The 144,179-nt window shown below is 38.2% G+C and overlaps 1 protein-coding gene and 1 long non-coding RNA gene across 2 annotated transcripts; both read left to right on the forward strand.

The window, feature by feature from the left end:
• Nucleotides 1–12,925: 12,925 nt before the first annotated feature.
• LOC131656583 (uncharacterized) lies at nt 12,926–14,304 on the forward strand. Its single transcript, XR_009300173.1, has 3 exons — nt 12,926–13,043; nt 14,064–14,134; nt 14,221–14,304. It is a non-coding gene; the product is annotated as an uncharacterized LOC131656583 (long non-coding RNA).
• Nucleotides 14,305–51,506: 37,202 nt separating this feature from the next.
• Nucleotides 51,507–52,996, forward strand: LOC131658857 (uncharacterized). The gene is made up of 2 exons (XM_058928107.1): nt 51,507–51,866; nt 52,403–52,996. Exons 1-2 carry the CDS (start codon nt 51,507–51,509, stop codon nt 52,994–52,996), a joined length of 954 nt encoding a protein of 317 aa, XP_058784090.1.
• Nucleotides 52,997–144,179: the final 91,183 nt, after the last annotated feature.

A 144,179-nucleotide genomic window follows, 5' to 3' on the forward strand; every position in this document is an offset into this window, starting at 1 on the left:
TTACAAAGTAATGCCCTTTGGTTTAAAGAACGCAGGAGCTACGTATCAACGTGCAATGGTAGCTTTGTTTCATGATATGATTCATCAGGAGATAGAGGTGTATGTCGATGATATGATTGCAAAGTCCAACACCGAAGAAGAACATCTGGGTCATCTACACAAATTATTTGACAGACTCAAGAAATACAGGTTGCGACTGAACCCAAATAAGTGTACCTTTGGAGTGAGATCCGGCAAACTCTTAGGTTTCATCGTCAGCAGCAAAGGTATTGAGGTTGATCCTGCCAAGGTCAAAGCCATTCAAGAAATGCCTATACCCCGTACCGAGAAACAAGTCAGAGGGTTCTTGGGACGTCTGAATTACATCGCCCGATTTATTGTCCACATGACTACTACTTGTGTGCCGATCTTCAAACTGTCGAAGAAAGATCAAGTGGAAAGGTGGAATGACAAATGCCAGTTAGCCTTCGACAAAATCAAAGAGTATCTCCAAAAACCGCCAATCTTGCTACCACATGTGGAAGGAAGACCCCTGATAATGTACCTAACTGTGTTAGAAGATTCAATGGGATGCGTACTGGGGAAACATGACGAGTCCTGCCGAAAGGAGCATGCAATCTACTATCTTAGCAAAAAGTTTACCGATTGTGAAACAAGATACTCACTACTCGAAAAAACTTGTTGTGCCTTAGCATGGGCGGCTCGCCGACTAAGACAGTATATGCTAAATCACACCACTTTCCTAATCTCCAAAATGGATCCTATCAAGTACGTGTTCGAAAAACCTGCTCTCTCTGGAAGAATAGCAAGATGGCAAATGATCTTAACAGAATATGACATTCAATACACTTCACAAAAAGCAATCAAAGGAAGTGTGGTAGCTGATCATCTGGCTCATCAAGCAGTGGATGATTATCAAGCATTGAACTTTGACTTCCCAGACGAAGACATTATGCTAGTCAATGACTACAAACAACCAGGACCAGAAGAAGGACCCGAGCCAGGATCCCGGTGGACTATGGTTTTTGGCGGAGCTTCTAATGCACTTGGCAATGGCATCGGAGCTGTGATCATTTCTCCTGCAGGAGGTTATACACCATTCACTGCCAGATTGTGCTTCAACTGCACTAACAATATAGCCGAATACGGAGCATGTATTCTGGGTCTCAAAGCTGCAATTGATTTAAGAATCAAATTCCTGAAAGTCTAGGAGACTCGGCTTTGGTAATTTACCAAGTCAAAGGGGAATGGGACACGAAGCACCCGAATCTAATTCCTTACAAAAATATGTGCTGAGTCTGATTCCTTATTGCGAAGAAATCACTTTGGAACACATCCCACGCGAGGAAAATCAACTAGCTGATGCCTTAGCTACCATGTCATCCATGTTCAAAATCAGGTGGGACAACGAGGCGCCGATAATCACCATTTACAGACAAGATGAACCATCCTATTGCAATGAGATCGATGCCGAAGGAACAGAAGAAAAACCATGGTTCCAGGAAGTAAAAAGATATCTCGAAGCTCAGGAGTACCCTGAAGGGGCGTCCATTAACGACAGAAAGTTTCTAAGGAGGTTTGCTGCCAAATTCTTTCTAAGTAATGGAACCCTATCCAAACGCAACTGTTGCACCCCAAAATTTGCCCATCTAATTATTCTTAATTGGCTTATGCATCTCACAATTTCATCCAATAGGTCATTTCACACATCATGCATCATTAATCAAAAACTTGGTATTGGGATCAAGGATATTTAATAATTAACATTCTCTATGGTTCTTAAGGCTCTCCTCTTCGTTCGAAGTTACCAAGCAACAATAATCAACAATATGACAGGGATTCACTTAGAGTTCAAGTTAAAAATATATTCAATATGTAAGAAGAAACTATTGGCAAAGTTCAATCAGGCGAGCATCATGGCTCATTACAAGCCTCGTTCCAAGATTTCCACAACAAATTTACAAGCTTAAAGTCCAATTTCACTATGAAGGTTCAACGTTACATGTTTATAATTACAATCAATCATATTTATCCAAGTCCAAAGTCCCAATTTCCATTACCAAAACCATTACAAAATACACAATCATTACAAAGAAAAGTACAAAAACAGCAAGAAAGAGATCCATTAAAATTGCTATGTCTTCATTCAACTTCATTTTTTTGCTTTACTTGAAAAGATCTCCATGGGTCCCCTTGAGTTATTCATCACATCATCATCACACCATTCCTTCTGTTGACAGTGCTGAAAATGATGCGGGTATCATCGCTTGTCCAGCTTCAAGTATGATTAGTTCTCCTTCAAAAAAAAAAAGCCTTCCGAATCCGCAAAGACTAGTCCACTTCTTCAGACTCTTATCCAATGGAATCCAATGAAGTGGAGTTGATTCAAGGAAAGAAGAGACTCGACATGATTCAAACCCTGCAAAGAACAAGATGTAGCATCAATATGTTTCAAAACAGTTCTGAATCTTCATCCAAATAGTTCAAAATCAACTTAAGAGCTGCACAAGACTTTCCAGCCAAATACACTTCAGAACCATTAATTTAAACTACAAAATAATTCAAACCAGCAGCCCTGCATAAACCAACAGGAACCCGTCCTAACAGCCTAATCATTCATTTACCAATTAGTTGCATAAAACTCCCAGCCACATCATATCATACATAAACATCATAACTAACTTAACAACCCTCTAACTAACCCCTTTCTATTTTCTCTAACAGACTTGTAACCATATTTCTAACAAATCCTAACTGTTATAACAAACTTTTCCTAAATCTAACAGAAAATAACAGAATCCATAACCACCACTCTAAACCTTCTAACCAATTACTAACTGCCAGCTCACATAACCATCTATAACTGTCAAAACAGAAGCATAACAGAATCAATTACTCCTCTAACCAATCCTAACAACCTCTAACCAATTGAAACCGAGTTATAACAGAAAAATCACTGGATAACTAACCTTATAGGAGACTCAATCTCAGCCCTTCAATCTCATAACTGAAACTCAATCCAAGGGCTATAATCTCTCCTCCCTCAACTAACTTTTCCCTCTCAATCTCTATATATTCAAACCTCCCTCCATTTTTAAAGCCTCTCCACCATTTCTCACTTCCATTCATCATCTTCACTCCGTTTCAACTCCTTCACTCTTCCATCTCAGCCATTCTTCACTTCTCCACAATCAACTTCATCTTCATTCTTCTTCACTACTTCACTTTTGGTCTTCATCATTCATCACCATCCTCACTCCACAAACTCTGCGAAATCACCATCTTCAAACCTCTTCTCCACCATTTTTCACACCATCTTCATCTTCAATCACTCTTCAACTCCCTCTGCAAGTCCATCACCACTCTCTCCACGCATCATCCACCATTCACACACTCAATTCATCAGCTCCATCATTCTGAATTCTCCATTATCTTCTCTGCAACTCTATTATCCATTCATCTTTCTTTCTTTCCTCTCATTCCCACACTCAAAGCTCCTCACAAAGCGTCTTCAGAGCCATCACCAGGCTCTGAAAGAGGCTGAGCTAAGCCTCATTTCATCGCCGGCGAATCGTCACCTTCACCATCATCAATTCCCAATCTTTATCTCACAATCGCGACAACTCAAACGCAGAAAGATCCACACACGGAAAAGATAAAAGAAGAAATAGAAGAAGAAGCAGAAATTGAGAGAAGAACAAAAATTTAAGCAACTGAAAATTACCTGAAGAACTCGCGTTTATTTCGCCAAGCTAGCTGGAGCTTCACCTCTGGTATTCTCGTCATCACACGCGTATCTTCTGATCCAGGTAAGTTCGATCTCCTTCATCTTCCATTTTGAAATTTGATTGATATCTTGTTATACTCGTTGCTGTCGATCAAATCCCTCTCCCAATTGCGTGAATCCTTAGATGTTATCCCCTTAATCTATGATTTCAAAACCTAGGGTTTCACAACTTTCCTCTTCGATCCCATTTCATGGAAACAAACTGTGAGAATCTGAATCCATGTGCGTATTGAGGGTTAGAAATAGATTGGGTTTTGCGTTTGATTTTTAGTGTTTGAGAGGAGGGAGACGGTGGTTCACGGCGAGGGTAGGCCGTCGTCGCCGTTTTGTTCGTTTGAGAGAAAAAAACATGGAGGGAGAGTGAACGTGAGATGTGAATCATAACATAACCCTAATTACCCCTTTCTTTTGTTTTTTATTAATTGAGATTAATATTGAATTGATTGAGTTTTAGGGGGTTAAATATGCATGATTAACGTTAATCTGAATTGTTAATGGAGATTAAGTCATCTTTGTTAAAACCAAATAATAAAATCTAATTTAGTTAAGTTCTGATGAATCCCTTGGGCCATAGTCTATTCACACCCCTCTTGGCCCGTTTTTGGCTGAACAGAAAACTATACAAAAACTTTGTTTGGGCCAGAACCGCTGGGCCCTGCGCCTTGCTCATCACACCTCTTTTCTCAGTTCATGCCCCCTGTTTACATCTTTATTTTAGATTTTAATTAGATTTTTTTGTCACTTCTTTTAGTAATAAAAATGCTGACTTTTCTTATTGTTTTAGACCTTTAATACATATTTTGTCATATAAAAAATAATCATAAAAAATATTAGTTTTTTAGGCTAATCATTTTAATTTCTTTTGTTCAAATTAGAATTCAATTTCTCCCATAAAAATCAATATAAAAATAGTAGTATTTCTTGTTCATTTTTGTATTATATTCTTGACTTGTCATTACATGCTTGTGTATAATTTTGTACCATTGTATCCTTACTCAATTTTGCTCATGTATCTTACTTATGACTTCTAATTGTGATCTTTATTTTCGTATTCTTTTATTCCTAACCTTAGGTAGAAACCATGATAACATTAGGTAAAAATTCCCTTCATATTAGGCTAGTTTGCTTAGACTAGTTTCTTTTCCTTTTCAACTTTAAAACACTTAACAAATGCTTGATTTTAATTCCCTTAAAAGATACAAAGAAAACACCTTAAAAAATGACTAATAAATGCTTGACTAATAAAAAGGGAATGGAAGCTTGAATCTCCCTTGCTTTAGGGAATCATTCGAGTGCTTGGATCTCCCTTGCTTTAGGGAACCATTCGAGCGTAAGTTCCCAACGTTAAAAAACACAAACCATAGAGCAACTCGAGTCTCCCTTGCTCTAGGGTGCCACTTGAACGCTCAAACTCTCTTCTCTATCTCGCCTCCGAGGCATTCTTTAATCGGACACGTTATTTCCGCTCCATTCCCAGCTTAAGACTCCAGAGGTCGAGTAGCGGAGTGCGAATGTAACTTCGTCCACTAAAAAACACAAAAACAAACAAAAACTAAAGAGCCGAACTACGGCGCTCTGATTCCTGAAAAGGATACGTAGGCATTGGGTCGCGGGGCCTGAGCGAGCACAATTATTTATAAACCTTTTTTTCCCCGTGTTTCTTTTCTTTCATTTGCATGCATTCCCTTAGTAATTAAGCTTTAGATTTATACACCCTTTAGATAGCAACAATCATAGGCGGATACCATCGAGTACGATGGGCGTGAGGGGTGCTAGCACCTTCCCCTTGCGTAACCGACTCCCGTACCTTATCTCTGGTCGCAAGACCCTGTTCTTATCCTTTCCTAGGTTTTCTGATATCCCTTTCCCTTATGGGATAAATATATTGGTGGCGACTCTGTTCACATTTTCGCGAGCGTGCGACAGCTGGCGACTCTGCCGGGGATGTTGCTAGACCTATTGCGGGTCCATTCTTAGCGAGTCGATCCTAGCCTGCGTTTGTTTGTTTATTTACTGGGTGTTTACTTGTTTTATGTCTATACCTTGTATATATGTTTGCATGCTTATTCTTTGCCTGCATATCATGTTTATTTCTGTTTGCACATCATGCATATGGATTATATTTTGTGTTCCCTGGGGTCTTCTGTTCTGTTTTGCAGGTGGGGGTTTGTATGAGGTAAAAGGCCCACTACCCAGGCCAGTGACACATAGGATTAGCGTGGATGCTCATGTCGACTCCCGTAGCCCTTGCTACGATCGAGCTTGACATGGGGTACCACAACTGGGCGAGGTTCTTTCATGGAACACTGTGTCTGGCACGCTTGTTGCCTCAAACACTTTGTACCCCATGGGAACTGTAGACCCTGGTGACCATTAGGGACCACTTGTCCGTGTCTAGATACATACCCGTGAGATTGGGGTGGGACAGGAAACTTGACCTCCATCATACCCTGATTTCTGCTATTCAATAAAAGACATCGAACCTTTGATCCTGGGACATTTGACTTATACAGAAGTTCTACATCAGTTATCTATCAGAATCAACGTCGAACCTCTGAATCTGGAGGGTTCGACCATCTTTGACTTATGCACAAGCTATTTATCCAGAAAGCAACGTCGAACCTCTGAATCTGGAGGATTCGACCATATCTTATTGACCATGAGAAGCTATTATCCAAGAGGCATTGATCCTTGATCCTGAGTTATGCTGCATTTGCATCATCATTAACATTTTTGCATTCATGCATGTGCATCCATGGTTACCAAGACTCTTACCACTCTTCCTCTCCATCATATTAGACAAGGCGATTCCTCCACATCGATATCTGACAAGAGCTCACAGAAGAAGAATCATGGAGAATTACAAACAAGATCAAGCTAACATCAGAAAACTCCATGCCCCCTAAAGGGGGCACCTTCCACCACTAGAGCCTGAAGACTTTGTGTTTGTCAGAGAACATTTCACTTGCATAAGGCCAAGCTTGCCATTGTCTAGATTACTTCAAAGTATTTTCAACTGTATTACTTTTGTTGTTATCAAGTACTTCTCATTGTAAGAAACTCATTCTGTTTGAATAAATAAAAATAATGTAATATACATGTTTTTCTCAAATCATTTCATCTTTGTCATTATGTTCATTGATATTCAACTCATTTGTCTTAAGCAACTAAAAAAAGAGAATGATGAAAATCAAAAACGTATGAACTACTAACTGTATGCTTTTGGAACAAAGATCCTGCTGACGATGTACAGGCATTGTTTCAATTCCTAAACACCGGAGTTATAAGGGAGTGAAACCTTCGTCAACCCCTTTGAGCCTAAGGAGTAGTAGTTTCTTTTCAAAAAACACAAAACCCTCAATCTTAACCATGGGCAGGGTAGTCTTCAGTTAGTGGGACCGAGCGCTCAATTTTCAGATATTCCATCAGAGGATCAATCATATCTCACAACAAAAGAAGAAGAGCACAATCCACAATGAATGTCTCTCATTCACTAAGAAGAAGGCAGTCACAACCTTTTCATCAAGTCAATCACAAAAGTCATACAACTTGTTCCCGAACGAGACAAAAAAAAGAATGAAAAGAAAGTTATGAATCATGATCAAAATGATAAAAAAAAAATAGCCCGCTAAGTCAAAAGAAAAAAGAAAAGCTTTTAAGCAAATGACTTAGGCAAAAATTAGGGCATATTCCGCTGGACAACGGAAACCAAAATCAAAAGAAACTTTTTGTCCAGGCAAAAGTTAGGGAAAGCAAAAGAAAAGAACAAGAAGAAAAATACTCCAAGGGACAAGTTGTTGTGACCATCAACAAAAGCACCAAGGGGTGGCTGCCACCTCCATCAAAGCCATAAAGGATCCTCATCCATCACAATCCTTCCTGAAAGGCGAATACTCGTGTCGAACTAGCTGAACATAGGACTGGAGAACATCACGAAGAGGGGCGGGTTAAGTAGAATTTGAGCCTTTATCCTTTGTTTCTCAAACCGTGAACCCGGCCACGTTACAACCCTCAAAAGTCCTAATTGAAGTAGGGTTTGTTCCGAAAGCATACAAACTGTAAAATCATGTCAAACTGACTCCTAATGTTGCTGTGTCACTTGTGTTAGTATCAATACAACATTTTGACAAATAAAACTTTTCTTTTGAGATTAACATGTGCATTGCATTCTCATTATCTCTTTCAAAACAGAATCGTCTCTAATCTGAAAATAAGTACTTGATACCAAGGAAAGTTCAACATTAAATTTCCATCGAGTAATCTTACAAAGGCAAAGGTTGGTCATCCACTGAGCAAATACCTGAAGCATCCATTTGATGGAATAGTTCCTCTCAACCTGGGGCATTCATTCCATGATCAGCATTGGGGCATACCATTGCAAATCTCCATGATTCGAGCATTATCAAAGTTCTACCTCGAGAGATCATACAAGCTGGGGCAAGCTAGCCACAATTCATCTCTTCATCTTCGATCAAGTGTCAGATAACGAGATAGGTGTTGAGGAGTCAAGCCAAACGCCTCACCTCCATAAATTCTATCCTTCAAGCTATGACCTTTCCACAAAGGCATCATCCATCCACTTATATCTTGGAAACAATTATTCCATACATTCATCATATATATCATTGCATTCTCATTGGCATATCTCCCTCAATGATCCAATCATCAATAAAGCAGGGGCATCCACCCTATCTTGAATCAAGCAGAGTTCAGAACTCCACCTAATCTATTCCCCACAAAGCGGAAACCCTGATCAATCAGTACACTACATATAGAATTCATTGCATTGCATCTCCAAAAGTGCATAAAACAAATCAAGCATCACATATGAAGCATAAGCCAAGTTACTCATCAGATGAGGTCCCTACAAGTATTCAAATTGATATACTACTGGATCACTCAGAGTTACCACTGTGGTGTCATCTCCCAAAGTCAATCATGTTCATCTTTCTTCAACCCAGAGTTGATGTTTTTGTATTCAACCCAGAGTTGACTTTCTTTCATCTTTTAACCCCGAGTTAATTATCTTTTCCCTCTCAACCCAGAGTTGACGGTCATCTCTTTTTCTTGATTCCCTTTCCCACTCAACCCAGAGTTGACGGTTATCTTTTGTCTTTTTCCCACTCAACCCTGAGTTGACGGTTACCTTTTATCCTTTTCCCACTCAACCCAGAGTTGACGGTCATCCTTTATCCTTTTCCCACTCAACCCAGAGTTGACGGTTATCTTTTGTCTCTTTTCCCACTCAACCCAGAGTTGGCGGCCATCTTTTGTTATTCCCACTCAACCCAGAGTTGACGGTTATCTTTTGTCTCTCTTCCCGCTCAACCCAGAGTTGACGGCCATCTTTTGTTATTCCCACTCAACCCAGAGTTGACGGTTATCTCTTGTTTCTTTTCCCACTCAACCCAAAGTTGACGGTTATCCCTTGTTCAATCCAGAATTGATTTCTCTTTTCCCACTCAACCCAGAGTTGACGGATACTTCTTATTGACTTCTTTTTCCCACTCAACCCAGAGTTGACGGTTATCATTTGTTCAACCCAGAGTTGACGGTTATCTCTCTTCCTTCCCACTCAACCCAGAGTTGACGGTTATCCTTTGTTCAATCCAGAATTGATTATTTCTCTTTCCCACTCAACCCAGAGTTGACGGTTATCCTTTGTTCAATCCAGAATTGTTTATTTCTCTTTCCCACTCAACCCTGAGTTGACGGCTATCATTTGTCTCTTCCCACTCAACCCAGAGTTGACAGTTATCCTTTATTCAATCCAGAATTGATTTCATCTTTTCCCTCTCAACCCAGAGTTGACGGTTACCTTGTTCATTTTTCTCACTCAACCCAGAGTTGACAGTTATCCTTTGTCTTTTCCCACTCAACCCAGAGTTGACGGTTATCTTTTCTCCTTTCCCACTCAACCCTGAGTTGACGGTCATCCTTTATCCTTTTCCCACTCAACCCAGAGTTGACGGTTATCTTTTGTCTTATTTCCCACTCAACCCAGAGTTGACGGTTATCTCCTTTCAACCCAGAGTTGATTTTCTTTCTTTCTTTCTCAACCCAGAGTTGACTTCCTTACTCTTCGACCCAGAGTCGACCCACTTTTCTTTTTCAACCCAGAGTTTAAGTTTATTTCATTTCTAACCCAGAGTTAATTTGCTCAACCCAGAGTTGACATTCCTCAATAAAATGACACCATCTTTTCTCCCAACGGTTCCTATCTCTCATAAGGCAAATTTTCAGGTTCACTTGGTATTTAATCTTCTTCTATCTTGAAGTTTCGAAAGGCTGGCGCCAATCTCTCCTTCAGATTTAAGATGATTAAATAGGGGCAGCTGTTGCACCCCAAAATTTGCCCATCTAATTATTCTTAATTGGCTTATGCATCTCACAATTTCATCCACTAGGTCATTTCACACATCATGCATCATTAATCAAAAACTTGGTATTGGGATCAAGGATATTTAATAATTAACATTCTCTATGGTTCTTAAGGCTCTCCTCTTTGTTCGAAGTTACCAAGCAACAATAATCAACAATATGACAGGGATTCACTTAGAGTTCAAGTTAAAAATATATTCAATATGTAAGAAGAAACTATTGGCAAAGTTCATTCAAGCGAGCATCATGGCTCATTACAAGCCTCGTTCCAAGATTTCCACAACAAATTTACAAGCTTAAAGTCCAATTTCACTATGAAGGTTCAACGTTACATGTTTATAATTACAATCAATCATATTTATCCAAGTCCAAAGTCCCAATTTCCATTACCAAAACCATTACAAAATACACAATCATTACAAAGAAAAGTACAAAAACAGCAAGAAAGAGATCCATTAAAATTGCTATGTCTTCATTCAACTTCATTTTTTTGCTTTACTTGAAAAGATCTCCATGGGTCCCCTTGAGTTATTCATCACATCATCATCACACCATTCCTTCTGTTGACAGTGCTGAAAATGATGCGGGTATCATCGCTTGTCCAGCTTCAAGTATGATTAGTTCTCCTTCAAAAAAAAAAAAGCCTTCCGAATCCGCAAAGACTAGTCCACTTCTTCAGACTCTTATCCAATGGAATCCAATGAAGTGGAGTTGATTCAAGGAAAGAAGAGACTCGACATGATTCAAACCCTGCAAAGAACAAGATGTAGCATCAATATGTTTCAAAACAGTTCTGAATCTTCATCCAAATAGTTCAAAATCAACTTAAGAGCTGCACAAGACTTTCCAGCCAAATACACTTCAGAACCATTAATTTAAACTACAAAATAATTCAAACCAGCAGCCCTGCATAAACCAACAGGAACCCGTCCTAACAGCCTAATCATTCATTTACCAATTAGTTGCATAAAACTCCCAGCCACATCATATCATACATAAACATCATAACTAACTTAACAACCCTCTAACTAACCCCTTTCTATTTTCTCTAACAGACTTGTAACCATATTTCTAACAAATCCTAACTGTTATAACAAACTTTTCCTAAATCTAACAGAAAATAACAGAATCCATAACCACCACTCTAAACCTTCTAACCAATTACTAACTGCCAGCTCACATAACCATCTATAACTGTCAAAACAGAAGCATAACAGAATCAGTTACTCCTCTAACCAATCCTAACAACCTCTAACCAATTGAAAACGAGTTATAACAGAAAAATCACTGGATAACTAACCTTATAGGAGACTCAATCTCAGCCCTCCAATCTCATAACCGAAACTCAATCCAAGGGCTATAATCTCTCCTCCCTCAACTAACTTTTCCCTCTCAATCTCTATATATTCAAACCTCCCTCCATTTTTAAAGCCTCTCCACCATTTCTCACTTCCATTCATCATCTTCACTCTGTTTCAACTCCTTCACTCTTCCATCTCAGCCATTCTTCACTTCTCCACAATCAACTTCATCTTCATTCTTCTTCACTACTTCACTTTTGGTCTTCATCATTCATCACCATCCTCACTCCACAAACTCTGCGAAATCACCATCTTCAAACCTCTTCTCCACCATTTTTCACACCATCTTCATCTTCAATCACTCTTCAACTCCCTCTGCAAGTCCATCACCACTCTCTCCACGCATCATCCACCATTCACACACTCAATTCATCAGCTCCATCATTCCGAATTCTCCATTATCTTCTCTGCAACTCTATTATCCATTCATCTTTCTTTCTCTCCTCTCATTCCCCACACTCAAAGCTCCTCACAAAGCGTCTTCAGAGCCATCACCAGGCTCTGAAAGAGGCTGAGCTAAGCCTCATTTCATCGCCGGCGAATCGTCACCTTCACCATCATCAATTCCCAATCTTTATCTCACAATCGCGACAACTCAAACGCAGAAAGATCCACACACGGAAAAGATAAAAGAAGAAATAGAAGAAGAAGCAGAAATTGAGAGAAGAACAAAGATTTAAGCAACTGAAAATTACCTGAAGAACTCGTGTTTATTTCGCCAAGCTAGCTGGAGCTTCACCTCTGGTATTCTCGTCATCACACGCGTATCTTCTGATCCAGTAAGTTCGATCTCCTTCATCTTCCATTTTGAAATTTGATTGATATCTTGTTATACTCGTTGCTGTCGATCAAATCCCTCTCCCAATTGCGTGAATCCTTAGATGTTATCCCCTTAATCTATGATTTCAAAACCTAGGGTTTCACAACTTTCCTCTCACTACGCCAAATTTGGCTTTTAGCAGCACCCCTACGAAAGCGCTTTTAGGAAAAGCGCTGGCATAGGCTTCGCTAAAGACAAAATTAAAAAACACGCTAAAAAAGCGCTCTAATAGTGGGGGGGTATGAAAGCGCTTTTAAGAAGCGCTCTGGTAGGGGGGGGTTATGAGAGCGCTTTTCAAAAGCGCTCTGGTAGGGGGGGGGTACGAAAGCGCTTTACAAAAGCGCTCTGGTAGGTGGGGGGAACGTGGGGGGAACGAAAGCGCTTTTCAAAAGCGCTCTGGTAGGGGTGTTTAATGAGAGCGCTTTTTGTCAAAAGCGCTGGTATAGACCAGGCTATGAGAGCGCTTTTCAGAAGCGCTTTAGTAGCCTTTATTACTAAAAATTAAAAACCAAAACACGCGTTACTGTTTCTCATTTCTCTCTTTCGTTTTCTGCAGAACCCAGCTTCCGTCCACCACTGTTCTTCATCCACAAACCCTCACTGCACGCGAAACCCTTCCGTCCACCACCATCGGCAACCACCGTCGGCGTCCCTCCGTCGGCTTCTCCTCCGTCACTCGTTTTATCCACCGCCGGTGAGTTTTAGGTTTAATTTTCAGTGAAAATTTTATTTGGTATCAAAGATTGAACTTCTGCCTGCAACTTGTTTGATGAAATGCCTGAAAGAAATGATTTGAGTTGATAATTGATGAAATGCCACAATCCTTAGTAGGTATTTTTAAATTCTAAGTTGATTTACTTCCGCTTTTCATGATTCAAAAATCCATGGTTTTTTGGCTGTAGTGTTGATAAAATTCTGAAGTTACTGAATACAAAATAGACTTGCCACTGTTTATCACAAAATTTTGGCATTTCATCAAACAATAGTAACATAGTACGGCTAAACTTGCACCATGAGTATCACAAAATTTTGGCATTTCATCAAACAATAGTATCACAAGTGTAGCTTATTAATGTATTAGAATGAGACTTTTCTATTAGAATTGAGTTAACAAAATCTTTGTGCCATCTTCATATCTGGGAAAGCGTATTAAATTATTATGCGTTTCAGGCCAAAGAAGTAGCAGAACTCAGACAAAAAATTGCATTGAAAGAATCTGTTCTTGAAGGTACTGCCTTTTTGCAAAGTCATCGATTTGTTCTCTGAAATATTGGGGCCCTTTTCTTTGAAAAAGTATCTTTTGTTTTCTTTTCCTATTTTCTCTTTTTAATATAAGACTGCCACATTGTTTTCTTTTCCTGTTTCTGTTTGCCAAGTACTGTAAAGTATGAGAATGACAGCACATAGAGAAATTAAATAATAAATAATATATAATAATTGTAATAATATATACCTTATGAGAGTTGAATTAATGAGGAAGAGAGAAGGTAAAGAATGAAACAAGAGTGAGTTAATGTATATAGACAAGGATGATTCATAAGGTTTGCTTTTGAGCAAAAAGTTTTATAGCTTCGTGTTAGTAGTGGTGTATTTAATTAACTGCATCGTGTGTCTTGTGTTAGTAGTGTTAGTAGTGGTGTATTTAATTAACTGCATCATGAGCTATTCACCCATTCTTATTATAATCATACATTGAATTGAATTTCTTGTATAGGTCTGACTGGATTGATAACTTTGGATCTCTTTGGAGCTCGTATCATTGACTCTGGTACTACATATTTAGGAGTATGTACACACATCAAACTATTGTTGATTTCCTTTGTTCAATCGATTTTGTCTTGGTGGTTACTAACTTTGTGAATTTGCTATAGGGGTAACTTGTGTATAGTGAAAGTTTGATCGTTTCCCAGCCTAGTTCGACGTTTGGCGTTTTCTTGAGTTCGGTAACATCCGAGGTAAATTTCTTTCTCAAATTACTGGTATTATGATGAATTTGTCTGAAATTGTGTGATTATATATGTTACGTTTTATTGCTTCGGATTCATTCCGTTTATACTTTGCGTTTTGACAGAAACACATTAGTTTTATGTGTTTAGAGAGTTAATATAGGAGGTACTTACTAACTTTGTGAATTGAATTCGCCATAGGGGTTACTTGTGAAGAGTGGAAGTTTGACCGATGTTGTTTAGCTTAATTAAGACATGGATAAGACATGGATGAATTCAAACCGATTGTCGAAAGAGTACGAGAAAGGGGTATGGGAATTTGTTGAGTTTGCGGTTGCGAACTCCAAAGACCCGCTTCGAATGCCGTGTCCTTGCTTGGGTTGCTGTTATGCCGGGGGTAAGGTTGACGGGAATCAGTTGGGATCTCATTTACTACGGTTTGGAATTGATAGAAGTTATACATGTTGGACAATGCATGGTGAGAAAAGTACCGGGAATGCTGGGTCGAGGTGTAATAGGAAGTATGCTTCAAACGACGATTGCACAGACACATACGATTGTGATCGAGTCGAAGAGATTGCAGAAGCGCTGGAAGAAGATCTAGCGGATTGTCCCAAAATGTTTGAGAGGTTGGTAAGCGATGCAGAGAAACCGTTGTATGATGGTTGTTCAAAATTCACAAGATTGTCTGCGGTGTTAAAGTTGTACAACTTAAAGGCGGACAATGGATGGTCGGATAAAAGTTTCACAGAGTTATTAGCCCTTATGAAAGATATGCTACCAGAGGATAATGTTCTTCCCAATCGAACGTATGAAGCCAAAAAGATGTTGTCTTCTATTGGAATGGGCTATGATAAGATACACGCATGTCCAAACGATTGCGTTTTGTTTCGAAACGAGTATGCAGCGTTGAATGAGTGTCCTAAATGTGGTGCCCCTCGATATAAGAAAAAGTTGTCTCCTGCTAAAGTCTTATGGTATTTTCCTATAATTCCGAGATTTAGACGCATGTATCGTAGTGAGACCGATTCAAGACACTTGACTTGGCATGCAGATGAAAGAATTATTGATGGAAAGTTGCGACATCCGGCAGACTCACCACAATGGAGTAAAGTTGATACTGAATATCCTGAATTTGGAAAAGAAGCAAGAAACCTTCGGTTGTCATTGTCTACTGATGGAATGAACCCGCATGGTATTCAAAGTATCTCGCATAGCACATGGCCTGTGATTCTTATGATTTATAACTTACCTCCGTGGCTATGTATGAAGCGTAAGTACATGATGTTATCTATGCTAATTTCTGGGCCTAAACAACCAGGGAATGACATAGACGTATACTTGGCACCCTTAATCGAAGATTTAAAGTTTTTGTGGGAGAGAGGTGTGGAGGTTTACGATGGGTATAGGAAAGAAAGTTTCAACTTGAGGGCGATGTTGTTTGGAACAATTAATGATTTTCCAGCATACGGAAATCTATCCGGGTACAGCAACAAGGGTCAAAAGGCGTGTCCTGTTTGTGAAGATGAAACCGATACGACACGATTGGCGCTTTGTCAGAAGAATGTCTTTCTCGGCCATCGTAGATTCTTAAATTCTAATCATCACTACCGTGGGTGGAGAAAAGCATTCAATGGAGAGGCCGAACATCGTACAGCCCCGCCTTTTTTGTCAGGTGATCAAATTTTTGAAAAGGTGAAAGATGTGAGCACTCAGTTTGGCAAGCCTTTTGCACATTCAATTGTCAAGGGTGGGTGGAAGAAGAAGTCAATTTTCTTTGAACTTCCATATTGGAAGTCGTTGTACGTAAGACATTTCCTGGATGTTATGCATATTGAAAAAAATGTATTTGACAGCGTTATAGGTACGCTACTCAATATACAAGGAAAGTCTAAGGATGGCGTTAACATAAGGAATGACATGGTAAACATGGGGATGAGAACTGAATTGGGGCCCGTGACGAAAGGAAGACGAACATATCTGCCACCTGCTGTTTACACTCTATCTAGAAAGGAGAAGAAAACATTGTGTAAGTTCCTCAGTGAAGTAAAAGTTCCAGAAGGCTACTCTTCAGATATTAGAAGACTTGTGTCCATGAAAGACCTCAAGTTAAAGAGTTTGAAGACGCATGATTGCCATGTTATAATGGAACATTTTTTACCAATAGGTATACGTTCTATTCTGCCAGAAAAAGTAAGAAGCGCAATAACTAAGCTGTGTTTCTTCTTCAGGTCTATTTGCAGTAAGGTGGTCGATCCCGCGATCTTACCAACATTGCAAAATGAGATAGTTGTTACTTTATGTGATCTTGAAATGTATTTTCCTCCCTCGTTTTTTGACATAATGGTTCATCTAGTCGTTCATCTTGTGAAAGAGACACAACTGTGCGGACCAGCTTATATGAGATGGATGTACCCTGCTGAACGTTATATGAAAATATTAAAAGGGTACGTGAAAAACAGAAGTCGACCGGAGGGTTGTATTGCCGAGCGATACGTTGCTGAAGAAGCGGTTGAGTTTTGTACTGAATATCTGTCAAATGTTCAATCAATTGGACTCCCCAAATCTCATATTGTCGAAAAAAAAGAAGGAAAAAGGCTAATTGGAAATAAAGTTGTGACAGTATCAATGGTCGAACGGGATCAAGTGCACTTGTATGTTCTGCACAATGAGATTGAGGTTGAGCCGTTTGTTGAAATGCACAAAGTTGTTCTCCGAGATTTAAATCCAAATAGAAATGAGAACTGGATAGTACGAGAGCACAATCGAAGTTTCATACCGTGGTTTAGAGATCATATTTATTCAAAGTATCGTTCAGATCCTGCTTCAGTAACAGAAAGGTTGAGATGTTTAGCCTATGGTCCATCTGTAATTGTACTTTCTTATAGCGCATACGCAATTAATGGATACACATTTTATACCAAAGAACAGGATGATAAAAGTACTATGCAAAATAGTGGTGTAACCTTGGTAGCTGAAGCTATGCACATATCAAGTGCGAATGACTTAAATCCGAAATTTGCAAATTTGTCATATTTTGGGGTTATCGAGCGCATTTTGGTGTTTGATTACGCGAAGTTTCAGATTCCTGTATTTGGTTGCAAGTGGGTTGAAAATAATAGTGGCGTACGAATGGATAAGTCAGGATTTTTGCAAGTGGATCTCAATAGGGTAGGGTACAAAGATGAGCCTTTCATTCTAGCCTCTCAAGCTAAACAAGTGTTCTATGTCAATGATCCGACAAGTACGAAATGGTCTATAGTGCTTTTATCTAACAAAATAGTTGATGAAAAAATTGAAGATCAAGGTGATATTGGTGTTGGCATTGAATCTTGTACAAGAAACGATCAAAATGAGAATGAATCTTGTATTAGAAATGATCATAATGAGGGTATTTGGATCAATCCAACCGTCCGCATTGTTAAGAGACGCGTAGTACACAAACCTACCAAGAAAAGAAAGAGACGTTAGTGATAAAGGTAATAGTATACATAGTCCGACTAATTTGTTTTATTCAATTTGGTGCATATTCTCGTTTTGTACATAACTTTTGAACCATGTATCCGATTGTTGACTTCTTTACATGTAACTATACTATTTTGACGATTCCGGAGCTGCTCATGCACTTATCTTTACATTTCGGGACTATTTTTTTATCGGTTTTGCTTCTGCCCGTAATCAAAAGTCGGGCTTAGGGTCTGAATTTCGGAAAACCGACTTTGTTTTTGAGTCCGTGGCGACGTTTTACCATAGCCATGTAAATTTCGTTCAATTCCGATAACTTTCTTTTTTACGCTTATTTTGATTTGTACCGATTTCGTTTCCGATTTACTTGTACATGCATGGTTTGACTTCCATTTGACTTGTATAGATTGTTAGCTTATTAATAGTGTACTAATGTGCTTTAGTTTGTTTGATACAGGTTCAATGGCTTCAGATAGAGATGCTCCACCTGAAAACCCACCTGAAAACTTACAAGAAAACTCACAAGAAAGAGTTGCTTCGGATACAAATGCTCCACCTAATACTGAAGCAAAAGAGGTTGCACGAGGCATCACTATTATGAGGAGTATCATACGACATAGAGACCAAGGATTAGTATACCGATTGGAATGGAATTCTGATAAACAACCAATTGGTCCTAATTCTGCAAAGTTGACAAGTTATATTGGTACACTTGTCCGTATGCATATTCCGGTCTCCATAGCTACCTGGAAATCGAAAACGAAAAATTTAGAATTGGAGGAGAAAAAACAAGCGATTTGGGAAGAGCTTCAGGTATATATCATATATGGTTAATTGTTGTTATTATCTTGACGATAAATTGTTTAAATTATTTATACTAACACACTATGCGTACGTTTTTTTGCAGAGGACTTTTGAGATACCAGATGAACGTAAAAGCTACATACTTAGTTTGGCCGGCAAGAGATATAGAGGGTGGAAAAGTTTTTTGACAAACACCTATCTTAAGGATAAAGATGGAAAATTTCTTGAAGATGCACCGGGACGGCCAACAAAGTATGCGACCTTCATTGATGAAGCAGATTGGGCTGAGTTTGTAAAGCAAAGAGATGAAGCTTTTCAGAAAAAGAGTGCCACGAATAGGGAGAGAGCATCCAAACCCGCGTATCCATACAAAAAAGGGCGTTTGGGATATGCACGCTTAGAGGATAAAATTGTAAGTAAATAGAAATTCGATTTAATTAATTGTCTACATGTGCATGTTTTAATTGACGATTTTATCGTTTGTGTCAATGCATAGTTGGAGGAGACTAAAAGTGAGGAAGCTTCACTTCCTGTACATGTGTTGTGGAAGGAAGCTCGTGTGGGCAAGAATCACGCTGTCGATCCCGATGTTCAGAGAGTTTATACTGAATGTGTAAGTATAATACTATGTCTTTAATTAAATCAAATGTTTTTTAATATATAAATGACTTTTTATCTCCACTAATAATTATTTAAATGTAAATGAATTACAGGAGACCTTGTCGCAATCGGCATCCACCGGTGAGGAGAGCGTACTTAGTAGAGTACTAGATGCTCCCGAGTATCCCGGTCGGGTGAGGGGTAAGGGTCATGGTGTGACTCCAACCTCTTTTTATAAGAGTTCTAGGAGAAGATCAAATCTTACCAATGAAGAAGTGTTGCAAAAGTTGCAGGAATTGCAAGCACAGGTCTCTGAATTGCAAAGAGATAAAGATATGTATATGAGAGAAAAGTGCAACACTTCATCGGTGAGAGAAACTAGTGATAAGGCTAGTATCAACTATCAAAAGAAATTTCCCGAGGTAATTATAAGTTTTTTTCCTTACAAACTGTTCTATTTTATTAATGATAATGACTTTATATTTACTTTTGGTTTAGGGCATTTCATCTTGCCAACTATACTTATCGGAACCGAATTATCGACTAGTTGGCAAGGGAAAAGTGCACAACACTTCGGGAGATTTACTTCACCACAGACCGCTCCCGGATGGACACCTGAAAGTATCGGTGGATGTTGTATTAGATCGTGATGCGATTCTACCGGTACCTGACATGGTCTCAGAGACGACATTGCTGCGAGATGCAATAGGATCGTTTGTTGCATGGCCCTCGGAGCTCATTACCATTAGTGATGAGGTAAATTGAAAACGATTATGAATCATTTAGTTTTCGAATGTCAATTCTAAACCGTTTATTAATTATGTTTTACATTTTATTTTTAGACTGCTCCTATAAAACCCGCAATTAAGGGTAAAGGGATTTTACAGGAGGAGGAGTCTGTTGCATCGCTAAAAGAGGTACATTTAAAGTGTTAATATATAATCTGAATCAAAATATGCATGATTTTATATTTTACCTAACTTATATGATTTTTAGGCATCCGCTCGGGAGTCACAACAAGTGACGCAGCAGGTTCGTAGCGTACCACCCAGTGGTCCTCCGAAGCAAGCGGCAAGAAAAGGCGGTGCTTTTGTGCCTCGATACCGGGCGACACTCGCAACAATGGTTGATATGTCCGATATGAAGGATGGTGCTTTACGGGAAATCGATATGGATGAAAGTGTCTTCGGTATTGAGTTCAAGTCACATATTACAATTGATGACTTGCAAGAGATTTTTAACCAAGATCAACTAGGCGTCAGTAATATGCAATCATACATCCGGTAATATTCACTCATCCGATATATTATTTAATTAGTCCCACAATATAATTTATTTACACTTTTCAATGAAAAGAATCTAATGTTTATTATGTTTTTATTTAAGGTTGTTGTATGACAGAGTGTTGCGCGGGACTGCATTGTCTAACAGATTCCGGTTCGTGTCTTCCGCCCATTGCAGCGGAATGGAAATTGTTTCGGATCCGGAATCTGTTAGACAGCGCTTAGTCGATAGATTCATGTCCACCGGCAATACAGAATGTCTGCATCTTTGGGCGTATAATACCCGACCAGTAGGGTTAGTTTCTCATTCTTTATTCATCTAATCTCTGTTTCTTTAGTGTATAGCAATATTTTCATATAACCTATTGTTTTAATTTATAGAGCACACTGGTTGCTGCTTGCTATCAACCCGATAAGGGAAGTCGTGTATTATCTGAATTCGGTAAAGGGTGAATGGACCAATTATCCGGCCATGAAGGAAATCGTTGATTTGTAAGTAGGATCGTTCTAAATATATATTCGTGTATATTTATATATTTACTTATTTGTGGGATTGATCTAAACATATGCTTTTATATATTTGTTAATTAGATCAATACAAGTATTCCGTAGTCAACGGGACGCACAGGTATCCCGGACTAAATCAAACAACATCACCTGGATCGAAGTGCAGGTACATTACTTTTCACAAATTTGCTTATAATATTTATGCTACTTGGTAAAACAAGACAACTTATATAGAATCTTATTTGTTTTTCTATGTAGTGTCCGCTACAGCGTAACAGTTCAGACTGCGGATACTTTGTATTGAGGTTTATGAAAGAAATCATTCAGGCGAATCAATTAGAGATTCCTCCCACGGTATAAAGTTATAACTTAAGATAATTTCATATAATTTATTACATTTACCTAAATATATTATTCATATTATGTTTTTGTTTTATAGTACCTTGACGAATTCCGTGCTGCTGGGTACTCGAAGCTAAAGTTAGAAGAAATCAAAGAGGAATTGTGTCAATTTTATATTAAGCTATTTTTCATGCAGATTTGAACTATAATATTGTTGATTTTGTAATGATGTATATATATAATTTTGTAATGATGTATATATATAATTTTGGATATTATAATGGTATATATTAGTATATATATTGTCTTACTGATGGCTGAAATAATATAGTCGAAAATATATTACAGGTCGAAAATATATTACAGGTCGAAAATATTACAGGTCGAAAACATTACAGGTCGACTGGGAGGATTAAATTATAGGCTGCACATAAAAATACCTCATTTAGCAACTACAGCGCTTCTAAAAAGCGCTCTTAAAGGTCCACATACTAGAGCGCTTCTTAGTAAAAGCGCTGGCAAAGACCAGTAAAAAAGCAAAAAAAATTAAAAAATTACGCAGCATACAAAAGCGCTTTTGGAAAAGCGCTCTAGTAGGCCCCCCTATGAGAGCGCTTTTTCCAGAAAAAGCGCTCTCATAGGGGGGCCTACCAGAGCGCTTTTCCAAAAGCGCTTTTGTATGCTGCGTAATTTTTTAATTTTTTTTGCTTTTTTACTGGTCTTTGCCAGCGCTTTTACTAAGAAGCGCTCTTAAAGGGGGGTCTACCAGAGCGCTTTTTCCAGGAAAGCGCTCTTATAGGGGGTCCTACCAGAGCGCTTTTTCCAGGAAAGCGCTCTTAAAGGGGGGGTCTACCAGAGCGCTTTTAAAAGCGCTTTCGTAGCCTACGCCAGCGCTGGCTTTGGCAGCGCTTTAAAGCGCTGTTAAAGGCCAAAAAAAGCGCTGTGAAAGCTCTTGTACGGCGTAGTGTCTTCGATCCCGTTTCATGGAAACAAACTGTGAGAATCTGAATCCATGTGCGTATTGAGGGTTAGAAATAGATTCGGTTTTGCGTTTGAGTTTTAGTGTTTGAGAGGAGGGAGACGGTGGTTCACGGCGAGGGTAGGCCGTCGTCGCCGTTTTGTTCGTTTGAGAGAAAAAAACATGGAGGGAGAGTGAACATGAGATGTGAATCATAACACAACCCTAATTACCCCTTTCTTTTGTTTTTTATTAATTGAGATTAATATTGAATTGATTGAGTTTTAGGGGGTTAAATATGCACGATTAACGTTAATCTGAATTGTTAATGGAGATTAAGTCATCTTTGTTAAAACCAAATAATAAAATCTAATTTAGTTAAGTTCTGATGAATCCCTTGGGCCATAGTCTATTCACACCCCTCTTGGCCCGTTTTTGGCTGAACAGAAAACTATACAAAAACTTTGTTTGGGCCAGAACCGCTGGGCCCTGCGCCTTGCTCATCACACCTCTTTTCTCAGTTCATGCCCCCTGTTTACATCTTTATTTTAGATTTTAATTAGATTTTTTTGTCACTTCTTTTAGTAATAAAAATGCTGACTTTTCTTATTGTTTTAGACCTTTAATACATATTTTGTCATATAAAAAATAATCATAAAAAATATTAGTTTTTAGGCTAATCATTTTAATTTCTTTTGTTCAAATTAGAATTCAATTTCTCCCATAAAAATCAATATAAAAATAGTAGTATTTTTTGTTCATTTTTGTATTATATTCTTGACTTGTCATTACATGCTTGTGTATAATTTTGTACCATTGTATCCTTACTCAATTTTGCTCATGTATCTTACTTATGACTTCTAATTGTGATCTTTATTTTCGTATTCTTTTATTCCTAACCTTAGGTAGAAACCATGATAACATTAGGTAAAAATTCCCTTCATATTAGGCTAGTTTGCTTAGGCTAGTTTCTTTTCCTTTTCAACTTTAAAACACTTAACAAATGCTTGATTTTAATTCCCTTAAAAGATACAAAGAAAACACCTTAAAAAATGACTAATAAATGCTTGACTAATAAAAAGGGAATGGAAGCTTGAATCTCCCTTGCTTTAGGGAATCATTCGAGTGCTTGGATCTCCCTTGCTTTAGGGAACCATTCGAGCGTAAGTTCCCAACGTTAAAAAACACAAACCATAGAGCAACTCGAGTCTCCCTTGCTTCATGGGATAAATATATTGGTGGCGACTCTGTTCACATTTTCGCGAGCGTGCGACAGCTGGCGACTCTGCCGGGGATGTTGCTAGACCTATTGCGGGTCCATTCTTAGCGAGTCGATCCTAGCCTGCGTTTGTTTGTTTATTTACTGGGTGTTTACTTGTTTTATGTCTATACCTTGTATATATGTTTGCATGCTTATTCTTTGCCTGCATATCATGTTTATTTCTGTTTGCACATCATGCATATGGATTATATTTTGTGTTCCCTGGGGTCTTCTGTTCTGTTTTGCAGGTGGGGGTTTGTATGAGGTAAAAGGCCCACTACCCAGGCCAGTGACACATAGGATTAGCGTGGATGCTCATGTCGACTCCCGTAGCCCTTGCTACGATCGAGCTTGACATGGGGTACCACAACTGGGCGAGGTTCTTTCATGGAACACTGTGTCTGGCACGCTTGTTGCCTCAAACACTTTGTACCCCATGGGAACTGTAGACCCTGGTGACCATTAGGGACCACTTGTCCGTGTCTAGATACATACCCGTGAGATTGGGGTGGGACAGGAAACTTGACCTCCATCATACCCTGATTTCTGCTATTCAATAAAAGACGTCGAACCTTTGATCCTGGGACATTTGACTTATACAGAAGTTCTACATCAGTTATCTATCAGAATCAACGTCGAACCTCTGAATCTGGAGGGTTCGACCATCTTTGACTTATGCACAAGCTATTTATCCAGAAAGCAACGTCGAACCTCTGAATCTGGAGGATTCGACCATATCTTATTGACCATGAGAAGCTATTATCCAAGAGGCATTGATCCTTGATCCTGAGTTATGCTGCATTTGCATCATCATTAACATTTTTGCATTCATGCATGTGCATCCATGGTTACCAAGACTCTTACCACTCTTCCTCTCCATCATATTAGACAAGGCGATTCCTCCACATCGATATCTGACAAGAGCTCACAGAAGAAGAATCATGGAGAATTACAAACAAGATCAAGCTAACATCAGAAAACTCCATGCCCCCTAAAGGGGGCACCTTCCACCACTAGAGCCTGAAGACTTTGTGTTTGTCAGAGAACATTTCACTTGCATAAGGCCAAGCTTGCCATTGTCTAGATTACTTCAAAGTATTTTCAACTGTATTACTTTTGTTGTTATCAAGTACTTCTCATTGTAAGAAACTCATTCTGTTTGAATAAATAAAAATAATGTAATATACATGTTTTTCTCAAATCATTTCATCTTTGTCATTATGTTCATTGATATTCAACTCATTTGTCTTAAGCAACTAAAAAAAGAGAATGATGAAAATCAAAAACGTATGAACTACTAACTGTATGCTTTTGGAACAAAGATCCTGCTGACGATGTACAGGCATTGTTTCAATTCCTAAACACCGGAGTTATAAGGGAGTGAAACCTTCGTCAACCCCTTTGAGCCTAAGGAGTAGTAGTTTCTTTTCAAAAAACACAAAACCCTCAATCTTAACCAGGGGCAGGGTAGTCTTCAGTTAGTGGGACCGAGCGCTCAATTTTCAGATATTCCATCAGAGGATCAATCATATCTCACAACAAAAGAAGAAGAGCACAATCCACAATGAATGTCTCTCATTCACTAAGAAGAAGGCAGTCACAACCTTTTCATCAAGTCAATCACAAAAGTCATACAACTTGTTCCCGAACGAGACAAAAAAAAGAATGAAAAGAAAGTTATGAATCATGATCAAAATGATAAAAAAAAAAATAGCCCGCTAAGTCAAAAGAAAAAAGAAAAGCTTTTAAGCAAATGACTTAGGCAAAAATTAGGGCATATTCCGCTGGACAACGGAAACCAAAATCAAAAGAAACTTTTTGTCCAGGCAAAAGTTAGGGAAAGCAAAAGAAAAGAACAAGAAGAAAAATACTCCAAGGGACAAGTTGTTGTGACCATCAACAAAAGCACCAAGGGGTGGCTGCCACCTCCATCAAAGCCATAAAGGATCCTCATCCATCACAATCCTTCCTGAAAGGCGAATACTCGTGTCGAACTAGCTGAACATAGGACTGGAGAACATCACGAAGAGGGGCGGGTTAAGTAGAATTTGAGCCTTTATCCTTTGTTTCTCAAACCGTGAACCCGGCCACGTTACAACCCTCAAAAGTCCTAATTGAAGTAGGGTTTGTTCCGAAAGCATACAAACTGTAAAATCATGTCAAACTGACTCCTAATGTTGCTGTGTCACTTGTGTTAGTATCAATACAACATTTTGACAAATAAAACTTTTCTTTTGAGATTAACATGTGCATTGCATTCTCATTATCTCTTTCAAAACAGAATCGTCTCTAATCTGAAAATAAGTACTTGATACCAAGGAAAGTTCAACATTAAATTTCCATCGAGTAATCTTACAAAGGCAAAGGTTGGTCATCCACTGAGCAAATACCTGAAGCATCCATTTGGTGGAATAGTTCCTCTCAACCTGGGGCATTCATTCCATGATCAGCATTGGGGCATACCATTGCAAATCTCCATGATTCGAGCATTATCAAAGTTCTACCTCGAGAGATCATACAAGCTGGGGCAAGCTAGCCACAATTCATCTCTTCATCTTCGATCAAGTGTCAGATAACGAGATAGGTGTTGAGGAGTCAAGCCAAACGCCTCACCTCCATAAATTCTATCCTTCAAGCTATGACCTTTCCACAAAGGCATCATCCATCCACTTATATCTTGGAAACAATTATTCCATACATTCATCATATATATCATTGCATTCTCATTGGCATATCTCCCTCAATGATCCAATCATCAATAAAGCAGGGGCATCCACCCTATCTTGAATCAAGCAGAGTTCAGAACTCCACCTAATCTATTCCCCACAAAGCGGAAACCCTGATCAATCAGTACACTGCATATAGAATTCATTGCATTGCATCTCCAAAAGTGCATAAAACAAATCAAGCATCACATATGAAGCATAAGCCAAGTTACTCATCAGATGAGGTCCCTACAAGTATTCAAATTGATATACTACTGGATCACTCAGAGTTACCACTGTGGTGTCATCTCCCAAAGTCAATCATGTTCATCTTTCTTCAACCCAGAGTTGATGTTTTTGTATTCAACCCAGAGTTGACTTTCTTTCATCTTTTAACCCCGAGTTAATTATCTTTTCCCTCTCAACCCAGAGTTGACGGTCATCTCTTTTTCTTGATTCCCTTTCCCACTCAACCCAGAGTTGACGGTTATCTTTTGTCTTTTTCCCACTCAACCCTGAGTTGACGGTTACCTTTTATCCTTTTCCCACTCAACCCAGAGTTGACGGTCATCCTTTATCCTTTTCCCACTCAACCCAGAGTTGACGGTTATCTTTTGTCTCTTTTCCCACTCAACCCAGAGTTGGCGGCCATCTTTTGTTATTCCCACTCAACCCAGAGTTGACGGTTATCTTTTGTCTCTCTTCCCGCTCAACCCAGAGTTGACGGCCATCTTTTGTTATTCCCACTCAACCCAGAGTTGACGGTTATCTCTTGTTTCTTTTCCCACTCAACCCAAAGTTGACGGTTATCCCTTGTTCAATCCAGAATTGATTTCTCTTTTCCCACTCAACCCAGAGTTGACGGATACTTCTTATTGACTTCTTTTTCCCACTCAACCCAGAGTTGACGGTTATCATTTGTTCAACCCAGAGTTGACGGTTATCTCTCTTCCTTCCCACTCAACCCAGAGTTGACGGTTATCCTTTGTTCAATCCAGAATTGATTATTTCTCTTTCCCACTCAACCCAGAGTTGACGGTTATCCTTTGTTCAATCCAGAATTGTTTATTTCTCTTTCCCACTCAACCCAGAGTTGACGGCTATCATTTGTCTCTTCCCACTCAACCCAGAGTTGACAGTTATCCTTTATTCAATCCAGAATTGATTTCATCTTTTCCCTCTCAACCCAGAGTTGACGGTTACCTTGTTCATTTTTCTCACTCAACCCAGAGTTGACAGTTATCCTTTGTCTTTTCCCACTCAACCCAGAGTTGACGGTTATCTTTTCTCCTTTCCCACTCAACCCTGAGTTGACGGTCATCCTTTATCCTTTTCCCACTCAACCCAGAGTTGACGGTTATCTTTTGTCTTATTTCCCACTCAACCCAGAGTTGACGGTTATCTTTTGTCTTATTTCCCACTCAACCCAGAGTTGACGGTTATCTCCTTTCAACCCAGAGTTGATTTTCTTTCTTTCTTTCTCAACCCAGAGTTGACTTCCTTACTCTTCGACCCAGAGTCGACCCACTTTTCTTTTTCAACCCTGGGTTGAAGTTTATTTCATTTCTAACCCAGAGTTAATTTGCTCAACCCAGAGTTGACATTCCTCAATAAAATGACACCATCTTTTCTCCCAACGGTTCCTATCTCTCATCAGGCAAATTTTCAGGTTCACTTGGTATTTAATCTTCTTCTATCTTGAAGTTTCGAAAGGCTGGCGCCAATATCTCCTTCAGATTTAAGACGATTAAATAGGGGCAGCTGTTGCACCCCAAAATTTTCCCATCTAATTATTCTTAATTGGCTTATGCATCTCACAATTTCATCCACTAGGTCATTTCACACATCATGCATCATTAATCAAAAACTTGGTATTGGGATCAAGGATATTTAATAATTAACATTCTCTATGGTTCTTAAGGCTCTCCTCTTCGTTCGAAGTTACCAAGCAACAATAATCAACAATATGACAGGGATTCACTTAGAGTTCAAGTTAAAAATATATTCAATATGTAAGAAGAAACTATTGGCAAAGTTCATTCAAGCATCATGGCTCATTACAAGCCTCGTTCCAAGATTTCCACAACAAATTTACAAGCTTAAAGTCCAATTTCACTATGAAGGTTCAACGTTACATGTTTATAATTACAATCAATCATATTTATCCAAGTCCAAAGTCCCAATTTCCATTACCAAAACCATTACAAAATACACAATCATTACAAAGAAAAGTACAAAAACAGCAAGAAAGAGATCCATTAAAATTGCTATGTCTTCATTCAACTTCATTTTTTTGCTTTACTTGAAAAGATCTCCATGGGTCCCCTTGAGTTATTTATCACATCATCATCACACCATTCCTTCTGTTGACAGTGCTGAAAATGATGCGGGTATCATCGCTTGTCCAGCTTCAAGTATGATTAGTTCTCCTTCAAAAAAAAAGCCTTCCGAATCCGCAAAGACTAGTCCACTTCTTCAGACTCTTATCCAATGGAATCCAATGAAGTGGAGTTGATTCAAGGAAAGAAGAGACTCGACATGATTCAAACCCTGCAAAGAACAAGATGTAGCATCAATATGTTTCAAAACAGTTCTGAATCTTCATCCAAATAGTTCAAAATCAACTTAAGAGCCGCACAAGACTTTCCAGCCAAATACACTTCAGAACCATTAATTTAAACTACAAAATAATTCAAACCAGCAGCCCTGCATAAACCAACAGGAACCCGTCCTAACAGCCTAATCATTCATTTACCAATTAGTTGCATAAAACTCCCAGCCACATCATATCATACATAAACATCATAACTAACTTAACAACCCTCTAACTAACCCCTTTCTATTTTCTCTAACAGACTTGTAACCATATTTCTAACAAATCCTAACTGTTATAACAAACTTTTCCTAAATCTAACAGAAAATAACAGAATCCATAACCACCACTCTAAACCTTCTAACCAATTACTAACTGCCAGCTCACATAACCATCTATAACTGTCAAAACAGAAGCATAACAGAATCAGTTACTCCTCTAACCAACCCTAACAACCTTTAACCAATTGAAACCGAGTTATAACAGAAAAATCACTGGATAACTAACCTTATAGGAGACTCAATCTCAGCCCTCCAATCTCATAACCGAAACTCAATCCAAGGGCTATAATCTCTCCTCCCTCAACTAACTTTTCCCTCTCAATCTCTATATATTCAAACCTCCCTCCATTTTTAAAGCCTCTCCACCATTTCTCACTTCCATTCATCATCTTCACTCTGTTTCAACTCCTTCACTCTTCCATCTCAGCCATTCTTCACTTCTCCACAATCAACTTCATCTTCATTCTTCTTCACTACTTCACTTTTGGTCTTCATCATTCATCACCATCCTCACTCCACAAACTCTGCGAAATCACCATCTTCAAACCTCTTCTCCACCATTTTTCACACCATCTTCATCTTCAATCACTCTTCAACTCCCTCTGCAAGTCCATCACCACTCTCTCCACGCATCATCCACCATTCACACACTCAATTCATCTGCTCCATCATTCCGAATTCTCCATTATCTTCTCTGCAAATCTATTATCCATTCATCTTTCTTTCTCTACTCTCATTCCCCACACTCAAAGCTCCTCACAAAGCGTCTTCAGAGCCATCACCAGGCTCTGAAAGAGGCTGAGCTAAGCCTCACTTCATCGCCGGCGAATCGTCACCTTCACCATCATCAATTCCCAATCTTTATCTCACAATCGCGACAACTCAAACGCAGAAAGATCCACACACGAAAAAGATAAAAGAAGAAATAGAAGAAGAAGCAGAAATTGAGAGAAGAACAAAGATTTAAGCAACTGAAAATTACCTGAAGAACTCGCGTTTATTTCGCCAAGCTAGTTAGAGCTTCACCTCTGGTATTCTCGTCATCACACGCGTATCTTCTGATCCAGGTAAGTTCGATCTACTTCATCTTCCATTTTGAAATTTGATTGATATATTGTTATACTCGTTGCTGTCGATCAAATCCCTCTCCCAATTGCGTGAATCCTTAGATGTTATCCCCTTAATCTATGATTTCAAAACTTAGGGTTTCACAACTTTCCTCTTCGATCCCGTTTCATGGAAACAAACTGTGAGAATCTGAATCCATGTACGTATTGAGGGTTAGAAATAGATTGGGTTTTGCGTTTGAGTTTTAGTGTTTGAGAGGAGGGAGACGGTGGTTCACGGCGAGGGTAGGCCGTCGTCGCCGTTTTGTTCGTTTGAGAGAAAAAAACATGGAGGGAGAGTGAACGTGAGATGTGAATCATAACATAACCCTAATTACCCCTTTCTTTTGTTTTTTATTAATTGAGATTAATATTGAATTGATTGAGTTTTAGGGGGTTAAATATGCATGATTAACGTTAATCTGAATTGTTAATGGAGATTAAGTCATCTTTGTTAAAACCAAATAATAAAATCTAATTTAGTTAAGTTCTGATGAATCCCTTGGGCCATAGTCTATTCACACCCCTCTTGGCCCGTTTTTGGCTGAACAGAAAACTATACAAAAACTTTGTTTGGGCCAGAACCGCTGGGCCCTGCGCCTTGCTCATCACACCTCTTTTCTCAGTTCATGCCCCCTGTTTACATCTTTATTTTAGATTTTAATTAGATTTTTTTGTCACTTCTTTTAGTAATAAAAATGCTGACTTTTCTTATTGTTTTAGACCTTTAATACATATTTTGTCATATAAAAAATAATCATAAAAAATATTAGTTTTTTAGGCTAATCATTTTAATTTCTTTTGTTCAAATTAGAATTCAATTTCTCCCATAAAAATCAATATAAAAATAGTAGTATTTTTTGTTCATTTTTGTATTATATTCTTGACTTGTCATTACATGCTTGTGTATAATTTTGTACCATTGTATCCTTACTCAATTTTGCTCATGTATCTTACTTATGACTTCTAATTGTGATCTTTATTTTCGTATTCTTTTATTCCTAACCTTAGGTAGAAACCATGATAACATTAGGTAAAAATTCCCTTCATATTAGGCTAGTTTGCTTAGGCTAGTTTCTTTTCCTTTTCAACTTTAAAACACTTAACAAATGCTTGATTTTAATTCCCTTAAAAGATACAAAGAAAACACCTTAAAAAATGACTAATAAATGCTTGACTAATAAAAAGGGAATGGAAGCTTGAATCTCCCTTGCTTTAGGGAATCATTCGAGTGCTTGGATCTCCCTTGCTTTAGGGAACCATTCGAGCGTAAGTTCCCAACGTTAAAAAACACAAACCATAGAGCAACTCGAGTCTCCCTTGCTTTAGGGTGCCACTTGAACGCTCAAACTCTCTTCTCTATCTCGCATCCGAGGCATTCTTTAATCGGACACGTTATTTCCGCTCCATTCCCAGCTTAAGACTCCAGAGGTCGAGTAGCGGAGTGCGAATGTAACTTCGTCCATTAAAAAACACAAAAACAAACAAAAACTAAAGAGCCGAACTACGGCGCTCTGATTCCTGAAAAGGATACGTAGGCATTGGGTCGCGGGGCCTGAGCGAGCACAATTATTTATAAACCTTTTTTTCCCCGTGTTTCTTTTCTTTCATTTGCATGCATTCCCTTAGTAATTAAGCTTTAGATTTATACACCCTTTAGATAGCAACAAACATATGTGGATACCATCGAGTACGATGGGCGTGAGGGGTGCTAGCACCTTCCCCTTGCGTAACCGACTCCCGTACCTTATCTCTGGTCGCAAGACCCTGTTCTTATCCTTTCCTAGGTTTTCTGATATTCCTTTCCCTTATGGGATAAATATATTGGTGGCGACTCTGTTCACATTTTCGCAAGCGTGCGACAGCAACCATGACTCGACTTTACTTCGTTGTGTAAACAAGAAGGAAGGAGAACAGATTATGGAAGACATACACGATGGTACCTTTGGTACTCATTCAAGTGGACATACAATGGCTAAAAAGATCCTCAGAGCAGGTTATTACTGGTCTACCATGGAGACGGACTGCCATCATCATTCCAGAATCTGTCACAAATGTCAGATATATGCTGACAAAGTACATGTACCTCCAGTCCCGTTAAACGTGCTGACGACTCCTTGGCCTTTTGCAATGTGGGGTATTGATATGATTGGAGAAATCAAGCCTATTGCCTCCAACGGACATCGCTTTATCCTGGTCGCTATTGACTACTTCACAAAGTGGGTAGAAGCAGCTTCATTTACTTCTGTCACCAAGAATGTTGTGGCCCGATTTATCAAGCACAATCTCATTTGTCGGTATGGCATTCCTGAAAGGATCATCACGGATAATGGCACAAATCTAAACAACAGAATGATTACTGAACTTTGCACACAGTTCAAGATCAAACATCATAATTCCTCTCCATATCGACCAAAGATGAATGGCGCGGTGGAAGCTGCCAATAAGAACATCAAGAAAATCATACAAAAGATGACAGTAACCTACAAAGACTGGCATGAGATGTTACCTTTTGCTCTTCATGGTTATCGCACATCTGCGCGTACTTCAACAGGGGCAACTCCATTCTCCTTAGTCTATGGTATGGAGGCAGTTCTTCCAATTGAAATTCAGATTCCTTCCCTAAGGATTATGAAAGAAGCCGATCTAGACAAAGACGATTGGATTCAAACACGGTTGGACCAGACAAACTTGATTGATGAGAAAAGGCTCGTAGCTATTTGTCATGGTCAATTGTACCAGAAACGCATGATCAAAGCCTTCAACAAAAAAGTCAAAAGTCAAGCATACCAAACTGGTGGCTTGGTTGTCAAACGCATCATCTTACCACAAGGTGATCCCAGAGGCAAATGGACTCCCACCTATGAGGGACCATTCGTAATCAAGAAAATATTCTCCGGCGGTGCCATGTTGCTTACCACCATGGATGGCGAGGATTTCCCACACCCTGTAAATGCGGACATAGTCAAAAAGTATTTCGCTTGAATAGAAAAGCTCGCTAAGTTGAAAACCCGAAAGGGCAACTTAGGCAAAAAATGAGCGTCTCGGTGGATTGAAAACCCGAAAGGGCGATCCAGGAAAAAATTAGAGACTAAATAAAATCGTCCCAGTAGGCTGAAAACCTGAAAGGGCAGCCTAGGCAAAAGTTAGGGAACAAAGCATACAACTATGTTATATTCAGCTGCATACTCACCGTCAAGATTCAACACATCAAAGACACCGATCAGTCCAATCACTTTCTTCCAATAAGCGAGGGATGAGATGCTCGAAGACAGATTGGCAATAGCAGAATTGAAACTTGACTGGATCATTTTCACATAGCTATTTATCTTTATAAATATTTTCCAAAGCTTTATGACAACTTCCTACTTCTAGGATTGTTGTCTCCCTGTACTAATCAGCCTATCATGGCTCTTTTTCAATGCAGCTTAGGCTCAAAATCAACGTTTTCACTTTTCTGTTTTGAATACGTAAACATCCCAATGATAATTTTGAATGAACATGTGCATTTGAATATGATTGATGTTTACCAAAAGAAAAACAGGAATAGCATTCTGGTAATGTCCCAATCATCTGGACATCATCCCAAATCTAGCATCAGAAGAAAAATCCCTAAGAGAAATACATTTCTCAACAAATTCCTCAAAAAAGATTTCTAAACGAAGTGATTCGAGAAATCTTATCCCCCAGCAGGGCTGTTCCAGATTACTATCTCCAGAAAGTGTGATCTCCACACCAAGACTTGGTCGGATAATGCATCGGAGGATTATGCATCTTCCTCATTCCCACTTAAAAGGGCATCAAAATCAGAACTTCCAACTACCTGTCATTCCCAAGCGGTAGTCGAAGATCCTTCAACAGAGTACCATGGTTCTCAAAGAAGTTCCCCAGCCGAGGGTACTCGAACAAGACAAAAGATCATCAACAATCACAATATAGTCATATCCAGATGACTGGCGGGAATTTATTTTCCCAACTAGAAGCTTGACACGCTCGCATCATACATCATACGCATATTCATACGCATATTCATACATCATACATCATACGCATATTCATACACATATTCATACACAACATAACATGCATATTTCTCCTTTAGCTCGAGAATATCTTACATTACATGCATCATAAACATTGCATATCACTAACTTGATTTTTTCAGGCAGACGGATATCTTCAACAAAGATGTTCTCAATCACATGCAGTGTTCCACTGAATTCTTTTCAGATAAGCAGTCCTCACAGATATAATCAAGCCGAAGATTCATTCTGAAAAGATCTCTCTTTCCAAATCACTTATCAACTCAAAAAAAAAAGTAACACAGATCAAAGCCGATACCTCAGACGGTTCCAGAACGATCTACCATCGAAGATCTAAAGCTGATACCTCAGACGGTTCCATAACGATCTACCATCGAAGATCTAAAGCTGATACCTCAGACGGTTCCAGAACGATCTACCATCGAAGATCTAAAGCTGATACCTCAGACGATTCCACAACGATCAACTTCCAAAATCTAAAACGGAAAAATTTTGGACAAATTCCGTAACGATCATCCTCCTAGACTTAAAGCGGTAACCTTGGACGGTTCCGAAACAGTCAACACAAAGACTTTAAAATCCTTCATCAAGATATAATCAATGGATTCATTCTGGTGAGCAAACCATCAACACAATTGCCAGATGGCATCTGAAAGCCCATCTCAGGTAATGTTTCAATCTTCCAACAACATTTCTCAGACAACATTCAAATGCAACTTCCAACATCTCTGCCGATCAAGGTAAGTGCAAATTTTAAGGGCATCTAAAATATTCAATCATCTTCCACCTTCAGATTTCAGACAATCTCTTCAGGTTTAAGAAGACTGAATAGGGGCAACTGTTATACCCCAAAATTTGCCCGCATCTTTTTTCAAGAAAACTCCAATCTAAAAATTAAGAGTCTCATATAATCATGGATTTTTATTTCATAAATATCCTGACATATGAAATACTTAGTTTTTAGAATTTTTCTTATACAGTATTTTGGCTCGCTGTCGGATTTATTTTTACGCAAACGTCAAGTACTGTTTATTACTTCACACATGCTATTTATTTGAAATTTACTTGCAGATAAATAGTACTGACACAATTGATCAAGAGTTAAATCTTTTGCAGGCGCAGAATCAGGAAACTCAGACTGTACTGGTAACAAGTACATTATTATTTTTTGTTTCCCACTAACTTTTGTACTATATTCCATTATTTTCAAAATCTTTTCAAATCTATTTTTTCAAAAATCAAATCTTAACTTTATTCTATACATCTTTTTTTCCCAACACTATCATACACTTTCTTTCAAATCTTACTTCCACTCAAAATTCCTTTTTTGTACGGAATCACTTCATTCCCCAACGTCTCTATCCTTCTTTTCATTCTATAAATACCTCTCATTTTTTCCATAAAATCTCACATCAAATTCTAAATCATCTCTCAAATTTCTACTTCATATCCATTCTTTCTTCTTCCCCGATAAAATGGCGAAGCGGTGGGAAACGTGTTTTCTTATGGTCATCACCATTGCTACGGTGATCATGTCTTTCTTCTGTCTACATAGCCCGGAAAAATGTGGACCTGGGATGCTTACACTCCCAATCATCTACATGTTATTGTTTGTAGCATGGGTTATTAATCGTCATTCTTAAAGTTTGCCGTATCTCTTATTTTCTTAAATGTACCGTTTATTCGTCGTACTGTCCATTATAGTATGTAATATTTGTACTGTCAGTATTAAATGTTGTACTATTTGTCATACTGTTGCTTAATTATTCAGATAATATTTTGTGTGTTTTCTGCCAGTCAAATATTCATTTTTCTGTGCATTAAATGATTTTCAGGGTTATTATCGGTAATTTTGCTCGCGTACAGTAAATAATAGTTATTTATTATGTCTGTGTTTTTTAACAAGTCATGTAAATAAACTTTCATCTTTCATATAAAACAAAAACAACAAAAAGAAAATTAACTTTGACTGTTGATTTTTCACTCTAACTGCTGCATTAATGCCTGAACAGTCAGTTGACAGTCAAACTGCTGGCAGTACAATTTTCAGTGTTTTGTACCATCAATCAAATCAAACTATTGCAATTTCAAAATTCCAAGATTTTTGTCCTAGAAATCTTCTGAATATCACATGATTAGCAGAGACTCAACACTGCACAAAAATCAGGTACGCTTAACTGTCTCCTACACAAACAGTCCCTGACTAGGGTTTCTTGTTTTTCAGGAGAAACAAGTTTTTGAGACCTCAAATGGATTTCATGGACATCCATATATCTCAAAGTACCATCATACAAATTTTCAGACTTCAATTCACTCAGACGCACCGTCAGCAGCTCAAACAGTCAACAGACGACCTGTTTGACCAAAAAAGTCAACAGACAGTCAAAAATGAAATTTTTTGTCAACATCCTTATTTTGTCAAAGGATTCATCATTTGATCATTGGATGATCATAATTCATCAAGAAAAGATCAAAAATCAACAAAACCCTAAGATTCAAAATTAGGGTTTTTGCCTGAAAAGTCAATTGAACTTTGACTAGTCATAACTCTCTCATCCTTCGTCCAAAAAATTCAAACCAAAGCTCATTTTGAAGGAAATTCAATTATCTTTCAAATGCAATTGATCCCATGGTCATTACATTCACCATTTGAAAAATATGAACAAAGACATTACAGGTCATTTTCAAAGTCAACAAAAAGACACTTTTTTCAAAAGGACACACAAGGAGCATAAAAAATCATTTTGACATGAGACCAAAGACATTGGTTAGAGGACTCTTTGAGGTTTCCAAAAAGTGCAAGATCTCCTTCATATGAAAAAAATTGAGGGATTTACACCTTGTTGAAGTTGGCTAAATTTTGGGTAAATGCATAAAACCAACATTGCTCAAAAATGTATTTTTTCCAAATGGGGCCAAGTTTTCATGGTTCAAACATGTTTGCCATGATATTGTGGGCCTCCCACGACCAAGACAAAGCCCACACCATTTTTATCCATTTTTGGTTTAATTTTATCCTATTTTAAGATTAAATGAAAATGGAAAATGGAAGGATAATGGATAGCTTAGTTTCTAAGCATGAGTCATCCAAGAATCTTTAATTTTCTGCAGAAGATTGAGGTACAAGGCAAGAGCATTGAAGAGAAGCAAGACTTGGTCAACAATTCAAGGGTTTTAATATAAAAAAATCAAGAATTCAACAAAGGCAACCAAAGGCTTCTTGGCTTCAATTCTAAGCACAACATAGCTTATAAATAGCTTAGAGTACTTCACAAATAAAAAACCACGAATTCAGAATAGAATCTATGCTTGTAACCATACTTGTAATCACTTGAAATTTTCAAAGAAATTCCAAATTTGAATTTTGAATTCAAGCTTGTTTCAATTCAAACAAAACACTTAAACACAATTCTCAAGTATCATTGAACATAACCAGACCAGTTGCAAGCCTTGGAACATCCAGATTCGACCACAAGACCTCACGGTTTGCTTGAAATAAAACTCACCAAAATCCCATAACACATGCATATTTAACAAGATGTAGACTCATATTTAAGTTTAGTTTGAGGTCCTAATCATTTCTGGAAACTTAATTGAGGTTTGGACACCTATACGAGGAACCACCATTTTAGGGTTCTTACTTTCAAATTTAGGGCTTTACAGTTAGTGCAAAATTACGAGTTCTAAATAGTACCATTAAGCTCGCATGAACAAGACGAATTAAATGATGGCATCGCGCCAAATTTATGTTGTTGTTTGCTTGTATTCGCTATTTCCAACAGGTGTAAAAGGTTAGAGTTTTTACACCACCTGCAAGTGAAAGGTGTTAAAGCCCTATCCTGAGGAAGAAGATGATGCGTGGCGTCCTCTGATTGGCTGGAGGGCACGCGCGTGTTTTTAAATTGACTTTGGATTCAGTGTTTTGCAGGTACGTCACGTGCTATGGTCCCTCATGCTGGCAACCATCAGATCCGTCCACTCATCAATCCAACGCATCAGAATGAAGCACCATATTATGGACTCTATTTAATTATCACATCTGATTATTATCTTTTTATTTTCTATTTTATTTTAATTTCTTTATAAAATTAATTAAAAATAGTTTTAAAAATCCAAAAAATACACAAAATATTTTTAAGTTTCTAAAATAATGTTTTATTTTCTAATATAAAATTATTTTATTTTTCTTCATAATTTGAATATTTTGTATAATTAATTAGATAATATACATATATTTATCTTTTAATTATTTTCACCCAATCAAAAATCATAAAAAAAATTGTTCTTTATATTAAATATTATTTATATATTATAGGCTAATTTTGTACATATTTAGAATAATTTTACCTTTAAGTTTTAATTATTTGTATAATTATTTGTATAATTATGTATTAATTAACTTAATCAATTTCAAATCAATTTCAAAAAATTCAAAAAAATTAGTTTTGTTTTAAAATTAATTTAAAAGCATTTTGAACATATTTTGAACTTAATTTTTAGGTTTAAATTTATTTTCATATTTTTCCTCATTTTAATTAAATTAATCATGCATTAATTATAATTAAAATCAAATCATAAAAAATCCAAAAACATTTCTTTATTTTCTTGCAATTTAAATTCCTAGATAAATGTATAGGTTGTCAAATTCATGTAAATAGCGTAGTTTACATTTCCCGCACAATCGATGTAATAGCGTAGATTTACTTTCTGCATTTTACATTTCCGCATTTTAAATTCTAGCACATATAAACTGCGTGTATGCCAAAGATAAAATTGAACCGTTAGATCACTAACTTCAAAGATAAAATACCTGAATCAAAACACAATCACATTTGCACCTCTTAAGGTAATCCCTTTCTTATTCTTTTCAAAATCAAAATCAAATTCTACTGTTTCGAGTACAAAATCGAACCTTTTGTTTATATCCGGTGAAAGGATAGATTTTTAAAGGAAATAGGATAAAGACCTTATAACTCAGGGTAGACCTCCTAATTTGCTTGCTCAAATCAAAACAAACAAATCTCTCATATATCATTGTTTTTTCAAAATAAAACTTTCAAAAAGACAATACTTTGTATATATCCAAACAAGGATCATTACGGAGTTAACGCTCTTTTTTCCAAAGCATCTTTTGAAAGATAAAAACACTTTGTATACATCCGCACAAGGATCATTACAAATTCAATTTACAAAGGTATTTGAAACCACATACGAGCATTTAAAAGCAATTGAAAACAAGTGAGCTAAGCAAATTAAAGAGCCCATGGATAACCATAGATACAAAGGGTGCTAACACCTTCCCTTTGTATAACCTACCCCCTTACCCAGAATTTCTTAAAGGTCTTTTTTCTGTTTCTTTTATAAACCTTTCCTTAGTTGGATAAAATAAAAGGTCGGTGGCGACTCTCTGATTTTCAAATACGAAAGCAGAAACAAACAAAAAAGTCAGTTCACGTATCTCTCCGCGAGAGGTATGGCCGAAAACGGAGGTCCACAAAGATCCATGGTGATTGAAGAGTTTGTTAATAGTGAGCTTTGAAACCTTCTAAATCGATTCTCGATTTCTCCCTCTCTTCCCATTCTGTTATGATCCTTTTTCTGTTTTTGAAGGTTGAACCGTGAAGGTGAAGATTGATGAATGAATGTCTAGGATGAAGAGTATGAAGATGATGACTGGATGATGAAGATGGTTAAGGTCTGAAAGTTGAAGAGTGTTGAAGAGAGAAGATGAATGGTGGAGGGTGTGGAAATGGTTGAGAGTGGTGCCTAGAAGGGGAAGTGAGAGAGATGATTCTGTTATATAGAGGTTGATGAAAGTTGAGAACTTTGAATCTGAGCCATAGATTGAAGAATTCTGTTACAAGTTGAAAGGTGAGATTGAATCAACTCTGAGGTTAGTTTTTATTCTGATTTTTCTGTTAACTATTTCAGTTAAATTCTGTTAGAGTGTTAGGGTTTGTTACAAAGTTGGTTAGAGGGTGGTTAGGAGGTAGTTATGAATTCTGTTGAGTTTGTACCTGATTTTTTTTGGTAGTTACATGATGGCTTTTCTGTTATGAGTTGGTTATTGACAGTTGGGGCTGTTAGAGTTTGTTACGGCTCTGTTTGACAGTTAGAAGGTGGTTGTAGGTTAGAACTGAATCTGTTAGAAATTGTTATTTGTTAGTAAATGTCCTTTTTTCAATTTCTTCTTGAAGTTAGTCTCCCTGCCAAGTAACACTTGTTAATGAGTTAAAAACTGTTTGGAAGCTGAACACATGCTGACTGTAGACAGAACTCGAGTGCATTGCTAATTTCGAATCCGGTTTCCCCTTTTTGCCGTGGTATTTTGATATGCAGGTTCATGAACCAATCTTTAGTATGAGTATATATGTGAGCTGATTATTTTTATCAAAGTGTACATGGGGGTATTTAAACTGGCAGGCTCAGTATCTTTGTTTTCATGACTGGAATTGATTTTTTTTGGTTTATGAATATGGTTAAATGGACAATGCTTGTATGCTTTTGGTATGTCATGGTTTATAGTGAATTTGAACATGAGGTGGTATGTATGGACTGACTGAAACTGGTTTATTTTCTTTGTATTGCAGGCTGCAGGTTTGATCATGGTTAAAGCATAATCTGAAGGCTGAAGACTTAAATATTGGTTACCACACTTTAGGAAATTTGGATTAGGCTTGAACATGAAAGCACGACATTAAATTACTTTTGCTTTTCCATGCAGTCTTGTAAACTCTAGTGATTTTTTATGAGTTCTTGTAGCATAAGGTGTACCCTTGTATAATCATTCAATATGAAACGGCAAAAGTACTATGGATGATATTTGTAATGGTTCCATGCTTGAAAATTCAATGGTCTGTATGATTTTCTTTGTAAATGTGTAATGTAGAGGATAGGAATTTTCGTAATGGGATTCATTGTTTTGTGAGAGGCTTGATCGGATCCTGTAATTAACTTGGAACCAGAATATGACATGCTTTGACTTTAAATCCAACATGATTCCCCTCCACTTTGCACTACTTTGAATTTTAGTCTTCTTTTCCTTTGAACTTCATGCAAAATTTTGAATGAATCATGAAATAAGATGAAAACCTTTGAAAGTTTAATGTGGATTTTGGTCAAAAAGTCAACCGTTCCAAGTTGACTTTGACCAAAATCAACACTTTATCATCCCAAGATCCATTTGATAATCCCAAGCACACATAGTAGACCTGAAAAACCTCAGTTGAACAAATTTGCATAGTGTAGAAACCTCAATCACTGTGAAACCCTAGATCTTTCCATGGCCATTGATCCGATGCCCCAGGTGCCTCATTGATTGATGATGCATGATGCGTTATATGGCCTAATGGGAGGTATGTACATGAGATTATGAAATGCATAAACCTAAGCCAGATAAAAGTTAAAGGGTAGGACAAATTTGGGGTATGACAGCTGCCCCTATTTAATCGTCTTAAACCTGAAAGTGAGATTGGCGCTAGCCTTTCGAACATCAAGGTAGAAGAAGATTAAATATCAAGACCTGAAATTTGTCCTGAAATGACGGTGTGAGTTTTATTTTTTTTGTTTTTTGTTATCTGCTGGGGAAAGAGAAATTTTTTGTTTTTATGATGGAGGGATTCATGGTAAGCAATGGTTGGATGGTGATAGCTTGTAACGTAGCCAAGGTGCCAATACAAGGTTCTCAAAGGGAGTGATTATTACATGACAGTGATTGAAAGAGAAATAGGTTTGACAGAAAAGTAAGGTAACATAGACGAATGTTTTAAGAGAGACACAGACGAGTATCGAAAGAAAATACAGACGAGTACCAAAGGAACGACACATACGAGCATCAAAATAAATTACATACGAGTACCAAAGGAACGATACATACGAGCATCAAAAGAAGATACATACGAGTACCCAAGGAACGACACAGACGAGCATCGAAAGAAGATACATACGAGTACCCAAGGAATGACACAGACGAGCATCGAAAGAAGATACAAACGAGTACCAAAGGAACGACACATACGGGCATCAAAGGAAGATACAGACGAGTACCGAAAGAATGACACATACGAACATCAAAAGAAAATACAGACGAGTACCGAAAGAATGACACATACGAGCATCGAAAGAAGATACAGACGAGTACCGAAAGAATGACACATACGAGCATCAAAAGAAGATACAGAAGAGTACTAAAGGAATGACACATACGAGTGTTTGACTCAATACAGACGAGTATCGAAAGAAGATACATACGAGTACCAAAGGAATGACACATACGAGCATCGGAAGAAGATACATACGAGTACCGAAAGAATGACACATACGAGCATCAAAAGAAGATACAGACGAGTACCAAAGGAATGACACATACGAGCATGGGAAGAAGATACGTACGAGTACCGAAAGAATGACACATACGAGAATCAAAAGAAGATACAGACGAGTACCAAAGGAATGACACATACGAGTGTTTGACCCAATACATACGAGTATCGAAAGAAGATATAGACAAATACTAAAGGAATGACACATACGAGTGTTTGACCCAATACATACGAGTATCGAAAGAAGATACATACGAGTACCAAAGGAATGACACAGACGACTGTTTGAGAAGCTTGGTAGATGGACTTAATGGGGATTGGGATTTGGTTTTGAAATGATTTGCCAGGACGGAAGGCAAAGGATACACAACACGGGGGTTGGATCTAAAAGTTTGCCCGTACGAGGGAAAGGGACCACGGAGACTAGTGACGACTAGACTCGACCCAAAAGAGTAGTACATACCGAAGAATCACGGGATATCGATGCTTGCGAAGCATAAGAACTACATTAATCCCTCAGGCCAAAAGGCGGGGTATAATCCTGTAAGAGTGGCAATCGTTCGAATTGCCACACACCAAGTATGGTTATCCAAACGATTGAAAAATGAGATGGGTTGAATGCTCACCCTCATCCGCACTCTAATTTGCACGCAACATATGGGAAATAACCATGACAAGACTAGAGACGACTAGACTCGACAAGAAGATGATAGTAACCTTTGGGGGTTACGGGGATATCGATGCTTACGAAGCATAAGAATTACATTAATCCCTCAGGCCAAAAGGCGGGGTGTAACTCTTCAAGAGCGGCAATCGTTCGAATTGCCACACACCAAGTATGATTAATCAAACGATTGAAAAACGAAATGGGTTGAATGCCCACCCTCATTCACGCTCTAATCTGCACGTAGCCTACGGGAAATAACCTCAGAGACAACGATTCTGACGGAGAAAGACATTGTGTCTGATCCATACTATAGAGAGAAAACGAGACTACTTCTGGGGATTGAGGATTCCAGGTATCGGCACCGTGGCTGGAGGGGATTTGTAATACGGTAGCAGATATCAATCGGAGTTTGTAAGGACAACTTTTTATGTGGGGAAGTATCACTGCCTTGATTGAGTGTGGATTTGTATTATCTGGCTTATGCTCTGTATGCATGTTTGAATTTTCTATGGCGCAATGATCCGCTTTGGCGGATATGCTACGCTTTTGAGGATGCAATGTTATATGCAGTGAACACTATATGCAGAATGCCGAATAAAGGCATTAGTGAGGTAGACACCAGGGAGAATCCCCTTAGTGTTAAGAATTATGTAGATATGCCAATAGATATTGGACTTTGACTTGCAAGATGAACATTCTTGTTGTTGGCCTTCCGGAACGTAGAATAACTTCTGACTTCTCACCATGTGCGACTGCCTGGTGGATTTTCAGCTTGAGGAGATTCCCTCAATTCACATATGTATATCTCTTAAAGCATAAAGATGAAGTTTTTAATGCCTTTAAGATTTATAAAGCAGAAGTAGAAAATCAATTAAGTAGAAGTATAAAAGTCCTTAGGAGTGACAGGGGGTGGTGAATACTTCTCTACTGAATTTGATGCATTTTGTGACGAACATGGGATAATACATGAATGTTCGGCGCCTAGAACACCGCAAAAAACGGCATAGCTGAAAGAAAGAACCGAACATATCAAGAGATGATGAATGCCATGTTAATGCATTCTGAATTACCTTTCAATTTATGGGGCGAAGCTTTACTATCCGATTGTCACATAATAAATAGAATTCCTTTGAAGAAAACTGGTATTTTTCCATATGAGGTATGGAAAAACATTGCACCAAATATTGGTTATTTCAAAGTGTGGGGGTGTGTCGCTTACTACAAAAATATGGATCCTAAGAGAACCAAGTTGGGTCCTCGAGGGATAAGATGTGCTTTTGTTGGATATGCACAAAATAGTAAAGCATATAGACTTTTAAATTTAGAGTCTAATATCATTGTTGAATCCCGGGATGTAGAATTCTTTGAAAATCTTATCACTAAGGATAAAGAATCGGAGTCGGCCACAAATAAAGAATCTTGTGAAGAAGATTCTTCTCGGATTGTAGAAATACAACCTAAAGGCACTCCTCGGATCATTGAATCACAACCCGAACCTAGGATAAGCAAAAGAGTCCGGAAAACAAAGAACTTAGGACCAGACGAAATTGATTCTCAATCCATTTCGTTATATCTGGTCGAAGGAAATAGTACAAAATTCGTTCAAAGTATTCCGGTCATACTTCAAGTAGGGGATGATCCTAAAACTTATAAGGAAGCAATAACTTCCAGGGACTCCTCTTTTTGGAAGGATGCTATCAAATATGAAATGGATTCAATTATGTCCAACCACACTTGGGAACTTGTCAACTTACCAAAGGGATCAAAGCCCATTGAACGCAAGTGGGTGTTTAAAAGAAAATATCATAGTGATGGTACTTTAAACACTTATAAAGCATGATTAGTGGCAAAGGGATTCAGACAAAAGGAAGGTATAGATTATTTTGACACCTATGCACCAGTAACAAGGACAACCACAATTCAATTGTTGTTTGCCTTAGCCTCTTTGAATGATCTTATAGTTCATCAAATTGATGTTAAAACAGCGTTCCTAAACGGAGATCTTGATGAGGAAATCTATATGGAACAACCAGAAGGCTACGTACTTCCTGGAAATGAACTAAAGGTGTGCAAACTTGTCAAATCTTTATATGGATTAAAATAAGCACCAAAACAATGGCATCAAAAATTTGATTCTACAATATTGTCAAATGGATTTATTCCTAATTCTTGCGACAAGTGCTTATATACAAAAGTGCACAACAACACGGTAATATTTTTGTGTCTCTATGTTGATGACATGCTAATAATTAGCAACAAAATGAATGGAATTTTAGAAACAAAGAAGTTTCTAACTTCCACTTTCAATATGAAAGATCTTGGACTTGTTGACACAATTTTAGGAATAAAAGTCAAGCGAAATAGTGGGGGTTATGAACTTAATCAAACACACTATATTGAGAAAATGCTTGATAAGTTTAAACACTTAAAATTCAAGGAAGTAACCACTCCATTTGATCATGTAGTCAAGCTTGAAAAGAATGATGGAAGAGCAGTGGCTCAACTAGAATATGCAAGTGCAATCGGATGTCTTATGTACTTAATGCAATGTACCAGACCTGACATATCTTTTGCAGTTAGTAAAATGAGTAGATTTACTAGCAACCCGAGTAATGAACATTGGAAGGCAATCACGAGAATTTTTGGCTATTTACTAAAAACCAAAAATCTTGGCCTTCATTATTGTAAGTTTCCTGCCATATTAGAAGGATATACCGATGCGAGTTGGATATCAAATGTTGGAGATCATAAATCTACAACTGGTTGGATATTTACACTAGCTGGAGGAGCAATTTCTTGGAGGAGCAAGAAACAAACATGCATTACTCATTCGACCATGGAATTTGAGTTTGTGGCTCTCGCTTCCGCTGGTCAAGAAGCAGAATGGTTGAGGGATCTCCTTTTGGAAGTTCCATTGGCTAAGGATATTGTTTCAAAGGTTATGATACACTGAGATAGCCAAGCCACTCTAGCAAGAGCATTCAGCGAAGTGTATAATGGAAAGTCTAGGCATATAGGACTTAGACATTCGTTCGTGAGAAAATTGATTAAGGATGGAATCATTTCACTCACGTATATACGAACAAGCTATAATTTGGCTGATCCGTTTACTAAGCCACTGGCCAGAGACTTAGTAAAAACAACCTCGAGAGGCATGGGGTTGAAACTCCTTGAGTAAGAGTTCCGAAAACGGCGACAACCCAATCTTATGTTAACAGAACATTAACTTCAAGATTTTCAATGGGTAACAACAAGTCGTTGATTTGGATAATTGTCGAACATTTCGTGATAATGTTGACTTTAAAACGAGGGTTGAGTTTTACTTTAAAAACTCTTAATGAAGTTCAATACCGAGGATACGTGTCTTGTGGAAAAGGACACAATAAGAACTTCACCTATGTGAATTTCGAGATGGTGCCGTCTCAAAGTGAGAGTTGGAGTTTCTCTCATGAAAAATTCATGAAACTGGATAGCACATGGCCATAAATAAGTGTTAAGCGAGTTATGCAGAGGAAAAACCTTTAAAGATTGTGTGTGAGGCGACACCGGTCTAATCATATGGATTCATGGTTTAAAAACTTTGCTACCTAATATTCCGATTAAACTTTGTGTTGTCCTCACTAAGGTTAAGTTTTAAATCGAAAGATACCTAACTGTATTAACACTCTTTATATTAAATTTCTGGAATTATTAGATTTGTCATTATTAGAACAAGTGGGGGATTGTTGGAAATTATGAGCATTAATTTCATCAAGTTATGTTCCAAAATGACAAATGTGAGAATGGCAATAAATGCTTCATAAATAGTCACACATAGAAAGTGGAGCAAACTTTAAAAGCATTTATAAAGTACTTGGAACAATGTACATTCCAAAAAGAGCCAAAGAGGATAAAGTGTCACATAGTCATATGTGGTGGTCCCAAGCCTTATGCCACTTGTCTCTACCAAAAACACCCTCGCCGGTGTCGCCACCGGCGACATCGGCTCCGACTCCGGGACCGGGTCTGAGGGCGTGGGCGTAGAGGCGCTAGTGGCGGCTTGTAGACGGCACTTAGGCACGTCGCATCGGCGTTAATGAGGCGGCGCCGGTGGCGCTCCGGCCGCCTCCGGCGGGCGGCCTGGCCTTCGGCCGACATACTGCGAATATGTTTTAATTATTGCCTAAAGTTTGATTTTTGAATTTGAATTCGAAATACATAACATTTCATGAAGTGGTGCATTGTATTTTTATGAACCATTGCAAATATATAGTTTAAATAATATTGTTTCATGAAGAGTTGCAACTTATGAAACAGACATTTGCATGGGCTATAAATACAAGTTTGTTATTTCGGAATCAACACACAAAATCATTATCCTCTGATATATTTTCCAGACAGCTTCCTTGCATTCGAGTTTCTTCACCGGTCTTGTGCAGACTCGAGTAAGGCTGAATTATCCTGGGTATTCAGGCCGTTCCAACTCTAAGACAATCGAGAGTTTGCTTGAAATACTTTTAAGGAAAGTGATTCGGTTTGCGATTCAGCCTGGATCCATTCGATCTCTCCGATATTTCTAACAGTAACTACCACTATCTTTGGTAAGCATTATGAAAGAAGTGGTACCAGCAACAATTGAAAAATGTTGCCTAAAAGAAAAGGGGACGTTTTTTAGGCGTCTCCTATGCGAGCGTTGCCTATTCTCTAAGGCGACGTTTTTTCATGTTTTTTGGGCACGCTTTTTAAAAGCGTCGCCTAAACCAAAAAAAATAGGGGACGATTATTAGTGACCTCAAAGGCGACGCTTTTGCATGTTCTTTGGGCACGCTTTTAAAAACCGTTGCCTAAACCAAATGAATAGGGGACGATTATTTGGGGCCTATAAGGAGACGCTTTTTAAGTGTTGTCAGATGCAGCTACAATTAATAATTGTGCCCTTATCTGAATAAGGAGGAACGTTTTCAAAGTGAAGCCATAGCTTATAGGTTGTTCTTTTACGTTGTCCCCATAAAATAAAATATATAATTTTATGAGTAGTTTAAATAAATGTCGATAATAACTTAAACAAGATCAAATTTAACCGTACATCCACAAAAATTGCATTTTAATAAAATCTAATTCAAATATTAATTCAAGATAGTAGCCAATACATAAAATTCCTAAGGTAACAATACTTATAGTATTTAGTTTAATACTTTGAAGTATGACCCTAGCAAAATAACAAAAAACATAGTTCAACAAAATAACAAAAAACAAGTTCAAGTTTAATATCATCCAACTCATTCAAGTTTTTCTTCTTGGAATTCATCGTCCATATCATCCTCTTAAAATTCATCACATATGTTGTCCTCCTGAAATTCTCCATCTACGTCGTCCTCTTGAAATTCACCATATATATCGTCCTCTTGAAGTTCATCATCTACATCTATGTCGTCCTCTTGAAATTCGTCATCTACAACATCCTCTTGAAATCCATCATCTACATCGTCCTCTTGAATTTCATTATCTATGTCGTCCTCTTGAATTTCATCTTTGATAGGTACATACTCTTAAGATAGCATAAGAATTGATTAAAAGATTAAAAAAGTATTTTATATATAGAGTTTATATATGGGGGATTGGGAAAAATAAAGCCCTATTTATTTTTTGAAATAAATTTTTGTTTTTAATTCTAAAATATACGTTCATTTTAAATTGCTAAGGAGATTAAAAAAACACATGTACTGAAAACGTTAGAAACATTTGACTAAAAACGTTGCTTAGCTTTGCTTAATAGTTAAATTTTAAAATTAACCTTCCTTGTGTAGTTGGAATATTGGATTTAGATCCTCGTCAGCTATCTAAATTCAGGAATATTCTAGTGTCTTGTATAGTATCCCTCTCTCAAATTATCAAATTATGCAGATTAATTGAATTTGGGAAGATTAATCAAATTATGCAACACATCCTATTATTAATTGAATTTGGGAAGATTAATCAACATAACCAACTCATCCTATTAACACAAACAAAGTTAAGTATGATAGGAAGATTAATAACCATAGCCAACACATCCTGTTAACCACTTCTTTGCTATAAATTTGAGAAGCCAGAGTTATCAAGTACGTCAATTGAAAATAATTCAAGTTTTATACATTCATTGCATTGGAGCAACATCAAGACAAAAGCATATTTTTTTCATGAAACATATAAGCAAAGAAGTTAAAATAAACTTACCTGAAAACACTAAAGAAAAGAAGCAAAAACACAACGGCGCCGAAAAGGCTGAAACCTAGAACGTGTCGAAAACGATTGCTGCAACCATTTGTTTAAAGAAGTTAACATGACTTGTGAAAAACAGTGTTGCTAAAAGATATTATTATAATCATTATAAAACAATAAAACTATAATCCACAAAAGGGTCAACAAACACATAAATATAAACTTTCTTCTTAACAAAGTTACAATTTTTTTATAAAAAAATAAAATAAATGGAGGATGAATAAGAGAAGAAGAATTACAGAACGAGAATGGTATTGAGGAAGATGAGCAACAAGAAGCTCTTCTAATGTTTGAGCCGTCAATGATATTGGAATTTAAGGTAGCGATTTGGGGTTTAAGGAACAATTGAAATTATGGGCTGAGATTGAAATTCGAAGGATTTGATCATTAGTGACGGGAGGACCGCCGGTGATGGTTTTCGTTGTTGGAATGAAGAATTCTCCACTGATACTCTCTACTGATGCGTACGATTGAGTTGTTATATTTATCAAGAAAATATTTTTTATTATTAATAGGATTTATTATTATTATTACCATGGAATTAATGCATAATCACGTTATTGTTAGAGGAATTTTAGGGATACACTTTACTTATTTTTTAAATTTTAATTTTAATAGGTATTATTTTTTAGGAAGTTTTAAATATGAATTGATAATCAATATTAATTACATTATTGTTAGAGAATTTTGAGGGATACTTCTTCTATTCATTAATGTTTATTATTTTTTAGTGGCAACCATAAATAGATTTTTCAGGGACACGTTTTTTATATTGGTAAATTCTTAGGTACCCATGATAAGTAGTTGGGTACTGGTACCTTTAGTGTAAATTAATAAAAAAAATTAATTAATTTATAATAAAAATAATTTAAAATGTAATATGGTAATGAATAACTTTATTTGATTGACTAAGGGTACAGGTACCTAACTAAACTCAAGGGTATCGAAATGTTCACTTTTATATTTTGGTGGCAACCACAAATATTAAATTTGATTTGTTTATTTTTTTAAAATATAATTTATTTTATTTAAAATTAAAATTTTAATTTTTAAATATAAATTTAATTTTAATTAAAATTCACTGTTAAATTCATTTTTGTAAAAATATATATATCCTATTATAAATGTATTTATTTTTCCTTTATTTTAACTATGTTAGATAGTGTGGTTTTTGTATTTTTAGATTAAATATATTAGTACACCTGTTATAAATGTATTTAAATGTTTTCTAATAATATTTAGAGGGAAATATTTGATTTTTAGTGTATAAGTTTGGAGGAAAGATTGCCACCAAAAATTTGATGTTGCTAAAATTTTATGCAACATTGAAGAAATGTAGTCTTTTATTAGAACTAATTTAACAATCTAAAAATGTCCCCAAAAGTATTTAAGGGGACAATTATCAAACATTGCTAAAGAAATAGTATATTGACGTTTTAAAATCGTCCCAAAAAATAGTTAAGGGCACAGTTAATAATCGTTGCCAAAAAATTAAAAGAGTGACGCTCCAAAAACATCCCCAGAAGTATTTTAGGCAACGATTATCAAGGGTTGCAAATATGTTTTTGGCAACATTCATAAATCGTCGGCTATACGAGTTTTAGGCAACAATTTTTACATGTTACCTAAAAAAGTGTTGCCAGAGACAACAAATGTTGTAGTATGGAACCATCACATTATAATGATTGTATTTATTTAGATTTATGGTAGAGTTGTATTATTAAGATTGAGAGAACCAAAGAGTCATCATCTTGATTATCAACCTATTTGTATTCTCTATCAGTTTCCTTCAAGCATATATAAAGGTTTTGTAATGCTAAGTTGATAGCAAGAAGTGTGTGGTGAATTCAATAAAAGCAGAATTTTTCAGTGGTCATCCACCAGTAGAAATATTGTGCAAAAAGTGACGAAAAATAGTTTTTCTGTGCAGAATCCTGCAACACTATAATTTATCACATACCACCTCTAGAATACCACCAACAAAGTGGTATCAGAGCTGCAGATCCTTCCAGCTGCAGCAAAAACAACAAAAGTTATGGTTTCCATAAACAACCTTTCTGCAACTTACAGCAATGTCAAAGTTCCTCTATTTGAAGGAGAGAACTATGATTTTTTGACTGTCAAAATGGAGACTCTAATCACATCTTTGGATGTTCTAGAATATATCAAAAACGGGTATGAAGAACTGACACCAACAGAGGCTGAAAAATTAAAAGAAAAGGCTGGAGAATCAAGCCAACGGCTTGAAGAGTTGAAGCAAAAGATCACAAATGCTGGAGTTCTTGGGATGATTCAAATAGGAGTCTCTCTATCCATCTTCCCAAGGATTATGAGAGCTAAAACATCAAAGGAATCCTGGAGTATCCTACAACAAGAGTTCGAAGGAGACTCAAAGGTGTGAACGGTGAAGCTTCCATCTCTTAAGAGAGATTATGAAAATCAAAGGATGAAGGAGAACAAGAGCTTGAACGAATACTTCAACAAACTCTTCGAGTTGGTGAATCATATGAAGTCGCATGGTGATACGATAGAAGATCGCAAAATTATTGACAAAATTCTGATTAGTTTGACAGCAATATTTCACCCAATGATGGGTGTGATAGAAGAAACCAAGGATGTATCAACCTTGACATTTCAAGGGTTGATGGGGTTTTTGAGCTCCTACGAGCAAAGGGTTACGATATTCTAAAAAAATTAATTGAGAGTGTCTTTCAATCTAAACTCAACATTCAACCCAACAATGGTGAAAATAAGCCCCAATTACAAGCTAGAGGTGAGTCTTCTAGAGGTGGCAGATTTGGAAGAGGCAGAGGCAGAGGCATAGGTCGAAACTCACGTGGCAGATCTTGAAGAGGCGCAAATGGCGGAAGATGGAATGAAGCATCAAATAAATGGTACAAAATTTGTAACAACAACACTCATGACGAGAAGGACTATTGGAACAAAGGCAAACCGCAATGCCACATTTGCAAGAGATTCGGGAACCTTCAAAAGGATTGTCATCTTGAAAATCAGCAACATGCTTCGTATGCAAAAGGAGAATATGATGAAGGAAATTTGTTTTTTACTTGTCAAAAAGCATTACATGAAGAAGGTAAAAATGTTTGGTATTTGGACACCGGTTGTAGCAACCATATGACCGGACAGAAGGAAGCATTTATAAATATTTATTCTTCATTCGGCTCAAAAGTTAAATTGAGCAATGGAGAACATGTCGAAGTGAAAGGGGAAGGAAGCATTGGAGTCACCACGAAGCAAGGAAGCAAAGTCATACATGACACGCTTTATGTGCCGGAATTAGACGAAAATTTGCTTATCATTGGACAACTTATGGAGCACGGTTATTCTTTGAACTTTGACAATAGAGAGTGTAAAATGTTTGACTCAGAAAGAAGAAGGGTTGTTGTTGTGAATATGACTAGCAACAGGAGCTTTCCACTATCTTTCAATCATGAGAAAACTGTAAGCATGATGCCAGAGAAGAAAATGACTCGTGTTTATGGCACAGGAGACTTAGGCATTTGAATTACGAAAGCCTCGAGTTACTCTATCAAAAGAAGATGTTGTATGGGCTGCCAAGAATCGAAGAAAAATTTAGTGTGTGTGAAGGTTGTGTGCTTCGCAAACACCACCGGCAACCATTTCCAAAGGAAGGTGCGTGGAGAGCTAAACAAGTGTTAGAACTTGGACACACAGATGTGTGTGGCCCTATGAATACTTTGTCTCATGGAAAAAACAGGTACTTTATCTTGTTTATTGACGACTTTAACCGCATAACTTAGGTATATTTCATGAGACAAAAATCTGAAGCATTTGTAATCTATAAGATATTTAAAGCATTAGTTAACAAAAAAGTGGCAGATTTATAAAGATGTTGAGAAGGTATCGAGGGAAGGAGTACAGCTCAAATGAATTCACAAATTTTGTGACGATGAAGGTGTTGAAAGACATCTCACTATTGGCTATACACCTCAGTAAAATGGTGTATCTGAAAGAAATAACCAAACCGTGATGGAGATGGCAAAGTCTATGCTACTTGAGAAAGGTTTGCCTAAAACCTTTTGGCCCGAGGCCGTTAACACTGCTGAATATTTGATGAACAGGTGTCCAACAAAGGTCGTGTAGAAAAAAGACTCCATTTGAAGCTTGGAGTGGAAAAACACCGTCGGTGAACCATCTTAAAATTTTTGGATGTGTTTGCTATGCTCAAATTTCTAAACAAAAGAGGACAAAGCTGGAATAAACAAGTGAAAGATGTGTCTTTATTGGCTATAGTTCCATGTCAAAGGGCTATAGACTTTACAACTTGAAGATAAACAAGGTGATCATTAGCCGGGATGTTATATTTGTTGAGAACACTTCTTGGAATTGGGAAGAAGACAAAATGAAGGAGAAAACAGTCCCTGCAATCATATTACAATAACAAAATTCAGCAGCTGGGAATGAGCAACCAACCTCATGTACATCAAGTTCCTCATACTCTCCAAGTTCTCCAATTTCAAGTTCATCAAATCCCAGCTCAACTCCAATAAAATTGAAGGATTTGAGTGAGATTTATGCAAAATGTAACTATTGTGTTAAGGAACCAGAAAATTTTGATGAAGCAATCAAAGATGTTTGGAGGAATGCGATGCAAGAAGAAATAAATTCCATTGAGAAAAACAAAACATGGCAGCTAGATGAAAAGCCAAACGACAAAGAAGCTATTGTAGTAAAGTGGGTGTACAAATTGAAGCATAATCTAGATGGGTCAGTTCAAAGAGCCAAGACTAGATTGGTAGTAAAAGGCTATACACAACAACCTGGAATTGACTATAGTGAAACTTTTTCCCCAGTTGTAAGATTGGATACTTTATGAATAGTTAATGCATTAGCAGCTCAGAAAGGGTGGAACATGTACCAACTTGATGTGAAGTCAGCTTTCCTGAATGGAGATTAAAAGAAGAGGTATATGTGTAGCAACCTCATGGCTTTGTGACTAGAGGCCAAGAAGAAAAATTTTACAAGTTGAAGAAAGCTCTCTATAGGTTGAAACAAGGATTTCATAGAAGTCAAAGTGAGCCTACCTTATATGTGAAGCATCAAGGTAAAGATGATATCCTTCTTGTTGCCCTTTATGTTGATGATTTGGTGTATATGGGTAACAACAAGAAAATGGTTGAAAATTTTAAAATAGAAATGATGAAAAAATATGAGACGAGTGATATTGGCTTGCTGCATCATTTTCTTGGTATTGAAGTTTACTAAGATGAATATGGAGTTTTTATCTGTCAAAGAAGGTATGCTGAAAATATTCTCAAAAAATTTAGCATGTATGGCTGCAAAACACTCGATATCCCCATAGTAGTAAATGAAAAATTAAATAAGGAAGATGGTGGAAGACTAGTAGATGCAAGCATGTATAAAAGTTTGGTTGGAAGTTTGTTTTATCTAACAACTACACTGCTCGATTTAATGTTTGCTGCTAGTTTACTCTCAAGGTTCATGAGTAAACCAAGTCATTTACATCTTGGAGCACCAAAAAGAGTTCTAAGGTATGTCATGGTAACCATGGAGCATGGGATCAGGTTTGAAAAGAATTTTAAACTCAAAGTTAAAGGCTATTGTGATAGTGATTGGGCTGGAAGAGTTGATGACATGAAAAGCACTTTTGGTTATGTCTTCATCATGGATTCAGGAGTAATTTCTTGGTGTTCGAAGAAACAAGACACAGTAGCATAATCTTCAGCTAAAGTAGAATATTTGGCAGCTGGTTTGGCTACACAACAATCATTGTGGTCTGGCTAATCAAACTTGTTTTTGCCACAAGGATGGCTAAACAGAAACATCTTTATCATTCTAAGCACTATAAGTGGCACAACCCAGGTCTTATAATGAAAAGATTTCAAACAAAAATCAAACAGATGTATGTGATGATATAGATTAGATACACCGAGCATTAAGATGACATTTGTCTCTTTTCCTTTGCTTCCACTAGCATAAGTGGGAACTACGATTGCTCTGACTTTCTCAACATCCCGTTGAGAATACGTAGGCCCAAGGTCGTATCCTTGGCGAGCAAAACTTCTCCCTCAAACCACTCAAACCTTAGCACCCTTAGACCCCGAGCTACAGATGCTCTGATTCCCTCTAAGGGATATGTATGCAGAGGATCGCGATGATCTTTGCGAGCATAATCAAACAAACACCTTAGGTCCCACCTATCTCACAAGAACCTCCACCATAACATAGAATGAAACAAACATAATAAAGAAACCTATAGAGTACTATAGATACGTTGGGTGCTAATACCTTCCCTTCGTATAACCAACCCTCTTACCCGGAATCTCTCCCCCTCTTTTGCATTGCTTTTAGTTTTGGGCTTTGCATTTCTTTTAAGGTTATTGCAACTTTTTTCCTTTTCCTGTTTTGGAAACAATAAAAAGTTTGGTCGTGACAAAAACAAAAGAAAAATCATTTTCTTGAGCACTCGAGCCCAAAGAAGGCATCAGGTGTCTCATCCCGAAAAAGATACGATTTTTCCCCGCGACAGAAAAATGGCGACTTCACTGGGGAACCAACTTTTTATTGTTTCCAAAGAAAGGGTTAATTCTAATTGTTTTGTTTTTATTCTTGTTACATGTGTGACTCTTTGGTTCTGTTACTTGTGTGATTCTGTTACAAGTGATACATTATGGAAAAATCCTAACCCGGATTGAGTACACATAAGAATTAGGTGGAGGGTATAGTCATGTACGGCATACAAGGAGTTCAGTCCTTTAAAATGCTGGCATGAGAATCCTTCCGCTCAGTGGAGGTTCCTTGTTTGTAGTATATGTTTAGCAAGTTCAATTGCGAAGACATTATTGCTTTCATTGAACTGTAGAAGCTGAGTTCGCTGTAGAACCCATAACCCATCCTGGCCTTATTAAGTTGTGGCGCAGAAACTATTCAGGTGAAGACTTGGATTAGTTGTCATGCGGAGAGCCACACTCAGACGAGTTTTTCTTGAGAATATTGCTAGCTCACAAGTTCAGTTGTGCAAGCTGGTAATATCCGAAAGAAAAATGTAGACTCTGACGTATCAGTAGAACATGTTGTGCAGGTGATTAAACCCTAGTACTATCCCATGTTTGGTTCTCTGACCTCATGCTCGTGACGCTGGACCTTTGAACCTGTGTGTACCATGTTTGTATTACCATGTTTGTAGAACCATGTTTGCACTACCGTGTTTGCATTATCATGTTTGCCTTACCATGTTTGTATATGTGGCATTCATGCATCCATGCATCCATGCATTCATACATTCATTAAAAATCCATCTTTTCAAAAAAAAAAATTATTTTTCCAAAAATTTAGAGCATTTTCTTTGCAAACATTATAGGATTAAGTTATGGAGTGGGTAAAAAGGCATACCAAAAAGTACAGTTTCAAAGCGCCTAATGTGGAAAGACTGAAAGAGTTAGCATCTTAAACACTCATGTTGATGAAGGACTTCTCAAAACTGTAGTTCAATTCTATGATCCCGTCTATCGGTGTTTCACCTTTCCAGACTACCAGTTGGTACCAACTTTGGAAGAATATGCCAATCTTTTGGGTATTCCTGTGTCTGACAAAATACCTTTCAATGGTTTAGAAGCCATTCCTAAGTCACAAGTCATTGCAGCAGGTATCCACTTGAAGAAATCTGAAGTAGAAAGCAATTGGACTACCAAAGGAAACCTTCCGGGTTTGACTTCGTAGTTTCTAATAAAGAAAGCCTTTGATTTCATTGAAACTGGTAGCACGATAGCTTTTGAAGCTATATTAGCATTGCTCATCTATGGGTTGGTTCTGTTTCCCAACGTCAACGACTTTGTTGATATCAACGCCATAAAGATCTTTCTGATTGGAAATCCTGTTCCGACTTTGCTTGGTGACATGTATTTCTCTGTCCATCATAGGAATCGCCAAGGAGGTGGAATCGTTGTATGTTGTGCACCTCTTTTGTTCAAATGGATTGTTTCACACTTACCTAAGTCTCCTATTTTCACGGAAAACCGAGAAGGTTTGCGCTGGCCTCGAAGACTTATGTCCCTTACTAATAATGATATCCATTGGTATACTCTGGCTCGCTGCGGTACAGAAACCATTAATAGTTGTGGAGAGTTCACCAACGTACCCCTCATTGGTACACAAGGAGGAATTAACTACAATCCGGTCCTAGCCCGACGACAACTCGGGTATGCAAGTTCAGCTAAACCCATTGGTTTCGCTGTGGAAAGCTACTTCTACCAAGAAGGGGAGGATCCTCAAGGGTTGAAAACAATAATGGTAAGAGCCTGGTACGACGTCCGAAGAAAAGAAAAAGGTGGGATAAGGAACTGCATTGCTACGAACGCCTATACCTGTTAGGTAAAGAAAAGAGCAAGGGAGTTTTAAATGCCTTATGATTATGAAAAACCCATGTTCCCTGTGGTATCTCAACTACCCGATATTCCCATTGGCACTATAGAAGAATACCAAGAGACTTTGGCTAAGATGAGGTTAGAAAAAGACGCTTGGGAAGAAAAGTTTCGTAAAACTGATGTGGAAAACAAAAAGTTGAAGAAAAGGGTGAAAGATCACGAAGAAACTCTCTATTATCAAGATGGGTGGCTCATGAGTAAAGATGAGAAGATCCGTCGGAAAGACACTGCAATCAGGAGGTACATCAAAGAAAGCAAGAGAAATCTTGAGGGTTCAACAAGCAACGCTCCGATGCCTGACAATTGGAAGAATGTTGTTGACAAACTGAGGACCGAAAAGGCCGAGTTGAAAGCTTATTATGGGAAAGAAATCATGAAGCTCAAGCTACATAACGCATTCGGTTCTTCGTCCGATGAAGATGTTTAGGATTGTTTAGCTTTTTATTTATCGTTTGCTTCTGTAAGGAGCTAGGCTCCAATGTTGTAACATTTCCCATTATTTCAATAAAAGAATAGTTTGTGTTCAAAAGTTTGCAAGGAAATAATCTTTAAAATGTTTGGAAAAATCATAAACTTCTTTTTGCATGCATCATTCTGCATATCGAGTCTGTTGTATAGAGTCTCATCTTTTGGATCTTTCTCCAATAGATCGTCAAGCTGTCGCGTCTCAAAGTTTCTTGACCGCGCTCGCAATCAGATCACATATACAATACTCGTTCGAGCAAAATAAGAGTAATGGAACACTCTGACCAAGAGAATATTGAGCTCCGTGGTACAGTGACCACCCTTCAAGAAAAGTTGGAAAGTCTCACTACTTTGGTTGACTCCTTAATGGCCACACAGAATCAGCCGCCACCACCCAACAGTCAAGCAACGGTGATATCCGAGACCACTACTCCAGTTTCTACAGTTGCATTCAGCATTCCATCTTTCTCCATGCCAGAAGGTTGGGGCACGCCTTTTAGCTTTGGTGCAGGTTTCCGCCATAATTTCTCTAGGGTTCAAACAACCACAACAGAAGCACCTGCTACACAAGGTTCAATGTTCACTCCACATCAGGGGGTAACTTTTTCCCAAATCACTATGGCACTCTCTCAACCCACTATGACAGTTCCGACCCCTACGGTTCACACAGTTCCTTATGGTGGCAATGAGATTTATCATGATCAAGATGATAGCACAAATCAGCGTAACCTTGTGGAACATCTCCAAGAACAGTTCAACCAGATTCAACTGGAAGTCAAAGCTATTCGTGGGAAAGATTTGTTTGGAAAGAATGCCCAGGAACTATGTTTGGTTCCTAGTGTACAAATACCATCTAAATTCAAGGTCCCTGACTTTAAGAAGTACAAAGGTAGCTCTTGTCCACAAAGCCATCTTGTAATATATGCCAGAAAGATGTCTACCTATGCAGATAATCATTAGTTGCTCATCCATTACTTTCAAGACAGTTTGACTGGTGCCGCACTGAAGTGGTACACAGGATTGGATAGCACCAACATTCGAACTTTCAATGACCTAGGCGAGGCCTTTGTCGGACAATACAAATACAACTCAGATATGGCTCCAGACAGAGATCAGCTCCGATCCATGGCTCAGAAAGATCATGAAGCTTTCAAAGAATATGCCCAACGATGGAGAGAAACTGCTGCTCAAATTAATCCACCGTTAAAAGAGAAAGAGATGACAAAGATCTTCTTGAATACTCTTGGCCCGTTTTATTATGAACGCATGATCGCTAGTGCTCCAAGTGATTTCACCGAAATGGTAAACATGGGGATGCGTCTAGAAGAAGGAGTCCGAACCGGACGTCTAACTAAAGAAGGTGGATCTTCAAGCGAAACCAAAAAGTTCAGAAGCGGTTTCCAAAAGAAGAAAGAACAAAGTGTTGACATGGTATCCCAAGGAAAGCCAATAGGAAACGTCAATCGTCAACAACAGATTGCTGCCATCGCGCCAGTCATTAATACAGCACCAAATCCGGGATTTACCCCGCAATTTCAACAACAACAGCCTCGACAACAGGCTCAACAGTTTAACAACAATCAGAATCGTGTGCAAAGAGCTCCACAGTTTGATCCAATTCCATTGACCTATACAGAATTGTACCTTGCCTTGATTGAAAGAGGTCTTGTTCAAACTAAAGCACCACCACCAGTACCTGAGAAACTCCCATGGTGGTACAAAGCTGAGGTCTCATGTCCTTATCATCAAGGAGCACCTGGGCATGATCTTGAGCATTGCATAGCTTTGAAATATGAAGTTTAGAGGTTGGTTAGATCTAATCTCCTCTTTTTCAGAAATTTGAATCCAAATGTGCAAGTAAATCCGCTACCCAATCATGGAGGGCAGGTTGTAAACATGGTGTCTGGATGTCCTGGTCCATACCGAATCTATAATATCAATTTCTCAAGAGCAGATTTGGTACAAATGCACGCCACTCTCTGTCAAGGGCAGAATTTTCGCCAGCATCACTACGGTTCCTGTAGCATATGTTGTGTAGATCCTTACGGATGTTCGATTGTGAGAAGAGATCTTCAAGTTTTGCTAGATAATGGTACTATTCAGATCTACAGAAATAGGAATGAAGATGAAGTTAAAATGATAGGTTTTTATCCGCATGAGCTTTTAGTCTCAGATATCAACTCGGAAATGCCTAAAGTTAACGTCATCGTTCCTCATTTCAACATGCCCGAGCGCATAGAAGTTGCCTACAACAAGCCAAAGGTTCCTGTTGCTCCTTTGATCATTTGTCTACCTGGACCTGTTCCCTATGACTCTGACAAGGCAGTTCCCTACAACTACAATGCAACAATGATAAAGAATGGACAAGAAGTTCCTTTACCTACTCTTTCATCTGTCGTAAACATCGCTGATGTAAGTTGAGTAACAAGGAGTGGACGTGTGTATACTCCACTACCTCCAAAGCAGCCTATTGCTCCTGCAACCGGAAAAAATCCTATCAATACACTAGTGGGGAATCCTGAGGAAACTCCTGTCAGTAATACAAACACTGATGTCGGCCAATCCAGTGGAACCAATGTCAATCGTGACTTTGATGAAATTTTGAAGCTTATCAAAAGAAGTGAATACAAGATTGTGGATCAGCTTATGCAGACTCCTTCAAAGATCTCAATACTTTCATTGCTTTTAAACTCTGAAGCCCACAGGGAAGCCCTGATGAGGGTCTTGGATCAAGCTTTTGTAGATCATGATGTGACTGTTGACCACTTTGATTGGATAATAGCCAACATAACAGCTTGCAACAATTTAAGCTTCTGTGATGAAGAACTCCCTGAGGAGGGTAGAAATCACAATCTTGCTTTGCACATTTCTATAAACTGTCAGTCAGACTCTTTGTCCAACATATTGGTAGACACCGGATCTTCCTTGAATGTGATGCCAAAGACGACTCTTGCTCGTTTGTCTTACCAAAGAATGCCTATGAAGTTCAGTGGTGTAGTAGTCAAAGCATTTGATGGATCGCGAAAATCTGTTATTGGCGAAGTCAACCTTCCCATGACAATTGGTCCACATACATTTCAAATCACCTTCCAGGTCATGGACATTCAAGCTGCTTATAGCTGTCTGTTGGGACGACCATGGATCCATGAAGCAGGGGCAGTAACTTCTACGCTCCATCAAAAGTTAAAATTTGAAACAAATGGAAAATTGGTAACAATAAGTGGGGAACAAGTCTTGATGGTGAGCCACTTATCCACTTTCTCTTTCAACAGTGCTGATAATCTGGAAGGAACGCAATTCCAAGGTCTCTCTTTAGAAGACGAATCTTCCAAAAAGAAAGCATCAATCTCTTCTTACAAAGAGGCAGTGAAAGTAGTAAAAGATGGAACTACCACTGGCTGGGGGCAAGTTGTGATCCCTACCAAGAATGAAACCAGAGCAGGGCTCGGATGTTCACCAACGTTCTCAAACTGCACCAAGAAGGATGAAACCCTTCGTCCGATCAAAGAAACATTCATTAGTGGAGGATTCCTTAACCCAATTCCTCAAGAGGTTAATGTCCTTATCGAAGAATGCATCGAAGAAGGTCTACCTGATACTAAAGAAGAATGGAAATGTTATCTCAATTACTCGGAATATATATCTCAGGAAGAACCACATGCACCGTTCTTTCCTCCTTCAGAGAAATCCAAAGGAAACGAAACTGAGCCTGTTCCTGCAGAGGTTTGGGATACCTTAGGACAACCAAGTGGAAAATATGATTATATGGTGAAATATACTGCATCTGAAAGTTCAAAGCTTGCGATTGAAGATATCCAACCAACGGGATGGGGAGATTCCTTTGAATATAATAGTCAACCAGGAGAGGCTTATCAGCCCTCTCAATTTTCTCAACAGCCTGAAATTACTGAAGATTTCAACTTCAATGCATCTACCAAGATTTACAATCCTGAAGATGGTTATTATCACATAAATGCCATTTTTGAAGATGAAGGGGAAGATGGCCCCGCAGTTGACTCGGAAAGTGTCTCTGACAATGAGTCTCTTCATCCTGAAGATTGGGAATTACATCCTGAAAATTCTGAAGATTGTGACTCATCATATGCTCTTCAAGAAGTAGAAGAAGACCGTTTCAACACTACAAAGAATAAGGTTGACAAGCCAGGGCCTTCAAATCCTGCTCGACCAGCAGTCAATACTGAAGATAATTCTGAGGAGAATTTTCCTGAATACATAATACACAGAGGAGTTTGTTGCTAATGGAAAGCTGTCGACGTTCCGAATGTTGTTTGCCGCTCAAAGTAATCACCTCGCTATTACTTTCAAGACAGTTTGACTGGTGCTGCACTGAAGTGGTACACAGGATTGGATAGCACCAACATTCGAACATTCAATGACCTAGGTGAGGCCTTTGTCGGACAATACAAATACAACTCGGATATGGCTCCAGACAGAGATCAGCTCCGATCCATGGCTCAGAAAGATCATGAAGCTTTCAAAGAATATGCCCAACGATGGAGAGAAACTGCTGCTCAAATTAATCCACCGTTAAAAGAGAAAGAGATGACAAAGATCTTCTTGAATACTCTTGGCCCGTTTTATTATGAACGCATGATCGCTAGTGCTCCAAGTGATTTCACCGAAATGGTAAACATGGGGATGCGTCTAGAAGAAGGAGTCCGAACCGGACGTCTAACTAAAGAAGGTGGATCTTCAAGCGAAACCAAAAAGTTCAGAAGCGGTTTCCAAAAGAAGAAAGAACAAAGTGTTGTCATGGTATCCCAAGGAAAGCCAATAGGAAACGTCAATCGTCAACAACATATTGCTGCCATCGCGCCAGTCATTAATACAGCACCAAATCCGGGATTTACCCCGCAATTTCAACAACAACAGCCTCGACAACAGGCTCAACAGTTTAACAACAATCAGAATCGTGTGTAAAGAGCTCCACAGTTTGATCCAATTCCATTGACCTATACAGAATTGTACCTAGCCTTGATTGAAAGAGGTCTTGTTCAAACTAAAGCACCACCACCAGTACCTGAGAAACTCCCATGGTGGTACAAAGCTGAGGTCTCATGTCCTTATCATCAAGGAGCACCTGGGCATGATCTTGAGCATTGCATAGCTTTGAAATATGAAGTTTAGAGGTTGGTTAGATCTAATCTCCTCTTTTTCAGAAATTTGAATCCAAATGTGCAAGTAAATCCGCTACCCAATCATGGAGGGCAGGTTGTAAACATGGTGTATGGATGTCCTGGTCCATACCGAATCTATAATATCAATTTCTCAAGAGCAGATTTGGTACAAATGCACGCCACTCTCTGTCAAGGGCAGAATTTTTGCCAGCATCACTACGGTTCCTGTAGCATATCTTGTGTAGATCCTCACGGATGTTCGATTGTGAGAAGAGATCTTCATGTTTTGCTAGATAATGGTACTATTCAGATCTACAGAAATAGGAATGAAGATGAAGTTAAAATGATAGGTTTTTATCCGCATGAGCTTTTAGTCTCAGATATCAACTCGGAAATGCCTAAAGTTAACGTCATCGTTCCTCATTTCAACATGCCCGAGCGCATAGAAGTTGCCTACAACAAGCCAAAGGTTCCTGTTGCTCCTTTGATCATTTTTCTACCTGGACCTGTTCCCTATGACTCTGACAAGGCAGTTCCCTACAACTACAATGCAACAATGATAAAGAATGGACAAGAAGTTCCTTTACCTACTCTTTCATCTGTCGTAAACATCGCTGATGTAAGTTGAGTAACAAGGAGTGGACGTGTGTATACTCCACTACCTCCAAAGCAGCCTATTGCTCCTGCAACCGGAAAAAATCCTATCAATACACTAGTGGGGAATCTTGAGGAAACTCCTGTCAGTAATACAAACACTGATGTTGGCCAATCCAGTGGAACCAATGTCAATCGTGACTTTGATGAAATTTTGAAGCTTATCAAAAGAAGTGAATACAAGATTGTGGATCAGCTTATGCAGACTCCTTCAAAGATCTCAATACTTTCATTGCTTTTAAACTCTGAAGCCCACAGGGAAGCCCTGATGAGGGTCTTGGATCAAGCTTTTGTAGATCATGATGTGACTGTTGACCACTTTGATGGGATAATAGCCAACATAACAGCTTGCAACAATTTAAGCTTCTGTGATGAAGAACTCCCTAAGGAGGGTAGAAATCAAAATCTTGCTTTGCACATTTCTTTGAACTGTCAGTCAGACTCTTTGTCCAACATATTGGTAGACACCGGATCTTTCTTGAATGTGATGCCAAAGACGACTCTTGCTCGTTTGTCTTACCAAAGAATGCCTATGAAGTTCAGTGGTGTAGTAGTCAAAGCATTTGATGGATCGCGAAAATCTGTTATTGGCGAAGTCAACCTTCCCATGACAATTGGTCCACATACATTTCAAATCACCTTCCAGGTCATGGACATTCAAGCTGCTTATAGCTGTCTGTTGGGACGACCATGGATCCATGAAGCAGGGGCAGTAACTTCTACGCTCCATCAAAAGTTAAAATTTGAAACAAATGGAAAATTGGTAACAATAAGTGGGGAACAAGTCTTGATGGTGAGCCACTTATCCACTTTCTCTTTCATCAGTGCTGATAATCTGGAAGGAACGCAATTCCAAGGTCTCTCTTTAGAAGACGAATCTTCCAAAAAGAAAGCATCAATCTCTTCTTACAAAGAGGCAGTGAAAGTAGTAAAAGATGGAACTACCACTGGCTGGGGGCAAGTTGTGATCCCTACCAAGAATGAAACCAGAGCAGGGCTCGGATGTTCACCAACGTTCTCAAACTGCACCAAGAAGGATGAAACCCTTCGTCCGATCAAAGAAACATTCATTAGTGGAGGATTCCTTAACCCAATTCCTCAAGAGGTTAATGTCCTTATCGAAGAATGCATCGAAGAAGGTCTACCTGATACTAAAGAAGAATGGAAATGTTATCTCAATTACTCGGAATATATATCTCAGGAAGAACCACATGCACCGTTCTTTCCTCCTTCAGAGAAATCCAAAGGAAACGAAACTGAGCCTGTTCCTGCAGAGGTTTGGGATACCTTAGGACAACCAAGTGGAAAATATGATTATATGGTGAAATATACTGCATCTGAAAGTTCAAAGATTGCGATTGAAGATATCCAACCAACTGGATGGGGAGATTCCTTTGAATATAATAGTCAACCAGGAGAGGCTTATCAGCCCTCTCAATTTTCTCAACAGCCTGAAATTACTGAAGATTTCAACTTCAATGCATCTACCAAGATTTACAATCCTGAAGATGGTTATTATCACATAAATGCCATTTTTGAAGATGAAGGGGAAGATGGCCCCGCAGTTGACTCGGAAAGTGTCTCTGACAATGAGTCTCTTCATCCTGAAGATTGGGAATTACATCCTGAAAATTCTGAAGATTGTGACTCATCATATGCTCTTCAAGAAGTAGAAGAAGACCGTTTCAACACTACAAAGAATAAGGTTGACAAGCCAGGGCCTTCAAATCCTGCTCGACCAGCAGTCAATACTGAAGATAATTCTGAGGAGAATTTTCCTGAATACATAATACACAGAGGAGTTTGTTGCTAATGGAAAGCTGTCGACGTTCCGAATGTTGTTTGCCGCTCAAAGTAATCACCTCGCTATTACTTTCAAGACAGTTTGACTGGTGCTGCACTGAAGTGGTACACAGGATTGGATAGCACCAACATTCGAACATTCAATGACCTAGGTGAGGCCTTTGTCGGACAATACAAATACAACTCGGATATGGCTCCAGACAGAGATCAGCTCCGATCCATGGCTCAGAAAGATCATGAAGCTTTCAAAGAATATGCCCAACGATGGAGAGAAACTGCTGCTCAAATTAATCCACCGTTAAAAGAGAAAGAGATGACAAAGATCTTCTTGAATACTCTTGGCCCGTTTTATTATGAACGCATGATCGCTAGTGCTCCAAGTGATTTCACCGAAATGGTAAACATGGGGATTCGTCTAGAAGAAGGAGTCCGAACCGGACGTCTAACTAAAGAAGGTGGATCTTCAAGCGAAACCAAAAAGTTCAGAAGCGGTTTCCAAAAGAAGAAAGAACAAAGTGTTGTCATGGTATCCCAAGGAAAGCCAATAGGAAACGTCAATCGTCAACAACATATTGCTGCCATCGCGCCAGTCATTAATACAGCACCAAATCCGGGATTTACCCCGCAATTTCAACAACAACAGCCTCGACAACAAGCTCAACAGTTTAACAACAATCAGAATCGTGTGTAAAGAGCTCCACAGTTTGATCCAATTCCATTGACCTATACAGAATTGTACCTAGCCTTGATTGAAAGAGGTCTTGTTCAAACTAAAGCACCACCACCAGTACCTGAGAAACTCCCATGGTGGTACAAAGCTGAGGTCTCATGTCCTTATCATCAAGGAGCACCTGGGCATGATCTTGAGCATTGCATAGCTTTGAAATATGAAGTTTAGAGGTTGGTTAGATCTAATCTCCTCTTTTTCAGAAATTTGAATCCAAATGTGCAAGTAAATCCGCTACCCAATCATGGAGGGCAGGTTGTAAACATGGTGTATGGATGTCCTGGTCCATACCGAATCTATAATATCAATTTCTCAAGAGCAGATTTGGTACAAATGCACGCCACTCTCTGTCAAGGGCAGAATTTTTGCCAGCATCACTACGGTTCCTGTAGCATATCTTGTGTAGATCCTCACGGATGTTCGATTGTGAGAAGAGATCTTCATGTTTTGCTAGATAATGGTACTATTCAGATCTACAGAAATAGGAATGAAGATGAAGTTAAAATGATAGGTTTTTATCCGCATGAGCTTTTAGTCTCAGATATCAACTCGGAAATGCCTAAAGTTAACGTCATCGTTCCTCATTTCAACATGCCCGAGCGCATAGAAGTTGCCTACAACAAGCCAAAGGTTCCTGTTGCTCCTTTGATCATTTTTCTACCTGGACCTGTTCCCTATGACTCTGACAAGGCAGTTCCCTACAACTACAATGCAACAATGATAAAGAATGGACAAGAAGTTCCTTTACCTACTCTTTCATCTGTCGTAAACATCGCTGATGTAAGTTGAGTAACAAGGAGTGGACGTGTGTATACTCCACTACCTCCAAAGCAGCCTATTGCTCCTGCAACCGGAAAAAATCCTATCAATACACTAGTGGGGAATCTTGAGGAAACTCCTGTCAGTAATACAAACACTGATGTTGGCCAATCCAGTGGAACCAATGTCAATCGTGACTTTGATGAAATTTTGAAGCTTATCAAAAGAAGTGAATACAAGATTGTGGATCAGCTTATGCAGACTCCTTCAAAGATCTCAATACTTTCATTGCTTTTAAACTCTGAAGCCCACAGGGAAGCCCTGATGAGGGTCTTGGATCAAGCTTTTGTAGATCATGATGTGACTGTTGACCACTTTGATGGGATAATAGCCAACATAACAGCTTGCAACAATTTAAGCTTCTGTGATGAAGAACTCCCTAAGGAGGGTAGAAATCAAAATCTTGCTTTGCACATTTCTTTGAACTGTCAGTCAGACTCTTTGTCCAACATATTGGTAGACACCGGATCTTTCTTGAATGTGATGCCAAAGACGACTCTTGCTCGTTTGTCTTACCAAAGAATGCCTATGAAGTTCAGTGGTGTAGTAGTCAAAGCATTTGATGGATCGCGAAAATCTGTTATTGGCGAAGTCAACCTTCCCATGACAATTGGTCCACATACATTTCAAATCACGTTCCAGGTCATGGACATTCAAGCTGCTTATAGCTGTCTGTTGGGACGACCATGGATCCATGAAGCAGGGGCAGTAACTTCTACGCTCCATCAAAAGTTAAAATTTGAAACAAATGGAAAATTGGTAACAATAAGTGGGGAACAAGTCTTGATGGTGAGCCACTTATCCATTTTCTCTTTCATCAGTGCTGATAATCTGGAAGGAACGCAATTCCAAGGTCTCTCTTTAGAAGACGAATCTTCCAAAAAGAAAGCATCAATCTCTTCTTACAAAGAGGCAGTGAAAGTAGTAAAAGATGGAACTACCACTGGCTGGGGGCAAGTTGTGATCCCTACCAAGAATGAAACCAGAGCAGGGCTCGGATGTTCACCAACGTTCTCAAACTGCACCAAGAAGGATGAAACCCTTCGTCCGATCAAAGAAACATTCATTAGTGGAGGATTCCTTAACCCAATTCCTCAAGAGGTTAATGTCCTTATCGAAGAATGCATCGAAGAAGGTCTACCTGATACTAAAGAAGAATGGAAATGTTATCTCAATTACTCGGAATATATATCTCAGGAAGAACCACATGCACCGTTCTTTCCTCCTTCAGAGAAATCCAAAGGAAACGAAACTGAGCCTGTTCCTGCAGAGGTTTGGGATACCTTAGGACAACCAAGTGGAAAATATGATTATATGGTGAAATATACTGCATCTGAAAGTTCAAAGATTGCGATTGAAGATATCCAACCAACTGGATGGGGAGATTCCTTTGAATATAATAGTCAACCAGGAGAGGCTTATCAGCCCTCTCAATTTTCTCAACAGCCTGAAATTATTGAAGATTTCAACTTCAATGCATCTACCAAGATTTACAATCCTGAAGATGGTTATTATCACATAAATGCCATTTTTGAAGATGAAGGGGAAGATGGCCCCGCAGTTGACTCGGAAAGTGTCTCTGACAATGAGTCTCTTCATCCTGAAGATTGGGAATTACATCCTGAAAATTCTGAAGATTGTGACTCATCATATGCTCTTCAAGAAGTAGAAGAAGACCGTTTCAACACTACAAAGAATAAGGTTGACAAGCCAGGGCCTTCAAATCCTGCTCGACCAGCAGTCAATACTGAAGATAATTCTGAGGAGAATTTTCCTGAATACATAATACATAGAGGAATTTGTTGCTAATGGAAAGCTGTCGACGTTCCGAATGTTGTTCGCCGCTCAAAGTAATCACCTCGCTATTATTTTGACCTCCTGCCTAGCCCAAAGCAGAGAGATGTTTTATAGGGCTTTCCTTTTAAATGGTTTGCCCAAATAAGTTTGTGTATAGGGCTTTGTTTTAAAAGTTTCCCTCTTTGTCTTGCCCAAGACAAATGAGTTTGTGTTTAGGGCTTTGTTTCAAAAATGAATCATAAATTAAGTGTCATTTTGAATTCCCTACATTATATGTTTTATTTTTCTTTTTTCTGGAAATGGTAATCCTAAAAAACCCAAAAAAAAAAAAACTTTTTTAATAATCTGCATACACTATTGCATTCACAGTTTTTTCTGAAACAAGCATAAATCATATGTGCAGATTAACTATTAATAAACCCATTGAATGCAATAACCCTATGCCCTCTCCCAACTTTGAGTTTCCTGTGTTCGAAGCCGAAGAAGAGGAAGAAGAGGAGATCCCGGACGAGATCTCTCGATTACTTAAGCATGAGGAAAGAGCCATTCTGCCTCACAAAGAGCCTTTAGAAAAGATCAACTTGGGTTCTGAAGAAGACAAAAAAGAAGTGACCATTGGATCGCTGCTTGATACTAATATCAAGAGTAAGTTGATAAATCTTCTCAAAGAATATGTTGACGTGTTTGCTTGGTCCTACCAAGATATGCGTGGGTTGGATACCAGTATTGTTCAGCATTTCTTGCCATTGAAGCCAGAATGTCCGCCAGTTAAGCAGAAATTGCGAAGGACTCACCCTGATATGGCTAACAAGATCAAAGTGGAAGTTCAAAAACAGCTCGACGCAGGTTTTCTTGTCACCTCTGAGTATCCTCAATGGTTGGCCAACATAGTTCCAGTTCCAAAGAAAGATGGAAAAGTCAGAATGTGTGTTGACTACCGTGACTTGAACAAGGCCAGTCCAAAAGATGATTTTCCATTACCGCATATCGACATGCTGGTCGATAACACCGCTAAGTTCAACGTCTTTTCCTTCATGGACGGGTTCTCCAGTTATAATCAGATCTAGAGTCACCCTTCGGCTGTGTCTCTCTTTGAAGTCTAACTGAGGTTAGCAAAATAGGATCGGTTTCCCCTTCGGCTGGTTACATCCTTTACCAAGTCGCCCTTTGGTTGTGTCTCTCTTTGAAGTCTAACTGCGGTTAGCAAAATAGGATCGGTTTCCCCTTCGGCTGATTACATCCTTTATCGAGTCGCCCTTCGGTGGTGTCTCTCTTTGAAGTCTAACTGAGGTTAGCAATTAGGATCGGATTCCCCTTCGGCCGGTTTCATCCTTTATCAAGTCACTCTTAGATTGTGTCCCTTTTTGAAGTCTAACTGAGGTTAGCAACCTTTTTAAGGTCCACCTTCGGCTAGTATCCTCTGATAATACTCAATACTTTTTGTTGTACCATAGAATGCAAATTTTGATGGTACTTTCGGGGTATTCAATCCACTCACAACTCAAATGTCCGAAACCCAAGATGTTCGTACATTTAGGTCCAAGAAGATTGAATAGGGGCAGCTGTTGCACCCCAAAATTTGCCCATTTATTTATATCCAGTTGGCTTTCATATCACGTTCATGTACATACCTCATGTAGGTCATTCATCTAATACATTCATCCATATCACAGTTACTGCTCAAGAAAATTGACAAAAAGAGGTTGAGGTTGGGGAAATTCTTGGTTATGAAGAATCAGATCTGAGGTCTTATTGAAGAGGATCATTTCCATCGGCATACTCCTAAAATCAGGGTTTCGTTCTCTCCGAGTCAAAGCTCTGGTTAAAAGATACAAATTTCAGGTTCATCAGGGTTTTCAAAGTGAGGTTTTGACCAAAGTCAACCTTGTTGACTTTTTGGTCAAAATTTAATCAGGAGATAATTTTGAGTAAGAAATATGGTTGTCCTGAAGAAATATTCATTGAAGTTTCTCTGGTTGAAATTTGATTGGAAATTGGTCCAGAAATCGATTAATCGGGAAATTCAGCTAGAATCAGAAAAATCGGGAAAAGTTGACTTTTTGGTCAAAAAACAAAGTCAACTGTAAAATATTGACTCATGGTGGAAAATCGGTCAAAGAAAAGTCAATGGAATGAATAAAATCAAGAAAATACAAAAGTTACCAAAATTGGAAAGTTAGGTGAAAATTGAAGTTGCCATAAAAAGAAAGTTCTACACTTAGAATAATTCTGGAAAAGTTTGGGAAATGGTTGGACAGCTCACTTTAGGCCCAGTTTACACGTGTTTCTAGGCCTCATTTCAAAACAAGCTCAACACCAAAATTGTTCATCTCATGGAGACGAACAACTTTGTAGTTGAAAGTTTTTGCATTTGAATCATGGTTGAAAAGATACAAAGAAGAGAAGTTTGAAGAATCACATTTGTTCAAGTCATGTTGCTGGGCACAAATCCAGGTCACGCGTGAGCATTTTGTCAAACACGTGGCATGCTAACATTGAAGATGATTATAGAAAAATGTAAAGACCCATTAGGTGAAAACTTGATATGCCTCCCTTCTACTCCATGCCCTCTACACAATGAGCCAAGAATTGGATCATTTGGATGGATATTGGATCATCTATGAAGTTTCAAAATCATCCCTTCGTCAAGTCACCATTGCATGTCTGGCTAGGCAGAGCTCAGGGCACGCGCGCGTCATTTGAACAAACACGTGGTGGGCCATTTTCAAATCACTTTTCTAGACGCTACGGGCACCTCCAGGATCATGACGAAGCATCAACATGTTCTATGCCATGCCCTCATTCCATTGAGCTACGGAACGTACCAATTAAACAAGTGATGAGAAAATCATAAGGCCTCAAAGTAGTGCTCGGATCAAGTAACGTTCTTGCCCAAGATATAAGCCAGAAACCATGTCACGCGTGCAGGCCCATGCAATGATCTTCTTCCAAGTCCTAAGTCATTTTGTGAGAACTTCAAGCATTATCTTAAGACACTTCCAACATCAAATCTCACCTACCCCGTGTATTCTTCACATTGAGCTCAAGAGGGGATTAAATCATGAAGTGAGGCTTGAGATATATGTGCATAAAGATGGTGACATGAGTATTGGTTTTTGGTAAAGCACTTGCATCAAAGCTCACAAAAGGAAACGTACCAGCATTACTCACTTGCCATGTTAAAGCCATGCACAAAAGCTGAAACGAAAAGCACGTAAGAGCTACTGCACATATCAAACTCTTGCTCATTAAGTTTGGAGGAGAAATTATCCACTACACTATGCTCATCATAACACTCATGCACCCACACCCACCATATATAAACCAAACTCTTCACAAATATACCACACGCACCTTTTCCATTTTTTCAGTTTCAAAGATCACAACTTCACCTTCATTCTCTCCTATCTCTCATCTTCAATCCATTCGTATCTCTTTCTCTCCACCACAAAAAACTATAACAAACCTCTCTCTCCACCACAACAAACTATAACCACCACAACCACCTTCATCTTCATGTAACTAACCTCCCACCGCCATAACAGAAACCGTAACTACCTTCATCACCTTGCAACCACCATAACCACTCTCCACTTCATCATCTTCATCAATCAAATTCAATTTCAACTCTCTCCGATCTGCATTATCTCCTTCATCAACCTTCAACTTCCATCATCACCTTCATCTTCTATCTCTTAACATCATCATCTTGAATCGGTTTCCATAAGATTTACCACTATCACTATTTTTCTCAAAGCAAGCCTTACCTTCGTCAAGTTTCATGGATTCAAGCTAAACATTAGAATTGAGTTTATTTCTCAGTCTCTATAAGATTCTTCCCGAGTTGTATCCAGCATCATCATCAAGATCCGAAGCTATGTAAAGTTTTCTGAAGATTAGCAGTTCGTCAACAGGTAAGTTCTTGAACTTTTATCTCATTATGACCGTGACGTGGTAGGATCACTGTAAGACATGTTGCATATGCTTTCAATTCGCAGCTCTTTGAAATCTGACTCAGTTTGCGTGTCATACCTGCTGCTTGAACGTTTGAATTGCATGATTAAGTTCTACGTGTCATAAGGATCATTTTTGTAGGAGTAGCACATGTTTTAGTGAAGTTTCATGGATTTAAGTTTTTGGAAGTGTATTCGGTTTTGGAGAAAGAGAAAGTATCAGTGGAAATGGACGTTAGATTCATGTTCTACGCGAGATTTCGAGTGGAGCGATGGTCTTTTCTTCCGTTTCTGGGCGATTTTTTTAGTGGCTCCGGCGAGGGTGGCCGAGGAAGATGACCGGAGCCCTAGCTCCGGCATCTAGTTATGTTCTTTATTTTCTCCCTCCGATGGGACGCGTGGCAGGATAATATTTGTTGGCTCAATATATTCTTCTTCTTTTTGTCTTATTCATATGATTAGGATGATTAGATGATGTGTTGTTGGTGCGTGATTGGCCATAGCATTTTCTTTTTGTTTTATTTGACTTAAATGGCTGTTGTCCGATTGATATGTGTATGCATAAGTCACGTTTTATGTAAATAACACTATAGGCTTTGTGTTTTTTTTATAGTAAATGATAATAATTGCATATACTGATTGAAATAAAAATGCGGAAAATAAAAGGTGATGGACCAAGACTGGTAGTTGGGCCCAGGCGCATTGCTTTTCACACCCCTAGGATAAGGCCCAAACGCGCCAATAACTAAGAATCAGTTCATTTCTGTTTTACTCTCACACCCCTTTGCTGGTAGTAAAAAACAAATAAATAGTTTTTTTTCTCTTTTATTCTTTTTTTGCATATTTATTCATTTTTGCCTAAATAAAAATGACAAAAATATTTTTCTTACCAATTAGAGTTTTTAGGAATGTTTGTTTTTCTTAGAACTTTAATTGTTGATTTTCTTTGAATTTTGATTGGTTCTCACATAAAAAAAATATAATAAATAGTTTTTTTAGTTTTAATTTTTGAAAATAGCTTTGACATGATAAAAATATAAAATTTGCTTGTGAATATTTTCATGGTTAGTTTAGATTTTAATCCTTTCTTTTTGTGAATATTGGTTATATTTTGTGAAATACCAAAAATGCCCCTAGTTGTTAAAGTCGACTTTAGTCAACTTAAACAACTTTTCTTCTTAGTTAATTCCCTTTAGATTTTAGTTTAGATTTTAAATTAGAATTAGAATAACACTAGGTTTAGAAAGTAGGCTAGTCCCCCCATTTTCATCCTTTTTTCTTTTCAACTTTAAAACATCTAATAAATACTTGAAATAAAGTCCCTTTAAAAAATACCAAGAAAACACTTAAAACATTAATAAAAAAGTGAAAATCATTAAAAAGGGAATGGAAGCTTGAATATCCCTTGCTTTAGGGAATCATTCGAGTGCTTGGATCTCCCTTGCTTAAGGGAACCATCCGAGCGTAAGTTCCCAAGTCATAAAAAACACAAACCAAAGGGTAACTCGAATCTCCCTTGCTTAAGGGATCCATTCGAAACACCCAAACTCTCTTCTGTCTCTCGCCCTCGTGGCATTCTTAAGAACATGTTGAATCCATTCCATAATTAGGCGTATAAGTCTCCAAAGGTCGAGCATCGTGGAGTGCGACTTTAACCTCTGTTCAACTTAAAAACACAAAAACATAGAAAATCTTGAGCCGAACTACGGTCGCTCTGATTCCTGAAAGGGATACGTAGGCATTGGGTCGCGGGGCCTAAGCGAGCACACTTGTAAATAATTCCTTCTTTTCCTCGTATTTCTTTTGCATTCATTCGCATTTAGGTTTTAGACATAGATATACACCCTTTAGATAGAAACAAACATAGGTGGATACCATCGAGTACGATGGGCGTGAGGGGTGCTAGCACCTTCCCCTTGCGTAACCGACTCCCGTGCCCTATTCTCTGGTTGAAAGACCTTGTTCTTGTTCTGAGTTAGGTTCCCTGGTATTCCTTTCCCTTATGGGATAAATATATTGGTGGCCACTCTGATTCCATTTTTCGCGGTAGCGACAGCTGGCGACTCTGCTGGGGATGTTGATAGACTTGTGCTGGTCCATTCTTAGCGAGTCGATCCTAGCTTTTGTTTGTTTTATTTTATTGGGTGTTTATTTGTTTTTTATGTCTATATCTTGTATATATGTTTGCATGTTTATTTTCTGCTTGCATATCATGTCTATTTCTGCTTGCACATCATGCATCTGGACTATATTATGGGTCCCCGTGGGGGCCACATATTTTTCTGCTTTGTTTTGCAGGTGGGGTGTTTTTGTGAGGTAAAAGGCCCACTACCCAGGCCAGTGACACATAGGATTAGCGTGGATGCTCATGTTGACTCCCGTAGCGCTTGCTATGATCGAGCTTGACATGTGGTACCACAACTGGGCGAGGTTCTTTCATGGAACACTGTGTCTGGCACGCTTGTTACCTCAAACACTTTGTACCCCATGGGAACTGTAGACCCTAGTGACCATTAGGGACCACTTGTCCGTGTCTAGACTACATACCTATGAGATTGGGGTGGGACAGGAAACCTTGGCTCCTACATACCATTGCTTATTCATATTTGGGATGGACCTTTATTTGGTCTGTTCTCATGGTGCTTGATATTCTGGTATTCAAAAAAGGCGTCGGACCTTTGATCCTGTGTCATTTGACCTGCATAGAGGTTTTACATCAGTTGTCCAGAGATTGTACAGATGCTACTAAGATTATATGGACCTTGATCCCATGCCCTTGCATTGCATAACATCATTACTTTATCCACTTCATTTGTGGGGGATTCTAAAGTCTATTTCCAAAAAAAAGAGGAAACGAAAAAATAGAAAAACAGAAAAGATGGAAAAGAAAAAAGAAAGATACTATATGCAAAAAATAAAATAAAATAAAGAGAATAAAAAAGAAACAAAAAGGTGAAAAGGCTTTAGGATCCCTTAGAAATGAAACATGCATTCATACTATCATGCATTTCATGGATCTCTCAGGAGCTTATGGGGGCCCTTTCCATTCAAATTCTGACTTCAACAACAAATTGACTTCTCACCGCTACTTGCTCGAAAGTTAATGATGGAACAACTCCGTGAGGACTGGAATGAAATGAGGACAGAAATGAGGATTGATATGAATCGGTGTATGGAGGTTATTCAAGCCTTTTTGACAAGAAGAGTCGAGACAGGATCTTCAGAGGCTCAATGTTAATCTTACCTCATGAGAAGTTCTTAGGAATCAGAAGGGCCGAAATACTGTTAAAATTCCTATTCTTATTAAGGATACTTCGCGTCATGAGAGGAATTTGAAGCCTTCAGGTTCCTAATCATCGAAATTGACAAAAGATTCCACCTCTTGGAGGAAAAGTTTGGTCCATTGGTTTAGATATTGTTGGTTTGTGCCTAGTGCCTGATATCAAGAATTGCAAAGGTCATTTATGCTCACTCCGAATGGTTTGGACATGCAAGCCAATGGTAATCATCACTTGTACATATGTGGAAGTTGCTTGGGGCTCCCGACTGAGGGATAAGCAAGACGTATTCTGGTCTTGAGCATTGCACCATTTGCATGCTCGAATCCCTAAAGCTCTACAAATTTTTATGCAACTCAGTCAGAATCTTTTTCCATGCGGTAATCAAGTGTGTTCTACAAAGGCATTTCTCATTTTCAAGTTGTTATTTCATATCATGGGTCATCTCTTCTTGGAATTTTCTTCTCAGTAGCGATTTGCTCATCAACAAAGACAGAAATGATATGGGAAATGAGCCGATGTAATTTCAGTGCCTTATGTCCAAGTTGCTTCCCTGCTTCTTGGAATCTCAGTTGGTTAAGATTGATGTTGTGGGTCTTCCTTACCACATATAGCTCTCCTGAGTTTGATGATCATACTAGCTTCTTCCATTTATGATGGTGATTACTGTTCTAGCATCTATATTTGGGGCTCCCAACCGAGGGATAAGCAAGACATTGTCTATCTTGAGTATTGCGTCGTTTGCATTGCTCGAATCCCTAAAGTAAGACAAAAATGCACCACTCTTGTACGCCTTTGGTGGAATATTCTTCTGGGAAGTAATCTAAAGTGTGTGGAAGGAACATATGATAATGTTAAGTGGCTACCATGTTGGGGTACCTGGCCATTCAACTGAAGGTGGTAGAACATTCAAAGGCAGAATTCAAGTCCTCGACGATTCCAGAGCAATCTCATTCACTCCAAGAGTTTTATGCATAAATTGAAGTCTCAATGGGGTATCAAAACTGTAAAAAGCATTCAAGAGCAATAAGTTCATACGGAGTCAAGTATCCTCAACAAGGGCATTCATTTAGTTCTTTATTGCATTCTGTTATACCCCAAAATTTGCCCGCATCTTTTTTCAAGAAAACTCCAATCTGAAAATTAAGAGTCTCATATAATCATGGATTTTTATTTCAACAAATATCCTGACATATGAAATACTTAGTTTTTAGAATTTTTCTTATACACTAATTTGGCTTGCAGTTGAATTTATTCTTACGCAAACGCCAAATACTGTTTATTACTTCACACATGCTATTTATTTATTTACAGATAAATAGTACTGACACAATTGGTACAGAGTTAAATCTTTTTGCAGGCGCAAAATCAGGAAACTTAGACTGTACTGGTAACAGTCAGTCGACAGTCAAACTGCTGGCAGTACAATTCTCAGTGTTTTGTACCATCAATCAAATCAATCTTTTACAATTCAAAATTCCAAGATTTTTGTTCTAGAAGTCTTCTGAATATCACGCGATTAGCAGAGACTCAACACTGCACAAAAATCAGGTACGCTTAACTGTCTCCTACATAAACAGTCCCTGACTAGGGTTTTCTTGTTTTTACAGGAGAAACAAGTTTTTGAGACCTCAAATGGATTTCATGCACATCCATATATCTCAAAGTACCATCATACAAATTTTCAAACTTCAATTCACTCAGACGCACCGTCAGCAGCTCAAACAGTCAACAGACGACCCGTTTGACCAAAAAGTCAACAGTCAAAAATGAAATTTTTTATCAAAGACCATATTTTGTCAAAGGATTCATCATTTGATCATTGGATTATCATAATTCATCAAGGAAAGATCAAAAATCAACAAAACCCTAAGATTCAAAATTAGGGTTTTTGCCTGAAAAGTCAACTCAACTTTGACTGATCATAACTCTCTCATCCTTCATCCAAAAAATTCAAACCAAAGCTCATTTTGAAGGAAATTCAATTATCTTTCAAATGCAATTGATCCCATGGTCATTGCATTCACCATTTGAAAAATATGACCAAAGACATTACAGGTCATTTTCAAAGTCAACAAAAAGACACTTTTTTCAAAAGGACACACAAGGAGCATCAAAAATCATTTTGACATGAGACCAAAGACATTGGTTAGAGGACTATTTGAGGTTTCCAAAAAGTGAAAGAACTCCTTCATATGACAAAAATTGAGGGATTTACACCTTGTTGAAGTTGGCTAAATTTTGGGAAAATGCATGAAACCAACATTGCTCAAAAATGCATTTTTTCCAAATGGGGCCAAGTTTTCATGGTTCAAACATGTTTGCCATGATATTATGGGCCTCCCACGACCAAGACAAAGCCCACACCATTTTTATCCATTTTTGGCTTAATTTTATCTTATTTTAAGATTAAATAAAAAGGAAAAATGGAAGGATAATGGATAGCTTGTTTTCTAAGCTAAAGCCACCAAGGAATCTTCAATTATGCAGCAAGGAAGATACAAGGAAAGCCTAGAGCAAGAGTGTGGAAAAATCAAGCAATGGTTGCTTGAAAGTTAAGCTTGAAAGTAAAAAATTCAACAAAGACAATTAAGGCTTCTTAGCTTCCATTTTAAGCACTCATGGCCTATAAAAGGCTATAACACTTCACAATCAAAGGGGGGACAAATTGAGAAGCATTCATAAGCATATATCACTCTTGAAGATGATGCGTGTCCTCACCCCATTGGCCATCCAGCGCGCGCGTTCTTTTAAATTTTCCTCTAATCAAGTGTTTTGCAGGTATACTGATTGCCACGCGCCTCAAAATCTGAGCCTTCTGATCCACTTTCCATCCAATCCAACGCGCCAGATCATGCATGAACATCATACTCCCTCATAATTGATAACACGAAAATGTATCACATATTTGGCTTGATTTACATATATTATTTCCCTATTTTATCTTAATTATGTTGCTTTATGTCGGTATTATGCTGGTATTTTCATTGTTTCAGGTTTTATGTTCGTTTTGAGGACTATTTGTGAAAAGGAAAGAAATGGAGCTAAATTCATTGCTATTTATGCCTAAAAGATGAAAAAAAGGGTGCTGAAGTAAGAAAGGGGTGCAAATAGGATGTACCAAGTTTGGAAGCCCAGCCCACGAAGGAGATGAAGCTCCTACTATGAAGAAGCTGAGACGCCCGTCTTAGGGCCCAATTGCATGGAGACGCCCGTCTCCAAAGTCCAAGGGCCACGTCATCAAAGGAGACGTCCGTCTCCCAAGTTCACCCACGTCCACTGCCACGTCTCCAAGCTCCAAGCCCACTAAGAGACGCCTGTCTCCAAAAGTACGTGGACGCCTGTCTCACATGATGCTGAAAGGAACTTCCATTTCCATTCACTATAAATAGAGGCTGAGCATTCATTTGAGACTATCCAAGTTTTAGGCGCGGAAGCGCTGTTCATAGTTTTAGGCATAAATTATCACTTTGTAAAAGTGGTAGTTTCTCACATTGAGGAACTACCACACCATTAGTTTTAGGCCTACAATTTATGTACTCTTGGATCACAATCTTGCCAACATTATTTCAAAGCTTCATTCAAGTTTCAAGATTTGTTTTGTTCGCAATTTAATTCAAGTTTATTTCGTCTGCTTTACTTCCAGGTTTATTTATTTGCAATTATTTTAGTTTCTTGTTCTTATAATATTGTTTTATCATTACAAATCTAGTTACGCACATGTTCATGGTTAGTAATTATAATTTTATGTTTAATAATTATAATTTCATGTTTAATAATTATAATTTCATGTTTGTTTCTTTAAGTATGTCTGGCTAATTTATTTAGATGTCGGTATGTAAAGTAATTTAACCGTAGGGATCCGAAATAAATTGGCTTAATTATGTTTTATTAAATAGCACTTGTTTTTGGTTTGTATGTCTAATTTAATTAGTAAGTCTTAAAACCAATAGAGCGAAAGTTTGAGGTCTTAAGACGGTCAAAGGTTAAAATCAATAGAGCGAAAGTTTGAGATCTTTAACTGGATAGTAGACATAGGACATTAGTTTTAAGGATGGCGAAAGCGTATTAGAACTAATTAGAACTTATTTATTTTCAAAAAGTGTTTTTAAACCCGCGCGGGACGGCGAAAGCGTACGTTAGGGATATTAGCATGTTCCGAGTCAACAGAGCGAGAGTTTGAGATTAGGAGATTTAAGTAGATAATGACTTCATAAAACAAGCATTTTATTAATTACGTTGTTTTCAAAAAGCGTTTCTAAAGCTGGTGGGATGGCGAAAGCGTACATTAAGAGTTAGGATCGTAGTCTGAATCAATAGAGCGAGAGTTTGAGAGGAGGACTTTTAAATAACATAGTTAGTAAAGATCTTTGATTTAATTAGAATCTGGCCAATGGAACTTCGGATCACCTAAGTTAGAGGAAATACATACTGATATCCGTTTGTTATTATATTTTTACCTAGATTTAAGATTTTAGTTTCCCCATTTATAAAAAAAACCCAAATATCATTAGCCTTAGCTTTACATAGTAACTTTAGATAACGGTAGGTCGATTTATAGTCCCTGTGGATTCGATATCTTTTAAAACGACACGACTGTGCACTTGCAGTTATCCCGACTAATAGACACGCAAAGTCGCGATCAAGTTTTTGGCGCCGTTGCCGGGGACTATTCAAGTCGATATCGTAACTCGCTGTTACACCGTAGAGACTAAGGCATTTTTTTTCTTTCTTTCTTTTCATTTACTACTATGTATCACCCAAACTTTTTCTATAACCCCCACTCCCAGTATTTCGAGGAATCACCTGGATCCTATAAATCCGATCTCGAAATACTATTGGAGAATTTCAATGCTGCGCCACCAATTCATTCTCACCCAAATTACCTCTGCAACTCCCAATCTCAACATTTCGAGGAACCACAAGAAACCTACAATCCAAACCTCGAAACATTAATTGGGGATTACAATTCGACGCTAGCTTATCCTCAACCGAATTCCCTCTATAATCACCAATCCCAACATTTTGAGGAACCACAAGAATTTTATAATTCCAACCAGACCTATCATCAACCAAATTTCCTCTACGATCACCACGCCCAACATTTTGAGGAGTCGCAAGATTATCATAAATCCAACCTCGAAATCTTAATGGAGGAGTTCATTGAAGCACAAACTCTCTCTAGGCTAGAATCTATGATGACGAAGCACTTTGAGGAAACACAAAATGCAACGCTAGCTCCCTTTGAAGAACATCAAGAATCCTATAATTTTAACTTCGAAACATCAATGGAGGATCCCGACGAGACGCTAACTCACTCTAGATTAGAAGCCATGATGGATCACTTTGTAGAGACACAAACCGTCCAAAACCAAGAGTTTATCAAACAAAGTCTTCAAAACAATGAAACCCTTAGGCAACTGACCACTATGGTTGAGTCCCTCGCGACTCACAACATGGCATTAGAGACTCAAATCGCCCAACTTGAACAAAAGCCACTAGGAGACTTACTTGAGGAGTATATTAACATAACCATTAGTGAAGAACAAATTGAAATTCCCGAGGAGAGTGACAATGAGATTGAGGAGAGTGATTATGAGATTGAGGAGAGTGATAATGTGGTTGAAGAGATTTCTAGTGAGAAAAGAGTGGAGATTGAGAAAAATCCACCAACACCATCTGAAAGGGAGGTTGTAGAAGAGGTAGAGAGGGAAACACCTATTGTTATTCCTCTTCCCAATACCCCACCGATTTCTTTCCCGCAAAGTTTTGTGGAAGCTAAGGTAGACTCCAAATCCATAATGTATGTGAAGATATTGGAAAATATCCACACTAATGCACCCTTATTTGAAGTCTTGCATAAAAAGAGAAATTTAGACGACCATGAAACTAAGGATATCATTAGTGATAAGAGGGTAAGGTTAACCTTTGAGGTGGTGGATAATATCACTAAGCCCGAACTTGAAAAGCTAATACTTAGGATCGATCCAGAACCGCCACCGCAATTTCAAAAGAATGAACCACCCCACAGAAGAAAGAAAAGAAAAGGTGAGGGATATGTGAGATGGCTTGATAAGTGGCCATGGAAAACGAGGTTTGCTAAAAGTTCAACCGAGGAGTCATTCTCGAGAGAACCACCTTGAGTGCTTGCACTCTTAAGCCGTCTAGCTATCGACGTTAAACAAAGCGCTGCGTGGGAGGCAACCCACGAGTTTTCAGTTTAATGTTTTCCTTTTATCGTTTGAACTTGCAGATAATAAAGATATGGATCACTTGTTACGTCTCGGCCATATCTTGGCGAAAAATCTATAGACGATCATCTCAAAGATGAATGGGTCTCCACGCACATTCCTACGAGTGTTGCTGCTGGTGGTGACACAGTTGATGAGCATGATAGGAGAAGATATTTCCTCCGGACGCGGAGCAGATTTGGTCGTTATAGCTCACCGATAGCATCCGTATAGGTTCTGTCTTTTCTTCTCCACCTTGGCTCGAAACATTGAGGACAATGTTTGGTTTAAGTGTGGGGGAGAAAGTTTACCGCTTTCATTTGTTACTTTATTATTTTCTAGCTATGTTGTCATGTATTTATATATGATTTTCTGTTGTTATCAAATTTCCCCAAAATTTGAAAAATTTTAACCTCCAACAAAAATTTGAATTTTGACGCATGGCATACACACTCTGAAAGTATAGAGGTTGTCACACTTTAGGCATTGTTAGAAAAACTTGGAGATGTTTCAACAACATCGATACCGTCCTGACACCCTAAACCCCCTCTTTATGTGATATCAATCTGGATGCCCATTATGTCGAGACCTTAGGCTCAAGTTTTCAAAGTAGCTCTTAAGTAGTTTATATTAGTAGTCGGCACCATCTTAAGCACAAACTACGTAGGGAGTCGATGAATATAAGTGAATGATCCTGTTTTTTATAAATAAATGTTTTGATTGAAAAATAACCTTCTAAGTTAGGTGACCCTCACACGGTCATTTAGCCCAACGGTTGTTAAGCCAATAAGGATTTAATATTTAGCACCCACTGTTGGTTGGCCTAGAGGTCACTGGTACTGGGCTTGGTAGGGTGGACTACGGTTTGATCCCCCGCAACCGCAGTTGGGAAAGATGGGGCTTCACCATTTAAAAAACCAGAACCCCGTGCTAAAGAAAAGAAAAGGATCATAGTCGCTAACCGATTTCCCTACTATGTGCGTGTACGGATAACGAGCTTAATGTGATTGCGCTTGAATGAAAAGAATGAAAGAAAAAACTAGAGATATAGGTTGAGTTATAATGGCATAATTCGAATTGGTTTGTATAAGGAGGGAGTTTTTGACATTGTGTCGTTACGGTATCCTTGGTGTTGGCATTTAGTACCTATCGATCTAACCTTAGCCTAGCAACCACGTATGGCTAGGAGTTGTGTCGTGCCTGTGTTTCAAAAACCTTGCTTAATCATTTTCTTTTACCGTGTGGTTGATTGCTTGAGGACAAGCAATGGTTTAAGTGTGGGGGTATTATCAACCACATCTGATTAGTATCCTTTTATTTTTTATTTCTATTTTAATTTCTTTGCAAAATTAATTAAAAATAGTTAAAAAAATCCAAAAAATACACAAAAAATATTTTTAAGCTTCTAAAATAATATATTATTTTCTGAAATAAAAATATTTTATTTTTCTTCATAATTTCAATATTTTGCATAATTAATTAGTATATATTTACATATTTGCTTTTTAATTATTCTAACCAATCAAAAAATCATAAAAAAATTGTTCTTTATATAAAATATTGTTTATATATTATAGACTAATTTTGTACATATTTTGAATAATTTTCTCTTTAAGTTTTAATTATTTGTATAATTATTTGTATAATTATGTATTAATTAGCTTAATCAATTTCAAATCAATTTCAAATCAATTTCAAAAATTCCAAAAAAATTAGTTTTGTTTTAAAATTAATTGACAAATATTTTGTACATATTTTAAACTTAATTTCTAGGTTTAAATCTATTTTCATCTTTTTTCTTCATTTTAATTTAATTAATAATGCATTAATTATAATTAAAATCAATCATAAAAAAATCCAAAAACATGCCTTTTATTTTTCTTGCAATTTAAATTCCTAGATAAATGTATAGGATGTCAAATTCATGTAAATAGGCTAGTTTACATTTCCTGCACAATCGATGTAATAGCTTAGATTTACTTTCCGCACTTTACATTTCCGCATTTTAATTTCCAGCAAATATAAACTGCGTGTATGTCAAAGATAAAAATTGAACCGTTAGATCACTAACTTCAAAGATAAAATATCTGAATCCAAACACAATCACACTTGCACCTCTTAAGGTAATCCCTTCTCATTCTTTTCAAAATCAAAGTCAAAATTCTACTGTTTCAAGTACAAAATCGAACCTTTTGTTTGTATCCGGTGAAAGGATAGATTTTTAAAGGAAATAGGATAAAGACCTTACAACTCAGGGTAGACCTCCTAGTTTGCTTGCTCAAATCAAAACAAACAAAATTCTCATACACTGTTGTTTTTCAAAACAAAACTTTCCAAAAAGACAATATTTTGTATACATCCAAACACGGATCATTACAAAGTTAACGTTCTTTTCAAAACATCTTTCGAAAGATAAACAAATATTTTGTATACATCCGCACAAGGATCATTACAAATTCAATTTACAAAGGTATTTGAAACCACATATGAGCATTCTAAAGCAATTGAAAAGTGATCGAAAAACAAGTGAGCTAAGCAAACTTAAGAGCCCATGGATAACCATGGATACAAAGGGTGCTAACACCTTCCCTTTGTATAACCTACCCCCTTACCCAGAATTTCTTAAAGGTCTTTTTTCTGTTTCTTTTATAAACCTTTCCTTAATTGGATAAAATAAAAGGTCGGTGGCGACTCTGTGAATTTTCAAAAATGCGAAAGCATTAAGCGATAAAAAAGAGTCAGTTCACGTATCTCTCCCGCTCAGAGGTATGGCCCAAAACACTTCAAGGATCAAAGAGTTTACCTTTGTGTGCCACATGTTTGCATCATAAGCATATCATTTTCTCACAAAACACTTCAAGGATAAAAGAGTTTACCTTTGTTTTTGCAGGTAATGGCTCCCGCCACCCGAGATTACATCCGAATCAACATCTCAACGGTACCATCTGAACTAAAAGACTTAGTGTCAGAATTCCCCAGGAATGTTCAATTCACCGAAAGGCATGGTCACCTACTCCATTTGGTTACCTCAAAATTTGAAGAAGACATGATACAGGTCCTGTTCCAGTTCTTTGATCCTGAACATCATTGCTTTACCTTTCCTGATTACCAGTTGGTACCCACTTTGGAAGAATTCTCTGAACTGATTGGATTGCCTGTTCGAAATCAATTACCTTTCACTGGTTTAGAAAGGATTCCAAAACCTGAAGTCATTGCTGCTGCCTTACATCTGCGAAAATCAGAAATCGAGTCCAATTGGGAAACAAAGAGTGGAGTTAAGGGTTTGCTTGCCAAGTTCTTATTGGAAAAGGCTCGACTACTGATAGAAAACAAAAGTTATCCAGCTTTTGAGGGGGTTATGGCCCTTTTGATCTATGGGTTGGTTTTATTCCCAAATCCCGACCAGTTCATAAGTGTACACATCATCAACCTTTTCCTAATCCGTAACCCGGTACCAACATTGCTGGGAGACATTCTACATTCTCTACACACTCGTACCATGAAGAAACGAGGAACTCTCATGTGCTGTATACCACTACTGGCTAGGTGGTTTACATTTCATCTTCCCCGATCAGTGTTGAGAAATGAACAAAGAATGCAATGGTCTCGCAGGATTATGTTTTTGTCTCATTCAGATATCCGGTGGAACAACTTCTTTCAAAGAGACATTACTATCATTGATCATTGTGGAGAGTACCCTAATGTGCCACTCCTTGGCATCAAAGGAGGCATCACTTACAATCCCTCTTTAGCTCTACGCCAATTCGGATTTGCAAGGAGCAACGGTCCTCATGACATGATTATCCGTGGCATTGTGTTTCATTACGAGAATGATTCTCATAGACACCGACGAAGGTTCATACATGCATGGGACAGTGTCTATAGAATAGAAAGCAAAACTTTGGTGCAATGGAATTCTATCCCTATGGAACCTTACCTCGGATGGGTCCGCACTCATGCTCAGAAACTCATTATGCCATATCCCGCTATTCTACCTGTGACTATTGAGCCAAAGGTCGAAGGAGACGAACCCCAAGTTATTCTACACCCGGATATGCCAACTGACCTAGAAGAGTTGCAAAAATCTTGGGTTCAACTAAAAGAGGAAAGAGACACCTTCAAAGCACACTGTTAGGACTATGAGAGAAGGATATTGGAGCTCACCGGACAGCTTCAAGAAGAACAGCAGATCAACACATTCCTGGGGGCAAAGAGAAAGCGTCCATGGGAGACCTGAAGGATCATTTATTTTATTTCTGTCTTGTAAGCCCAAATGAGGCAAAGAAAAAAAGAGAATAAATTGATTAACTAATGTTTGTTTCTTCTTTAACAAATCTAAACTCTAAGATCCTTGAAAACATTGCACACACATTTCATTTCATGCATTGCATATGCATTTCATACATTGCATTCATATACATTGCATTCATATACATTGCATATACATTTCATTCATATACATTGCATCCAGTCATACACATTGGGTAACAGGTTCTCATGACGGATTTCTCATCTCCTCGCTGTTTATTTCAGTCAGAAGAGATGGAATCTGAGACAAGCATCAAGAATCTCGAAGAACAGAATGCCCAAGTTCAAGTGGCAATTCTGGAACTGGCAAAGGGGCAACAAGAACTGAAAGCCCTGATAATCAAGAAGAAAAAGAAGCCCAAAGGATCTGTAGGTTTGAGTCACCTGAAAAGGAAGATCAAAATCCCAGTCAAAAAGTTCAAAAAGCCACCGATCCCTGAAACAGTCGGTGATGGTGAACAAGAAGACAATCAAAGCAACCAGGGTTCTGCTAAACCCTCTCTCTCTTCAAATGAAGAAGATGATCATTCTGGGGACGAACCGGATGATGACAAGTACCAACAGCTGGAAGAACGTATGAAAGCTATGGAGATACAAAAAATACCTGGCTTGGATTTCAATGATCTGGGACTCATCTCAGATGTTGTTATCCCTCCAAAATTCAAAGTTCCTGTCTTTGCAAAATATGATGGAGTTTCTTGCCCAAAACTACATCTGAGATCCTATGTGAGGAAGATACAACCTCATACAACAGATAGCAAATTGTGGATTCACTTCTTCCAAGAAAGTCTGTCGGGTACACAACTCGAGTGGTACTACCAGCTGGAAAATACCAAGGTTCATACTTGGGAAGAATTAGCTGCTGCTTTTTACAAACAGTACCAATACAATGCTGATCTTGCGCCAACCCGTACTCAACTAAGGGGCATGTCTATGGGACCAAAAGAAAGTTTCAAAGGATATGCACAAAAGTGGAGAGATATGGCTGGAAGGGTTCAACCACCCTTATCTGATCGCGAACTAGTCGACATGTTCATGGGCACTTTAACTGGCCCTTTCTATAGCCATTTGCTGGGAAGCTCATCATCAGGTTTCACTGACCTGATACTGACCGGAGAACGTGTCGAAAGTAGCATTCAAAATGGAAAAATTCAAATAGGTTCCTCCTCTGGTACTACAAAAAGGCCCATCAGCGGGAGAAATGAGGTCAATGCAACACAAATTCAGAAAAGTCGCAAAAGTGAGCAGCATCAATCTGTAGGGGCAGTTCTGATCTCCGCATCTGCACCTCAAAAAGATCAACAGCCAAAATATACGCATCGACCAGATGCACCAAGAAGAAATTTCGCCAGAATCAACATGCCAATCTCTCAGGCATTGCAGCACTTGCTAAAAGCAGATCTGATCACATTAAAAGGTCCTCCAAAGAATGTCAACACTTCCTCTCCGAATTATCGCCCTGATGCGACATGTGCCTATCACTCAAACTGTCCAGGACATGACGCAGATCACTGCTGGGCCCTGAAAAATAAAATACAAGATATGATAGATGCCGGGGAAATTGAGTTCGATCCTCCAGAAACTCCAAATGTCATCACTGCACCTATGCCAAAGCATGACAAAACTGTTAACGCTATCCTGGACATTGTTTACATCTATGATGTGAACGAATTATCAACTCCACTCTGCGAAGTCAAAGGAAAGCTAATCCAAGCTGGTTACTTTCCAGGGTGTGACCCCGACTGCTTTTATTGCTCATACTGGCCCAATGGTTGTGAAAATCTAAGAATGGGAATTCAAAAGTGGATGGATCGCCGTATCATTATGTTTGAGAGGCTCCCTTCTATGGACGTGCTGTGCGAAGTCTTTGCAAACGGGATGAGAATAGAGGATGCCTCAGTGATCTCCAGCTTACCATTCAAAATCTCTGCCAAGGCTCCATTCAAAATTTCTGCTACACTCAAAGTGGCATCAATAGTCATTGCTAGTCCAACTCCATTTCCATACTCCTCAGACAAAGCTGTCCCATGGGGATACGACACTAATGTTTATGCTCATGGAGTTAAGCAGGGTACCTCGACTGAAGAGGCCGCAAAGTTAACTACTCCAACTGTGGGTAATATTGTGGGTACCAGCAAGATCACGAGAAGTGGAAGAATCTTTTCACCAGAAATTTCTCCAAATGTTGCTGCTGGTCCAGTCCGAGTCCCAGTTCCTAATCAAGATGACAGCGCTCGAGACAAAGAGCCACAAGTTGAACAAGTTCAAACCCCGGTGGAGATCACTGCTGAGGATCCATCAAAGCAAGAAATGGAGGAAATATTGAAAATCATCTGCAAGAGTGATTACAATATTGTTGAGCAACTAGGGCACACCGCTTCAAAAATCTCAATGCTATCTCTGCTAAAATATTCAGAAGCTCATGCCAAAGCTCTGATGAAGTTCCTTAAAGCTGCGCATGTGCCTCAAGAGATCTCAGTCGACCAATTTGAGAATTGTGTTGCCAATCTAACCGTGAACAATGGTCTCGGTTTCTCTGATGTGGATCTAACCCCTGCTGGAAAAAATCACAACAAAGCCCTACATATCTCCATTGAATGTAATGGCACCACTTTATCTCATGTGCTAGTAGATAACGGTTCTTCTTTGAACGTGTTACCGAAAACAGTACTAGAAAAGCTTGACTTCGAAGGAATTGTGTTACAACCAAGTGATGTTGTGGTAAGAGCCTTTGACGGGTCAACAAGAACGGTATACGGAAAAGTGAATCTCCCAATCAGAGTGGGTTCTCAAATCTTCGATTCTATCTTTTACGTAATGGAAATTCACCCAGCCTACTCCTGTTTACTTGGACGCCCTTGGATACATGGGGCAAACGCTGTAACTTCTACCCTGCATCAGAAGTTAAAATATCCAGTAAAAGGAAAGATTGTCACAGTATATGGCGAAGAGGAATATGTGGTTAGTCACCTAAGCAATTCCAAATATGTTGAGTTGGAGGACGAATTCATCAAAACTCCATGCCAATCATTTGAGGTGGTCTCCCCAGATGTCTTTACCACCAAGCATATTCCTGCTACTCCAACTACAACTATGGCTTCTCTCAAAGATGCCAAAGCCATGATTGAACAGGGTGATTGCACAGTATGGGGACAGCTTCCCGATATACCCTACAAGTCTGACAAGCTAGGCTTGGGCTATGATAGTGAAGATCAAAAGAATGATCAAGGTCCTCGTTCTGGAGGATTGATGTCACACTTCGTCAGCCAAGAAGTAAACGCTATTGAAGATGAAGGAGTGTTCTTGAACCATATCATTCAGCCATATCCAGATGAGATTCCACCCATTTCCATGGGAACGTGGGATGCTGTGGGAGAACCAAGTGACGGGTATAATTATCAGTATACCGCACCTCAGAATTCTTATGTTGCTATGGAAGACATTACCCCGACTGGATGGGGTGATCAAATTGAAAATGACGAAAGTTTCACAAGTCCCGTCACTGAGCAATATCAAAATCCACCCAAAGAAGTATGGGACACGCTAGGAGAACCCAGCGGCAAATATGACTATATGGTGAAATATTCCGCTCCTCCGAGCTCACAAATTGCTATGAAGGACATTGTCCCAACTGGATGGGATGAACATTACGATGACAATTTCACTTTTGAAAAAGCCAGGGAAATACCAAATAACGAGGGTTGCTTTCTGTCAGCATACACTCCTCATCAGGATGCACAATTCTCTATTCAAAACATCATCCCGACTGCATGGGACGGCCTTATCGAGCATCTTGCTCAGCCAGCAGAGATATCTCAGCCTGGGCTCTCGTATCCAGCAGAGTATATCCCTTATCCCGAAGGATCACCGGCTCATTTTCCCACTAATGAAATCAATGTTGTGGAAGATGAAGAAGACAACTGCAACTGGAACAGCTGGATACTCCCTGCTCACAACAGTGGATTGAACAACTGGAAAGCTGAGGATGTGATTTCCTTTGACCAGGAGTAAATGCCATTTCCTGTTTTCTTTGTGTATATTGTGCAAAGATAAAAATGGTTCCTGAACAATCGAACCATGAGCCTGAAAGTCGTGTGCCTTGCCCAAAGCACACTGGCCCTTCTATAGGGGCTTATCATATCATGATCATGTGCATTCAATAAAATCATGGGACGCTTGCATATTTAAAATTTTGTGATCCTTTTTCTTTCTTTCTTCGCTTTCAAATAGCTATGTTTTTTCTTCACACACACTCACATAACTAACATGCAGATTCACATACACTCTGAATCCAGTCAACAACGATTCTGCTATTGCCCGTCATGACTTTGAAAGTCCGATCTACCAAACTGAGGACGAAAGTGAGGAAGATTGTGAAGTGCCAAGAGAAATTGCAAGGCTGCTAGAACAAGAAGACAAGGCCATACAACCTCACGAGGAGCCAATTGAGGTCATCAACTTGGGCAGCAACGAAGAAAAGAAAGAAGTCAAAATAGGGGTTGATTTAGAACACAGCATCAAGCAAAGACTAATTCAAATGCTGCGAGACTACGTCGAGATATTCGCCTGGTCCTATGAAGATATGCCAGGCCTTGACACGGACATTGTAGTTCATCGCCTGCCAATCAAAGAAGGTAGCATTCCAGTCAAACAGAAACTACGAAGGAGTAGGCCTGATATGTCAAAAAAGATCAAAGACGAGGTTGAAAAACAGTTCAATGCCGGATTCCTAAAAGTTGTAAGTTATCCTCCTTGGATAGCTAACATCGTGCCTGTACCTAAAAAAGACGGGAAAGTCAGAATGTGCGTGGACTACAGAGATCTGAACCGGGCAAGCCCCAAAGATGATTTCCCTTTACCACACATCGATGTACTGGTTGACAATACCGCACAATGCAAGGTATTCTCCTTTATGGACGGATTCTCAGGGTACAATCAAATCAAGATGGCACCCGAAGACATGGAAAAAACAACCTTCACAACACCCTGGGGAACCTTTTGTTTCAAAGTAATGCCCTTTGGTCTGAAAAACGCAGGAGCAACCTATCAACGTGCAATGGTAGCGCTATTCCATGATATGATTCATCAAGAAATAGAGGTGTATGTCGATGACATGATTGCAAAATCCAACACCGAGGAAGAACATCTGGGTCATTTACACAAGTTGTTTTACAGACTCAAGAAATACAAGTTGCGACTGAACCCAAATAAGTGTACCTTTGGAGTAAGATCCGGCAAACTCTTAGGTTTCACCGTCAGCAGCAAAGGTATTGAGGTTGATCCCGCCAAGGTTAAAGCCATTCAAGAAATGCCTATACCTCGTACCGAGAAACAAGTCAGAGGATTCTTGGGACGTCTAAATTACATCGCCCGATTTATTGCCCACATGACTACTACTTGTGTGCCGATCTTCAAACTGTTGAAGAAAGATCAAGTGGAAAGGTGGAATGACAAATGCCAGTTAGCCTTTGACAAAATCAAAGAATATCTCCAAAAACCTCCAATCTTGTTGCCACCTGTGGAAGGCAGACCTCTGATAATGTACCTAACTGTGTTAGAAGACTCAATGGGGTGTGTACTAGGACAACATGACGAGTCCGGCCGAAAGGAGCACGCAATCTACTATCTTAGCAAAAAGTTTACCGATTGTGAAACAAGATACTCACTACTCGAAAAAACTTGTTGTGCCTTAGCTTGGGCGGCTCGCCGACTAAGACAGTACATGCTAAATCACACCACTTTCCTAATCTCCAAGATGGATCCCATCAAATACGTGTTCGAAAAACCTGCTCTCTCTGGAAGAATAGCGAGATGGCAAATGATCTTAACAGAATATGACATTCAATACACTTCACAAAAAGCAATCAAAGGAAGTGTGGTAGCTGATCATCTGGCTCATCAAGCAGTGGATGATTATCAAGCATTGAACTTTGACTTCCCAGACGAAGACATTATGCTAGTCAATGACTACAAACAACCAGGACCAGAAGAAGGACCCGAGCCAGGATCCCGGTGGACTATGGTTTTTGACGGAGCTTCTAATGCACTTGGCAATGGCATCGGAGCTGTGATCATTTCCCCCGCAGGAGGTCATACACCATTCACTGCCAGGTTATGCTTCAATTGCACTAACAATATAGCCGAATACGAAGCATGTATTCTGGGTCTTAAAGCTGCAATCGATCTAAGAATCAAATTCCTGGAAGTCTACGGAGACTCGGCCTTGGTAATCTACCAAGTCAAAGGGAAATGGGACACGAAGCACCCGAATCTAATTCCTTACAAAGAATATGTGCTGAGTCTGATTCCTTACTTCGAAGAAATCACTTTCGAACACATCCCACGCGAGGAAAATCAACTAGCTGATGCTTTAGCTACCATGTCATCCATGTTCAAAGTCAGGTGGGACAACGAGGCGCCTATGATCACCATTTACAGGCAAGATGAACCATCATATTGCAATGAGATCAATACCGAGGGAACAGAAGAAAAACCATGGTTCCATGAAGTAAAAAGATATCTCGAAGCTCAGGAGTACCCTGAAGGGGCATCCATTAACGACAGAAAGTTTCTAAGGAGATTTGCTGCCAAATTCTTTCTAAGCAATGGAACCTTATACAAACGCAACCATGACTCGACTTTACTTCGCTGTGTAAACAAGAAGGAAGCAGAACAGATCATGGAAGAAATACACAATGGTGCCTTCGGTACTCATTCCAGTGGACATACAATGGCTAAAAAGATCCTTAGAGCAGGTTATTACTGGTCTACCATGGAAATAGACTGCCATCATCACTCCCGAACATGTCACAAATGCCAGATATACGCTGACAAAGTACATGTACCTCCAGTTCCATTAAGCGTCCTGACGGCTCCTTGGCCTTTTGCAATGTGGGGTATTGATATGATTGGAGAAATCAAACCTACTGCCTCCAACGGACATCGCTTTATCCTGGTCGCTATTGACTACTTCACAAAGTGGGTAGAAGCAGCTTCATTTGCTTCTGTTACCAAGAATGTGGTGGCCCGGTTCATCAAATACAATCTCATTTGTCGGTACGGCATCCCTGAACGGATTATCACGGACAATGGCACAAATCTAAACAACATAATGATTACTGAACTTTGCACACAGTTCAAGATCAAACATCATAATTCTTCTCCATATCGACCAAAGATGAACGGCGCGGTGGAAGCTGCCAACAAGAACATCAAGAAAATCTTACAAAAAATGACAGTAACCTACAAAGACTGGCATGAGATGTTACCTTTTGCTCTTCATGGTTATCGCACATCTGCGCGTACTTCAACAGGGGCAACTCCATTCTCCTTAGTCTATGGTATGGAGGCAGTTCTTCCAATTGAAATTCAGATTCCTTCCCTAAGGATTATGAAAGAAGCCAATCTAGACGAAGACGATTGGATTCAAACACGGTTGGACCAGATAAACTTGATTGATGAGAAAAGGCTCGCCGCTATTTGTCATGGTCAGCTATACCAAAAGCGTATGATCAAAGCCTTCAACAAAAAAGTCAAAAGTCAAGCATACCAAACTGGTGGCTTGGTTGTCAAACGCATCATCTTACCACAAGGTGATCCCAGAGGCAAATGGACTCCCACCTACGAGGGACCATTCATAATCAAGAAAATATTCTCCGGCGGCGCCATGTTGCTTACCACCATGGATGGTGAGGATTTCCCACACCCTGTGAATGCTGACATAGTCAAAAAAATACTTCGCTTAAAAAGAAAAAAACAGCTCGCTAAGTTGAAAACCTGAAAGGGAAACTTAGGCAAAAAATGAGCGTCTCGGTGGATTGAAAACCCGAAAGGGCGGTCCAGGCAAAAATTAGAGACTAAACAAATACTATCCCGGTAGGCTGAAAACCTGAAAGGGCAGCCTAGGCAAAAGTTAGGGAATGAAGCATACAACCATGTTCCGTTCAGCTGCCTACTCACCATCAAGATTCAACACCTCAAAGACACCAATCAGTCCAATCACTTTCTTCCAACAAGTGAGGGATGAGATGCTCGAAGACAGATTGGCAATAGCAGAATTGAAACTTGACTGGATTGTTTTCACATAGCTATTTATCTTTATAAATATTTTCCAAAACTTTATGACAGTTTCCTACTTCTAGGATTGTTGTCTCCCTGTGCTAATCAGCCTGTCATGGCTCTTTTTCAAAAAATCAATGCAGCTTAGGCTCAAAAATCACTATTTTCACTTTTTCTGTTTTAAATACGTAAACGTCCCAATGATAATTCTGAATGAACATGTGCATTTGAATATGATTGATGTTTACCAGGAAAAACAGGAATGGCATTCAGGTAATGTCCCAATTATCTGGACATCATCCCATCAGAAGAAAATCCCCAAGAGAAGCGCATTTCTCAGCAAATTCCTCAAAAAGATTTTCTCTTCAAAAGAAGTCTTATCCCCCAGAAGGGTTGTTCCAGATTACTATCTTCAGAAGGTGTGATCCCCGCACCCGGACTTGGTCAGATAGTGCATCGGAGGATTATGCATCTTCCTCATTCCCATTTGAAAGGGCATCAGAACTTCCAACTACCTTTCATTCCCAAGTGATAGTCAAAGATCCTTCAACAGAGTACCATGGTTCTCAAAGAAGTTCCCCAGCCGAGGGTACTCAAACAAGACAAAAGATCATTAACAATCACAATATAGTCATATCCAGATGACTGACGGAAATTTATTTTCCCAAATAGAAGCTTGACATCATATTCATACATCACACATTCATATATTCATACATCACACATTCATATTCACATTCATACATCATATTCATACATCACACATTCATATATTCATATATCACACATTCATATTCATACATCATACATCATACATCATACATCATGCATCATGCGCATATTCATACGCATATTCATACACAACATAACATGCCTATTTCTCCTTTAGCTCACATTACATGCATCATAAACATTGCATATCGCTAACTTGATTTTTTCAGGTAGACAGATATCTTCAACAAAGATATTCTCAATCACATGCAGTGTTCACCTGAATTCCATGAACGGTTCTCTCAGATATAATCAAGCCGAAGATTCATTCTGATCACTTATCAACTCAAAAACAAGCATCGCAGATCTAAGTCGATACCTCAGACGGTTCCAGAACGATCTAACTTTGCAGATCTAAAGTTGATACCTCAGACGGTTCCAGAACGATCTAACATCACAGATCTAAGTCGATACCTCAGACGGTTCCAGAACGATCTAACATCGCAGATCTAAAGTTGATACCTCAGACGGTTCCAGAACGATCTAACATTGCAGATCTAAAGTTGATACCTCAGACGGTTCCAGAACGATCTAACATTGAAGATCTAAAGTCGATACCTCAGACGGTTCAAGAATGATCTAACATCAAAGATCTAAAGCTGATACCTCAAACGGTTCCACAATGATTAACTTTCAAAATCTAAAGCAGGAAAAACTTTGGACAAGTTCTGTAGCAATCATCCTCCTAGACTTAAAGCGGTAACCTTGGACGGTTCCGAAACAGTCAACACAAAGACTTTCAAATCCTTCATCAAGATATAATCAATGGATTCATTCTGATGAACAAACCCTCAACCCATTTACCAGGTGGCATCTGAAAGCCCACCTCAGGTAATGTTCCAATCTGCCAACAACATTTCGCAGACGACATTCAAATGCAACTTCCAACATCTCTTCTGATCAAGGTAAGTGCAAATTTTCAGGGCATCTAAATATTCAATCATCTTCTACCTTCAGATTTCAGACAATCTCTTCAGGTTTAAGAAGATTGAATAGGGGCAACTGTTATACCCCAAAATTTTCCCGCATCTTTTTCCAAGAAAACTCCAATCTGAAAATTAAGAGTCTCATATAATCATGGATTTTTATTTCAAAAAATATCCTGACATATGAAATACTTAGTTTTTAATATTTTTCTTATACAGTAATTTGGCTTGCAGTTGAATTTATTCTTACGCAAACGCCAAATACTGTTTATTACTTCACACATGCTATTTATTTATTTATAGATAAATAGTACTGACACAATTGGTACAGAGTTAAATCTTTTTGCAGGCGCAGAATCAGGAAACTCAGACTGTACTGGTAACAGTCAGTCGACAGTCAAACTGCTGGCAGTACAATTCTCAATGTTTTGTACCATCAATCAAATCAATCTTTTACAATTAAAAATTCCAAGATTTTTGTTCTAGAAGTCTTCTGAATATCACGCGATTAGCAGAGACTCAACACTGCACAAAAATCAGGTACGCTTAACTGTCTCCTACACAAACAGTCCCTGACTAGGGTTTTCTTGTTTTTACAGGAGAAACAAGTTTTTGAGACCTCAAGTGGATTTCATGCACATCCATATATCTCAAAGTACCATCATACAAATTTTCAAACTTCAATTCACTCAGACGCACCGTCAGCAGCTCAAACAGTCAACAGACGACCCGTTTGACCAAAAAGTCAACAGACAGTCAAAAATGAAATTTTTTGTCAAAGTCCATATTTTGTCAAAGGATTCATCATTTGATCATTGGATGATCATAATTCATCAAGGAAAGATCAAAAATCAACAAAACCCTAAGATTCAAAATTAGGGTTTTTGCCTGAAAAGTCAACTCAACTTTGACTGATCATAACTCTCTCATCCTTCATCCAAAAAATTCAAACCAAAGCTCATTTTGAAGGAAATTCAATTATCTTTCAAATGCAATTGATCCCATGGTCATTGCATTCACCATTTGAAAAATATGACCAAAGACATTACAGGTCATTTTCAAAGTCAACAAAAAGACACTTTTTTCAAAAGGACACACAAGGAGCATCAAAAGTCATTTTCACATGAGACCAAAGACATTGGTTAGAGGACTCTTTGAGGTTTCCAAAAAGTGCAAGAACTCCTTCATATGACAAAAATTGAGGGATTTACACCTTGTTGAAGTTGGCTAAATTTTGGGAAAATGCATGAAACCAACATTGCTCAAAAATGCATTTTTTCCAAATGGGGCCAAGTTTTCATGGTTCAAAAATGTTTGCCATGATATTATGGGCCTCCCACGACCAAGAAAAAGCCCACACCATTTTTATCATTTTTGGCTTAATTTTATCTTATTTTAAGATTAAATAAAAAGGAAAAATGGAAGGATAATGGATAGCTTATTTTCTAAGCTAAAGCCACCAAGGAATCTTCAATTATGCAGCAAGGAAGATACAAGGAAAGCCTAGAGCAAGAGTGTGGAAAAATCAAGCAATGGTTGCTTGAAAGTTAAGCTTGAAAGTCAAAAATTCAACAAAGACAATTAAGGCTTCTTAGCTTCCATTTTAAGCACTCATGGCCTATAAAAGGCTATAACACTTCACAATCAAAGGGGGGACGAATTGAGAAGCATTCATAAGCATATATCACTCTTGTAACAACTTGTAATATTCAAAGAAACTTGAAATTCGAATTTTAAGTTTCAGTCAATTTCAATACAAACTAAACATTCAAACATCATCTCTGAGCTTCACTGAAACTATTCCAATCAATTGCAAGTCTTAAACCTCATTGAATCGAGCTACACAGGTCACGATTTGCTCAAACAAAAACCAACTCATATCTGATCATACACGCACATTTAACAAGATGTAGATATATATTTGTGTTTAGATTGGTGCTCTGGTCGTTTCTGGAGCTTTAATTAAGTTTTAATGATCGTTTGCACAAAACCACCATTTTAGGGTTTCTAAGCTCAAATTTTGGGTTCTTCATTAGAGCCAAAATTAAACCAAATTAAGGGCATGGTTACATTCAGTGGAACAAGACGAATTTAATGGTCCTATCGCGCCTGATTTCTATGCTTGTTTACACCTATTCGCTATTTTGCAGGGATGAGTTTAATCTATTACATCGCTTCTAGCCAGAAAGCGCTGTTAAAAGTGGTGTCTGGAGGTTGAAGATGATGCGTGTCCTCACCCTATTGGCCAGCCAGCGCGCGCGTTCTTTTAAATTTTCCTCTAATCAAGTGTTTTGCAGGTATACTGATTGCCATGCGCCTCAAAATCTGAGCCTTCTGATCCATTTTCCATCCAATCCAACGCGCCAGATCATGCATGAACATCATACTCCCTCATAATCAACCACATCTGATTAGTATCCTTTTATTTCTATTTTAATTTCTTTGCAAAATTAATTAAAAATAGTTAAAAAAATCCAAAAAATACACAAAAAATATTTTTAAGCTTCTAAAATAATATATTATTTTCTGAAATAAAAATATTTTATTTTTCTTCATAATTTCAATATTTTGCATAATTAATTTATATATATTTATATATTTGCTTTTTAATTATTCTAACCAATCAAAAAATCATAAAAAAATTGTTCTTTATATAAAATATTGTTTATATATTATAGACTAATTTTGTACATATTTTGAATAATTTTCTCTTTAAATTTTAATTATTTGTATAATTATTTTTATAATTATGTATTAATTAGCTTAATCAATTTCAAATCAATTTCAAATCAATTTCAAAAATTCCAAAAAAATTAGTTTTGTTTTAAAATTAATTGACAAATATTTTGTACATATTTTAAACTTAATTTCTAGGTTTAAATCTATTTTCATCTTTTTTCTTCATTTTAATTTGATTAATCATGCATTAATTATAATTAAAATCAATCATAAAAAAATCCAAAAACATGCCTTTTATTTTTCTTGCAATTTAAATTCCTAGATAAATGTATAGGATGTCAAATTCATGTAAATAGGCTAGTTTACATTTCCTGCACAATCGATGTAATAGCGTAGATTTACTTTCCGCACTTTACATTTCCGCATTTTAATTTCCAGCAAATATAAACTGCGTGTATGTCAAAGATAAAAATTGAACCGTTAGATCACTAACTTCAAAGATAAAATATCTGAATCCAAACACAATCACACTTGCACCTCTTAAGGTAATCCCTTCTCATTCTTTTCAAAATCAAAGTCAAAATTCTACTGTTTCGAGTACAAAATCGAACCTTTTGTTTGTATCCGGTGAAAGGATAGATTTTTAAAGGAAATAGGATAAAGACCTTACAACTCAGGGTAGACCTCCTAGTTTGCTTGCTCAAATCAAAACAAACAAAATTCTCATACACTGTTGTTTTTCAAAACAAAACTTTCCAAAAAGACAATATTTTGTATACATCCAAACACGGATCATTACAAAGTTAACGTTCTTTTCAAAACATCTTTCGAAAGATAAACAAACATTTTGTATACATCCGCACAAGGATCATTACAAATTCAATTTACAAAGGTATTTGAAACCACATATGAGCATTCTAAAGCAATTGAAAAGTGATCGAAAAACAAGTGAGCTAAGCAAACTTAAGAGCCCATGGATAACCATGGATACAAAGGGTGCTAACACCTTCCCTTTGTATAACCTACCCCCTTACCCAGAATTTCTTAAAGGTCTTTTTTCTGTTTCTTTTATAAACCTTTCCTTAATTGGATAAAATAAAAGGTCGGTGGCGACTCTGTGAATTTTCAAAAATGCGAAAGCATTAAGCGATAAAAAAGAGTCAGTTCACGTATCTCTCCCGCTCAGAGGTATGGCCCGAAAAACGGAGGTCCACACATTCCCATTGGTAACATTTCATTGTTTGTTTAAGCATTTCTAGCATGTTAAAATTTGTTAATTTTCGAATGAAAATCATAATACATTGTTTATGTTTGTCTTGAAGTAATCCGTTTGTTTTCACAAAAAAAAAGTTTTTGGCATTACGATACCAACTTTTACTTATCTCTTGCTTAGGCAACGAGCGGAGGGAGAATGATGATATAAAGATGCAAAATCCCTAATTGTGTGTCTTCGAATAAAACCCTACTGATGATGTAAGGCATTGTTTCAAATCCCCAAACACCGGAGATATAAGGTAGATAGACCCTCGTCAACCCCTTTGAGCCTTGAAGTAGGAGTTTCTTTTCTATTCAGAAAAAACCCTTAATTTTAACCCTGGGGCAGGGTAGTGTTCATTTAACTTGATCAAGTGTTCAAAACTTATCAAGAGGATGCATCTAAGGATACAACAATGGTTATCCTTCAAAAGGTTGAGGAGAGTCAAAACCGTAATGGTTATCCTTCACCTACCAAGGGGTCAAAAGATGACGATACCACAATGGTAATTCTTCATCAATCATGGAATGAGGCAGTCGCAATCACTTCCAACGAATCAAAGACAATACGAGGTCACACGACTTGTTCAAAAAAAAAAGAAGAGAAAAAAATGAAAAAAAAGAAAGAAAAAAGTGATGAAAGAAAAGAATATAGCAATAAAAATAAAAATGATGATGAAATAAAAGCAAGAACAAAGTCGTGTGATAATGAATCAAAATAATAAAAGGTGAGCGACTGCCATGTCCGAAAAACCTCATTGATTCCTCAACCGTTTCAAAAATTCCTTGTGAGGAATGAGCACTCATGTTGAGTTAATTGAACTTAGGAGTGGAGAACATCACGAAGGGGGTGGGCACCAAATAATTTTGAGCCTAAAATCCTTTGTTTCTGAAACATAAACCTGGCCAAGTTACAACCCTTAAAAGTCCTAATTGAAGTAGGGTTTATTTCGATGACGCATTCCGATGAGATACCATTTAGCTGACTCCCAATGAAGCGTAACACATATCTATGTTGGTATTGTATGCCCGCTTTACATTTCATTCACAAGAGGTGGCCACCTCATTGCATAAAAAGTTTTTAAACTTCAAGACTAGCATAGGCTTTGCATTAGAATTATCATTCTTATAATTAACATTCTTTTGCATACAAAACATTTGCTTAAACATCAAGGAAGTTCCCATGATGAGAATCCATGAAGAGCTTGATCGTGTCAAAGTAAAAGAGACTTGAGAACTCCGTAGAGTAAAAAGCAATCATTTCAGAGACTGATTATCAAAGTAAGTTGTCTGAATACTCCATTAAGCACATGCAGTTTGATGCCTTCGTTGCTTGATCATTAAGGGACAAGTGCCTGAGAACTCCGTTGAGCTTGATCAGTTTGATAATGATCTTGATTTGTTACCCTGAAAGGAAAGGTTTGGATGCTCTGTTGAGCAAATTAGTTGATACCTTTTTTATTAACTACCCTGAAGGGAGAAGTCTGAGTACTCTGTGGAGTAAATGCATTTTGATTAAGTATCCTTGAGGGGAAGAGTTTGAAGACTCCATTGAATATGATAAAGTTGCTTCCATAGTTTGGTTGACTTCAAGGGAAGTAAAACTTGAGGATTCTGATAAGATGTACATAATCAGGGGGAGTCACGACGAGGAATCTCTCTCGTGAGTTCAGCCTATCTGGGGCAAGAAAATCAAGGTTTGACATCTCAAATTCGACCAATCAGGGTTAATCAAGTCGAGGAATCTCTCTCTTAATTTCAATCAATCTGAAGTAGTGACGTCGAGGAATCTCTCAAGCTCACTCAGTCTGGGGCAATTACGTCGAGATTCAAAAAATCTCCTCAAGGATATGTTGATCAAGAGAAAGAATATTTCAAACGCTTGAATATGCTGGGGCAGAGTTTTCTCAAGTAATTATGGTGTAAGGATCCTATCGAGGCAAATGTCTTCGTAAATCAGATATCTTCACAAGTCAGGCAGCCTGGGGCACAATATTTTGGGAACCATCATTCACTTGTAAAGTGCAGTTAATCATCATAGAATGGAGAAGTATCATAATGCTTTGCCCCAGCAAGTTACTCTCCCCCCAAGCATAGGAGTTTATTTCTCCTAGAAAAAGTCTCTCCCCAAGCATAGGAGTTTATTTCCCCTGAAATTCATTCTCTCCCCAAGTATAGGAGTTTATTTCTCCTAGGAGTGTTCCACTCATCCCATAAAGAGTTCCTCATCAAGGTTTCTCATCCCTAACATGGTAAATTGAGGGAATCTCCTCAAGTTAAAAATTCTCCGAGCTATGGCACATGGTGAGAAGTCAGAAGTCATTCTTCAAGTCAACAATCAGAAGTATAGCCTGCAAGTTAAAGTCCAATGTCTATTGGCACCCCCACAGAGCTCTCAACGCTAAGGGGAATCTCCCTGGTGTTTCCCTCTCCCGAGGTCAGAAACGAAGCTCGATCAACAAGTCAGCGAAATATTCTTTAAAGGGCCCTCATTATCTCTACATATAGTAATCATTGCATTCACATTGCATCTACAAAAACGCGTAGCATTTCCATGAATATGGAACATTACGCCATGGAAAAATTCAAACATGCATCAATGCATAAGCCAAGTTTGTGCGTGCTCCAAAGGCACAAAGTAATATATCCCCAGAAGAAGTCTCATTTTCTCTCTCCAGTGTGGATTGAATACAAAGTCCTTCTTCGCCAAGATCATTTTATCTATGGTTATTTCCCGTTTGCTGAGCTCAATCGTTTGTATAACCCATACTTTGTGTGTGGCAATTCGAATGGTTGTCACTCTTGTAGAATTACGCCCCGCCTTTTAGCCTGAGGGAACCATGTAGTTCTTATGTTCCGCGAATAACAATACCTCTTTCAAGGACCAGTGTTTACTGGCATCATCTAATAGAGTCTGGTCGTCACCAGTCTTCTCTTTGTACTTACTTTTTGTGAATCTCCTTATTGCCTTTTGCATACGGGATATCTCTTGCTTCTCGCAAGTTTGCCTTGGTTATTTTCCTGTATGCTGCGTGCAGATTAGAGTGCGAATGAGGGTGGGCATTCAACCCATCTCATTTTTCAATCATTTGGGTAATCATACTTGGTGTGTGGCAACTCGAATGAATGCCACTCTTGAAGAGTACACCCCGCCTTTTGGCCTGAGGGATCCATGTAACTCTTATGCTTCGCAAGTATCAACATCTCCGTGAATGTTCAGTGGTTACTGTCATCCGCGTGTCGAGTCTAGTCGTTACTAGTCTTGTTTTGGTTATTTTCCCGCGTGCCGCGTGCATAATAGAGTGCGAATGAGGGTGGGCATTCAACCCATCTCATTTTTCAATCATTTGGGTAATCATACTTGGTGTGTGGCAACTCGAATGAATGCCACTTTTGAAGAGTACACCCCGCCTTTTGGCCTGAGGGATCCATGTAACTCTTATGCTTCGCAAGCATCAACATCTCCGTGAATGTTCAGTGGTTACTGTCATCCGCGTGTCGAGTCTAGTCGTTACTAGTCTTGTTGGGGTTATTTTCCCGCGTGCCGCGTGCATAATAGAGTGCGAATGAGGGTGGGCATTCAACCCATCTCATTTTTCAATCATTTGGGTAATCATACTTGGTGTGTGGCAACTCGAATGAATGCCACTCTTGAAGAGTACATCCCGCCTTTTGGCCTGAGGGACCCATGTAACTTTTATGCTTCGTAAGCATCAACATCTCCGTGAATGTTCAGTGGTTACTGTCATCCGCGTGTCGAGACTAGTCGTTACTAGTCTCTTTTTGGTTATTTTCCCGCATGCCGCGTGCATAATAGAGTGCGAATGAGGGTGGGCATTCAACCCATCTCATTTTTCAATCATTTGAAATCCATACTATGTGTGTGGCAATTCGAATGAATGCCACCCTTGAAGGGTTACACCCCGCCTTTGGCCCGAGGGATCCATGTAATTCTTATGCTTCGCAAGCATCAATACCTTCTTGAAAGCCCGGTATTTAGTGGTATCCCCTGATTGGTTCTAGTTGTCACTAGCCTTTCTTTCAGTCAAGCCCAATAGTTATTGGCATCTCTTTCGAATTCAGTGTTCATGAACATCCCCAATAAAGTCTAGTCGTTACTAGTCTTCTTCGATAAAGTCCAGTGATTATTGGCATACCTTTTCAGATCTAGAGTCACCCTTCGGCTGTGTCTCTTTTTGAAGTCTAACTGAGGTTAGCAAATTAGGATCGGATTCCCCTTCGGCTGGTTTCATCCTTTATCGAGTCACCCTTCGGCTGTGTCTCTCTTTGAAGTCTAACTGAGTTTAGCAAAATAGGATCGGTTTCCCCTTCGGCTGGTTACATCCTTTATCGAGTCACCCGTCGGCCGTGTCTCTCTTTGAAGTCTAACTGAGGTTAGCAAAATAGGATCGGTTTCCCCTTCGGCTGGTTACATCCTTTACCAAGTCGCCCTTCGGTTGTGTCTCTCTTTGAAGTCTAACTGCGGTTAGCAAAATAGGATCGGTTTCCCCTTCGGCTGGTTACATCCTTTATCGAGTCGCCCTTCGGTGGTGTCTCTCTTTGAAGTCTAACTGAGGTTAGCAATTAGGATCGGATTCCCCTTCGGCTGGTTTCATCCTTTATCAAGTCACTCTTAGATTGTGTCCCTTTTTGAAGTCTAACTGAGGTTAGCAACCTGTTTAAGGTCCACCTTCGGCTGGTATCCTATGATAATACTCAATACTTTTTGCTGTACCATAGAATGCAAATTTTGATGGTACTTTCGGGGTATTTAATCCACTCACACCTCAAATGTCCGAAACCCAAGATGTTCGTACATTTAGGTCCAAGAAGATTGAATAGGGGCAGCTGTTGCACCCCAAAATTTGCCCATTTATTTATATCCATTTGGCTTTCATATCACGTTCATTTACATACCTCATGTAGGTCATTCATCTAATACATTCATCCATATCACAGTTACTGCTCAAGAAAATTGACAAAAAGAGGCTGAGGTTGGGGAAATTCTTGGTTAAGAAGAATCAGATCTGAGGTCTTATTGAAGAGGATCATTTCCATCGGCATACTCCTAAAATCAGGGTTTCGTTCTCTCCGAGTCAAAGCTCTGGTTAAAAGATACAAATTTCAGGTTCATCAGGGTTTTCAAAGTGAGGTTTTGACCAAAGTCAACCTTGTTGACTTTTTGGTCAAAATTTAATCAGGAGATAATTTTGAGTAAGAAATATGGTTGTCCTGAAGAAATATTCATTGAAGTTTCTCTGGTTGAAATTTGATTGGAAATTGGTCCAGAAATCGATTAATCGGGAAATTCAGCTAGAATCAGAAAAATCGGGAAAAGTTGACTTTTTGGTCAAAAAACAAAGTCAACTGTCAAATATTGACTCATGGTGGAAAATCGGTCAAAGAAAAGTCAAACCGGAATGAATAAAATCAAGAAAATACAAAAGTTACCAAAATTGGAAAGTTAGGTGAAAATTGAAGTTGCCATAAAAAGAAAGTTCTACACTTAGAATAATTCTGGAAAAGTTTGGGAAATGGTTGGACAGCTCACTTTAGGCCCAGTTTACACGTGTTTCTAGGCCTCATTTCAAAACAAGCTCAACACCAAAATTGTTCATCTCATGGAGACGAACAACTTTGTAGTTGAAAGTTTTTGCATTTGAATCATGGTTGAAAAGATACAAAGAAGAGAAGTTTGAAGAATCACATTTGTTCAAGTCATGTTGCTGGGCACAAATCCAGGTCACGCGTGAGCATTTTGTCAAACACGTGGCGTGCTAACATTGAAGATGATTATAGAAAAATATAAAGACCCATTAGGTGAAAACTTGATATGCCTCCCTTCTACTCCATGCCCTCTACACAATGAGCCAAGAATTGGATCATTTGGATGGATATTGGATCATCTATGAAGTTTCAAAATCATCCCTTCGTCAAGTCACCATTGCATGTCTGGCTGGGCAGAGCTCAGGGCACGCGCGCGTCATTTGAACAAACACGTGGTGGGCCATCTTCAAATCATTTTCTAGACGCTACGGGCACCTCCAGGATCATGAAAAAGCATCAACATGTTCTATGCCATGCCCTCATTCCATTGAGCTACGGAACGTACCAATTAAACAAGTGATGAGAAAATCATAAGGCTTCAAAGTAGTGCTCGGATCAAGTAACGTTCTTGCCCAGGATATAAGCCAGAAACCATGTCACGCGTGCAGGCCCATGTAATGATCTTCTTCCAAGTCCCAAGTCATTTTGTGAGAACTTCAAGCATTATCTTAAGACACTTCCAACATCAAATCTCACCTACCCCGTGTATTCTTCACATTGAGCTCAAGAGGGGATTAAATCATGAAGTGAGGCTTGAGATATATGTGCATAAAGATGGTGACATGAGTATTTGTTTTTGGTAAAGCACTTGCATCAAAGCTCACAAAAGGAAACGTACCAGCATTACTCACTTGCCATGTTAAAGCCATGCACAAAAGCTGAAACGAAAAGCACGTAAGAGCTACTGCACATATCAAACTCTTGCTCATTAAGTTTGGAGGAGAAATTATCCACTACCCACCATATATAAACCAAACTCTTCACAAATATACCACACGCACCTTTTCCATTTTTCAGTTTCAAAGATCACAACTTCACCTTCATTCTCTCCTATCTCTCATCTTCAATCCATTCGTATCTCTTTCTCTCCACCACAACAAACTATAACAAACCTCTCTCTCCACCACAAGAAAACTATAACCACCACAACCACCTTCATCTTCATGTAACTAACCTCCCACCGCCATAACAGAAACCGTAACTACCTTCATCACCTTGCAACCACCATAACCACTCTCCACTTCATCATCTTCATCAATCAAATTCAACTTCAACTCTCTCCGATCTGCATTATCTCCTTCATCAACCTTCAACTTCCATCATCACCTTCATCTTCTATCTCTTAACATCATCATCTTGAATCGGTTTCCATAAGATTTACCACCATCACTATTTTTCTCAAAGCAAGCCTTACCTTCGTCAAGTTTCAAGGATTCAAGCTAAACATTAGAATTGAGTTTATTTCTCAGTCTCTATAAGATTCTTCCCGAGTTGTATCCAGCATCATCATCAAGATCCGAAGCTATGTAAAGTTTTCTGAAGATTAGCGGTTCGTCAACAGGTAAGTTCTTGAACTTTTATCTCATTATGACCGTGACGTGGTAGGATCACTGTAAGACATGTTGCATATGCTTTCAATTCGCAGCTCTTTGAAATCTGACTCAGTTTGCGTGTCATACCTGCTGCTTGAACGTTTGAATTGCATGATTAAGTTCTACGCGTCATAAGGATCATTTTTGTAGGAGTAGCACATGTTTTAGTGAAGTTTCATGGATTTAAGTTTTTGGAAGTGTATTCGGTTTTGGAGAAAGAGAGAGTATCAGTGGAAATGGACGTTAGATTCGTGTTCTACGCGAGATTTCAAGTGGAGCGATGGTCTTTTCTTCCGTTTCTGGGCGATTTTTTTAGTGGCTCCGGCGAGGGTGGCCGAGGAAGTTGACCGGAGCCCTAGCTCCGGCATCTGGTTCTGTTCTTTATTTTCTCCCTCCGATGGGACGCGTGGCAGGATAATATTTGTTGGCTCAATATATTCTTCTTCTTTCTGTCTTATTCATATGATTAGGATGATTAGATGATGTGTTGTTGGTGCGTGATTGGCCATAGCGTTTTCTTTTTGTTTTATTTGACTTAAATGGCTGTTGTCCGATTGATATGTGTATGCATAAGTCACGTTTTATGTAAATAACACTATAGGCTTTGTGTTTTTTTTTTATAGTAAATGATAATAATTGCATATACTGATTGAAATAAAAATGCGGAAAATAAAAGGTGATGGACCAAGACTGGTAGTTGGGCCCAGGCGCATTGCTTTTCACACCCCTAGGATAAGGCCCAAACGCGCCAATAACTAAGAATCAGTTCATTTCTGTTTTACTCTCACACCCCTTTGCTGGTAGTAAAAAACAAATAAATAGTTTTTTTTCTCTTTTATTCTTTTTTTGCATATTAATTCATTTTTGCCTAAATAAAAATGACAAAAATATTTTTCTTACCAATTAGAGTTTTTAAGAATGTTTGTTTTTCTTAGAACTTTAATTGTTGAATTTCTTTGAATTTTGATTGGTTCTCACATAAAAAAAATATAATAAATAGTTTTTTTAGTTTTAATTTTTGAAAATAGCTTTGACATGATAAAAATATAAAATTTGCTTGTGAATATTTTCATGGTTAGTTTAGATTTTAATCCTTTCTTTTTGTGAATATTGTTTATATTTTGTGAAATACCAAAAATGCCCCTAGTTGTTAAAGTCGACTTTAGTCAACTTAAACAACTTTTCTTCTTAGTTAATTCCCTTTAGATTTTAGTTTAGATTTTAAATTAGAATTAGAATAACACTAGGTTTAGAAAGTAGGCTAGTCCCCCCATTTTCATCCTTTTTTCTTTTCAACTTTAAAACATCTAATAAATACTTGAAATAAAGTCCCTTTAAAAAATACAAAGAAAACAATTAAAACATTAATAAAAAAGTGAAAATCATTAAAAAGGGAATGGAAGCTTGAATATCCCTTGCTTTAGGGAATCATTCGAGTGCTTGGATCTCCCTTGCTTAAGGGAACCATCCGAGCGTAAGTTCCCAAGTCATAAAAAACACAAACCAAAGGGTAACTCGAATCTCCCTTGCTTAAGGGATCCATTCGAAACACCCAAACTCTCTTCTGTCTCTCGCCCTCGTGGCATTCTTAAGAACATGTTGAATCCATTCCATAATTAGGCGTATAAGTCTCCAAAGGTCGAGCATCGTGGAGTGCGACTTTAACCTCTGTTCAACTAAAAAACACAAAAACATAGAAAATCTTGAGCCGAACTACGGTCGCTCTGATTCATGAAAGGGATACGTAGGCATTGGGTTGCGGGGCCTAAGCGAGCACACTTGTAAATAATTCCTTCCTTTCCCCGTATTTCTTTTGCATTCATTCGCATTTAGGTTTTAGACATAGAAATACACCCTTTAGATAGAAACAAACATAGGTGGATACCATCGAGTACGATGGGCGTGAGGGGTGCTAGCACCTTCCCCTTGCGTAACCGACTCCCGTGCCCTATTCTCTGGTCGAAAGACCTTGTTCTTGTTCTGAGTTAGGTTTCCTGGTATTCCTTTCCCTTATGGGATAAATATATTGGTGGCGACTCTGATTCCATTTTTCGCGGTAGCGACAGTTAGATCTGGAAAACTCTTGGGTTTCATTGTCAGCCAAAGAGATATTGAAGTAGATCCCGACAAAGTCAGAGCTATTCAAGAGATGCTTGCACCAAAAACTGAAAAGCAAGTAAGAGTATTTCTCGGACGATTGAACTACATCTCCAGATTTATCTCTCAAATGACTGCTACTTGTGGGCCAATTTTCAAGCTTCTCCGCAAAGATCAAGGGGTTGTATGGATTGAAGATTGCCAGAAAGCGTTCGACAGTATCAAAGAGTACTTGTTAGAACCACCAATATTAATTCCTCCAGTTGAAGGAAGACCACTAATCATGTACCTTACTGTGTTGGAAGAATCCATGGGTTGTGTGCATGGACAACAAGATGAAACCGGTAAGAAGGAGCATGCCATCTACTACTTAAGTAAGAAATTCACAGATTGTGAGTCTCGTTACTCCATGCTCGAAAAAACATGTTGTGCTTTGGCTTGGGCTTCGAAATGTCTCCGCCAATACATGATCAATAATACTACTTGGTTAATCTCCAAAATGGATCCAATCAAGTACGTCTTTGAAAAGCCTGCCTTAACAGGAAGGATTGCCCGATGGCAAATAATGCTATCCGAATATGACATTGAATACCGTGCTCAAAAAGCGGTCAAAGGAAGCATTCTCGCCGATCATTTGGCGCATCATCCAATTAATGAATATCAATCTCTCAAGTTTGACTTTCCTGATGAAGATGTCATGTACTTGAAGATGAAAGATTATGACGAACCATTACCAGAAGAAGGTCCTGATCCTGGATCAAGATGGGGCCTAATTTTCGATGGAGCAGTAAATGCTTTTGGCAATGGAATTGGGGCAGTCGTCATCACTCCCAAGGGTACTCATATCCCGTTCTCTTCCAGATTGCTATTTGATTGTACCAACAACGTCGCAGAATATGAAGCTTGTATCATGGGTCTCGAAGAAGCCATTGACTTAAGGATCAAGATCCTCGACATATATGGAGATTCAGCCCTCGTGATCAACCAAATCAAAGACAAATGGGAAACTTACCACCCTGGCTTGATTCCTTATAGAGATTATGCCAGACGTTTGTTGACTTTCTTCAACAAGGTTGAATTGCATCATGTACCTCGAGATCAGAATCGAATGGCAGACGCCTTGGCTACTCTATCTTTAATGTTCAAAGTCAGTAATTGGAATGATATACCTAAAGTCAGAATTATGCGCCTTGAAAGGCCCGCCTATGTATTTGCAACTGAAGCAGTCATCGATGATAAGCCGTGGTTCCACGACATCAAACGCTTCCTTCAAACTCAAGAGTACCCGCTTGGGGCATCAAACAAAGATAAGAAAACTCTAAGGAGGCTTTCTGGCAGTTTCTTCCTGAATGGAGATGTGCTATACAAAGGAAACTTCGACATGGTTTTGCTCAGATGCGTGGACAGACACGAAGCAGACATGTTAATGCATGAAGTGCATGAAGGGTCCTTTGAACCCATTCAAATGGGCATGCAATGTCCAAGAAGATCTTAAGAGCATGATACTATTGGTTGACAATGGAATCTGACTGTTACAAACATGTGAAGAGATGACACAAGTGCCAGATCTATGCAGATAAGATCCATGTGCCACCGACTCTACTCAACGTTCTATCATCTCCATGGCCTTTCTCGATGTGGGGTATCGACATGATTGGAATGATCGAGCCGAAAGCTTCAAACGGTCATCGTTTCATCTTGGTAGCAATTGATTCCTTCACCAAATGGGTCGAAGCAGCATCTTACGCCAATGTTACAAGACAAGTGGTTGTGAAGTTTATCAAGAATAACATCATTTGCCGATATGGTGTTCCCAGCAAGATCATTACTGACAATGGTTCAAACTTGAACAACAAAACGATGAAAGAACTAGGTGAGGAATTCAAGATTGAGCATCATAACTCTTCTCCTTACAGACCAAAAATGAATGGCGTCGTCGAAGCTGCTAACAAGAACATTAAGAAAATCGTCCAGAAAATGGTCATCACTTACAAAGAGTGGCATGAAATGCTGCCATTTGCTTTACATGGGTACCGTACTTCAGTGCGTACTTCAACAGGGGCAACCCCTTTCTCTCAAGTATGCGGCATGGAAGCTGTGCTCCCCGTAGAGGTTGAAATACCATCAATGAGAGTCCTCATGGAGACTAAATTATCAGAAGTTGAATGGTGTCAAAACAGATACGATCAGTTGAACTTAATCGAAGAAAAACGTATGACTGCTCTATGCCATGGACAGTTATACCAAGGAAGGATGAAACAAGCCTTCAACAAAAAGGTTCGATCTCGTGAATTTCAAGAAGGCTACCTCGTGCTTAAAAAGATCTTTTCTTTTCAACCAGATTCTAGGGGCAAATGGTCTCCTAATTACGAAGGCCCGTATGTTGTCAAAAGAACATTTTCTGGCGGCGCCATGACTCTTGCAACCATGGATGGTGATGAACTCCCACATCCTGTGAATGCTGATGCAGTCAAGAAATACTTTGTCTAAAAAAATTAAAAAAAAAAAAGAACAGCTCGGTAAGTTGAAAACCCGCAAAGGGCGACTTAGGCAAAAATGAGCGTCTCGGTGGACTGAAAACCCGAAAGGGCGGTCTAGGCAAAAATTAGAGACAATAAACAAAAAAATTCATCCTGGTAGATTGAAAACCTGGAGGGGCAATCTAGGACAAAATTAAGGATTTATGACAAAGTAACTGCATCAGTCTGTACTCCGTCACCTGAAAAGTCTTTTCCATCATAGGATCTTCAATCAAATCATTGCCAATCTGAAGCGACAAGCACAGTTGGAACTCAAAGTTGTTAGGGAGAATAGTGGTTATTGCTTTCAATGTAGCCTTTTCCACATAATTACCATTTCCAACTCTTGTAAATACTCCATGGAATCACGCCTTTAGCTGATTACCATCCTATTAAATAAATTTGAGCCTTGTGCCCATTTGTTTGCAATCTCTAATTTCTTTTAGCTTGCAAAATGACGCTTTCATTGTGTTGTTCACTTTTGAAGAAAAAAGAAAAAAAAGTTTTAAATGAATTTACTTTTCTTTTTCAAAATAAAAGCGAAACTTTCCTTTGAGTTGTGAACAACAGAAGGAAACATCAACAGCTGTCTCCATAGGATGAACAAAAGGATTCTCCCTGAGAGTTGCTCTCTTCCACCAAAGAGATCGTGAGACAACGGTATTCTTATCACACGAAAGAATTCCTAAACCAATCGCCCCTTTTGCGGTAGGGAATTTCTTTTATCCCCAATAAAGAAGTTCTTCCATCTCAGTGAGAAAAGATGCATATCTTCCCCAAAGAGTTTTAAAGCATGCAGCACCATTCATCACCTGTGTTATCTGCACCGTGTTGAAGAACATTTGCCGAGTATCTGGTTGTATTGCGACGTCGGTCCCTCTCCAGTATACATTTCTTTGTCTGTCAGTATCGTTAGCATGCATGCAACATTCATGACATTCATCATTCATACATATTTGCATCATTTATGCATTCTTGCATTTTTCAAATGTTTGCTTCAAAGTCACTTGTTTTCAGGATATATCTATCCCAAAAAAAAGAAGAAGAGGTATGGGCGTGTCATCTCTCCAGTAGGTTGTCACCCATAAGCAGAAAGAACATCTTCTTTCTCCAGTTCCCCACTGAGATCATTCCTCGTGGAAGAAGGTTGCTTCAGTTTCTCCTCTCCAAGACGAAGGAGAAAATCCCCATTCGAGTTCATTCCTCATGGGTACAAAGTCTTGTTTGACTATTTCTTTCCAATTCATTCTTGGTTAGAACCCTGTCTTTACCAAAAGATTCAAATTCCGATTCCCCAAATAGAGTCGTGGAAAATGAACCATAAACAATAGCCTCATCATCTGAGCAGTTTATGTTTCTTTCAAAAGATTTTTCCTCTCAAGGAAATCAATCATGAAGACCATTTGACAATCAGGGCCTTATTACTGTTCACAAGGCTGAATAACCAGTAATTTCCCTAGCAAAGTCTCCAGGATCATTTTATCACTCGACTGATAATTGACCATGTCTTCAAAACCACTATCACGAGGCTGGTAGTCGGTAACCTTTTTGTTCTGGTTATATTATTTAACATGTCTATCACCATGCTGATAGTCGGTAATATTAACCGAACCTTTGAAACTTTTTATTACCATGTCAAGTCTATCATAATGCTGATAGTCGGTAATACAGTTTCATACCTTTCACCTTCGCATTATTAACAAGTCTATCCCTGTGCGGATAGTCGGTAATGTCGGTAGGTGAGCTTTTCTTACAAAGTTATCATTCCCCGGTGAAGCATACACTTGCTTTCCCGAAGAAGGAAAAAACGGATTCTCTTCCTAAAACGGATTGAGACATCTTTCCTGATCTCTTGTCCCCCAGTGGAGTTAGTTCTTGATATCCCCTCGGTAAAGATATCTTTGCATCATTCGCAATTTTGGTATCTTAAGTCCAAAATTCGCGTCTTCTGATATTTAAGTCTCTTCCACCCTATCAAAACGAAGATTTTCAATCTTCATGTCTCAGGTTGAAGAAACTTAAATAGGGGCATCTGTCATACCCCAATTTTTGACCTAAGATACCACCTCATATTATTTGCATATGCATCATTTGCATCTCTAACAAATTGCATAGCTTGTGTTTGCTACTTGTGGCTCAGCAAGGTCTAATCAAGAAATCACTCATCAGTGCAAGCAACAATTGTCATACCCCAATTTTGGACCTAAGATACCACCTCATATCATTGCATATGCATCATTTGCATCTCTAACAAATTGCATAGCTTGTGTTTGCTACTTGTGACTCAGCAGGGATTAATCAAGGAATCACTCATCAGTACAAGTAACAATCAATTAGGGTTTTGTTCTCCCTTCATCTCAAATGAAACATCTTCATCAACAATCAACATTTGGTCCTCAAAGATTCATTTCAACAAGCTCAAAGGCTCTGAATTAACCAGATTAGGGTTTTGACTGAAGATAGCATACTCTTGACTTTTGCTCAGGATTTGACCTAATGACTTGGGACATGACCTCAGGACCCCAAGTACATCATTTTGACCTAATCTATTGGCTCAAGACATCTCCTACACAAGGATTAATCAACAGTGAAATTTCAAATCATCGGATTAGGGTTTTTAAACTATCAGGGACTGAAATCAGGGATCACATTTGGGAAACCCTAAAAGGCTCCAGGGGATCACTCAACGGTTTCAATCATCTTCAAATGATCCCTATGACAATATCCAATGGAAATTACATCTCAATTCAAGACCCACAGTCATCAATTTCATCAGGTCGACAATTAGGGTTTTTGACCTAATTCACTTGAACAACTAACTTTTTAATCAGAACATGATGCCACAACTTAAACTATGGCTCAAGATCCTCCAATAACTCAATGTGATCCATTCATACCACTCATTTGGTCAACCATGACTTTTGAAGTTTTGAATCATCAATATATGATATATGAAGTCATTTGATCAAGAAAAATCAAGAAAATCAATCAAGAATCAAAAAGTCAAAAGTTTGACTTTTATACTTAGAAAATTTTCTAAGTGTTTTTCAATGGTTTTTTCCAAACTTTGGAAGGGAATAACTCAAAATTTCACCTACAAACTGAAAAAAACTTCCAACATGAAAGTTGTAGATTTTGATCCAATAAACAACTTTGTCACAAAAAATGATTTTCCAAAAGATTAACCATTTAAGAGATATGGAGCTTCAAAGTTGGTATCTTTTGAAAATTTCACTTAAAAACCTCATTTTCTTCAAAGTTCATGGATCTTTTTCACCCATTTCCTTAAAGGTCTTGAAGAAACTTTCAACTAGGGTTTTGAAGTGTGTAACATGAGCTTTCCAAAATGTCCAAGATCATGAAAAAATATGGAGCATAGCTATGGCTTTGAATTATGCATTAAGTGATCATTTTCACTTGAAATTTCAAACCATTTTCACTAAGTTTCAATACTATATGACCTATAATGCAAGTAATGATGCATCAATGCAATAATTGAGAGATATTTTCTGATTTGAAGATCAGAATGGAAGAGCATAAGAATCTTGGAAGATTAACCATGGTTAAGTCACTTTTAACCATTTGCATTTAATGTAAAGATTCCATTTTATCTCCAAATGCCAAATCACCATTCTTTGATCAACTTGCAAAGCTCTGCATTCAGAATCCTTGGCCTATAAATAGAGGTTCAAATCACTCTTCAAATCACACCAAAACCTCACAATCATAGGTTTTCTCTCTTCTTTCTTAAGTTGCAAGTTTCATGAGTTTCAAAGAGGTAGAAAACTCAACCTACAAATCCTTGAAGTTATGGCCAAAGTGATGGTTCAAACATCTCATAAACATCATGTGGGATGTGTTTGATCCACTCACACCCCCCAAAAACACCTAAAACTCAGAATCACTCTTCAACCTCCATGTTTGCATACGGTGAACCTTATCATGCCAATTCTCATACCAAGCCATATCTGTCCAAACTAACCTGCTAAACATCATTCATATGCTTCATATGAACTGTTACAACCATCATACATGATCTGAAACACCAAAATCATCAAATTCGATCCTTACTCCATAGCTCTGCAGATCGGGTCCCATGGCTATGCTCAGATGAATTCAGTCCACTCCAAGCATTCAGACATGTTCTATAATCATCATTGAAGCTATCCAGATCATTACAAAGCATTTGCAACACCTCCAACTCAAAATTCAATCTCCAGTTTGGCCGTTTTTGAAGGTAAGCCTCATGAACTTCAAACTCATACATACATGCATCATAAATGAAAAATTGAGTTGCCATCTTGTTTCTGCACTATCACTGATCAATAGCCCTCAATCAATTTCACAATTCATCAATCATACACGATTTCATGTTCAAATTCGGAATTAGGGTTCTTCGTGTTCATCACAAAATTGATCACCTTAGAGCAAAAATAAATGAATTATGAGGACACCATCATGATCCTCGTGAAAAAACGAGTGAGATAGACCCTTCACTTGATCAATTTGGTTCAGTTTTCAGAATTTTCAAAAATCAAATTAGGGTGTGTTCTTGGCGCCATTTTTTGCGAAGGAAATTTGAAAATTGAGTTTGTAATATAATCTATTCGTTGCAAATGTTAAACATACCACGCGCGTGGTCCAGTTGGCTAAGTTTTTGAGTAATGACCTCAAGGTCACGAGTTCAACACTCCTAGGTGCCAAACCATTCTTTTTTATCACTTATTTTCTTTAATTTTTTTTACACAACTTCATCCATTAATTTAACCAATCAAAATTCATCATTTCCACTTCATTTTTTGCACACTCTTTGTTTAATATATATATTTTATGAACATCCAAAAAAATCACAAAAAAATATTTATTTTAAACATTTTTAAATAGATTTAAAATGACATGTTTTTAAGTGTTTTTAAATACTCTAAAAATTGTTTTTCATTTGATTTTTCAAAATTAACTACTTTGTGATCAAAACCCTAATCATTTAGGTATTAATTAAGTATAATCTTTGCTTTTATCTTAATTAAATTGATTTCTTTCAAAATTTCAAACCATTTTAAAACAAACGATCGTCGTTTTTCAAAACAAATCGCTTTCAAAACCATTTCTTTTTGGTTCTCCTTTCAAAAACTCTTGATTAAATCTTTTTGGATTGATCAATTGATTTTCTAAAAACCTGGGCATCCCTTATGGTATAAGCCCCATTCCTTTGTATAAATTTAGGTTTTTCATTGTATATATACCTATCTTTTATACTTCGACCAAATTGATTTAAACCCTCAAATAACAAGATCAAAATTAGGGTTTTTCTTCAAAAATCAACATGGGCCTCCACATAGGTATAAGTCCCATTCCTTTACATGAAATTAGGTATTTCATTATACATACACCTTTTTGTACATACCTCGATCAGTTTGATTTTTAACTTCGAATAACAAATCAAAAATGAAGGTTTTCTTTAAATCTTCCCAAAAATACCATGGGCCTCCATGTAGGTATAAGTCCCAAGCCCATTTGTAAATACTTGTTTACATAGCTTTGAATAAACTCAAGTGGGCCTCTCCCCGAGTATGAGTCCCGAGCCCCCGTGCATACAAACAGATCATGCTTACAGGTATATTTCCTTCATAAACTCCATTGTATACACACACCTTGTCATATATAACTGTTCATACTTGTTCATATTTGTTCATGTATTTGTTCATGTTTGTTCATACTTGTTCATGTGTTTGTTCATGTGTTATATATACTTGTTCAACTTAGTACAACACTAGGTTCCCCATATATAGCCTCCTATTGGGCTTTGTGCAAAGAATCTCCCTAGTTTAGGTTAGGACATAGAGTATGGTTTCCCGGTGAAATCGCTCTAAGAGCTCAAACCAACTATACCATGCCTCCTCTTGGGTTTCGTACAAACGACTTGTCCCTCCCATAGCCTCCTCTTGGGCTTACAATGCAAGCACCCTCGATTGTCCCTCCCATAGCCTCCTCTTGGGCTTACAATGCAAGGACCCTCGGATAGCCTCCTCTTGGGCTTCGTACAAGGACCCACGGGCTTCTTATAAGCATCCCCAATATCCAAAACAAATACCCTAGGAGATTATACATTTATCATCTCTATGATAGGAGTATCTCATCTATATCATCACAAACAATCAATCAATCAAATAACTCTTTTTGCCACAAGGCTGGCTAATCAATCAAACTTTTTTGCCGCCATACTGGCTGATTAATCAAAGTTTTTGTCACAAGGCTGACTTCATTGAAACTTTTGCCACAAGGCTGGCTGATTAATCAAAACTTTTTGTCACAAGGCTGACTTCATTGAAAGTTTTTGCCACAAGGCTGGTTAAACAAAAAACATCTTTATCATTCTAAGCGCCATAAGTGGCACAGCCCAGGGCTTATAATGAAAAGATTTCAAACAAAAATCAAACAGATGTATATGATGATGTAGATTAGATACATCGAACATTTAGATGACATTTGTCTCTTATCCTTTGCTTCCACTAGCATAATTGGGAACTACGATTGCTCTGACTTTCTCAACATCCCTTTGAGAATACGTAGGCACAAGGTCGTATCCTTGGCGAGCAAAACTTCTCCCTCAAACCACTCAAACCCTAGCACCCGTAGACCCCGAGCTACAGATGCTCTGATTCCCTCTAAGGGATATGTATGCAGAGGATCGCGATGATCTTTGCGAGAATAATCATACAAACACCTTAGGTCCCACCTATCTCACAAGAACCTCCACCATAACATAGAATGAAACAAACATAATAAAGAAACCTATAGAGTACTATAGATACGTTGGGTGGTAATACCTTCCCTTCGTATAACCAACCCTCTTACCCGGAATCTCTCCCCCACTTTTAAAGTTATTGCAGCTTTTTTCCTTTTCCTACTTTGGAAACAATAAAAAGTTTGGCCGAAACAAAAGAAAAAACATTTTTTTTGAGCACTCGAGCCCAAAGAAGGCATCAGGTGTCTCGTCCCGAAAAGATACGATTTTTCCCCGCGACAACAATCAATTAGGGATTTGTTCTCCCATTCATCTCAAATGAATCATCTTCATTAACAATCAACATTTGGTCCTCAAAGATTCATTTCAACAAACTCAAAGGCTTTGAATCAACCAGATTAGGGTTTTGACTGAAGATAGCATACTCCTGACTTTTGTTCTGAATTTGACCTAATGACTTGGGACATGATATCAAGACCCCAAGTACATCATTTTGACCTAATCTATTGGCTCCAGACATCTCCAACACAAGGATTGATCAACAGTGAAATTTCAAATCATCAGATTAGGGTTTTTGAACTATCAGGGACTGAAATCAGGGATCACATTTGGGAAACCCTAAAAAGCTCCAGGGCATCAATCAAAGTGTTAAATTATATTCAAATAATCCCTATGACAATTTCCAATGGAAACTGTAACTCAATTCAAGATCCACAGTCATCAATTTCATCTGGTCGACAATTAGGGTTTTTGACCTAATTCACCTGAATAACTAACTTTTTAATCAGAACATGGTGCCACAACTTAAACCATGTCTCAAGGTCCTCCAATAACTCAATTTGATCCATTCATACCATTCATTTGATGAGGATAGCTTGGTTCATTTGAAATCTCCAGAAACGCGATTCGTCTGAAAAAGCAACTATACAAGATCACCATTGACTTTTTGGAAATTTTGGTCAACCATGACTTTTGAAGTTTTAAATCATCAATATATGATATATGAAGTCATTTGATCAAGGAAAATCAAGAAAATCAATCAAGAACCAAAAAGTCAAAAGTTTAACTTTCCATACTTATAAAATTTTCAAAGTGTTTTTCAATGATTTTTTCCAAACTTTGGAAGGGAATAACTCAAAATTTCACCTACAAACTGAAAAAAACTTCCAACATGAAAGTTGTAGATTTTGATCCAATGAACAACTTTGTCACATAAATTTTTTTTCCAAAAGATCAACCATTTAAGAGATATGGAGCTTCAAAGTTGGTATCTTTTGAAAAATGCACTTAAAATCTCATTTTCTTCAAAGTTTATGGATCTTTTTCACCCATTTCCTTAAAGGTCTTGAAGAAACTTTCAACTAGGGTTTTGAAGTACATAACATGAGCTTTCCAAAATGTCCAAGAGCATGAAAAAATATGGAGCATAGCTATGGTTTTGAATTTTGCCATTAGTGAACATTTCACTTGAAATTTCAAGTCATTTTGCCAAAATTTTGAACCATTCTACCAAATGATGCAAGTAATAATACACCAATGCAATAATTGAGAGATATTTTCTGATTTGATATCAGATTGGAAAGAGAAAAGAAGCTTGGAAGATTAACCATGGTTAAGTCATTTTAACCATTTGCATTTAATGTGAAAGATTCCACTCTATCTCCAAATGCCAAATCACCATTCTTTGATCAACTTGCAAAGCTTTGTATTCAGAAAACTTGGCCTATAAATAGAGGTCATTTCCACTCTCAAAATCACACCAAAACCTCACAAATCATAGGTTTTCTCTTTCTTTCTTGAATTACAAGTTTCTTAAGTTTCAAAGAGGTAGAAATCTCAACCTCTAAACCTTTGAAGTTATGGCCAAAGTGATGGTTCTAACATCTCATAAACATCATATGGGATTTGTTTGATCCACTCACACACCCCAAATCACCCCAAAACTTAGAATCACTACCTCACTTCCCAAATATGCATAACACTAGCCTTATCATGCCAAAATCAACTCAAGCTCACTTCTGTCCAAGCTAATCATCCAAACACATTCCATATACCATATATGAACTATCCCAATCATCATCCATGCTCTGAAACACCAAAATCATCAAGCTGGATCCTCACTTAAGCCATACTGCAGATCAGGTTCCATGGTCTTGTTCAGGTGAATTCAGATCGTTCCAAACATTCAAACACCTTCCATAAGGTCCATTGAAGCTGTTCAGATCATCAAACAACAACTGGAACTTCTCTTTTGCAGAATTCGATTTCCAGTTTGGCCGTTTTTGAAGGTAAGTGCTATGAACTTCAAACTCTATCATACATGCATCATAAATGAAAAATTGAGTTACCATCTTGTTTCTGCACATATGAGGATCATTAACCCTCAATCAATTGCATCGTAACTTGCACATACATCATTTCACGATCAAATTCAGTTTTAGGGTTCTTCATGTTCATGCGAAAATTGATCACCTTAGAGCAAAAATAAATGAATTATGAGGGTATCATCATGATCCTTCTGAAAAACCGAGTGAGATAGACCCTTTACTTGATCTAAATAGTCCAGTTTCAATGATTTTCAAAAATCAGTTAGGGTTGTGTTCTTGGCGCGTTTTTTGGTTTGGAAAATTCAAATCCTTGTTTTAAAATATAATCAATTGAACGCGTGTGTATTACAAGCCACAAGTGTGGCTTAGTTGGTGTCATACCCCAAAATTTGCCCATACCATTTCTCTTGTTCAAATTCAAAATCAAGGCACAATGTTCAAAGACATCCTCTCCTAAACAAGGCTCAGAGAATTAGGGTTTCGTTGTTCTGAAAGAAAATCAATGAACCAATGGCTCTAAGGCAATTCCCATATTTTTAATAATTTTATTTAACATTTGTTTGAATTTTATTTCAAATAAAGGACAAATAAATTAGATAAAAATATAAAATTATGGGTGAATTTATGGAGCTTTATTTCTAATGGCCCAAGTTAACACCCTAAGCATATCCATAGCCTCTAAGCCCAATCACATGCTCTCCTTTATTTATTTTTGGATTTAAGTAATTTAAATTCAATTTTAATTGAAATAAATATTGGAAAAATCATTGATTTTATGCTAAACCTGTGTTGGGATAAAATATTAAGAGTATTGGATTAAAGATCCGTGGCAAAAAGGATTAGAGAGAATTTTGGGCAAGATATTCCTTAAAACTAGCAACTTTCAATCAAGTTCCAAATCAAATATTTAATTGACAAATCAAAGATACTTGGATGGTTTCTCTGGCCCTAATTTGTTTCACTATAAAACCACAACCAAACATGATCACAGAGGAAGAGGATTTCGGCGGAGAGAAAAAGTGAAGAACTCAGAATTTCAAGACGAAAGAGAGGTCGAATTCAAGGTTGTAGGCGAATTCAAGAAGTCTTGGAGATTCAAACGTGCTTTCTGAACATCTCTGAAGCGATTCAAATCGTTTGCCAAGGCTTCCGCGCTCAGAAGCATCCATAATTTACCACGGTTTAGCCATGGTGGAAGTCGCAGCAAATAGGCAGCAGATTCGTAGCAACGACAAAACACAGGTCTCTTCACGAGGAAGATGACCCAGCGCGCGTCTTTTTTAATTTTCAAATTTCTGGTTTTTTTTATATTTGCTGCAGCGTGTTCGAATAACAACAAAACAAGCATAGCCCAGTGGAAAGAAGGCGTGCCCAGCCAGTTACTGCAGGGACCTTGGTTCGATTCTCCCCCAAGACAATTCCTTGTTTTGTTAATATTTATCTTCAGATCCTATGCATGTGAAACCACACACGCGTGATGCTCCCTCTCAACTCCAGCCCTTGGATCTAAACACCTCCTCATCCAACGCAACTGGACATGGGGACTATGGCATGCACCCTCAGTCATCCACACCCAATCCTGCGCCAGCTAAGTTTCCAAAGTTTTTTTTTATTACATAAAATTGTTTTTACTATTTTTATTTTTATACTATATATATATCTTATTCGTTTATTAATTGTTTTTTTCGTAAAATAAATCTTTTATAAAAACAAACTTTTTTTAAACACATAATAAATAAATAAAATTTGTTTATTTAATATTTATTTTAATGCATATTTACTTTGTTTATTTTGTCTAATTATAGCTGAATTGTTTTAATTACTTAATCTTTAAAAATTCATATTTACTTTATTTTAATTCCAAAAAAATCCCATAAAAATATTTCTGCACTTAATTTTTTTTTATCTCAATTAATTAGGTCGTGAGACCAATAATTAATCGTTTATATTTTCTTATTTAAATTCGTACCCTAATCAGGGTTTACGAAGAACATGCCCTACACTGAATATATTTTTTTTCTATGCCTTTTTCAGGGTTAGCAACATGATTCCTCCCGATCACGCGCCTTCAAAAAAACCGAAGCTAAGTATTCGACGCTAAAAATTGAAAATCTATTTTATTTCCTGTTTTTAGGGTTTGTCTTCTTACATGAACATTGCCTACATTCAATCTCTCTGCCTTTGCCACTTTTCAGGGTTTACCTCCGAGGCTTCCCGCCAACCATATCAGATCAAATTCGAAGCTAAGTTCCCAACTTGTTTTATTTTTATTTAACACTACTTTATTTTCATTTATTTAAAGTCATTTATTTTTATTTCTGCCTTTCAAATTAAAATAAGATTTTCCTCTATAATTAATGAATTAGCCATACACTCACTACATCCTTTTTCTTTATGCCCAACTTTTCAGGTTTATCGTCAGGAGCCTCCGCCCATGCGCTCCACTGATCAAAAGCTAAGTTTTTAGTCTTTTCTTATTCAATTTGACCTTTATTTTATTTCATTATTTTTTGCCTTTTTGCCCAAAAATAAGGTTTGGTTCGAACAATCAATGCACTCACTGTTTTCTTTTTTCCTTAATGGTCAGGGTCAATGCTTCATGCTCAAGGCAAACCTCTGCCCATCAACCTTCATCAATCAAAGCCAAAGGTTTGTCAAACTGCCAAAGCTACAGACGTTGGTAACCCTAAACCTTACTTTTTTTATTACTTATGTCAAACCCTATTAAGGGATCCGCTGGTTTCATTGTCCCCTTCCCCATTATTATGTAACTGTTTACTGGTTGTATTGATTGGCCTTGAAGGCACATAAATTGTGATATTATTTTACTGCGTGGTTAGTAATTTAGGGAGTGCAAACCATGAATTGAACATAGATCACCTAACTACAAGATAAATCGAAGTTAACCACGTGATTGTTGCACCCACACACCTTTAGGGTAATCCCTCTGGTTGCCTTTGTTGCCTTGTTGCCTTTAAGTGTACTAAATAGTCAAAAGTCCCTCGATTCCGAGGATACCTAAAGCAAAACAAATGTTGCCCTCAGTTCATTATCATCAATGTTGTCCCTCGATGCTGCCTCGGAAAAATAAGGATGATTGTCCTATTGCTAAGGTATCCTCGCATGATGCCTAAAAAGATTAATGACTATTATATCCTTCCCTTAGACTACCTGCCCTCTTTATGGCATGGGACAGTCTTATGGCGAATGATAACTCGATGACCCTTACACATCCAATTCAAAGACTTCTTGCCCTCTCATGGTATGGATAGATCCTTTCGCCTCGAAAAGCTAAAAGAACGAATTTTCAAACTTAGGGTAGTTGCTACTAATTGCTTGCTCTAAATTCAAAAACTATTTTCTCACTCTTTTCAAATCAAATTCAAAAAGACTACGCTTATTTACAAGCTATAGTTCTTATTCAAAATTTCTATTCATACACTGTTTTTTTTTAAAACAAATTCAAACAAACAAAAGTGAGCTAAGCAATTAAGAGCCCATGAATAACCATGGATACAAAGGGTGCCTTACACCTTCCCTTTGTATAACTTACCCCCGAACTCAAAATCTTTTTAAAAAGGTCTTTTTCTGTTCTTTTAGCCTTTCCTTAAATTGGATAAAATAAAAGTCGGTGGCGACTCATGCTTAACCGCGACATTTCGATCGATAAAAAGTCAGTTCACCGTATTACAGAACTGGCGACTCTGCTGGGGATGCTTTCGAATAAAAGAGGGGTTACCTTAGAGCTAGGATCACTTTAAATTTGTTTGACTTGTTTGCTTTATCTTTAAAGGCTGTTTTGGGTATTCTGCTGTGTGAAAGATCCTACACCCGGATCTAGTGTACCTTAGGTATGTGGCATTAGACCAGGGAGGCAGTACGACATGTATCGTTATGGTTGAACTGGTGGCCACCGTTAGTGCGAGGCCTTGGTTTGTCCTGATGGCCCTTGAAACTGATCGAGGAGACGTTTGGCTACCGCGTGGTGTCATGAGCACTAATTTGCCCTTAGAACCTTAGTTGAACTTGACTTTGGCCTATAGGAAGTAGCGAGATGGCTGGCTTTGGATTCCTGACTGAAGCTGGTTGATACTCGATGCTACACTCTGTCATACCCTAATTTTTGACCCCTCTGAGATGACATATCTTCAGGATTTTCATCAAGTCAAAGCAAGTACCCAGAGCAGCCTGACATTCAATCGAGGGTGTTCAAAGACAAGAAAACTCAGGAAAAGGATCAATCAATAGAGGGATTAGTCTCTAATACAATCATAAGACTCAAAAGCCTCATTATTACACCTATGATTGATTAGACATCCAGTCATCTGAGTACAGGTTTACTCAGGTCACCAGACTAGGGTTTTGAGCCTATCAAGGACTAAAATCAGGGATCACTTTTGGGAAACCCTAAAAAGCCCCAGGGAACCATTCAAAGACATCAATCATCTTCAAATAACTCATATTACAAGATCTACTGGGCATCACACTTCAATTCAAAGTCTACAGTCATTATTTTCACATGGTCGACAAATTAGGGTTTTGACCTAATTCACCAAGATAGTTGACTTTTGATCAGGGCATGAATCCAAAACTCAAGACATGATTCAAGAGTCTCTACTACCTCAATATAATCCATTTACATCATTCATTTGAGGAAAAGATCTTGTTTCTACACAAAAGCCCAAAAATTCACTTTGTCAGGAAAAAGTCAACTGTGAAGGATCATCATTGACTTTTAAGGTTTTTGGTCAAAAAATGACTTTCAAAGATCAATATCATCAATATATGGATGTCAAAGTCATTTGACCAAAGAAATTCAAAGAAATTCATCAAGGAGCAAAAAGTCGGGAATTAGGGTTTTTGAGGGCATAGTGAGAACTCAAAATTTCACCTACACAACTCAAAAAACTTCCAACATGAAAGTTGTAGATCTTGCAAAATAAAACAACATCTTACAAAGGAACTTTTTTCAAAAGATCAACCATTTATGAAGTTTTGGAAATTTTGAAGTTTAGGTCATAAACACTTAGAAATTTTTCTAAGTGTTTTAACCTAGTTTTCATCCAACTTTGGGCTCATTTTTCACAAATTTCCCAAATGATTCTGAAGAAGACATAAACTAATGATTTGAAGTAGATGTTTAGGGCTTTCCAAATTGTGTTCAACCTTCTCCAAATTCAATTTGAGCTAGGAGTTATGCTTGTTCAAAGTTGGCCTCATGAAGTAAAATTATAGGTCATGTGCAAATTGGAACTTTGCAATTTTGTGCATTTTGCTTCATGAATGGATGCTACACGACCCATAACACATCTGAAACAATACCATGCATTCATTTTCACCATGGCATGAAGATTGAAGAAGATTCCCAAAAGCAAGAACATGTGATTATGTAATCATTACTTTTGAGAATTTATGATAAGCAATGATTCACCAATTGGAATCTTCTCCTAAGCCAATAGAAACTTGCTACATATCAGAAATGTTCCCTAAGATCCTGCAAGATCAATGGATAGGGGAAGCTAGCCCGAAAATGCATCATTGCATTTTGGAGATTCTTTGAATTTCTTCATGGCTAAGAAACCAAACTCACTACACTAAGCAAGCACACCACAGCCAATTGATCTGCATCCATTTGCCTATAAATACAGATGCATTCCTCATTCAAAAACACACCAAAGCAACCATATTACTTGCTTTCTCTTTCTCTTCTCTTGTTCATTGTTTTTCAAAGTTCTTTGGCAAGAAGAATCGATTTCTTCAAACCAGAGCTTATCTTTGGGAAGTGAGCATTCTAACATCTCAAGGGAGGTCATTTGAGGTGATCCAAGCACCTGGATCACTTCTGTAAGTGGAGGAACACCATTGTTGCTCTCACTTTGGAGCATCTGCAGTTGGAGGTCCATGGAGTGATTCAGAAGGTTTCAAGCCAAGCCAATCATCCAGACACACTCCTCAGGTCATAGTGGAGCTAACCAGATGGCTGCAGCTCATCTGTAATTCCAAATTCAACAACCTCCATGTTCACTTGAAGCTGAAATCGAGGGAGGTCCATAGAGCAATTCAGGAGGATTCAAGCTCCAATAAGCATTCAGTTAGCATCATTGAGTCTCAGGGAAGCTATTGAGATCATTCATTCAAGCCCAGGTGCTCTCAATCATCCTCACGACCTTCATTTTCAGAGGTAAGTTTCTCAACTCCACCTCTTTAATTCGTGTACCTTTTTGGTTAAAACTCAATACCACTTCATTCAGCATCATCAGAGGATTAAAAACCCTCTATCATCAGTCATTTATACTTCAGTATGGCCATTTAATTTGAATTTCAAATTTTAGGGTTCTTCACGTATTTTAGATAATTCAGTAGATATAGTTAATATAAATTCATATTAGTTACATATCTGGAATCGTGAGTGAATTTAGAGCAAGTTTGGTCTTTACATCTTTGCAAATGGTTGAGAGTTGAGAGAGTTCAGAATTTCAAAAATCTGAAAGCTTGAGGTTGAAGATGACAATGGTGGTGGCGCGCAAAATTCAAATTCAAGGCTAAAGTTTATTTTATATTGAATGGTAGTTGTTTCATAAACGACTAAAACGTGATAGCCCAGTGGTAAAGAGTGTTTGTGTGTTGCGCGTGCCCAAGGTCTGGGGTTCGAATCCCCCTCGCCCCAGACCTTTTGATTTTATTTTCTTTTTTTGCTTCTATACACTTGATTAACATATGTATTGCAACGAAACCATTACATTGTCACCAAGCGCGCGTTGGCTTAGTGGTGTTGTTTTGGGACTGGTAACATAAAGGGCGTGGGTTCAAACCATGGTGAGACCAAAACATTATTTTTACCACTAATTTCCTTCATTTTTCTCACAACTTCACACAATTAATTCACCTATCAAATTAAATCATTTTCACTTCATTTTTCACACACTTGTTATTTAATATACCTATTTTGTGTATAATCAAAAAAATCATAAAAATATTATTTAATTCATATATTTTTATTAGGTATAAAATAGTATGTTTAAGTGTTTTATTAAATACTTTAAATATATGTTTCCATTTTATTTTAACCTAATTATTTGTGTGAATAATTTTATGATAAAACCCTAATTGTTTAGGTCTTAATTAAGTAAAAATCTTTATTTTTACTTTAATTAAGTTGACTTTTGTCAATTCTCAAAACTGTTTTCAATCTCTGATTAAATCAAATGATTAAGGTTTTCAAACAACAAAACATTATATCATTTCAAATCATTTTTTTTCAAACTGTTTTTATCACCAGTACTGCAAAGTACTGGGCCTCTAATAGAGTGTAAGTCCCAAAAACCTTCTCTTCTTAGCTTGTTTTCAAAACTGTATTTTCAAAATCTTCTTTCTGTTTTCAAAACATTCTTCTGGTATTTGAAGGGCATTATTCCCGGTGAAACTCTTCAGATACCTATGTGACCTTTGTCCATCTTCACTTCTTCTGTTTTCAAAAACCATTAACTGTTTATCATATATATTCAACTGTTATCAACAAAACAACAAAAATACTGTTGGGGCTCTGTACATACTTCTTCAATGGCCTCCACTCCATCCAGGTTAGGCTTTACAAGCTTTCAATTTACAGTCTTTATTTAAATTACTGTCAAATATAAACTGTGCATATATTAGTTTAGAACTGCGTTTGAGTATAAACCTTAGGACAGTTAAACTATATATATATATTAGGAATATGACCTAGGATTGAGAATGTCTTCCCGGTGAAGGCTCTTTCCTAATTAGAGATCTGTAGTTCAAACCCCCAAGATGAATTATTCCCGGTGAAACATCTTGGCAAAAACCTTAGAATCCAAATAATAGGACACATCCACCCAAAGAGGAATTATTCCCGGTGAAACCTCTTACCCATTTGCTTAGAGCCAAAATAAGTTCAAAACCACATAGCTTTCTCTTGTGCTATAACAAGGACCCTCAAGGACCCTCGATTAGCCTCCTCTTGGGCTTTGTACAAGGACCCACAGGCTTCTTAAAAGCATTTCCAGCTTCCTCTTGAGCTTGTATACAAGGACCCATCAGGTTTCTTATAAACATAGGAACAGGTCTTTAGTCACCTTTTAGCCTACCCTGGTGAGTTTCTTCCAATTTAAAACCAGACTTTGAACAAGCTAAGTTTGTCTCAATTTCACATTGAGTACATTTTTGGAATGAGAGACATGGACAGTCTCTGTCACCCTTATCTTCATCAATCTTCCTTAGCAGAGTCTAGGATCCATGTTTGGTCACCCTCAGCATTGAGTCAGCCTTCATCTTGGGCTTTAAACAAGAAGTCTCACTAGATAATCTTTCTGCCAATCCTTTCATCCCTTAATAATTAATGGAGTGCTACCCAAATCAATCACTTTAACAAAAACCCCTGGAAAGGGTTAGCCTCCAACATCTGTCTAAAAAGTCAAAATCCCTGGAAAGGGTTAGCTTCCACACATTCCTTCATTTTTAATAAAAACCCCTGGAAAGGGTTAGCCTCCAACATCTGTCTAAAAAGTCAAAATCCCTGGAAAGGGTTAGCTTCCACACATTCCTTCATCTTTAACAAAAACCCCTGGAAAGGGTTAGCCTCCAAAGTCAATCATTAAATGTCAAAATAATAAAGATTCATTTCTCTTAGGAGATAATTTCCCCAAAAGAGTCAAAACCCCTGGAAAGGATCAGCCTCCAAAAAACATGATAAAGTCAGTCTTTTAACAGACAAATTCACCAGCTGAGTCAAAATCCCTGGAAAGGGTTAGCTTCCAAAGAATAACAGTCTTTTAATAAATAAAACCTCCTCAGTAGAGTCAAAACCAACAAAAACAGTTAGCCTCAACCTTGGGCTTCATACAAGGCACCCAAACAATAAAACTCCCCTGTCAAGAGTCAGCCTCAACCTTGGGCATTGTACAAGGCAGATAATAGAGTCTCCCCAGTGAGTCCTTCATCACTCAGTAGCCACAACCTTGGGCTTTGTACAAGGCAGATAAACCATATCTTTCATGTGTCAAAGATTCCTAACACTTAGGATCTTTCCCCATATAGTCATCCATACTTAATTCATTTAAGAGTCCGCCACAACCTTGGGCTTTGTACAAGGCAGAAAATAATGTTTTTCCTAGCTACAGTCAGCCACAACCTTGGGCTTTGTACAAGGCACATAAAATAGAGTCATTCATTCAATTATCCTCAACAGTCAGCCACAACCTTGGGCTTTGTACAAGGCACACAAATAGAGTCTCCCTAAGTAGAGTCAGCCTCAATTCTGGGCTTTGTACAGAACACAAAAATACCCTGTAATTAATCCCCAATGGAGTCATCTCCCGGAGTCAATAATTAATTAATCAATCAAAAAGCCTCAAGCTTCGGCCTCATACAAGCCAGCTAAAGTCAAATCTTTTATACAGTAGATAGACATAGCTTATCTCTATAGAGAGATATTTCTACTACTCTACCACATTCAAACAAACAAACATTTCAATTTCAATTTCAATCAAAGTCTCCCATTTAGGACTCTGAAAGACATGCTCTGGCACATCCCCAGACTTGTACACTTTCCCTAATTTGGACGAGCATCTTTCTTTCATTTAAGAGGCATCTAACTGGCATACTTGCACACACACAAGTAAGGTCCCCCTCTTGAATGAAATGAATCCAGTTATTCTGTCACTCCTTTAAATGTTTGTGGTAGAATAGTACAAATACCTCTCTGTAGAGATAATTTCATGTCTCTTTACTGTAAACAGAGATTTAATTCCAAGCTTCAACCTTGAGCTTCAAGCAAGGCACCAAAAACATTAATTTCCCTAGTTAGTTCCCCGAACTACATTAAGCTCTGACTTCCACTAGGGATATGTAGGCATGAGGTTCACAAGGAATCTCAGCGAGCTAATAAAATACCAAAAATAGCCAGTCTGTCTATCTGTCTGTCTTTCTTTAAAACAATTCAATTCCTTCTTGTTGTACCCTAAATTTTGCCCCCGACTTTTTATCTACATCATTTACATTTAGTATTCTTATTTTATCTCAAAAATCCAAAAAAATTATATGTAGTACTCATTTGCATCATTCTCATTCAAAAAATTGAAAAAAATATATATATACATTCATTTCATAACATCATTTTAGAATTAATGGTTTTTGTCTATTCTTATTAATATTTTGGGATTTATAATTTTAATTTTAAATTCAATTTAAATTTAAGTTGAGTTTTTAATTAAAATTAGTAAATCAATTTTATCATGTTATTTTGTTATTACTTGTTTTATTTTCTTTTATAGGTACAATTCAATAAAAGTGAGGACTATCTTTTGGTCCAATAAAGAGGAAAGATCTTATTGTTCAAGCTAAGCCCATTTGCAAATATTGATTCAGAAAAAAACAAAAATGGAAGAGATATTTTCACAAAGTCACATGGATCCCACACTCCAAAGAACCTCACGATTTCTGCAAGCAAGAGGTCACATTTTTCCTCATGATGCATGGGAAACAAATATCTCATCACTCACTCTTCATATTGATCTTCTAGAATTCACTACAGACAAAATGCAAAAACAAACTTTCTGCCCACCTCAGCGTCTCACGCGTTTTGCACACATTTGGCTCTCTAAAATCCCACGAAATCGGCTCTCATTCTAACAAACTTTGATTCCATTTGATCTGAATCCTCTCATGAAATGCCCCATATGCCCTCACTCTCCAATTGCTATATAATCATACGCTCAGATACAAAGAAGGGGAGGAAGAAAACGCTAAAGTTACTCTGCCAAAATCATCCCATAAACTTCCTCCAAACACCAAATCATCTGCATCTTCTATTCATCTCCATTGTTCACGTAAAACCTTAAACCAAATACACCACTTCCATTAATACTCATCAATAAACTTGCGCAAAACCATGTAAACTCACCTTCAATAACCTTCATATCACCGATTCAAAACCTTCATCAACACCCACGAAACATCTCCTAAACCACTACCACAAAACCTGCAAAGTTACAGCATCTTTACCTTCATATATCATCACAGAACCAACAATTCCAAGAAACCAACTCTAACTCAACATCATCGCATCGGATTCCGTTTTACTCAGCACAACAACACAGTTTTAAATCATCACCAACAACTTCAGCATCAGATCGGGATTGCAAAAGTCAAGGAGCTTCAATTCAGATCAGAACCAGATCCGACGCACGTCACCAACACCGAATCATCTCTACTTCGATAACCTTTGCCTCTTGTTTTCTGCTGCTGCTTGTTCATGTTGTTTTACGATATTCGTAGTACTTGACATATGTGAATTGATTGTTGATTTCGGTTGTGATGTATGGAGAGTCGAGTTTTCATGAAATTAATCGCTTGAGATTTGTGTTATGTTGCTTGTTGTTGTTATCGTAGTGAGAGCCGAGGGAGATTAGAGTTTAGAGGGAATTTATGTGTTGTTGTTTGATTGAACCGAGAGTATGTTTTGAGAGATGAGAGAGTTAAACCGAGTGTGGATAGGAACAGAGCTAGAGAGAATAGGAAACAGAGAGCCGTTAGAGAGACTGAGAAAACCGTGAGAGTATTTGGTGTAGGAGGCTGACCGAATCTATTTCTCTTTAGGGTTTTTTTTAGCTGTTATTTTGGGCTTATGCGAACATTCAATGGCCCAACCCGATGTTCTAATGTCACACACCATGCTCCCCAATGCACACCCTCCTGTGCCTTAATTGTTTGGATTTTATTTTGGGCTTCTTGTTGAGCCCAATAAGCTTTTAATTGCACCTTCTTTAACTAGTTTATGTTATTTTCTTGTTATGTTTGTTTGATTTGTTAATTGCATTACTTTTTAATTGGTCACCGAAAATACAAAAAATATGTTTTAGGATTTAATTAATTAGATTTTTCCTTTTATATTAAAAACACCAAAAATATGTTACTTGTTTTAGTTTCTTTTTAGATTTTAATATGCTTATTCCTATCTTTTCTTTTGTTAATCTTGATTAATATTTGTTAGTAACTTTGTCCTTTATTCATGCATCATTATATATATCCGTGACTAACATTTGCTTGATTTTTATGAGGTTTTATTATCATTGAGGCATTGGACTTTATTGTGGACATTTATAACTCATTTTAATTTTTGTATATATTATCCTTTTATTTTCTGCTTTAATATTTCGATTGGGTTGTAATAATTAGTAGTTAATTTTCATCCCCATTCGGTTAAGTGTGTAATCCCCCATCCCCGAAGCCTTGTAATAATTTTATCGCTTTCCTTTACCGCTTTATTATTATTGCTTGCATGCTTTTAACCGTTTTTCAAAATAAAATTAGGACCTTAGCCGTTTTCTACCATAAGTCGATTGCACTCCACGCATCGCCATCAACCACACTTGCACGTACACTCTTATTTTACCTCTTTCATGTTCATCCCTTTATGCTTGAACTTGTATGCTTGTTTGTATGGATTTTACCCGTATGAGCTTGTATGTTTTTATTTACTTCTTCCATCTTTTTTAAATAAAATCTTCACCCCCGCATTACTTGGTCCATATACCAAGCACCCAACCAACTCTTTGTAAGTCGAGTGTCTTGCGCACCGCCATCGACCTGTTTTTTTCAAAACTCTTTTTCATAATAAAACCTTGACTTTTGTCATGTGTTCTTCTTTAAACTCTTTTGTGCACTTGCACTCTTTTTTCCTTTAAAACTGTTTTCAATAAAATCCTTTTTCGAAACTTTTGAGCAGAACTACAAATGCTCTGACTTCTCCATTGCACTGAGGAGGTATGTAGGCACAAGACACAACGTCTTGCCGAGCAAACTTTTGTAAATAACCTTTTTCTTTTGTATATATTTATTTTCTCATTTCTTTTAGCAAACAAAATGGTTTTAACATAAACACAGATTTTCAAAAGGTTCCTGTGGAGTACCACAGATGTGAGGGGTGCTAACACCTTCCCCTTACATAACCAACCCCCGTATCCAGATTTCTTTTTGTGGTTTTTTTCGAGTTTTTTCCCTTTCCCCTTTTGGAATTAAAAAAGTTCGGTGGCGACTCTTGCTTTTTAACGATCCTTAACGAATTATGTTATTGCCATTCAGCTTCTACGGACACTCACTATTGAAAGTAATAGCGTTCTTACGATAGCTCGTAACAACATCTACTACCTTCCATGAGGCCTCCACTGATTGGGGTTCCACCATATGATGCTCATGTTAAGGATCGCTCCTGACATGCAACTATTGGTCATACCACCTCCTATCTCAAGTTACTCACAAAAGTTCGGGTTAGAACTTTATCTCATATCACAAGGTATCACCCAAGTAACCACATAAATATATACAAAAAGCAAACAAATGGCAATAACATAAACACACAGATAAACAAAATAGGCTAAACCCACTTAGAGATAGTCCCCAGCAGAGTCGCCACTTTTCTGTAGCGGCGGAAAATTTTGAGTTTAAGTCATTGGTTAACTTAATTCGTTAAAAAGCAAGAGTCGCCACCGAACTTTTTTAATTCCAAAAGGGGAAAGGGAAAAAACTCGAAAAAAACCACAAAAAGAAATCTGGATACGGGGGTTGGTTATGTAAGGGGAAGGTGTTAGCACCCCTCACATCTGTGGTACTCCACAGGAACCTTTTGAAAATCTGTGTTTATGTTAAAACCATTTTGTTTGCTAAAAGAAATGAGAAAATAAATATATACAAAAGAAAAAGGTTATTTACAAAAGTTTGCTCGGCAAGACGTTGTGTCTTGTGCCTACATACCTCCTCAGTGCAATGGAGAAGTCAGAGCATTTGTAGTTCTGCTCAAAAGTTTCGAAAAAGGATTTTATTGAAAACAGTTTTAAAGGAAAAAAGAGTGCAAGTGCACAAAAGAGTTTAAAGAAGAACACATGACAAAAGTCAAGGTTTTATTATGAAAAAGAGTTTTGAAAAAAACAGGTCGATGGCGGTGCGCAAGACACTCGACTTACAAAGAGTTGGTTGGGTGCTTGGTATATGGACCAAGTAATGCGGGGGTGAAGATTTTATTTAAAAAAGATGGAAGAAGTAAATAAAAACATACAAGCTCATACGGGTAAAATCCATACAAACAAGCATACAAGTTCAAGCATAAAGGGATGAACATGAAAGAGGTAAAATAAGAGTGTACGTGCAAGTGTGGTTGATGGCGATGCGTGGAGTGCAATCGACTTATGGTAGAAAACGGCTAAGGTCCTAATTTTATTTTGAAAAACGGTTAAAAGCATGCAAGCAATAATAATAAAGCGGTAAAGGAAAGCGATAAAATTATTACAAGGCTTCGGGGATGGGGGATTACACACTTAACCGAATGGGGATGAAAATTAACTACTAATTATTACAACCCAATCGAAATATTAAAGCAGAAAATAAAAGGATAATATATACAAAAATTAAAATGAGTTATAAATGTCCACAATAAAGTCCAATGCCTCAATGATAATAAAACCTCATAAAAATCAAGCAAATGTTAGTCACGGATATATATAATGATGCATGAATAAAGGACAAAGTTACTAACAAATATTAATCAAGATTAACAAAAGAAAAGATAGGAATAAGCATATTAAAATCTAAAAAGAAACTAAAACAAGTAACATATTTTTGGTGTTTTTAATATAAAAGGAAAAATCTAATTAATTAAATCCTAAAACATATTTTTTGTATTTTCGATGACCAATTAAAAAGTAATGCAATTAACAAATCAAACAAACATAACAAGAAAATAACATAAACTAGTTAAAGAAGGTGCAATTAAAAGCTTATTGGGCTCAACAAGAAGCCCAAAATAAAATCCAAACAATTAAGGCACAGGAGGGTGTGCATTGGGGAGCATGGTGTGTGACATTAGAACATCGGGTTGGGCCATTGAATGTTCGCATAAGCCCAAAATAACAGCTAAAAAAACCCTAAAGAGAAATAGATTCGGTCAGCCTCCTACACCAAATACTCTCACGGTTTTCTCAGTCTCTCTAACGGCTCTCTGTTTCCTATTCTCTCTAGCTCTGTTCCTATCCTCACTCGGTTTAACTCTCTCATCTCTCAAAACATACTCTCGGTTCAATCAAACAACAACACATAAATTCCCTCTAAACTCTAATCTCCCTCGGCTCTCACTACGATAACAACAACAAGCAACATAACACAAATCTCAAGCGATTAATTTCATGAAAACTCGACTCTCCATACATCACAACCGAAATCAACAATCAATTCACATATGTCAAGTACTACGAATATCGTAAAACAACATGAAAAAGCAGCAGCAGAAAACAAGAGGCAAAGGTTACCGAAGTAGAGATGATTCGGTGTTGGTGACGTGCGTCGGATCTGGTTCTGATCTGAATTGAAGCTCCTTGACTTTTGCAATCCCGATCTGATGCTGAAGTTGTTGGTGATGATTTAAAACTGTGTTGTTGTGCTGAGTAAAACGGAATCCGATGCGATGATGTTGAGTTAGAGTTGGTTTCTTGGAATTGTTGGTTCTGTGATGATATATGAAGGTAAAGATGCTGTAACATTGCAGGTTTTGTGGTAGTGGTTTAGGAGATGTTTCGTGGGTGTTGATGAAGGTTTTGAATCGGTGATATGAAGGTTATTGAAGGTGAGTTTACATGGTTTTGCGCAAGTTTATTGATGAGTATTAATGGAAGTGGTGTATTTGGTTTAAGGTTTTACGTGAACAATGGAGATGAATAGAAGATGCAGATGATTTGGTGTTTGGAGGAAGTTTATGGGATGATTTTGGCAGAGTAACTTTAGCGTTTTCTTCCTCCCCTTCTTTGTATCTGAGCGTATGATTATATAGCAATTGGAGAGTGAGGGCATATGGGGCATTTCATGAGAGGATTCAGATCAAATGGAATCAAAGTTTGTTAGAATGAGAGCCGATTTCGTGGGATTTTAGAGAGCCAAATGTGTGCAAAACGCGTGAGACGCTGAGGTGGGCAGAAAGTTTGTTTTTGCATTTTGTCTGTAGTGAATTCTAGAAGATCAATATGAAGAGTGAGTGATGAGATATTTGTTTCCCATGCATCATGAGGAAAAATGTGACCTCTTGCTTGCAGAAATCGTGAGGTTCTTTGGAGTGTGGGATCCATGTGACTTTGTGAAAATATCTCTTCCATTTTTGTTTTTTTCTGAATCAATATTTGCAAATGGGCTTAGCTTGAACAATAAGATCTTTCCTCTTTATTGGACCAAAAGATAGTCCTCACTTTTATTGAATTGTACCTATAAAAGAAAATAAAACAAGTAATAACAAAATAACATGATAAAATTGATTTACTAATTTTAATTAAAAACTCAACTTAAATTTAAATTGAATTTAAAATTAAAATTATAAATCCCAAAATATTAATAAGAATAGACAAAAACCATTAATTCTAAAATGATGTTATGAAATGAATGTGTATATATATTTTTTTCAATTTTTTGAATGAGAATGATGCAAATGAGTACTACATATAATTTTTTTGGATTTTTGAGATAAAATAAGAATACTAAATGTAAATGATGTAGATAAAAAGTCGGGGGCAAAATTTAGGGTACAACACTTCTCCTAACACAAAGGAGAAACTTTCCCAATCATTAGCAGCAAACACAAACACAATGACACAGAGAAGGTTCCTGTAGAGTACTACAGATATGTAGGGTGTTTAAACACTTCCCTATGTATAACCGACCTCCCGGACTCCAGAATTTCTAGTCTAGGTGTAAATCCCCACACTTAGCAAACTCCTAGGGTTTAGTTGAGATCTTTTTTCCCCTTTCCTACTCGTAGGACAAATAAGAAAGTTCGTGTGATATCGTAGGAAGAACTGAAATAAAATTCATCCCACCACGGGCGCATTCTCCTTCCAAATTTCGCGTGAAGGGTTTAGCGTGCCGTCCTCCCAAATGAAACGGGGAGGTAAAAGAAAACGACCACCACAGAAAAATGGCGACTCTGCTGGGGATATAAGTGTTAAAAACCTTGGTTTTTCATCCAAACCAATGGTTGACCTGTTGCTGGTCCAGCCCCAATGAGGAATTAGGGATGCCAAATTCCCCCTCAAACAAGAGAGGTCCTGCCTAACCTCTGTGTCATATCATGTGTTTGTTGCATATATATTTGTTTATTTTGTTTATTCTGTATCGGGAAAGGGCTTGATTCCCCCTTGTGGTGAGAAATCCTATACCCGGATTTGAGTGCAACATAAGATAGGATGGAGGATGTCTTCCCGGTGAAGGCCCTCTAATCTTGGTTTCCAAGTCTACTCTTGGGATTTGCCTGGCTGGTTGTGATTAACTGCGCCACTGCATTCCGAGACTGATTTGTACCAGGAGGACCTAGAAACACATTAACCCCACTTAAAGCCTTTTTTTTTAGGACGTAGAGCGGTGATTACGGAAGTAATTGTCACGCAGATACTACACTCAGAGAAAACTCTCTTATAGATACCAATCAACGTATCTTTAAGGTTGAGCAAAAACTCTGAGACCCCTAGAACCCGTTCTACAGGTACAAAAATCCTTAACCTTAGTTTACCATTGGGGCGGGAGACTGCGTTTTGACTTCATGACCACTATACCCTTCAACGCCATGTTTGTTTAAAACTCTTGTGTGTGCATTCATGCATTCATGCATCATTCATTAATAAACAATTAAAAAACAAAAAAGAGTCTTTTTCGAGTCATTTTTCAAGGAAACTAAATAACGAACGTTTTGAACTTCATAGAAAGAGAGAAACGGAGAAGGGACTTAAGGATCTATACCATGGATTATGGGAGAAAGAGAGCTAGGAAATACACCTTCAAGGTTCCCCAGGTCGAGGAACTAGGAAAGCTCGGAAAACTGGTGGACAACCCCCAGGCTTTCAAGGGGAAGTATGGAAAACTTCTGCCTTTGCTCAATACCAACATGGTAGATGGGATCCTTCCCACCTTGGTACAGTTTTACGATCCAACGTATCACTGCTTCACCTTTCCAGATTATCAGCTCATGCCTACGTTAGAGGAGTACTCTCGTCTGATTGGAATACCCGTGTACGCGCAAGATCCGTACTCCGGTTTGGAAAAGAATCCTGACGACGTTATCATTGCTGCAACTACTCCTTTGAACGTAGTCGACATCAGAACTCATATGGTGAGTAGAGGAGGAATTCAAGGATTGCCCTCCAAATTCCTGTTTGATCAAGCTCGGTACTTCGTCAGCATCCAAGATATGAGCGCTTTTGAGGAAGTCTTGGCTTTGCTTATCTACGGATTGTTTTTGTTCCCTAACATTAACGATTTCGTCGACATCAACGCAATTAAGATTTTCTTAATTGGAAATCCAGTTCCAACCTTGCTTGCGGATGCTTATTACTCTGTGCATTCAAGGAACCTGCAGCGAGGAGGATTAATCACATGCTGCGTACCGTTGTTATACGAATGGTTCGTTTCGCACCTGCCAAAGTCTAGCACTTTCTGGAACATGAGGGATGACCTTTACTGGTCACAGAAAATCATGTCTCTCACTCATACAGACATTGATTGGTGTAGTCCTGACAACGACGAAACCAAGATCATTTTCAGTTGCGGAAGTTTCCCCAACGTACCCCTTATTGGAACTAAGGGAGGAATCAGTTACAATCCAGCTTTAGCCCGTCGTCAATACGGCTATCCCATGAAAAATATACCAAGTAACATCCAATTGGAGGGTCTGTTCTTTAAAAACATCGACGATCATGGCAACATGCTGAAGAAGGAAATTGTCCAAGCCTGGCGTCTTGTTCACAGTAAAGGGAGAAGATTGTTAGGAAAACATCTTTGCATCTCCCTGGATCCTTACCTTCAATGGGTACGCGTCAGAGCATTCAAGCTCAGGATGCCATATCAACATCAAGAACCTATTCCCTTAAGGGAACCAATTTACCTTTTCTCCACCGATGTTGAAAAACTGCAAGCGGCATTAAACAAGGTATGCCAAGAAAGGAATGCTTGGAGGAACAAGTATCGAATTGTCAACACGGAAAATGTTGAAATTCAAAACATCCTAAGAAGGAAGGATGAGTTACTTGAAGTACTCGATCGACAAGTGACACAAACGTCACTTTCTCATCATATCCCTCCTGCTTCCTGGATCATCGATCAGCTCACGTCAGAGAACGCTCAGCTCAAGAAACAGAAGAAGATGTTAGAACGTGAAGTCGGCTCATCATCAAAGTTTTAGAGTCCTTTCTCTCAGTTTCTCTGTATTTCCCTTTTCAAAGTGTGTAAAAACGGCGTTTTCGCTTAATTAATAAAAGTTTGATGTTTCATAACGTAATTATGGTGTTTCCTTGAAAAATAATAACTTAATTGCATATCATACATCGCTTTAGTTGTACGCACTGACACAAGAATTGTCGCGGATCTAAGAGTTACTTTCCTTTCTCCAGAAAGAGAGGAGGAGAAGGAGGTGAACCAAGACTTTCAAGCTGTCTCATCCATACAACACTCGTTCAAGTCGCAAGAAAAGAATGGAAGACTTTGAGCAAGAGAATGAAGAACTCAGGGAAGAGATTAATACTCTCAAAGGTACTGTTGAAAGGCTCAATAGTATGGTAGAAGCCCTGGTAGTTGCGCAGAATCGACCAACGCCAGAAGAACCACAAAGGACTGTGGTTTCCGAGATTGTTTCTACTCATATTCCTCAGTATACCATGCCGCCTGATCGACCTTGGGGCATGCCGTATAACTTTACTCCAGAAGGGTACATACCTCCAGCTTCTGAAGCTCCAAAAGTCACCATGGATATGCGTCCACCGGAGGGTTACAAACCTCTGGAAATTGAAGTTCCAAGAGCAACGGCAATGGGTTTCGCACAACAGGATGCTGAGATTCCAAGATCTGCCGTCATGGCTTCTCCACAGCCCATTATGCATACTTTTCCCCCGCAAGGCGGACAAGTATATCATCACGCTCCAAGTGAGGACGCTGGCGTGTATGAAAGATTGGACGAGTTCCAGGAACAGTTTCTGCAAATGCAGAAGGAACTCAAGACTCTCCGAGGACAAGATCTATTTGGAAAGAATGCTGCAGACCTCTGTCTGGTTCCAAATGTTAAGATTCCTCACAAATTCAAAGTACCAGAATTCGAGAAGTATAAAGGGAATTCATGCCCACAAAGTCATCTTGTGATGTACGCTCGAAGAATGTCAACTCAGACTGATAATCAACAATTGCTCATTCATTATTTTCAAGACAGCCTGACTGGTGCTGCACTCAAATGGTACATGAACTTGGACAGTTCAGAGATTCGTACTTTTCGAGACCTCGGAGAGGCCTTTGTCAAACAGTATAAGTACAATCTGGATATGGCTCCCGACAGAGATCAACTCCGGGCCATGACTCAAAAGGATAGAGAAAGCTTCAAGGAATACGCTCAGAGATGGCGTGAAGTTGCTGCTCAAATTTGTCCACCACTTGAAGAGAAAGAAATGACAAAAATCTATCTCAAAACTTTAAGTCCATTTTACTACGGACGATTGGTTGCAAGTGCACCAAGTGATTTTACTGAGATGGTGAACATGGGTGTGCGTTTAGAAGAAGCAGTTCGAGAAGGACGCTTGAACAAAGAACCAGAATCTTCTGTTGGTCCAAGGAAGTATGGAAGTTCTTTCCAGAAGAAAAAGGATCAAGATGTCAGCAATGTCTTGCACCAAATCAAGAAGAAATTCCAACCTCAAGTTGCAACAATAACTCCGGTTGTTAACTCAGCGCCAGCTTATCAACCTCAGGTTTCGCAACAACAAACTCAACAAAGGTCGCAGCAACCTCAGCAGCAGGTTCGACCTCCAAATTACAACAATCGGGCTCCAAGGTATCCTGCCTTTGACCCCGTACCCATGCCGTATGCAGAATTGTTTCCAACATTACTGGCAAAAGGACTCATTCAGACAAGGAGTCCTCCAAATCCTACAAACAGTTCCTCACCATGGTACAAGGCTGACCAATCTTGTCCCTATCATCAGGGGGCACCAGGTCACAATATTGAGAACTGTTTCTCTTTCAAGATTGACGTCCAACGATTAGTGAAGAGCGGAATGCTATCCTTCAAAGATACTAATCCAAACGTCCAAGCAAATCCTTTGCCGCAGCATAAAGAAGCTTCAGTAAATCTGGTAGATCAGCACCCCAACGTCATTCAAATCTACGACATTCGTCAGATAGGGGAAAATCTTGTCAAGATGCACGCTAAACAAGCTGGGTATGGTCATGTACCACCTCATAACTACTTCACATGTGAAATTTGTCCAAGGAATACTCAAGGATGTGCCGTAGTTCAAGCTGCATTACGAGAACAAATGGACTTAGGATGGATTCAACATATCCGAGTCAGAACTGAACATGACATCAACATGGTTCAAGGATGTCCAGGAGAATACAAAATCTACAAAGTTGAAGACCTTGAAGGATCGGTAGTCAGGTTCCACAAAACTTTAAATGGACTTGCCTACTTTGGAACAGATTTCCACGCTTACAGTAGATGCAGAATCTGCCGAAGAGATTCACAAGGATGTTTACGTGTTCGCAACGATATTCAAAAGCTGATGGATGACAATACCATTACTGTTCTTGCCAACAGAGAAGATGATGGAGTCTTTACCGTATCTCCTCAAATTAATCAAGTTGAACCTATGCAAGTTAAGTATGATAGCAGGAAAACAGCAGTCGCACCGCTAGTCATCTACTTACCAGGTCCTGTACCGTATGAGTCCAGCAAGGCTATACCATACAAGTACAATGCTACATTCATTGAAAATGGTAAGGAAATACCATTACCGTCTGTTGTCAACATTGCTGATGTTAGTCGAGTCACCAGAAGTGGACGAGTCTTCAACAGAACAACAGAAAATGTGGAGAAACCTTCGGAGGAAGTACCACATAGGCAAGACAATCTTCCGACCAATGCTGTTCAAGCGAAAGAAAATGATGAGATCTTGAAGTTAATCCAGAGGAGTGAATACAACATTGTAGATCAATTACTACATACTCCGTCTAGGATTTCTGTTCTTTCCCTGCTATTGAGTTCTGAAGCTCATAGGGAAGCTCTACAGAAAGTTTTGGAACAAGCTTTCGTAGAACCTGGTGTTACTATAAGCCAATTCAACAACATCGTTGCCAACATCTCTGCGGGAACTAGCCTAAGTTTCTGTGACGAAGATCTTCCTGAAGAAGGGGTGGACCACAATCTTCCACTTCACATCTCAGTTGGCTGCATGGGTGATACACTCACAGGAGTCCTAATAGACAATGGATCCTCGCTCAACGTCATGCCTAAATCAACATTATCAAGATTATCTTTCGAAGATTACCCTCTGAGAAAAAGTCATGTCATCGTCAAAGCATTTGATGGATCAAGGAAGTCAGTTTTCGGAGAAGTAGATCTTCCCATAACTATTGGACCTCAGACGTTCAAAATCACTTTCCAAGTTATGGATATTCCAGCACAATACAGTTGTTTGCTAGGTCGCCCATGGATTCATGAGGCTGGGGCAATTACT

This window comes from Vicia villosa, linkage group LG3 (assembly GCF_029867415.1).
Source record: "Vicia villosa cultivar HV-30 ecotype Madison, WI linkage group LG3, Vvil1.0, whole genome shotgun sequence".
Taxonomy (NCBI): domain Eukaryota; kingdom Viridiplantae; phylum Streptophyta; class Magnoliopsida; order Fabales; family Fabaceae; genus Vicia; species Vicia villosa.

Coding starts and splice junctions, on each gene's coding strand:
- LOC131658857 (XM_058928107.1), top strand. CDS start 51,507: ATGGTTTCCATAAACAACCTTTCTGCAACTTACAGCAATGTCAAAGTT. Junction 51,867..52,402: donor AGTTCGAAGGAGACTCAAAG/GTGTGAACGGTG, acceptor CATGACGAGAAG/GACTATTGGAACAAAGGCAA.